The sequence below is a fragment of the Harpia harpyja genome, chromosome 8, assembly GCF_026419915.1.
Source record: "Harpia harpyja isolate bHarHar1 chromosome 8, bHarHar1 primary haplotype, whole genome shotgun sequence".
NCBI classification, from domain to species: Eukaryota; Metazoa; Chordata; class Aves; order Accipitriformes; family Accipitridae; genus Harpia; species Harpia harpyja.
The window spans coordinates 11,415,663-11,559,841 of NC_068947.1; the positions used below are offsets into that span (position 1 = coordinate 11,415,663).

The 144,179-nt window shown below is 42.8% G+C and overlaps 1 protein-coding gene across 5 annotated transcripts; it reads right to left on the bottom strand.

Annotated features, from left to right (window-relative positions):
* Positions 1 to 15,433: 15,433 nt before the first annotated feature.
* Positions 15,434 to 113,284, bottom strand: AGPAT3 (1-acylglycerol-3-phosphate O-acyltransferase 3). 5 transcript variants are annotated; one of them, XM_052794550.1, is made up of 11 exons: positions 112,883 to 113,284; positions 81,493 to 81,566; positions 70,956 to 71,077; positions 37,313 to 37,539; positions 32,623 to 32,792; positions 32,263 to 32,424; positions 29,369 to 29,522; positions 28,812 to 28,914; positions 25,002 to 25,077; positions 22,560 to 22,758; positions 15,434 to 21,868 (listed from the first exon to the last, which is right to left on the bottom strand). In XM_052794550.1, exons 4-11 carry the CDS (start codon positions 37,488 to 37,490, stop codon positions 21,780 to 21,782), a joined length of 1,131 nt encoding a protein of 376 aa, XP_052650510.1. In that variant the 5' UTR covers positions 37,491 to 37,539; positions 70,956 to 71,077; positions 81,493 to 81,566; positions 112,883 to 113,284; the 3' UTR covers positions 15,434 to 21,779. The 5 variants fall into 5 exon arrangements, with proteins under 5 accessions (XP_052650510.1, XP_052650512.1, XP_052650508.1 ...); XM_052794552.1 differs by lacking the exon at positions 70,956 to 71,077; XM_052794548.1 differs by lacking the exons at positions 70,956 to 71,077; positions 81,493 to 81,566.
* Positions 113,285 to 144,179: the final 30,895 nt, after the last annotated feature.

Sequence of the window (144,179 nt, forward strand, 5' to 3'; positions counted from 1 at the left end):
TGCGCTGGGCCTAGAAGAAACAGGCGTTTGCATGACAGACGCGTTGCCAGTTTTCACAAGTGGATTTAAGCCTCTGCTCACCGCCTTTGAATAATCCTCTGTGGCAGCACGGAGAGCTGCTATTTCTTCTTTTCTGCCCAGGTACAGTAAAGAGAAGGAACATACTCACGGGACTCTGTACCACATACTTTGTGCTTCAGAGCCTAGGTCACTTCTATGGCTGTTAGAGCCCACAGCTCGGCTAGTTCAATGGGAGTAAGTGCATTAGGGATCATATTTTCCACTGACCTCAGACACTTTAAGCAGTTTTGTTGCAGGCCATCTTGAAGATAGGCTTTACAGATCATAGTGAATCAGGTGACAGATGGCTGGCCTTATAATTCACTAGTTACATTCTCGGAGCATGGAAACCGTGAAGAAAAAAGGGCAAGGAGTTGTGTCTATGGAGTGTGAGCTTGGCGGGAGGATTATAGGGGACAGAAAAGAACACATAGCATGAGCAGGTGAGTAAGTGGAGGTGAATGAGATGCAAATGCAAAACTGGCTCATGCAAAGGAGGCACAATCATAAGAGCAATCATTCCAGAGCAATGCATAGCAGTTACAGTACATCAGTGAATATGGCCCTTAAAGTTTAAGGGGTTTTACTGTAGGTTTTTTAAACGCATAGAAATAATATGCTATTACACTTCTGTTGGGTCTAATTAGTTGTATTAGACTTCAGTACTCATAAAATTGACCCTTGTTTTACTGTAAACTGAGATCCTATTCCTTTGTTTTTAATAAATCTACTGTTCACCTTGGTCATCTGCAGTTTCTTCAGAATCAAGAATCCTAAACTTGGAGGATTTAGACTTACTTTCTCAAATAGAAGTAAATAAGATATAGAAGAGCATACTGAAAGTAGTCTACCATAAGGGGTAAAAAAATGAAAAACACTGCATATGTGTGTAAAACCAAATGTAATCTAAGGCAGGACTATAAATAATCTGTGTATTAATCATAACTGTTTATTGCACAGTGACATTGTGCTGAGGTGGTTTGGATGTTCTGTTCAAGTATTTCCAGAAGTCAATTTGTTTAGAATTTTCTTTAAGCAAAAACTTAACCCTGGCTCCCAGGTTTATAGTGTTGTTTCAAAAATAATTACAGCATCCTTGTAACATGTTTCATCCCGTACTGCAGATGAATATTCCCAGTTTTATCTCTACTGTTTTGCTTTGGGGATTAATGGTTGTTTCCCATTCTTTGAATATTTTCATCAGCGTTTGCACAGAACTTCTCTTTCACCTTGGTTGTAACAAGACTTGTTTCCTTGGTACAGTCAAATACAAAATTCCTTACAAGGCCATAACTTTAAGAATCTTATATAGCACAATAAAGTGTTATATCTGATTATCAGGTTTACGTGAGCAGCTGGACACTAACATTTTTTCATTACTTTTTTTTTTTTTTTTTTTTTAGTGCTGCAACACTAAAATGACAGCAGTTATACATCATTTTGCACTATAAGTATGTGGCAAATATATGATTTACTGAAACAGAAAAGAAAAACAGTTACATACATGTGCAAAAAATCATAAATTCTTTCCAGGAAGCTCCAAAGTAATTAATTTCATGCATCTGTCAAGTAGTCCGTCCTCCACAGTCTAAACAACGCAAGTAGGAAAACAGGCAAACCCAAGTCAAATAAGCAGGAATCTCTTCCAACAGTCTCCCCTTACTGTAGAGTGCTTGTCCCCTTTTCTCAGAGATTAGAGGTAAAGTCAATAGTTCATTGGGACAAAAGTTTTAATCACCACAGAATTTCATATATATTCAATCTCCCCTCTCTAGTTTTTATAGTTGCAGTATAGCTGTTTCTATTAAACAAAAATAAACCGTGTCCTAGCCTTGCTAGCTGTTTTTGATAGCAAGTGAAACAAATACATCTGCACTTGTGGTTTATTCCCACACCATCTTCCGCCCCCCCCCAAAAAAGAGAGAGAAAAGAGAGACAGACACATTAACATAGGCAAGAAGATCTAGAAGACTAAGGAAAACAACTTTTCACTGTGTTCTCAGGTGTTTAATTGCCAAAAATACTTGAAAGTGAATTTGTCTGGGAAGTGAAATTGACTGGTCTCTGATGGAAAAAGTAGATCTTTTATAGCAAACTATACAGAGAAGAAATAAAGCATTTGGAAATTGGGACTTTGGCAGTATTGTTCTTTTACCTTGCATTTTGAAATGAATGGATGAAATTTTCCTTTGGGGGAAAATGTGGGAAAGGGAAAAGGGGATCACTTGAGTTGCAATTAGAATTTTCCTTTTCCTCTTTCCTTTACACCAGCAATGTCTAACCTACTCTCTGTCTCTACTGGAAATCATACATGTCTTAAGTGAACATTAATTTTGTAACCACAAAACCTAATCATATTATAGACGCCAGGCCATCATGCTGCTACAGTTCTCTCCAATTTTTCAACCTCATGTGCTTGGCAAGATAAAATTACATTCATGCATACAAAAGCAATGCAATGCAATTAGCAAATTCTCTTCATTTCAGTTTGTTGGGTATCCGGTGCCTGAAACTTTTCCCTAGTCACATTAGCAGAGCAGAATTATACCTACACTTTAAGTGATGAATCAGTGAGAGAGGAGGAGCTGAACTTCATGTAGTTCGTAGCCATCCAGAGCCTGTGCAAATGCTTCTCCTAAGTATCAGCTTTATCATCGCTATTACAGCAATAGGCTCAATGCCCAAGTAGGTCACCACTGGGACGGCTCTTGGCTTTGAGGTGCAGTATAAAGGAGCAGATTAATCTAGCAGGCATCTGTATGACTGGATGAAAAGACCGCATCTATGTTACTAGACCAAGAAGAGTTTTCTGGTTTCCAAGTTTGTGTGCATCTCGGCTTTCTCCGAATTTTAGGTTGTTGTGGGCAGAAGTGCGCACCAGCCCTTCCTTTCATCCCTACTCCACAGTCTGGCTTCTGCGCAAAGGCAGCGGAGGCATGCTGGCTGAACAGGGGTCATAGCGCACACCATCATCTCCCTCGGGTGCATGAGCACACACTACCAGGGAAAACAACCTTGGAAAAAAATGGACTGTCTCTCCCCAAACAAGGTGCACAAACTCACTCATTACTTTTGAAAACGCAGACTCCACTCTTCATGCTGACTTTGTTTTACTACGCTTCATTTACTGTTTCAGTAGCAGTAGCTGATGTTTATTCTTCCTACTTTTACTTTGTATATGTACTCTGATCTTACAGCCAGGTCACTTTCTCATTTCACAACTTCTCTCTGCAATAGGGTTTATAAGGTATCATAGAGAATTTAAAATTTTCTCCATCAAAATTTTGCACAGTTGCAGTTGTTAATGTTCTGCTGTAACATTTGTTCTCATTGATGTCTTAAAGATTTATACACCCAGAAGTCACTGCCATCAGGCAATCCCACCATGAATATATATATATATATAAAATATGAATCGGGTTACATGGCTCGTTTCAGGTTAGGCTAGTTTCATGGGCAGTCTCTGTGGCTTTTGGGAACTCTCCCTCCTGGAGGAGGAATGAAGTCTGACTTGAAAGGTGGGGATTGTTTCAGAGAAAGAAACTGGTTTCAGATGTGCTGTATGTGTATATTTTACGGTGGTTAATGTAAACAATTAAAGGGTTAAATGTCTCATTGTCCCCTTCTATCATATTCCGTATGCTTTGACGCACAAACCCACATGGCACAGGTGCCAGGCAAACAGGGCAAGACAACATAGCCCACACCTTTTTCTGCTCCTGATTTCCATTTCCTTCTTTTTCCCTCAGCTCTTCTGTTACTAGTTTGTTTAAATTACATTCTCTGCAGGGCAGGACAAGGAATTTCATTATCTCTGTAAAATATTTAGCACTTTAACTTGACTAAAATAAAATATAGCTATAGTCTGAAGTACAGTATCAAAGAGATTAATGAGCTCAATAACTGCAAGAGAAGCAGCAGTGGTTTTGTGAGGAACTGGATCCTCTGTCTCAGGTCTCCCAAGGGGCTAGAAGGTTAATTAAACCCTGCCTCATTGTTATAACACTAAATCCTAAAATATGATGTCAGTCTTCGGTTCCCTACTGGGACAACCCTTGTTGAAATTCTTTCAAATATTTAAGAAGTAGGAAAAAGGAAGGAAAGCAGTTAAATTGTATCCCTAATTGCCTTATGTTTTGATGGAAAGTCCACTTCAGTGGGAAATCCACATTTGAAAATCTTCCTGCTGAGTTTGAAGATGATATCAGCTGTCCTATTTTGGGGAGGCAGAGAGGGAAAAGAAGACAAACAGAAAGAGAATGGTGTTGAGGAGGGGAAATGATCCCCAGCAGGCAAGGCTGTGGTAGGAGGAAAATAAAATTCCTATGCCGGGTTTTGATCAGGATGAAGACAAAACCAGCAGTGTCCACAGTGTAATTGGTTCCCTCACTCCAGTTTTGTCTGACTGCCTGATAGCCTTTAAGATAATGGAGGCCCTGGAGTATCATGGTAGATGCTAGGATCCCAGGATTTGCTATCAGTAGCAGTCATGAATGTAAAATTCCTTGTTCTCTCTAATCCACATATCCCACTGCTCCCATTTGATGACATGCAAATAAAGATATTTTCATGAAGAAGCATATCTTTATTCTCTACATCTGACCATACTATAACATTTCTTTCTGTTTTGTGTGGTGGTTTGACCCTGGCCAGTAGCCACACAGCCGCTTGCTCACCTTGTCATCCCCAGCGGAACGGGGAGAAAAGAGGAAGAACAAAAGTGAGAAAACATGTGGGTTGAGATAAAGACGGTTTAATAGGTGAAGGAAAGAGTCTGAAAATGAAGCAAAGGAAATCACTCACCGCATCCCACAAGCAGACCAATGCCCAGCCAGTCTGAACAGCAGCCACCTTGGAAGCCAAAAATCTCCCTTCTTCTTCCTGCACCCCAGTTTTTACTGCTGAGTGTGATGTTACGGCATTACATGGTATGGAAAAGCCCTTTGGCCAACTGGGGTCAGCTGTCCCAGCGGCATCCCCTCCCAGTCTCTTGCCCGCCCCAACCTACTCGCTGGAGGAGAACAGTGGGGAAAAGGGAAAGCCCTGACACTGTGCAAGCTCTGTTCAGCAACACCCAAAACTTCAGTGTGTTGGCAACACCATTTTAGCCACAAATTCCAAACACAGTGCTATATGAGCCACTATGAAGAAAGTTAACTCCATCCCAGCCAGACCCAGTACAATATCTAAATCGTTTAGATCATCATTATGCCAACTTCCAGTTGCATGGAGGGTCTTGAAGATGTCTTCCTGGAGCTTTTCAATGTAGGCACAAAAATTAGTACTTACACTGTGCCCAACTCTTCTTGTTTTTACAACAGCTGGTCATTTAACACTTTGGGTTGGTTTCCCTGAGACGGTGTAGGATTATGCCAGAGATATTCATGAAACAATACCCTGGCTTTGACATATTATCACCACTACTTAAAACAGAGCCTTTAGGGAGGTGAACAGTCCTGGGTGAAATGGTAGGAGATAGCTTACACATCTGGTATTTTACCAAAATTTCAAGTCCTGTCTGACCTGAAAATGGTTACAGAAACTTCATAGGCAGAATGAATATTTGAATGCTCAACTTTATCATTATCTGGACAGTAGCAATGTTTGGAATGGAAAATTCAGAAGGAATTTCTATAGAAAGATTTCTTCTTCAAGATAGGCATCAACTTCTACCTATGGGAAAAGTTTAAAGGAATTTTCCCAATAAGGTTAAAAGAGAAATCCTTGCTTGTAGGGATTTCTCACCTTTTCCTTTGATAATTTTGCTAATTAATATTTTGGGAGAAATGGATATTGAAGTCCACGGGCTTCCACTGAGATGGCCGGCAGTTGCTCTTCTCTTCTCATTCACTCTGTATAGTGTTTGGGATTAAAAAAAATCTACTTATTAACTGTAACTAAGTTTTATAGAAGTACCGAAGGAAACCTTGTCCCAAAGGAAGAATTGTTCAAGGAGTCAGATATAGGAGCAAATGTATAGTTCTATGTTTTCGTTTCAGTTTGCAGACAGCAGTCAGAACACTGGCACCAAAACACGTAGTCTGGTGCCGCCGGCTTGTGGCCCAGCAGTGAACAGTGCTCTGGCCCAGAGACACGAATCTGTGCCAACAGACAGCACTTTTAGATGTATTTTCCGATAATTCCTGTTAATCAAACTACTGTAAAAATGTGACACAATGTGTTTGCCCCATTAAATAATTAAGTCAAGTCATTCTTCTGCACTTTAAGTACTTTCATTTCTTTGCCTAGACTTTAAGGTGATCCTAACATTGAAACCAGAAGTTATTGATTTATGCAGTTATATCAGCTTAGCAATGGCTTTTCACCTTACTGTACTACAAGAGAAAAAATATGGTGGATTCACTCTATGGTTAATGAATTTGTGTATGAAAGAAAGTAAAAATTAATGCTGGAAGCATACTTTTTGTCACCTCTGGGTCATAACGAGTAAAACACTTCTGCATGCAGTCAGTTGATTATTTTTAACTGAATGAGTTTTCTGTAGGAAATTCTGGTTTTAATTAATTAATTTCACAAATTCACAGCCATCTGCAGAAACATAGAATGAAATTGTTAAGATTTTTACATTTGGGAAAATTATTTTATAATATTGTAAAGTGAATTCTTTTCTCAAAATGAACACTTTAAAAGCCACCTTGTCTTTTTAAATTAGTGTGTCAGCCCCAAATCATTAGCTGTACATAATAATCAGAATTTGGGCTTTTTATTTTGTATAATTGGGAAAGAATCATTGTCTGAAATTCATTTAATAGCAACAAAACCAGCATGGGGAACCCATTTCCATACCAGCTCTATTCAAGAGCATTTTCATTCCATCCACACACATCTGTCTCTGTTTCTGCAGCAGAAAATGCTGTGTTGTGTGAACTGCCCCCCATCACCAGAGTTATGAAAATATGGGGAATGCAGAGGAAGCGATAGTAACTTTGCTGAAAAGCTGCAGGTGTCCTTGTTCTGAAACCCCTAAATGACCACTAAGACAAACCAGAGGGACAAGGTTGAAATGTGGGATCAAAGGCCTTCAGGAAGGGTCAGGAAAGGCTAACAGCCTGAAGAAGTGGAGAGAAAAGAAAAGAGAAGTCATTTAAGGAAGGAGTCTACAAAAAACTGGCCAGCAAGCCAAGGCAGAGCAGCTGGAGCAAGGAGGGGGAGATGCTACGTAGCCTGGAAGGGAGGATCGGTAGCATGCTATTTCTCTGCCATAACCTTCATAATTGTTTCAACATCAGTCTTCGTCTTCTGGGCCTCAAAGAAACCTCCTTTCCTGGCAATGCCTGTCTTTCTAGCACTCCTCAAGACAGATGTTCCTCCTCTCCCAAACAGCTTGCTCTGAATAGCTCTCAAAAATCCTCCTCATCCAGGGAAGATGCTACAAACAGGCAGTGTGTTTGAGTTATCAATCAGAGGCAGCTTCACCGTGCAGGCATGAGGAGAAAGGCGTTTGAACTCACAGATCAAATGCTGAGTATCTTACAAGTACACTTATCCACCTTGGTAAAGAACAACATGTCCAAATTATGAAATTTTGAGTATGAACTTTGAATATGAAAGTATGAACATCATTATCAGGATGATAAAGTTAGGTGCCTAATGGTGCAAACTGTGCTTTCTCTCCCTTTACCACATGAACAAAATAGAAGAAAGAAGAGGAAAAAGTAGACATGGCAGGTCTTACTCCAAGCTAATTCTGAAGACCAGAGGAATTCAACCTGCTCATGTTTGCAGCTGAGCCACCACTATACTCGTCTCCTTTTCTCCTCCCCTAGCAGGTCATTTATATCCATTTCCCGAGTCACTCAAACTTACTTAGAAACTAACTAGTAATAGTGCAGTGATCTTAGAGCCTTTTACAGCTCTGCTGAAATCCAAACAACTTTTCAACCAGCACGCTTCCAGCACGGGCAGAAGCAAGGTCAGGTGCCAGCAGATGGAGAAGGCCCTCAAACCCCAGGAGTTCCTGTAGCTCTGGAGTATTTTCAGGATGTCAATCCTGGATGTGAGCTGCAAAACAGAAACACTTCAGCTGCCAGCGAGGAGGCACTAGGGCTAATTAGCTGGTCTTAAACATCAAGATCCAGACGGAGAGCATCCAGTACTCTCTCCAGCATTTCATGAATGCTACTTCTCTGTATCACCCGCCTCTGAACCTGCTCCCTTAGCAGCCCCCTTTTTCACATTATCCAGCCCTGCCGAGTGTGCAGCCGTAGCAGCTGTTGCGAGATAGTCAGCTCTTACTGCAAGAACGTGGAAAGCAATTATCCTAGCTCAAGAGAGAGAAGGCTTGTATGAGGAGTTTCATTCTCATTTATGCCAAGAGTATGAGTGGGAGAGAGTCCAAGGCAGAGTCCCAGGGCAGTCACACCCCAAGGTAGTTTTGAACTTCGTCTTGAGGCTGAAGACCTTAGAAGAAAAGGGCTTATTTCTTGTTTATCTGGAAAGTTATACTATCATGAGAGGAGTTAGAAGCACAGAAAGACAAAAATTTGAACACTGGCCGTACTTGGGGAAAGGGGGAGGTAAGACACCACCACGGGATGTTTCCATGCACAACTCAAGTGCGGGGGCTTTGGTATCACTGCAGCAAGGTGACTGCATTGCCAGGTACGTGCAACCTGTCATGTTGGCTTAGAGACACCATGATTTATTTAACCTGTGTCACAGCCAGAGAGCTCCCTGTTCACAGCTCAGGAGGTAAATCACTGTTACTTAAGTTGTTTTAACAGCTATACACTGTGGCCCATGCACCCGTACACCCTCAGCCAGGGACTGTACAGACCAGACAAAAGACAACCCTTTCCTCCAGCATATATTCATGACTCTATTCATTTTCACTTAATACACTATTAGAAACATAGATGTGTGGTCATTTCTAGAAGTCACTTTAAAAAACATATTACAGGAAACATGAATAAAATAAACCTTTACTAACTAATTATGTTTTTGCACAAACATATTGTAACAGAGTAGTTCTGGGTTGTTACTTCTCTTCATTTATCCTCCTGCTTAGAACGAGCTTCTGAAGACTATGGGTGAAGTTGGTAAGAGATAGACCATAAAATTTCTAATTTGGTTTTCTAGGCAATAAGGATCTCTTTTTGTCCATCACACCAGCCTGGGGAAGAGCTCACGTGTCCAAGGTATAATTAAAAATTGATGAGAAGAGGGGAGGAGGGGAGGAGGGGAGGAGGGAATCTTAAAGTGAGTTACACCATTATTTAAATACCCTTCTCTGAACTCATCAAGGGAAAGCTCATTTCAAAATTAGCATGTCAAAAGCTATTAGTTAATAAATTAAAATGCAGTATTAATTAGAAATGCGATTCCCTTGCAAGCTTACCTTAGGCAGGTCCTCCCTGGGTGGCAAAACAGAAGTACTGCAAGAATAATGAAGTCTGAAGAAGAGGCCTAGAAAGCCATCACAACAAGCCTAGAAGTAAATATTCAGGTAAGAATCCTCCACTTTAGAATCCTTATTATTTTTCTTGCTCTGGATCAGTAGAACTGGGTCCTGCAGTGACATGACAGGTATAACCAAACTCATCATCTTGAGTTCGGATGGAGAGAGGACAGCTTTTATGCGTGCACTGGAACCTAGTTATGAAGACATCAGATGTTTTCGTTCATGGGAGCAGAGATGGAGTGCATTTTTTGGTACCTGAGGCGTTCACAGGAGTGACTCCCTTTAGCAGGAGACTTTTTTCTTACACCACCGTCAAATGACAAGATGCTCCATTAGCACCAGCCTTCGCTTCTGAAAAAAAAGGCCCGAAACCCTAGATGCCATGATAGCAGTACCCCTCAGAGAGGGTTAAAACTGACAGTTGCTACCTCTTAATTTCAGTGCATATGTGATTTCACAGAGAAGAAGGAAGCCTAAGCAACCAGAGACACAACAGTACTGTAAGTTTTGAGATCACAAAGACATCCAGGCAGCACAGGCTTTTTCTGCTGCAAGTTTCTATTTCAGGGTTTGATCCTATTAGACATTGGTGCTCTTAGTAATAAAGCTACTAAGACAGCTGTAAAACAAAAAATATCATTGACAGGAGAGGAAAGACAATGAGATCTCATCAATTCTTGCTCTGACCACCACTGCCCCCCAAATAATAAGGCAGTAAATATTTCTAACTGATGATGCTACTTACATCCAGTCCTCTAGCAGCACTGCAAACAAGCCTTCGCTACTTTTGACACCGTTAGTCTTTTTCAGCTGTGCCTGAAGACAGAAAGGCACTCTGAACCTTGCCCTAAGCACCAAACTGAAGCTGAGTAAGACTAAGCTTGACTCCCTGCCAACTGAGTTGTTCGTAAATGAGAACAGGTTTCCTCTTGTGAGTGGAAGAGCACAATTCCATTATTTCATTTTTGTACAAGGTACTATATGAAGTTACAATATTTTGTTTTGTTTTACATCTTCAGTGGGAGCGAGTACTGTTTTGTCACAGGTTGCACACCAAGTGCTCTTCCTTGGAAAGGCCATTTACCCTTCTGATGGGCCAATTAGCAAATGTCTCCTTGCCTAGGGGACAGCCAGAGAGGAAAATCTGGGTGTACTGACAGTTTGGGTGCCGCTTCTGAATCTGTGCTAAAATCTCAGAGAAGCCCAAGGGAATTAAACACTTGACTCCCATCAGACTGAAAAGGAAGTCATGTGCCTAATCCTATTAGTGCCTGTGAAAATCCCAGACCTAATATTAGCTCCAGAGGTTGCTCTGCTGAAAGATCCCTTTGAGAGTAAGAAAAAACCCCATATTGCTTCAGTGCAATTTGTTCTCCATAACCACGTTATTGCATTGGAATTAACGGCAATAATTTTTGTTCCATTATGTGCAGTACTTAATTTAGATAGGCCAACTGTCTTCTTGTATGTTTGCCAGCAAAAGAGCACATAGTCTCAGGAAATAACAAGTTCGCAGCTTTCCCATCTTGCTGCAGTTCTGGGCTGGGGGTGGTGGGAGGGATGATGTTTGTTTGTTCCCATCTGACAGGGAACTAACCCTGGTCTGAGAAAATTTCCCTCCCCAAAAATACAGGGTTCCACTCCGCAGCACATGGTTGTGTCTGGTCCACACCTTACAGGTGCAGAATATTCAAAAGCCCTTTAGTGGAAGCGTTTCTTAGCAGTTTGAGAAGGTCTTTTCCATCCTTTAGTGAGCAATTAACACTAAATTCATCAGATAAGAAATACAGGATTTGCCAGGCAAACTCTTTTATCACATTCAGTTAGCAAGCCTTGCTCTGAACCTACCTGCTGGCAGAGAGAGCAAGCAATGCTTCCCCATCCTTCCGGCAGATTATGCCATTATAACCCCAACAAATGCTCTGTACTGAAAACTTTTAACTTTCTAAAAAAAAAAGAAAAAAGTTAATATAGACCTTTTAAATACCAAGGATTTGGAATAAAGCTTTGTAAATGATGGGAATTACACGATTATGTGCTGGGTGTAACGTGGGAGGAAAAAGCAGCAAAACAGGGAAAAAGACCTAACAGAGGGGGAGAGCTTAGTCCGCCCATTCGGCATCAAGTGCATTTTCCTCATGCCTCATTTTTGTGCAATTCCTTAAAGTAACACCTTACAGGTGGAAGAAAGCCCACTTGTGCATAAAATAATTTGGCCTCGTTGGCTCAGACGTGATACTTGCAGGGGTTGTGTGAAGAGGAGTGACCGCAATGGGAAGGATTTTCCCCCAGGAGGCCTCAGGAGACTGGCTCAGCTCTCAGGCACCGTGGACCCCACCTCTGCAACCTGCAAACCAGCTTTGCTGTCTGTGCAAAGTGCAGAAGATGGTGCTCGTTAGGTCTGGAGTCCTCCAACTACTGTCCTCTCTTGCCTACAAAGAGGTAAGAGTAACCGTACCGGCTGTATGGGGCCGTGTATCTGCATGGTAGAAGTCTACAATTAAAAGATGCAGCTTCCAGTCCTAATCTTGACTGTGTAACTTTGCTACAGCTGAATTAAGATGGGAAAAAAGGAGGGTGTAGCACTTCCCTACCTTTGACAAGGAGCTTTGAGCTGATAGGAAGTATACAAGAAATAGCATTTTCCTGAAAATACTTGTAGAGTTTGTACTACATTGCAGCCAAGGTAGGAGATTTCTATGTGTTCTTAAACCCTGCCTAGTTTTTCTTCTACTGATTTTCCTCATAAACAGAGCAACCACTAGCATATAGCTGCTTGTAACTTCATTGGACAAACAAATGAAAGAGATGTCAAAAGACAACAAGGCCACCACCGAATTCAGCTTTTGCAAATGTTGCCTTACGTCAGCAAGATGAAAAACAAAGGCAGTTCACATCACAAGTCACAGCGAAGAAAAGAAAAACAACCTGTCGTCGGAGCCAACTGTGCTCTGTACCATGTTCTTTGCAGTCAGTCCTCTGGAAGCCTGCTCGTTATATCCCACCACTTACGTGCCAGTGTCCGTGCAGAGGCATTTACCATAGATGGCAAGGTGTCATCTGCTTTTGGTAGTCTGCTTTCTAGCAAACGCCTTGGGAAGCAATGTGCTTTGCCGTTCCAGGAGCGAGCAGGAATGCCTGCTCCAGCCAGGCCACCTCAGGTGGCACAGCTCCAGCCCCAGCAGGCTCACCATATAGCCCACCGCAGTCCTGCCCCTTTGGCACATACCTTTATCACAGCAGGAACATAAAGATGTTAGCATTATAGGGGATTTTTATATTTATCTCATATATTGATATCATACCATATATCGTATGATATACCAATATCATATATGATATTGTTGTGGCTGACCAGTAAACCCCTAGAAGGGAAGAAGGCTCAGTGGAGATGCGTAAGGGTGATGTGCCTGTGAAGCTCAGGGAATAATGCAGAGTGTGACTGACCACGGCTGTTCCAAAGCAAACTGACTTTAGCCAGAGAGTGGCCTTTGTTTATTTAAAACAGCTATCACCAGTTAAATGGATCAACCAGTGGTGTAAACATCTCCCTGAATTGGGCAGACCAGCAAAGGGGAAATTAAACATTACACCCTCCACATGTGGGATATCTAAAAGAACCCAGTCAGAGAGTATTGGACTCTGACATGTATATAAAAATATAAAATATTATAGGTTCATTGATGTGAATCCATAGGGTGGAAAAATCCAGAAGAACATTTCATTAACCCATACCACAGTTACTAAGCTTATTTCTACCTATAAAAACCTGTTACACTTACATAAAGTTTTGCTTCATGGATGCACTCAGTCTGTCAAGCCTCTCAGGAACACATTCCAGTTTTGGAAGTATGTAGAAAGTGCATTCACCTGTTCCTCCCCCCAAAAAGCCCTCTGCCCAACATGACTGCAGTCAGGAGCGTAGCACATCTGAAACACGCACTCGCTCCCAGTGCAGCAGCTGATTGTGTCTGGTGTTGAGGACACACCATTGCTTTTATGGAATTCCAGGCTGTTTTCCCAAACACATTAATGCAGCATTGGGAGAAAAAGGGTGGAATAAGCGAGATTAAGGAATCTAGAAGAGCTACACCCAGAAAGTGCCACTACCAACCACAGTCAACTTCCTACTGTGTTTGCAATTTAAAGAGAGGGTATGCAAGAAGCTCCCACAACCTAAAGGTCACCATGGACTGCCTAGTACAGAAACAAACCACTTAACGACACTCCCTGTGCCTTTGTCCAAGTAGCAAATGTTTTCTTCCATTTCCACAGCTACCTTGCACAGTGCTGCAACCTACCCTTGTCCATACAGCCCACCGCCGACTACTGCCGCTTCTCCAGTACGTGTAGTTGCAATGTCTGACACTGGCTCGTTCAACAAGAGAAAGCAGCTCCGGAATGAGGACTTGCAGAAGGGCAGGTGGATAGGCAATGAGACAAGACAGGTACCTCCAAGGATGAGAATTTAACGACAGTAATGTCTCTTCTGTAGCGCATGGCAAGACAACACACGTTAAGGAACAGAGCTCTGCCATCAGCTGGGGCTTTGCTTTTCATGGCTTGGCTTTTGCACGCATGTACTAAGGATTATACCATCCTATCAAATGAATTCTTTATTATGCTGTACTGATAAAAACTTCAACCCGTATTTTTCACCTTAAAGCTAAAAAAATAGTCCTGGAACAGAGCATTAAAAATTCCAGATCAAAATCATCAGCCTTTAAAAATGAATTATGGATCTGAGGAGACTCAATGGAGGCACAGAGATAAGAAAAGCTGTATTTGTGCAAACTAGAAAAGTAACAGAAAAGAACTTTCTGCTTGCGTACTCTTAGAATCAGAGCCCATCCTCTCCACAAAAAAGGTCTGCCCATACAGTGACACATGGTACAACTAATCTGTCATTTTAAGGCAGCTCAGCACAACTTGGAATATTCAAAGGAGTAAAGGATCAGGGAAGGGAAAACCTACAGGAGAAACCAAGAACTCAGTGCTTGCAGTCTACCAAAAAGACAACAGAGGAAAGGGATATGATCACATGCCTGTCATTTGTTACAGGCATAAATATCCTAAAGAGCTGATGTCTTAGGGGACTGAGCAGGTACAGAGGCAGGCCAGGGATATACTAGAGGTAGAAATTGTAGACATCTACTTCTGTTGGGCAGCCTTCTGCTAAAAATGTGGGGAAGGGAGCAAAAATGCCAAGTGATCTTCCAGCAGGTTGTGTTTGCTTTCAGGTGGGAGTGTATGATGTTGGCACAGAGCAGAGGAAGGGGGAAGGTCTTTATCTTCCAGTGAAAAATAGAAACTTAACAGATGTCAGATTTGAAAAATTGGTTTAATCTACAGCATCTATCCATACAGGAGCTTACCCTGCTGGAGTTCCAACTTCTTAAATCATACAGCTTTGGGTTTACTTTGGAGTATTCTTCAGGAAAGGAACATCCCTCCCCATCCCGGTCATTTGGAGGAGCCACGCAAAACTTTATATACTGCTTCTATAAATGCTATGGTAACACCGCAGTTCTCAGCGACTGGCTTAGTGCAGGGAATGGACGTAGGGTTAAGCTTGTTCTTTACTCCCAGCCCCCACAAAACGATCCACCCAGATTATTGCTGCAGACACGTGGCCCTCACATGCATCAGTCTGCAGGACTGAGACCAAAAAAAGCGTAAATGGAAATAAAACCAACCAAAGCAAAAAGAAAATAGCCCTTAGTACACGATTTGTTACAAAAACCAGAGTGGCAAATAGGAAAAGGATGCAGATCTCCCAGTTACATTATCGGCTACTTACTCAATAACATCACAAAAAAAGGGATGCTGGACTGTCACCCTTTTTCATTCAAGCACAATTAAAAAACCCTCTATGCCAGCATATTATGCACAAAATCATGTACAGTTAAAACAAGCTACTGAAAGCGTGAATGAGATTCTAATATACAGTACTTTCACACAGCCAAAGCTATTTTATTTTACAAGATGAGTCTTTTGCGTTCATCGTTTTCTGAAAGCCCAGTAAAAACAGCATGAACTACTTAAGCATAATTTAAGAGACAACTTACAAAGTAATATTTGCATAGCGCTGTAAATCTGTGTATTTGTTTGGGCTCAGTTCTTAATAGAAACTACAGTAGGTGACAGGGTTGGGTTTTCTTAATAGCTTCTTGTTTTTAACCAGATTCAGACGCATCTCTTCTGAACGTCATAAAATCAAGTGTAGGAAATAACTGTAAAAATGTACAAAAATATATACACATGCACAGTAAATGCATACCCTGTATACAGTTTTATTACTCGTTAGATTTGGCTATTAATGATCAACTGGTACTTAAGACTTCCCTCCAAATGACAAGTTTGTAACAAATCAATCAGGTTAAGGATGCTGAGTTTTCTCAGAGAGAAGGTTTTCATTAAAGCTACAGTACTTGCTGGTGATCTTTAGGAGTGAGCGACACGCCAGCTGACAGTGGCTGCCTGGCGTTCAGGCAAGGAGCATTCAGTTGTCACAAGGTACAGCTCTGACAAAGCTGAAGCAAAATAATATGAAGAGACACAGCTTGGCTCTCTGCACAGATGCACATGCACATAATAAAGGAGGTCCACAGAACCAGTTCATACCTTGGGGAAAAAAAAAAATTCATTCTTGATTAGCTTCTGCTGCCCACTCTTCCTCCCTTCACAAATTAGATTTTAGTGTGACTAGTAAATCGGTGTGTTTTCCTTGAAAATGCACACTGGCCAAAGTTAAAAAAAAAAAAAAAAAAAAAAAGAAATAAAACCTGTGTAAGACTGCAAACTGGTAGTGGTAGCCCCCACACTAAAGAATACTTTCAATTTAGATTTTAAAAGTACTATTATATTCCAGTTTCTGCTAAAGCATCTATTTTTAAAATGTATTTCCTCTTAAAAAGATAAAATGCTGCTTCTGCTAACGTAAAGCTTTTTAGAAATAGACAAGCAGCTGCACTCAAGTACTCTCAACAGTGAAAGTGCACAAATTAACTTTCTTCACAGTTTCAAAAACTGAAGAGTGGCTTGTCACTACAGGTATAACATTTTAAGAAATACAGGCAGCTTTCCATAAACCTAGAGAGGCCAAGGACAAGAGAAACACGACATGTTTGGCTTCCAGATGCCAATCCACTGTCTTCCCAATTCCAAAGTGTGAAATATCTCCATGACATTTTCTGGTGGCTACCAAGTGTGGTACAGATTCTGTAACACTGACTTCCAGAGTTTTCCCTCAAAACCATAGCAGGTAAAAAAACCACGCAAGGACCTTGATACAGAGATTGCCGAGACAGATAAACTAGTCTTCAAGACAGACAGGGGGAAGTGCGGCAGCATGAGAGTTGCCATCTGTAACAAGCCCTTTAGACAAATTCTGACCCAAGTCACGTGAACGTGGCACGGGTTAACTTCTAAGTTGTCAGAGGGAGGTTTCACATTCATATTAAGAGTCAGAGTTTTCCTGCCCACGCACACACTTATCTCTGGTTTGCAAAACTCCTGGCAATTGCTTGATTTTCTCAGGGCAAGAATTTGGCCAGACCTGTCGGTGTTCCTCCTCCTTCCAGTGAAGTACCTTGCAGTGTTCCTCCTCCCTTCAGCAATGCACCTTGCAGCTCTCAGCACGGCTGTCACCTGCTTCAAATCCTGGCTTCACTCAGCGCTGGCAGCTGTGGAGCAGCCCATTATGGATCAAAAGGTTCAGAAATATGGAAACAAGTAGCTGTGACAAACTGGGTCAAAGTACAAATTCAGCATTACCATTGCAGGGATGGGCTTCTTTCCACAGGCATAAACCAGAACGTGTAGTAATCGTCTGCTGTGAACCAGAAACTTTGCACCAAGTGACATACGCGCACAGGCATCCAGGAGACGCTGTGAGCTACACCACTGCATCCGATTTTCAAAGGAAATATAGGAATGGATTTTCCCCTTTTATCTGCATTGGCCTCCAGCATCTGAATGAAACACACTTGGGTGAGGTCTGTCCAGTCTTGGCCTTAGACTTCTTAACATCTCCAAGATGCCAAAATATGTGAATATTATCTGTCTTCAATCTGAAGCACTCTGCGTAGTGTGAACTCAGCATTATTAAAAGCCTCCAACCCCACATTTCTTTAACCAAAATGTACGTGAAGCAAAACCAGATTTTGGGGTAGTCCCAGACAGAAACAGTACCTTTAGCAATTATCAGATGTACAGTGACCCCTACTCGCTTGTTACTCCAACTGTTAGTGAAGACCTTGTCCCAACTCCCTTCCGTTGGTTTCATCAATGCCAGAAGGACCTGCTACCAGGTAGTGATGGCCTATGTGAGCAGGCCTGGGAAGGACTTCTCTTCCCTAATAAAAGTTCTGCTCTGAAGCACCAAAGTTGCATCATCACTTAACACAACTTAAACACAACTGTGTCACTTCAGACCTACTGAGCATGTCAACCAGCACCAAAATGCAGGAAGACAAAACCCCAGCTATGTGAGACAATTTCTATAGGACTGGTTGAACTGGAAAGCTCCAAGTTCCAGCTAAGAGGTTGTAACCGAACCATATGCAGAAAATACAGGCAAGCAAATATACAGACATCAGTGATGGAGACAAGTGGTATCACATGGAAGTGAGCAGACACACTCACTTTTTCTGTGAATACGAGGCAATTAGGACAAAGGTAGTAGTCATATTCATTGGTCAGCAATTAAGTGTAGAGCCCTTCAAGATAAGTTAAAGCAGAACAAAGGAACGTTGCCCATGCTCTTTGTGCCAGAGACAGATATTTTGCTCAGTGACGCAAAGTCAATTGCAAGAGCACGTTCAGCCCACAATGAGCAATAGAGAACTGTAATCCCTACTGAGTCAAGACCTCTGGATACCAGTCATCTGGTCCTTCTTCAGCATCAGCTTTTTGTGCCTTCCTAACTGAGAGATGCCACAACATCAGCAGTCTCCGAGCTCTCCCACCAGGTTCTTAGACGTAGGTCAATGTGATGCTACCTTGGAACTGCAAATCCCAGTTGGGAGAGAAACATCATTGTTCTTCATGACAATGACAAGTGCTGCCAAGGCCAAGAGCATAGCATCTGTCCATATTAGTCTGAGAACCATTTATTTTTGGAGTCAATGCTGAACTCCATGGCAGTCAAGCTTGCAAGTCCGTACTGGAGAACACGGTATTTAGTCTAAACAAGCAATAAATGAAAGTTTTGAAAGGTTGAGAGAGAAAACGCTCCTGTAACTTTAAGTTTATTAAACCTAGCATGGTTGAAAAGCAAAAGACGAAAAACATGATATATTTTTGTTTATTATTGCTCTTAAAGGGCTTGGTAGTCAAATATACAAGCTATGTTCTATTAAACCAGAAGAAAATAAGATATAAAATCTATGCTCACTTTTCCAATCCAAGCCACCTGCTAATCTTCATTAGTGACATTAACTTCAGCTATTTCCAGTCATTTTAATTTATACAAACTCTGTGTACGTGTGCATGCACGTGTGTGTAAAAACCCCATTTGAGATAAAATTCAAAATGAAGAGATTTGTGTTGGTTTTGTACTGTTTTGTGCATTGCTGTATATTTCAGTTTTCCAAATGGTTACTGATATGTCTGTTTAGAAGAGCAAAATTTAAGTAACTGATGTTGTATTTATTATATTTTCAAAAAGAAAGCATGACTAATAAGTTATGATAAGAAAATATGAACTGTTGACTATTCTCCCCTTGATGTACATGCACTAATCCCATGATTCTGAATAGGGAGTTACATGCACTAAGAGGAGAAAAGAATCCCGTAAAGAGAAAGGTTACTAATTCCCTTCTCCTTTAAGCATCTCCCCGCTTCTCAGCTTTAAGAAGGGATTTATTTTGTGAAATTCTTGTCATGCCCATTAATATACTGCTCAAAATGTAAGTATAAAACATAGTCAATGGTCAGCCTGCTTTGCAAGACTCACTCTGCTAAGCCAGTACAATTTATATATACTCAATATCATCTTCAGGAAGCAAGTATACAGCATTTGTTAACATCTTTCTAAGCAGCAAGAATTATATCCATTACTGAATTACTTTATAAAAAAAAACAAACAAAAGAATAAAGAAAAGAAAGAAAAGCCCACTGCTTTTAGTCCTCTGGTTAAAAAACAGGGAAAAGGCAGAGAGTTATCTTTATCAGCATTTGGAAGTCTAACCATATTTAAAGACAAAGTACAAAAACATCCAGCAAGGAAAACAGAGTCATGGCTAGGCTCTGTTCTCCTCAGTTCCCAAAGCATATTCCAAATTCCACTAACATTAACAACAGTTTTGCATCCCCTATCTTAGGGAAGATTTATTGAGGGGACAAAGATGACATTCTAATGCTGGGGCTACAGGTACAATGATTCAGTGAGGATGAATCTAACAGGAGACAGACAACACAGGTCATCCTTCAAATCCTCTTGTTGAAAAGACCACAAATAAAATCAAGTGCATGACAGAACAGTGATTAATGACCCCAAGTAAAATATTTTTCTAAGTTACAAAATTGCTCTTCCAGTGTTTGAAAACAGAAAAACCTGTGGGAGAAGAGGTTACATTCCAACAGTTAGAGTAAATACGAAAAGAAAGTAAATTATTACTCTCTTATCTTGGTTACTAAAGCAAAGATTAAAATTAACGACCACTGCTTTGATAAGATCTGCTCTTTACAAAAGTGAGATAAATATTCTAGTGGCAGCTGGGTTAAAAACACAGACCCGAGGGTCAGTTTCTGCCCTCAGCTGTAGATCTGCAACCCATTTCACCAACTTCTGAGTGTAGCCGAATGCAGATTGTGGCCTTCAGACTTGAACATACAGGTAGTTCTCATCTGTTTGCAAATAATTCTCCAGCTATGCATACAGCAGCAATCTAGAAAAATCTCAGAATATGCATTTGTAAAAAAGAAAAAAGAAAGGAGAAAAAAAAAAAAGAGACAGGTACAGCCATGATTCTGATTTCTAATTTTCAGTGAAAAAACCCAAAAGGTCAACAAGCAAAACTAAAGATATTTAAAATCCCTGAAGAGACCCCATACTCTTTCTAATTCTTAACAGCACAGCTCACCTTGCAATATACTTCACATTAACATCTAAAGCACGACCAAGTAGAAAGTGCAGCACACCCTATCATTACAGCACACAGGGTAAGATCCTGGCCCCATTTGAATCAATGTCAGAACTCTCATTAAAAGTTCAAGAGATGCCAGTATTTGAAATCTGACTGCTACAGACCTCTCCTTTTCAAATTTTTTTGTAAAGGAAGACATTTTGAAAACTACTGTGCTGATTTCTGCTGCTGCCTCCCAGTTTACCAAGACAGGTTGACTGAACTGGACTTTGGTGATGAGAGATGCGAACAGAAATAAAAGGAGAAAACGTCAGGACAATTGAATAAATTTCCTTTGCACAACTCCAAACCCCACAGTCACCATTAATTCAGAAAACAAAACGAGCCCCAACAGATTCAAGATTATCGTACATGTATGATGTGAAACAGGGCAAACAACACTCAAGACTGTAGTAGTATTTTGAAATTAAGCAGCCTTGAGCAGTTAGCAGGAGATAGGATGAGAATTTTATACTGTTTTAATACTAGTGGATCTGTTCTATGGTATGTGCTGATCAATAACACACTGCTTCCAAATTCCACTATCCATTCTCTTGCATTACAGAAGTTTTAAGACGTTGTCTAAAAATAAAAAGTATCAGTGTCACATACAAATAGGATTTCACCTGTAGCCATGAGAACACAGCCTTTCCAAAATGACTCTAACCCAGTGAACATCTGTTGATTAACTTAAGAAGGGTTGTTTTTTCCTGGCTCATTAATAAAAAAAGTTGGAAAACAACAAACATTACGTTGGCTTTAGCAAGAGGAAACATTCAATGGCTCCTGTTGTAAAAGTGAGTGTAGTGCTTTTGACAGAAACCAGTGTATTCAGTCATCTGAAGATGCACGTGGCCATGGCCAATGCCCTCTTTTCTCCCCCCACCCCCAAGTCTCCCAACAAAGCAAGAAAAATTAGTTTCTTCTTCCACCCCACCCCAGATTTTCTCCCATAGTTTGACTACAGTAATCCTTAAACAGGCAGGAAGTTGATGCGTTCTCTTCAGTTGATGCCTCCAACTTCTTCATTCTTGGCTCAAGTTTTATTCATTAATATTAGTCATCAGTTATTAAGAAAAAGATAGTTTCTAAGTGTTTGTTGTTGTTTTTTAACTGAAGTTAAATCGGATACCATAGTCTGGTTATATGTGCTGAACTGCAGCTGTCAGTTATTCCTTTTTCTTGAATTCTTGGTTGCCATAGCTGGAGCCTTTTTCTATTTCAGTTACTCCTATCAGTCTACGAACTCCAAAGGAAGCTTTAAAATATAACAGAGAAATGGGAGGCATATTAAAACCAATTCAAGGATTTAGGAAGTTACATGTAAACGCACAAGTAGAACTAACAGGAGTTAACCCAGTCCTGAAGACAGTAGTGACTACAGACCAACAGTGCGCTGTATTGCAGCTGCATATGGATCACAGGTCAGATGTCACTAAAAGAGGACAATCCAGATTTAAAAATATAATTAATGCTTCTGTGTTGATTAACAGGACAGGTATTATGAACACTGAGGCATTCCCCCCCTGCCCCCAGTTGTTTTCGGGGGGGTGGAGGGGTGGATTTTTTTTTTGTTTGGGTTTCTTTTAGGGTTTTTTGGTTGGGGGATTTTTGTATTTTTTTGTTCATTTTTTTGGTTGGTTTTTTTTTTTTTTTTAATTCACAGACAAGGTGTGCAGTAAAACTACTTTCTCCTTCAGGCACCGTAACAATGGGCTACAAGACTCGCTTGCTATTCATTGCTATAGATATTGCCTAAGATATGAAGGCAAGCTTGCCTGGATTAAAGCTTTTGAAATAAAAATGCTATATAATATAAAGACTACAGAGTGAGCTCCAAGTACTCTTCTGCAAGCCCCATTCATATTAATTAATACACAGAACTTATTGGAGGTAATGGATCCTGGTACATGTCACTCTGGGCTTAGGATCTTCTCTGCTTTTATTACCTGCTCCAACAAGTCCCAGGAATGCAAGGATAAGGAGAGGTGATCCACTTGCAAAAACTCCAAAGCCAAATGTGAAGAGAGGAGAGAGGAGAACTGTGGCCCAAAAAAGAAAGTTTAGGAGAGTCCATGGTCTCCTAGGAGGTTTAAACTGCTGGCCAGGAAATATGCCTTCCTGATTATACATCTCTTGCAAAGCATCCTGGGAGAAAGAGAAGATAGAAGAAAACAGGTTCATAAATGTTTGCACCAAGCAATCCAAGACTAGTCAACTCCAGGACAACATCAAGGATAGTATCTGCAGTAACTACCCATCAAGAGCACACAGCATCCATTTCCATCTGCTGTCATTTACTTGGGCATTTCTGTTGACCACTGAGGCTACCGTATTAGCCCTTTGAAGGCAATCTTGGCCACCATCAGAAACTGAAACCGTATCAGCCTCTCCACTACCAAATATCTTCACCTCTTCTCTTAATTGCATAGGAGTTTAGAGCAGGATCAGGCCAGAGGCCAATTCAGACACTACCTGCCTCTTTGCTGGATGCTTTTTCTTCCCATTTTTACTTCCAGAAAGGCCAGCATGATTTAGCAAAGCACAGCAGAAAAATGCTGTACATGCAGCCAGAAGAGGCAGGCAAAGCACAAGCTAAGCCGCAGAGACGGCACTGTGCTAGCCATAACCCCAAGACTTCAATAGAGCAGTTGCATCTTGAGCTGAGCCTGCAGAGAGATGCAATCATGAAACACATCACTCAAAGGGCAGCACGCCCAGAGTCTTCCCTCAGTTTGTATGAATTTTCTGCAAGGTTTCCAAGCCATTACCAAGGATGGCTCAAGTCTGGCTATTTCTTATTTTTCCCTGTTTAAGCTGTTTTTCTTTTACCTTCCCTTATACAGGGCTGAGAAATGCAAGGTGTTCCTTGCGAATAACTCAGCCTTTTGAGGACATACCCTCTGTGCAGGAATAGCGCTTTAAGGATTCCAGTTACAACATATTGCTACCCATAAGATCAATATATAAAATATCCATGTATATGAGTAATACCTCCCCGGCAACACCTCACACCAAAGTTGAACGGAGGTACAGCCAACACCAGCAAGGAACACCAAGCCCTCCATCTGCAAGGAAAGCAGAGCATTCTGCCCAAGGAATGGTGCCAAGCAGAGTGAATGCTCTGTGCTGCACCTGCTTAGCTCTGCATTTACTGTTTAACAAAGCAGGAGCCAAGCAGAGAAAGACCACCCCTGTTAACTTACACCTTAATGTCTACTCCTCCAGCCAGGCAATGTCAGAAGGAATTCTTGCATCTAAGAGCCTTTTCACAAGCGAATTACATGATGGCATGTCCCTGATAGCAGAAGGTGGGATTCAAGGATCTCAATTTTTTTTTTTTTTTTAAGCTCTCTAATCCCTTATTACACTAACTGACCCACAAGCTAGTTTGATACACCTGCTAACGGGAGGTGGGGGAAGAAGATGATGATAGCTACTGCTCTTTGTAAGATAACTTCTCTCCCCTTAACTGAGTTACAGCTTAGGTATTCAAACAAATTAGGTTAAAATGAACAAAATGAAACTCAGAACAATCTTCTGCCTACCTACAGACTAAGCGTAAGCTTGGAAATGCTACAGCACAGGTCATCATAGCAGAAGAAAGCCCAAGATAGTTAAAGTTTCTGTGCTCCTCTGTTTTCCCACAAAGATAAGCAACACAAAAATCAAGATAAATAATTCAAGTTCAACAATCCACCAATTAGGGCTTGGCAACATTAATTACAGTTCTCTCCCCCTCCCCACAGAACTGTTAAATCTGTGGTCAAGAAATTAACCTAAGGTAAAAATTAATCTAAGGTAAAAAAAGAAAAGACACGAGGAAAAGCTCTGAGCCGTTTGAAGGCATGCTGGCCATGTGCTACATCAGTCCCTGGCAGCAGATCCCAGGGACTGCCTGTACCATGTCACACACCACTGCAGAGGTATTACCAGGAGGCAGAAGGAAAGTGACAGTGTAAGAAACATGAAAGCAAAGGACAATTGCAGCTAAGAGCGGGACCGGCTGTCTCTGACAGACAGTTATCACTCTTCTTGAGTGCCTAAAAACACCCACAGGGAAAATGAAGCTTTTAGAAATGTATGACAGAGACCAAGAACCGAAGAATATAAAAAGACAGTGGACTGCTATTAGACTTCTGCAACTCAGGCATATCTCTGAATCCCATTGTGCTTCCCAGCAATTTGAAACCTACTCACTAGCCAGCCCTCTGCGGCCAAGGGGCTTTTCTGTACTGCTCCTTCCAGCAGTTTGAGGGATGGCTGCCTAATTATACATAGTACTTCCATCTCTTCTCTCTATCCAGTGGAATAGTGTGCATTACTCAGTGCCTTAATAGACTACCCCTGTGAAAGTCCCAAAAGAGAGAAAAGAAAGCAAAGCTCTTTACCTTTTCCTGGTAAAGCTTATGAAGCCAGTTTGCAGCTTCCTTTTCATCTTGAGGGATATCTTCCAGAGGAAATCTCCTAGTTTAGTAGAGAGATTAAAAAAGGAAAAAAAAAAAAATTAAGGGAAAATCCAGGTATTTGACTTTAGACCTCTACTAGGGAGGATCTTCCATTCAATGAAGGGCATAAGCTACAGGTAATACTGTCCCTAATGGCAAAGGTCTTCAAAGCAGAGAACTGAGACTTAAATAACAACCGATCTCCACCTAAAAACTCAGATTCCTAAGACAAAAGAAACCATACATGCTCCTATCAATTTCAAAGCACATTAGTAAAACAAGCATTTCCCATTCAAACATTGCTCTTCCTTCACTGGAACCGCCACCAGTGGATTGCCAGTGAGCTCAGACTGAGGCACCCAGAGCTGGGAAAAGACAAGCAAGTGGCAAACCCCAGGATAACTGTTTGTTACATTGTATTAGTGAAAACCCCATTGTGGAAGGAATGGGAGGGGTGGTTAAAAATTCACTTTGTACCAACCCTAAGGAAAACATCATCTACAACAACTGCACTTTTCTCTCTTTGCCTCTCCAGCCCTACAGATTGAGGCATGCAGTTCTGGGTGCATACGAAAATTATGCCCAGCTCCAGGTACTGACCTGACCTCATCGAGAACAGGCACCTTTTAAGAGCCTCTTTCTAGTGGTGAAGAGCCAACCATTTTCCTGCATTCTTTTATTTTCTGAGATAGGCCACTAACACACTCACAAATGTGTCGCCTCCTTTCTCAGTGGCACACATCTCAGTCCTGGAACAATTCAGAAAAAAAGGTGCTCAGTTTGTAGAGGGCAGGCACACACTTTACCCTCAGCTCAAGTATATTTTGGCAACACTTGGGACTACATCAGGGCCCTCTTACAGCAGGGCAGTAAGAACAGAAGGGTGACCTCTGGGAGGGCTCTAGACACAGTGATCCCAGGTGCAACTAATTTGCTGCTGTTCAACCAGGGAATATGTTTCCACTGTACGAACTTAAAGCCTTTGTGTGTGCAGCAGCAGAGGGAAGATGTTCTAATACATTTCTAAATCCCATAAACGAACTGAACACCAGATTTTACAGATTTACATTCATTAGCTCTAACAGGAGGAGCCGCTCAATTAATATAAATAATGCTCAATAAAAGCTCAGTAAAAGTCATTTGCTGAAAGCTCTCTTGTAAGGTTGTTGCTGTATTGCTATCACCACTAGAGGGTACTCACAGCAGCAACATCTGGTAATTGAGCTGATTATTTTCTCTGGACCCAGTCAGGAGAAAGACTGGATCCTCTGCAGAGAGCTAAGCTTCTTACCTCTGCACAGGTAACTGCATACGCATATACCAAGAACAAGAGCTTATGCGCTTCCTTTCTCTGAGCTAAGCTAAGTCTGCTGGCACATTAAGGACACATTCAATTTTCAGCAAAAAGATGTAAAAATAGTTTCCTTATTCTCATAGCTTCCTTGCCAAAAGACAGAAAAAGCTTCAAGTGTAGAAAAGTATCTTGAGAATGTTGATTCAGCCCACAAACATATTTTAAATCAAAATTATCCAAACATTAGTTTCCTTAATAGGGTACAATTAGTAATTTTACCTGGCAACATCATCCTTAACAGAATTTTATGAACCCAAACCGCTTCTAACGACTATTGAAAACTACATTTCTCTTCTTTCTTCTCACTACCTCACCAATAAATAAAACCAACTTGCATCTCCATTAGCAAGCCATAAGATATTTAACTGAATGCAGCCACTCTTCAATGTAAAATTATACAGATGTATATCCATGCATCTATACCCCAGATCTAGATAGACATGCTACACACATCTGCCATCAGTATGGAATTACAGGTGACAACTGCCTGACCAGCTGTTTTGCTAGCCTGTAAGTGGTCTGCTCACTTTCCTCACCAGGAGTATGTGTGGCAAGTGTAAATAGTCAAAATGAAGCCCCTTGCAAATGAATGACCCCATCTCTCTCCCCATCACCTCTGCAGCCTTCTTTCCAATTGAAAGACTAAAATGTTGTGGAAGTTGCAGTATCTGAGAACAGAACTGGAACATGTGTCCTTCCCTTCCCCATTAGGGCTACAGCACTCTGCGTCCCCTGGGATAGCATTTCTTCCACAAAACTGTTGCTGCTATACCTCGACACAATGGATAATCAGTGTGATTCCCTACAAAGTCTTTCACCACTGGAGGCTCTGGCAAGACACACCTGCTTTCATTAGAAGGACAATGTATAGAGCCAGTGCCATGCATCTACAACGCACAGACCCAAGGCCAGCGGGGAAAGGTGTGGGGGGAAATAGCAAGGCTTTTTTTTTTTTCTTTTAAAAACCAAACATCAACCTCATCACCAGAATGTAGCAATGTTTTCCAAAGTGTGGGTGAAGTCCCCAGAGAAGCACAAGTGAACTGTCAAAAGAACTGTGGAAAGAACAAGAAGGTCGTTTGTCAGGTCCAAACATAAAAGGGAAAAGAAGAAATTGAACAGGAAAGGGTTGGTAGTTTTTATGATCACAAGGAAACCTTTATAGCAGAAGGCAACAAGAAGAAAAGAAGAAAGCGAAAGCATGTGTGCGTGTGCATGCATGTGTGTACATGCTGCATGGAGTTAGGTGTTAGCAGTTAATCTTTCAGGCAACGAGTAATGAGAAATGTGAGGAATGTCCCACCTCATTCATACGATCTCTGAATTTCAGCATTATTTAACTTTTAATCTGCTAATCAATGCATGTGAGAGAAGGAGAGAAACTGGCACAGTAAGGAGCTTTACGCTATTTACTACAAGAGACTACTGAAGTTGGACGGGCTATTTATACTATGTGTCCTGGTTTCAGCTGGGATAGAGTTAACTGTCTTCCTAGTAGCTGGTACAGTGCTACGTTTTGAGTTCAGAGCGAAGAATGTTGATAACACTGATGTTTCAGTTGTTGCTCAGTAGTGTTTAGACTAATGTCAAGGATTTTTCAGCTTCTCATGCCCAGCCAGTGAGAAAGCTGGAGGGGCACAAGAAGTTGGCACAGGACACAGCCAGGGCACCTGACCCAAACTGGCCAACGGGGTATTCCATACCATGGGACGTCCCATCCAGTATAGGAATGGGGAAGTGGGGGGCAGGGATTCGCCGCTCGGGGACTGGTGGGGTGTCGGTCGGCGGGTGGTGAGCAATTGCACTGCGCATCATTTGTACATTCCAATCCTTTCATTATTGCTGTTGTCGTTTTATTAGTGTTATCATTATCATTATTAGTTTCTTCTTTTCTGTTCTATTAAACCGTTCTTATCTCAACCCACAGGTTTTGCTTCTTTTCCCGATTTTCTCCCCCATGCCACTGGGTGGGGGGGAGTGAGTGAGCAGCTGCGTGGTGTTTAGTTGCTGGCTGGGGTTAAACCACGACATACGCATATGCTCGCAAGGGACTGGGAAGGGGGCAGAACAGTTGCTTTTCTGTTCCCAGCATAGAAGGGAAAAAAAGGCAGACAAGTGTCCTCACTACACAGAGGGAAACCCTGGAATGATAGCGTGGTCACACCCAGGTTTAAAAAGTCTGTCCACTGCTCTCTGACCTGCTGGGTGATATCTTGGGATCTCACACGAAAGCGAACTGAAGCAGGGGAGAAACAGGGAGGCTCTTTGTGGCCTGCAGAGAAACCTGAAGGACAAGGAAAAGGGGACTACAGGAAAGGACATTTGCCTGTAAAATCTGAATACGTTTCAACATGCCAAAGCATGCACCTTAGAGCTCACCTCCATCATTATATGCTCACCTTACACACATATCTGCTTCATATTTCTTTCCATAAAGAATTCCTAATAAAGATGGGTTCTTGTTTCCTCTGAAATTTAGTGTTACATCATACACTGCTGAAACTGTTGCAAAAAAGAAAATATGGCTGTTATAGTAGCAATTCTAGCAACCATTGCCAGCATCCTTGCATTAGACAGCAACGGTCTTGTGCAAGCCTGGCATTAATGACGTCAGGTAGCAGAGTCCTTCACTACTGTGCATTTACACATTGTATTTATCTGTATCAGCCACCTGACATTCCCATCTACACAGCATGTGTGTTATCAAAACACAAGATGACTTGATGAACTAAGCAACAATGACATACACGAAAGGTTTATTATTTTTTAAGACTGTTATCTAAGAGTTATGTGGCAATTTACAAATTAATGGTTGACATGCTGAATACTTATTACTGCCAACTCACTGATTGTAATGGACATAATGAACAACAGAGAATACTACACTGTGCTAGACAGAGTATACTAAACAACACATTACAATTAATGCAAAGAACAAGTAACAGCTTGCCAGTACCTGTTCCCCTGAGACACTGGACAGCAGTGGTGAAACCTTTGGTTCTGGGCAACAGGTGGTATTTCAGTTTAGGCAACCCCTTGGATTCAGCTACCTCCATACTGATACGATGCTTGGTCTCTGTAAAACGAGTTCCTTCACAGTACAGGAGAAACTAGTACAATAAGACAAAAAGGCAAAAACAAGGACATCTTGAGATCAAAAGAAACCAAGAAGAATACTGAAAATTTGCGTAAGAGAAACATATACCCATGCATGTGCACACACTTCAACTGTCTCATTTGATCATCAAGTATTAGGCATAAGCACCACCTCACAACTCATTTACAATTATATTTAATTTTAACAACACTGGTACCAAATTTAAGGCAACAAAAAGTCTAAATTGTTATACCTGAAATATTTACTTTAAAAACCAAAAATCCCTGAAGGCTTTGGCTGGCTGTTGATGGACTAATCTACAAATCAGAAAAAGCAATCCAAATATCAGTACATGACCACTTTAGGAAAAAACAATTAATCACTAGGTACCTCATTTAAAATTTGTACTGTACATCCAGAATTACCCATCTGAAGACAGACTTGTTTGTCTGAAAGCTCTTCTGTTTGGCTTTTTTGGTTTGGGTTTTTTTTTTTTCCGCATTTGTATCAGTCGTGTTCATAAAAAATGGTGCCTTTCCCTAAAACCTTTACCTTGTTCATCTTGTAAGGCACCAATCTGACTGTGGTATCCTGAGTAACTATTAAAGACTTAAATCCTCCCATACTGACTTCAAGCAGCACAAAACATTGATCTCTCCTTCTCCAGCCTCTATATTGCCTCTGCTCTAGTTTAGAGAGAGGCCAGAAGCAATGCAAAGCCAAAAGCAGACAAACAAAGCCCTTCTGAGGGTCCTAGGGTGAATTTCTGTTTATCCTTGGCCTTTTTGAAAGGTGGACGTAATTCCCATTGCACCAGCAATGGAAACATTGCTGCATTTGAACACACAAACCTCTGCATCCCAGGCAAGCAATGGAGGTGGAGAATAGCAGACTGCTACTACTTTCTCACAGCAGTATCATGCAACGCTGTAACATTGCAATTCAAAAGAAAGGCTTGTCCAACGCATCGCTATATGTCTGCTATTTGTCAGCACTGTAGTTGCTTGACTTTTTCTCTGTAGCGTATCCACATACTGTGCACCACAAAAAGTAAGTTAAATGAATATTAAAACCACAAAGCCATAGACATAAGAGTTAGACCTGCCAGAGCGCAGTAAGAGAACAGGAACTGGTCCTCCAATCTTCATTTGGCCCTTGAGGGCACGTTCATTATGAAAACCTGACCAACCACCACCATCAAGTGGTGAGGGCAGCGCAAGGTACAGAGTGTAACACTGCAATCTCAACCCCAGTCTGCAATGCAAGCTCCTTCCTCAAAACCAAATTCTCACCCTTTTCTACTCCACGGCGCAGTGATCCTTCTGGACCAAGTATGCGAGCGAGGTACAGACTGCGCTGCAGTGCACGTGTGAGAAAGACCTCACGAAGGAAGGTTGCGCAGACAGTCCTAATTGCAGCATTTAGAATGCACGAAAATTAGGGAATTGATTTACTCAAGTCAATTTTAATCATTATTTAAATTACCAAGCAGGAAGTCTTGATTTAAATAATCAATGCTAACTACGTTTTGCATTTATATTTTCTAGTTGTTTTCCCTAGAGGCTAGTCCTTGGTTCTCAATCGTGGAATCATTAAAATGTATAGATTTGCAACTAAAGTACAGTCTTGAGATTTTTTAATTGGTAGGGTTTTTTTCTTTTTTTGCAACACTAATCAGGAGGATATATTAAATGTAGTTCATATCCATATATTCAAGCAATTAAGTAGTTTAAAATACATTCTCCAGATTCTTATTTTTTTCTATCTTTGTAATGATAGAAAATAATGAACGACACATTCACAATGTACTAGTTAAGGCTTACTATTTCACTATTCATTTTAACAAGCTGTACTGGATAATATTGAAAAATCACTTAAAATGCACAAAAAGCCTCCTAAAATGTTTTATGAGCCAAATAACTGTACATTACATGTGCTACTGTAAAAGCAAACCAGTAAATTTATCAAAACGTTTGCATTCAAAGCTAGAAGAAGGTTAACAGGTTGATTATACTGCTGTGTTGCTGCAGTAAAATCTAACAACATTGCACACAATGAAACATGGAAGTCTCACCCTTGACTTCAAATAGTGTCAAAATAAAAAAGAAAAGCATAACCGAAAAAGCAGATGTAAGCTTGCCTTATGTTCTCATACAGACTTCTTGGGAAACCTGTTAATTTCACAGATACATACTAACAAGATACATAGTAACATATACATACACTAACATATACACAGATACATACTAGCATACTAACAAGAACTTCCTATCAAAATTCATGGTCTGTGCATCCCTCCCCCGCCCCCCCAATTACTCACTTCTCCAGAAAAGACTTTTTTGTTTATGTGTCTGTTTAGCCTACCTCAGAAAATGTAGCTTAAGGTTATATAGATTTAGTAGTCAAATATGGGCTGTTGTTAATTTTGTCTGAACTTATTTTTACCTTTAAAAAAAAAAAAAAAAAGTATTACACAAGCCAGATTTATAAATGATCGTCAAGGTTCTAATCACCTATGCAAGCTTCTGAACCATTTCCTAAATGACCTCCCTTACCAACAGGCAAACGGAGCAACACTTTACCAGCATATCCTTAAAGGCCTCCTGAAACAGAGCACAGGTTTTCCTTGACAACACTTGAAGAAAGTAGTGAGCAGACCTTCTCCTGATACATAAAGCTACAGTACCACATGAGTACCCCCGTCACCATTTCACTTCTAGCTGTCAATACTAGAGGAGGAACTCAACACTTACCCACATATATTCAGGATAATCAGCCAAACGTTTTAATCCTTCAATAACCGTATCTCTGTCTTCTTCCCATTTCCTTTTGCAGAAAACAATCTCGAGGAAGTACCACGTCCAGCCAATTAGGGGCACATATAGTAGCTCTCTCTTAGCAAGAACTTTGGAACTCTTAGAGATAAACAAAAACAACAATCCAAAAATGTCATTTGCTGATTTGTACAATGACATCAAAGACATTAAAGTTAAGATGATGAAAAGTTGATGGAATTATATCTGGAAACTCAAGTGCAAAGAAACTGTATGTGCATGGTTTTCAAATAGACCTATCATCCTCCAGATGAAGGGAAAACTCACAGCCCCACATACCCCTAGCACTCCGAAGCGCTCTGTCATGGTCCAGCCACACAAGAAGTCAATTTCAAAGTTGTGGTTCAAGATGATGATGACGTGTTCTTTCCCAAAGGTGTTCACCGTGGCCTCGTCTGAGAACAAGGTGCACTCTGTGCCTGACCACCATTCCAGCAGCATTACCAACTCTAACAAACATGAAGAAGACAGAGAGAGGAGTTAGGGATGCCGCTTACAGAAAGCATTTAGCATTTCATCTCCAGCCCCATTCAGTGCCTAGTCTCTTCTAACTCCCAGCAACACTGTCACCTTTTCAGTCCAACCCAGTAGAGATGAAATGAAAGCTTGAACGGGTATAGACCAAATCACAGCACCATCCTTAAGCAGTATTTAGGGCACTAGATACATGCATTATGGATAATTTAGCAAGTTTTTAACAGTGACAAGTTTAGTCGTTATATTATGAACATGAAATTTCATGATCACTGGGAAAAAAACCCAAACCTTTGTGCCTGAAAACAGACAGTTGAGCCGTTGATTGCTCCACTAAATGAGTACAGTTTCTCCCAGGTGGAATACAAATTATGCATAGATGCAGCCTAATGCTTTTACTCAACATGAAACAAGCTTTATGGAGGTAAACAGACCAATAAAGGGCTTTTAAAGGGATACAGTGCCATAGATCTTCTGCAATAGATTTTAATATTAGAACACAAGACTCTAATCATTCTGTATTATGGTCATCAGAGTCAGAAGTGCCAGAAAATCAAGCTAATTTATCAAAATACCCGGGCAAAGACAGGAATGGTAAATTGTGTCTGTCTTTCACTGCAAAGGAAAGAATGAGCCCTTTCTCCTCTGTATTCTCCAGCTTCTCAGCATCCCAGCATCTCTCTTACTCCACCCTGAACATTTCCTTCATTACCCACTCTTCTTCTTTTCCACCTCTCCTTTTTTCTTCTTAAAAACCCCTGTCCACTTAATTCAGCATGCACTGAATGTAGTTGCTATGGTTAGCCTATTTCTCTCATTTCAGTACAACGAGGCAGATGGAAGACATTGCTTGTACCATGGGACAACTATAAAAAAGTATGAGAATAGTTCGTTCTCCCATTAGGAAGATTTGCTTCCATGCAAACTGTAGTCATTGGTATTTTCTCATTTCAATGTGAAATGGATGCAGTCAAAATTTTGTTGCACAAATATGGCAGTTGAAAAGTCCAACTCTTCCCACATTACTACAACAAACTTGCAGGGTCAAAACTGGAAGACACCCCCTTGGTCCTCTACATCAGCCAATTCTGCCATGCAGTATTTCAACTTTCCATTGGGAGGCCCTAGTTTTGCAAAATGGGGCAGCGTCTTCCTGCACAAGGGCTTCTGATCAGTGGAATCATGACAGGGTAATCTATTCAAACTGCTAAATAAGAGTGGCTCCAATTCTGCACCACATCAGAGAGAAGGCAAACACAGTATTTAGGTGAATGATAGGGAAAACCAATCCTGGTCTGCTGAAGATACGTAGCTTCTCTAACACTGTTTTTTCACTTGTATTCCCCGTGTGACCACTATCCACCAGGTTATTCCCCTATATCGTTTTCAAGACTCGCTCATTTGGAGGTATGACAAAGTTATGCAACTTGCTGATCAAGAAAGCATAACCCTGGTCAACTGGAAATACAGCAGAGAAAAGACAGAATAATAGTTTATACCAACTAGAGGTTTCTATCGTTGCTTTCCAGCTTTGTCTCCTTTGCGAATTATGTGATCACTTACCTTTCTTGCTCTGGTTATCCTGGCTCAGTAAAAGGGGAAAGAGGACAGCAAGAATGTCCCCAGTTGAGCGCTATGCTCTTCCAAGCAGGTGGGCAGGAGAATGGAGTAGTGGTACCAAACACAGTGTGGTACTCTGAGTGATTTTCCTTTTCCATTGCTCTCTGTGTACTAAGGAGGAACGTCCCCCGTACCTGCTACAGCTGCTGCATTTTCTTATAAAAAATAAAATAAAATGGGTGTGTTTCTTCTTCAAAATCAGAAAAAAATTCTGCAGAGGCAGGTATGGATAATTTTCTGCAAAGTGTTTCTTGTACCATTCACTCTAAAATAGCGGACAAAGCTTTGCTGAGAGATTTCCCAGAGTTCATACTGAGAGAGAAGGGTTGATGAGCTAGAGAATTAATACGAGGAAACAGATTGGCCTTTACAAGTGTACTGATAAATGATGCAATTATGACCAGGAGTGGGCTCGTTTCCTTTTTTTTTTTTTTTTGGTATGTGGGTTACAGCTATTTTGCACGGCACCAATCCTGCCAATGCTACAGCATGCCCATCCTTCTGAACAAAGAGACGATAATGCTTGCACTGCTTGGGATACTTCCTGTAGAAGACAAGCAACACCTTGCTACAACAAACACCCTCCTGCAGCCGGGGTTTCCACACACCAAAGCAGGCTGGTTTACGGCCTCGCAAACCATCCAGAAACAAAGCAAACAAGAGGCACAGCACAGTTTAAAGTACTAACATTTGAGACATTATTTTTGCAATTGGACTAAACTAAACATGCTGCACTCTCCAAAAACGTAAGTCATCTGAAAGGAGCTGATGTAGGAGAGCTTGAAGTACAGACTACCTGTCATGAATTATATGCACTGCAAAGGGTTTATGTTGAGGCCAGAGCCCAACAGATGTTTTTTCCCCAAACGTCTGCCACGAACACTGGATAGAGTCTATCTTCTTCCCCTTCTGAAGCTGTGCTTTATCTATTTGAGAAGAGATACATTAAGAATAGAGCCTGGTTTTCAGGAGGCTATAGCACATAGCCAGATACACGATCACCTGTGTATCCACCCCTGCACACCAATCTTCTGCCGGACGGGCAGAGCAGCTTCTGTTACAGACAGCTCTGACATGAACACCCTCAGCCTAAAACTAAACAGCTTGGAGTAAGCGAGCAAAACGTATCATCCAGAACAGAACACCAACCTACAAGTTCATTGCCAAAAGGCATCCATATAATGAAACATATTTCATTATGAATGGCAACATCTGAACTGCTGCATTTACACAGCTTACTTAATTCGTTATAAATCACAATTTAAGTGCATATTCTGTCAGCTCTTCCATTACAGGCCATCAGCACTCTGCAATCCCATATAACATTTACATTAATTTTCATACTTTAATGTCTCAGTAATTTAATTTATAATAGGCTATACACAAGGGGTTATCCTAGGTACAACACAATTATCTACTCAGCTTCCCCAAACCTTTTTGAACAATAGTGTAGGTTATTTCCCGTGTATACAAGATGTAAGATAACAGCATTTAAAATGTGATTTTTCCATGCACAATGCTAACTTGTAGAAATCAAGGGTCTGAACCTACAAGCCTTACAGGTACAGGCAGCTCATATCCTCAGAAAAGCCAGACTATTAGTGCAACAAGAGTTTTCAGGATGAGATCAGATTCTAGATTATTAAAAGCACATTAAGAAATTCTTAGAAGCAAATAAAAAAAACCCCAAAACCCTCCACTCCCCCCCAACCAAGCTAATTTTGAAGTTTCCACCTATAAGTTCTTCCATTATAATACCTTTTCTCCTGACAGTTTGCCTGCCACTTTCTATTTAATTTCCTTTCTCCTGTGCTTCTCAGACAACATTCTCAATAGGTAGGACAAAAAGCACAGGAAGGACAAGGACAACAAGCTTAAAGAGAAACCCAACTAGGTACTTTGGAGAGTTTTTGTTGGCAGTACTTCACACAGATGATTTAAGAAATGTGGGTGCCTGTCAGTGGATTGCTCAGCTGTAATTTAAGTACTCACTTAGGTGACTCATTTACCCGAAATGGGAGTTGGATGCTGAGCTGAGCACTAAGGTAAGTGGCCATGCATACTGGGAGGGGATGGAGAATGGAAACGAATTAGATGATTCACTGCTGTAACAGGAGGTGACATTTGGACTACGAAGCCTCTAAACATTCATTTCAGAAATCTAATCCCCTGTTAAGCTGTATGAGGAGGAAAAAAAAGCCATCCACAGGGAGGAAGTTGCAAAGGTCTGAGAAAGAAGAGCAAAGCAGCTGCACTCACTGTAGAGCCGTCCCACAGGCAGAAGAAAAGAGTGACAAATTGCTCACAAGAGGAGACACGGGCATCACAGATGGACACTGTAGTGTGTAAGAGGACTCTGACTTTGTTGCACACTTCAGCTATAGAGACACCTACACTAAATACATCTCTCTCTGCAGACCACAAAGTTGACTTGGACTCCTAAGTAAGTGGTCAATATCACACGTATGCTCGATATCTGAAGCAGTCTCTGTGCATTCCCCCTTCCCCATCACTTAGCACAGGCTCTGATGCTGGATGAAGATGCTACTGAGACAGAATCAGCAAGTCCTACCAGTCAGGATAGGGTTGGGGGCGGGGAGGAGCTTTACTTCTGACTTTTTTGAATAACAGAGTGACAATAAGTATCAGTGTCTTGACTTTTGTATGTTTTCCCAATATTTCAGAAAAGATGGCCGCTTTGAACTGGTCTGAAAGAGTCTACATCTAACGTATCACTTTTCTCTCTCTCTCTCGTGTGTCTCTGTGTGTATACATATACATGTATACGTATTTTTTTCTTTAATTAACAAAAAGAGAAACAAAAAACGCTCCCCTCCCCACCCCCAGCTCTCACATCCCCTTTGAGCATACTCACGGCTCCAAAGCGAATAGGCAAGGCGACAGTTTACTCGGCGATAAAACTGCTTGTTTATGGGCCAGAGGACTAGCGTGCATAGTTGAATGAAGTTAATGATCAGTCCACTCACAACAAAGACGAACCCAATGAGGAGGTGAACTATGAACTGGGTCTTCAGAAAGGCAATGAAGCCCATGATAACCACTCAGAAGCGTGTGCAAGGGCCGTCACTCAGAATAATGGTCCTGAAAGAGAAAGAAAAGAATCAAATGGAGACTGGGTTTACAAGCCCTGAGGAAGGGCAAAGCAAGAGCCCTGAAACAGTCCATGCAACTTCAGCAACACGAACCCAGCGCAAGAAACACTCTGCTCTCCAAGCCTGCCTCATTCAGGTCTTCACACAATAAACTGTTGAGGGTGCAAATCACTTCCAAAAATAGGAAGGAATCATTATTTACAATTTATAGCACATTAAGAAGATTATTATTTGCTGAAGAGGAATCTCACACCTCTCTTCGAACAAAGATCATATAATTGGACTTAACACTGGGAGGAACACAGAGCCCTGCACTCACAGCAAAGCAGTTGAGCCCTGATCGGTAAACAAGCAGCACAGTGACTGCTATACCTTCAGGGGTTGCTGTCCCTGAACTGCAACAGGAGCCTCAGCCCCCCGCACCCAATAAATGGCATGCCAAGCCTCTGGAGCTGCGTAAACGAACCAATGCCTTCCTGGCCTGCCTTCAAAGCCACTGCTCTGTACACACTTCTCCCGAACAAGCACGGAGCGAGGGCTGCCGGGGGCTACAGAGACTTTGGTACGCGTTTGCTTTGACTAGAAGAGTACAGGAGTCCATCTGGGGAGCAGGCTCTTCATCCTGCAGTGAATTTTGGGATGAAAAGAGCAGGGCTGGTCACAGAGTGTCAGTCTGGCAAACGCTAAGGCAGCTAAGGCATGGAAATGAAAATTAGGTATTCCCACATCCAAAACCCATGCTGGAGCAAGTTTAATAACTTCTCACTTTGTCAAGCCACAGTTCCATGTTCAAATATACCAGTCAGTGTGGGGAAAAAAGTAAAATAATAGAAAAACCTTAGACTATGTACCAGTACAAACCTGATCTGGAAGGGGCTTTGGCGCAGAATCTTGATTCCACCAAATTAGCCAGAGCACTTAACTCTGAGCACGTGCCATATTTATACCAGGTGCAGAAAGATGGGCCATGTCTGAACCAGCAGAAAGTCACAGTAGCTTAGACAGACAAGTTTGATCCAATACAAATCCTGCCAGTACAAAGTTAACCCAGTAAAATGTATTTAACGAGCCACCAGACCGAGTTTATTCCAAACCCTGCATTACCTGACACTGGCCTTTTTGACCCGTTGGGTACTAGAAGCCCTATAACTAGGCCAACCAGGCTGTCAAACCACACCCTCAACATCTCACCCAAAAAATAAAAGCGTGATCCCGATTTTCTTCCACAGCCAAAGCCTGCTGACAGTATTTATGCTCAGCTTTTACAAGTGTTGTAAATGACCAGACTAACCAGTAGATGGTAACAAACACGTTTGACAAGTCAAGCATCCAAAAGTGACGCAGAAGTTCCCAATGCCTGAAAATAAAGTACCTGCCAGCTCTGAGAAACCAAACCATTTTCATTTGCCACCTCCTTACAGTATGGTGCTATTTAGAAAACTCAACAGGAATTTTATTTGTGAAAGCTTGTTTTCTACTGTCTCTTCTACAAATCAGGTACTGCCTTTCAAGGCACAGAGTGTCTAGCTTTTGCACAATTAAAATCTATTTGCATCATTAGTAATCTACCCACTTCAGAAGCACATTACAGAGGAAAAAAAAAGTCTGTTTCAATAGAGCCACTATTGTGCCTGCCACAGAAAGCAAAGCAAAGCAAGTTGAATAAGCTGATATTGAAGCTTATGATGAATAATCTAAATTCTCCCAATGTTTTCCTGTAATAATGGAAGAAACATTTCTTCCACTAATAAGTTACTTTAAGAACAGCTGCTAGGAAGCAGAGACTTGTGTTTAAAAAGAAACAAGTGGAGCCCTCCTTCCTCTCCCCTCCTCAAAGGGTTGCAGGATACAGTTGTCTCATATAGCCAGAACACCGCACCAGTGTTCACACATACCATATGGGAGGTAGCCCTGGTATTCGGTGTTTGACGCCCTAATACAGCAATGGGCTCATTTATCTTCTCCACTGCCAAGTTCTTCAAGTCATTGTATCAATGTACTGCCAAACATTAAACACTACGTTCTTCACTTCCAAGATCAGAGTCATTCTCTTCATCTGGTTTCTCTCAAAAAACAGCTCAAACAAAACAGAAAAGAACAGTTTCCCTCCCTGTCCCCCTCAACTATTTCTCAAATCCCTACTTGCCTTCTGTACAGCCACGCGCAAGCAGCTTTGCTGATGACCATATCTATCATAGTCATTAGACCAGTACTTACTGCCTTTCAATGCACAGCTTGGCCCCTTCCGGAGAAGGGCCCAAAGCACATACAAACAGCATGAGGAAAACCAGAAACGTCAAGTATTACCCTCAGATAAAATGGTTTGGCTCCACTTCCACAGCCTCTATGCTTTGAGCAAAGCCTGTAGCACTCTGGTATTTGTCCCTTACATTAAGAACACTGCCGTATTACAGACCCAAAAGGACACATCCCATTTTACCAGACAGAAGGCTGTAGAGAGACATTGCAGCATGTTGCTCCTCCAGCTTCGTCACACGTGGAAAACAAGATTTATCACTCTTGCGCCAGTGCCCTGCTCCGCATGCTGGGCACCGTCTCGCTCTAGCAGGACTCCAGAGCTGCGTGGCTCTGGCTGGCAACACAGCACAACTGCCTCGTGTGCCTGCACCGGGGCTCACTGCACCCCTGTGCATCTGGGGACTGCAAGTCTTACCAGTATTGCTACACGGTAAAGAGAACACTAGCCAAAGCATAGCTGGTTCCTCTCTGACACTTTGAGGACAGCGTTTGCCCAATTGATCCATAAAGCACAGCTGGTTTACTTGCACTTCCTCTTAAAATGGACAGGGATCAACTAAAAATTGGGTTAGTCGTCTTTCTGATCCTTCCAGTTTCAATGCTGGATACAGAGCCTGCCAGCGTCCCCTTTTTCCAATCCCTCACTTAATTGTATTTGACTTCTAAGATAATTAGAAGTTAATCTTAACCCAGGAATTCTTTACTTTTCTGCATTCCTGCCCGTGTAGGACAGCCAGGCGATTCGGGGACAGGCCAACAGGCAAAGGGTGGTCAGCAGCTGTTTTGTTGAATCCCAAGGTCAGGCTGGAGAGAGGATAGAGAAATCGGAATTTGCTAGAACAAGGAGAAGCAACGCTTCTGCACCTGACATATATATTAAGATCAGCTAAGTGAAGTGTCTAGGAAGCAAACATCTGCCCCAGCTTAAGACAGCAAGTTTCAGCATTATTCGTTTTTTCTTTTTTACAGTATACCCATATCATGTGTATATGCAAAGACATGCCAGTAAAATCTTTTTTTCTCCCTTCTTTTCCTAAAGCACCTTGTAACTACACAACATTGACCTTTCACCACAAAACCTCCATTTCCTCCCATGCAGCTGCACTGAGAACTGCAGTCAACTTTGTACTCTCCCTGCTTTCACGCCCTCGCCAAGTGCCTGCTTTTCACAGCCATGCTGCAGGACAACACTAGGGTAAAACCCAGCTCAAACCAAACGGCACACTTTCATTGCCTTTTAGTGCCTTACCTCACAGGGTCATTTGACTTTATGAAAGTCAGAGACCGCTCCCCATAGTATTGATCTTTATCTTCTCTGATGAAAAAGTTCTTAAATGCTTTGCATCCTTCTGGGCTCCCTCCCTTATTTATATACCCCTCAAGTAAAGGGCAAGAAGGCAGATGTCCTACAGCTTTCTTGGGTACAGACTTGTGTCTTGAGGCTCCACGTTCACGTGGACTCTGTGGTATCCAAAAGGTACTATGTGCCTCTCAGTAGAAGGAGGAATACAATATTTTTCCTTTACCTAGCTTTCTACATTCATGAAAGACCTAATGATTAAACGCTTTGAGACATCTACCTCTCTGTTAAATGTTGCTGAAATATGCCACCAAGTTCAAAAGCCATTAGAAGGGAGAATGACAGAGACAGCATGATTGCATCAGCCTCATTTCATTAAGAAATCAGGTTTAAAAGAAACAGATGCACAATGTGCTCTAAGGACATCACAGCCATCTCATGAAACATGTAGTTATTTATGAACTCAAAACTAAAAATTAAACCATTAATCATTCTGTAATATAGTATTTCCAGTTCGAACTCCAGGTTTTAATTAATTTATTGCTGTCATGTGTGTAGAATTCATCTGAAGTTCACGAGGTTTGCATGAATATGAGTATGAAACTAGAAACTGGTCCACTGATTCTAATATTCCAACCCAGTGAGAATTAATGTATTTGACAACACCAAAAACTGCAGCAGCCAGTACTTGCATCTCTAGCCTTTTGCCTTCAGTTTTTCTGAGCACGCCGCTGCCATTTTCCAGCTGCTTCCGCTCTACCGTACCATATTTATCTCCACTTATGAAACTAATTACAGACATCTTTTGCTCCGTGTTGCCCCCACCCTGAATTCTGGTATTTCACCTACCTCGTAACATTTTTGCTAGTTGAGGAATTGAGTGAAATCCTTACGATACTGAATTCTACCTTTTACCATCATATTTTGAAATACCATATTTTTCAGATTAAGCTTTGTAAATCTCCTTGATGTCTGTATAAACTTGGCAAACCCTGTCTATGAAGAAAGGCTAATAATGTTGCAAGTCAGAAGCAGTGCAAAAAGGCATTTTGTTGGCCATGTCTCACCAGAGTTTCCTCACTGTTTTTCAGAATTCTACAAACTCTGCTCATCAAAAACACACAAGGAAAATTAAAAACTATTTCTTATTCAAAGTGAGAACTATCTGTTCCATGAGCAGCTTCATGTGTATGAGGAGAACAGGTACAAACAGCAGCAGCCAGAAGCTGAAGAAAACGCCTGTTCTCTCAGTGTACTTTCTACCCTCCAGATTCCTCTGATGACCCAACTCAGGCTACTTCTCTTTTAAAACCAGCTATGAAAGTCACTAGCATAAGCATCTTTTCCCTCACCTCCCCTTACAAAATCAGAAAACCCAAGAATACTAACCAGCTACCCAACCGTCGAGGCAGAGACATGAGGGAAAGCTTTCAATGCTGCTGCCTATACCTACTTCATGGATAAAAGTACAGGTTCCAGTCTGGTCATTCTAGCATCCCTCAGAAGTACTGCATTACCACAGGAGCAGTGGGTTGTTTTCCTGGATATTTCTGGGACATACCACACAAAATACATTGATCATCTTGAGTTACATTCAACGCTTATAAGTAATTACCTCAGTTACCTCTAAGAAATAATTTTTCCTTGCAGAATATGCAATACTTTTCTAGCTAAAAGACAAAAGTGCAGTGGCTATCTAGCTTTTAAAAGTGCAATGATATATTCATAGCAAATACCCGATATAGGAAAATATTCAGGAAGAAAGTAGGTAATTGATGGTCTTCTACTTCCTGCACTGTACCGCATCTCTTTCTAGGATGAGGAGTTTGGGAGCCTGACCCATGTGATGCAGAAGCCATTCTAAAGCAACGGACAGAGTATTTACCTAAGGCATCGCCCCAGACCTCAAAAAAAAAAGCAACCTGAGGGTCCTGCCCACTCTGCCATGGCACCACTGAAAGCAGTCTCTACTCAGCCCTGATTTATTTTAGAAACATAGTTTAGAAAAACCACTGGCAACCACAGCTGTCAAAGTAAGCTAGAAAACATAGCTTAGATCAACAGCAGTGAGTCAGTATAGCTAATAAGCAAATGAAAGGAAGTGAGGTATAACAACAGTTTTGGTATCCATTTGAACAGTCTGTACTAAGGATTCTCCAGATATGCTGTAAAAATAGACAACTATTCAATCACATCCCACACAGCATCACAAATTGTCTACTACAGACCTAACCTTTTAAACCTAAGCATGACAGGAAGATTTTCTTAGTTTCTCACGCAATATAGGTCTTCTTCACTGTGAGGGTGGTGAGGCACTGGCACAGGTTGCCCAGAGAAGTTGTGGATGCCCCATCCCTGGCAGTGTTCAAGGCCAGGTTGGATGGGGCTTTGAGCAACCTGGTCTAGTGGAAGGTGTCCCTGCCCATGGCAGGAGGGTTGGAACTAGATGATCTTTAAGGTCCCTTCTGACCCAAACCATCCTATGATTCTAATTTCCCTGCACATCCCTCAGTGAAATGCAAGGCTGATTCAAAAGTTCATTAAAAATCCTGCTTCTCATGAATTTCTAAAATTGAAGTGTATAGAAGAGGACCTTAAGCTAAACTTAGGTCACAAAGATGCAAATTTGTTTCCGAGTAGTGAGAACTAGGAATATCATCTCAAAAAGAAAAAAAAAAAACACGTTACTGAGTTACCATCATGGAATTACATGAGAACTTATTCCTTGAAATTTTATCAATCGTGGCTTTGAAACAGCACCACAGCCAGTTTCTAGAAAAAGTCAAGAGTAAAAGATTATCACTGCTATCTGTCTGAAATAATATTCATTATTTTGGTCTTGATCTAAAGCCCATTAAATCATAGAAACTTCCACTAGTGTCAATAGGTTTGGCTCAGTATCTGTAGAGATTTTTTATGAGATTAGTCTATTTCCATCAAATAGAAAGCCTTTTGCTTGACTTACCATCCTAATGAGATGCCAATACATCAACCTTAAAAAAAAAAAAAAAAAAAAGCTGTGCATATTTCTCTGACATTCATTGTCATTTAATAGGCATGGAGAATGAGAAGTCCCGAAGAAACTATTTGATTTTCTTCTGCCATAGGTAAAGTGTAGGCGTTAACTCTAAGCATGATGTGATGGTCACTCAGAACAATGACAACTACATGAGGAACACACATCCTCAACAGAAACACTAGTCCCTGTTCATGCCTCCTCCACTCTTTAGAAATCTTTAATTTTATTATTACAAGACTGTAAGTTTACCAATTAAGCTTTAGGAGAGAGAAGGTTACAAAATAAAATGCACACGTGAATAGTTTCTGTGCACCAGCAAGCCCCTTTGGGGAATGACCACAGAGAGTCATCCCCTCACACCACAACTGCCGTGCTAGGGTATGGCCCCACTGTGGGGAGCCGTTTATGTGCTCAGAGCACCTCCTGCCACTGCAACACCCCCTTGCCCTATGGAGAATATCCTTAAGAGGTCCACATCCTACCAGGACTTCAGCCTCAGAGCTCCTTCCTACTTTTAAAATGTGCGGCAGCTTCCTATCAAGCTATGGGTTGCTCTAAAAAAAAAAAACCCAAAAACATAAATCAAGATAACCAGTTGTTTAACTCGTATTTTGTAGATAGAAGACCACAGAATATGTAAACAAACCAAAGAAAAATATTCAAACAACTCAATGGAACCAGAAGGGGATAAAACAGCTCTTGATACTACATATCACTGCACCTAAGGGGCAGTTTTCCCTCTTCCCTGCCCCAAATGAAGTGTTACTGACATAATTAAGCCTCCTCCCCAGCTGCGGAGAGGACTGTGCTTATGCCTCTGCTAGAGATGAAATTATATTTTTCTAACTTGTTGCTACAATATTACAGCTGAAAACACAAGCAATATTAAAATGGCTATTTTCCAAATTTGATTTCAACCATTTCCTTTTATCATACTTGGCACATACAAAAAAAAAAAAAAAGAGAGAGCAAGTGTGCACAAATTCAATTTCTCCTCAGCATACACATTCAGTTAACTCAGCTTCTATTTAAACAAATGGATCAGATAACCGAAATGAATCCTGACTTGCTTAGAAATCTGCTAGCTGCAAGGCAACCTACACAAGGAAGCAGAACCGGTTAAGAAACCTCTCTCCCTGCAAGCATCTCTTTATCAACAAAGAAAACAATGGTATTTTCATAAGGATTTTCTGTTCACAACAGGAAAACCAGAGAGATTCTGTTGCAAGTTCACTGCGTAAAAACAGCCCAGACAACTTTGATGTCATGGCTGAATATCACTGAACTAGGCTGATAGAATTTTTTTCTGTAGAACAGCCTCACCATACTTGCAAGACACTGCAGGATTCTCTGTTGAGCTTTCTAGTGAAGGAGTCCCACTACTTCAAAACCTGGTTGTACATGCGTGTAACTTGTTTTTATCTCAGGAAGACAAACATTGCCTTATGGTTCAGTAAACTTGGGATAGTTTCTATTACAGTATGTCATTTACAACTGCTTGTAGGTGTTTGCATGCTGTTTCTCCCTTGTATACATGCACGCCATTTGTCATCGTTCGGTCTGCAGTCTGGCACTTCTGCTTTAGTATAAGCAACACATAAAGTTAGTTTTTCCTAAAGCTATAATTACAAAACCTTAATTGCATATTAAATTTAGATTAGATAATAATTTGCAAGTTTGGCTCATTTCTTATAGATACAGATGGGTTTTGCGGGTATATGCATATTTACAGAAACTTGGGAAAGCCCTTGTAGAACTTGGCCTTCATAAACCTTGTCCTAAACTTGAATATTACTGATTACAAAGATTTACCCAACTGCAAGCATTTGAGCTCAAGTTCTGTCTTTGACCTGCTTGCTATCAAGAGCAAAAAAAAACCCAACCCGTAACTTATCTTGTTCTACATGGCATACAATTAGCCTCATTTTGAAAACCAAAGGCAGGTAGACACACATTACTCCCCCTTTCTACTAAAGGAAGAAACCAGAAAATTCACCAGTTAGGGGCAAAAAATAAGAGCTTTTCAATTCTGGTCTCCTAAACCAAAAAGAAATTGCACTTGAGTAAGCCTTGCTGCAGCAGAGCTAAGCTAAACTGCAAGTTAACACGCAGGTTTTAATGCACCAGCTCCCCCGTTAAAGGGTGCTAGTAACCCAAGAGCGCAACGGGGGTCCCACACCCCTTCCCAGCGCTGAATGCTCTTCCTGGGGGCTATACAGGGCTGCATGTTTGCCTTTCTTTGCAGTACTACAGAAGTCAACCTCCCTGCTGCAGCCACACAGAGACACAAGCCGTTGACCCAGGGCAAGGGGGAGCGATGCTCCCACCAGTCTGTTGGCACAGCAAGACACAGCAGGAATGGACCTGGCTCTTACGCAGAGAGGGAGAAGATAAGCAAGACTGCAATTTAAAAGAAAAAGAGATAAAACCAGGGGAAAATACCAGCCCACAGCAAGCCATTTTATGCTGAAACGCATGAGCTAGAACACTGTCATATCCCATATATTTTAAGAAATAAATAGGAACAATTATCCAGTTTTGCAAATTCCTTGTGGCTCCAGACAGACAGTTAAGCATGACTCACTCAGAAACGGCTGTCAAACACCTTCTGCCAGTCTTCCTCCTTATCTTGGAAACTTTTAAACCTCCCCCTGGCCCTTTTTGTTTGCTTGGGGCCAGCTATTCACCCCCCTTTGCTACTTTAGATAAAACTCCTTCAGGAAGAAGCAGGATGCTAATCCTTGCTAGCTCTCCAGTTCCCTATTGCTTCCCTCATGTTATACTCTCCTCTTTTTGTTACACATGCCAGCAACTTCCCAGGCCTGTGCAAGATTCCTGCTGCGTGTCACAGTGGATTTATGCCATTCAACCATTGTGTACGGCATTACAGGCATCCATTGCCTGCCCATCTGGTATTCAGTTTGTACATCAACCTCAAATTCTGAAAAATGCTGTAAAGTTTCCAGCTTGCACAGGTTTTGAGAGCAAAAGCAGCCCGGGAGAAGCTCTTGGACAACTCGGCACACTCCAGCAGGTCGAACAGGTCCACTCCAATTCTCTAAAGGACAGCCAAGTATTTTCTGTCCTGCTAACTGCTCTCTGCAATTTCACTCTGAGTGCAACAGCAGGGTGTCGTGCCCAATTTCAAGTGCAGCAGATGATAGGCAATACTGGGACATGATACCTGCCAGGTAGTACTGGGATACTCTTGGTGCTAAATGCTCCCTTCTCTTTTCCCAGCCAGGTTCACTTGTCAATGACATCCAAGAAAGGACTATCAGTGGCACCTTCGGTAAATATTGTGCATCTCTTTACCCCTGTACGCAAGGGAACAGATACCTGTGAGAGCTAACAGTTAGACAGAGCTTACTGCATAGTCTGGCAGGTATCACACATCATTTAATCACTGCACTTGCAATGAACAAAACTGTCACCAAGCACAAGACATTTAAGCAGTTTTGAACGCTCATCATGAAAAACAAGCCAACAAACCTGTAATAACCACAGTATCTGCATGTTTCTGACTTGCTCCAAAGTTACACTTGCAGGCATGGGAAATCTTTTCCTTAATGACAACACACAGCTTCAGGATGCTGTAGATGTAGAGCACATCCCCACAGGCTCCTGCATGCTTGTATTGCTCATGCTCTCTGCTGCTGCCAGGTGAACTTGTCTAAAGTCGTGACTTACCAGTTTGTGTGTAGTGCCCCAGTGATATGGCTTGAAGGTTTCTGGGCCTCAGCTGGCCAAAGTCGGGGGTGGACAGAGTAGGTCAACAGCCTACAACTGTCCATAGGGATCTGCTCTAATTCCCCCATCGTCACCTCTTCCTTAAGCCTCAGGAGGAGCTGAGAAACCTCCCTCTCTCACAGAAAGGAAAGGATTAAAAGTACTTCTCCACTATGCAGCAGCAGGATTAAGTGGCCAAAACCACACATGCCCACTCCTGCAGCCAGGGCTGGAAAATCTCTGTTTTCTCCATGACAGAGGACCCCAGACCTCTGGGCAGGGGAGCAAGCAGCTACATGCTTCTCCCTGGAAGGAGGGGGGGGTGGAGGGGATGACCTGTTTTAGCCAGGTTTACAGCTCACGCTGTGGATGCTCTGGAGGTCTTGTAGATTTGGTGCGTTAGCACTGTACTGACACCCATAAACAACATTCCTCAGCTACCAGCAGGTCCAAGTATGGTAGGGCAAAATTCCACACAGGCATGGTTTTGAAAATCACTTTGCTTATATACATATTTATATATATATAAATATAAATTATATATATGATATATAATCACATATAAATATATAAATATAAGTTATATAGTTTTATATATGTGATAAATATTTTACATATATATATATATAAAAAAAACATACACAGCACATACCAGCAGTTTCCAGGATAGCATTTGTAGGCCTGAGAGAATTTTATTTTAACCCAGTAGTTATGCTAGTATTTGGAAAGAAATGGTCTGTAGAAAATTAGCATTATAATCAGAGAAACGGTGGGAAGTGGAAGCCAGGAGGCTTCACAATTTACAAGTAATGTCAAAAGGCTGGGGTGGCCATAATCACAGTTCTTCTCAAGTCAGCTCATTATTTATTCCATCCCACTGCAGTTTACACACTTATGCAATTGCTACACAGGATCTGTGATCCCACAAATCTGTGATAAAAATCTGCATTTTGACAGAAGTATGAATCTTCCTTTTTTTCACGCAATGTGGCAAGAATATCAAATCTCTTCCCTCTCCACAAAAGTAATTGATGCCAGCTGAATTTTTCCTGTTGAGCTAAAGCATAGATTAACCAATACAGAGTAATAAGAGAATTAAAATGAACATTTTATATATATTCTTTTCAAAAAGGACAGACAAAAAGAAGTAATTCTTCCCAGTTCTTAACTGGCTTGGAACAGATTCTTGCCTTGCATTTAACTTCACAAATGCTAAAGAAATTCTATCTGTGATAGATCTTTGGTTTCTCCTACTTTTGTTCTCTCTGCACATTACTGTTATTGCTTCACAAACACCTTGAATATTGGGAGGGCACTGTTGCCCCGAGCAGTCTGGGTGCTGACACAGTTCTCATGGTTGCCACAGGCCAGGTGGAGCTTAGAGAGCAAGGGCTGAAGCACAGTAACCCACCTTGCACCCAAGCCAGCCCCAGACTCATCCTTACAAACTACCCCTCCACTTTATGTGAAGGTGGGCAAAACCAACAATATAATTACGTATTGTGAGACAGAAATACAACCCAGGTTTTTAGTTTGATTAAAAAAAAAAACCAAAAACCTTACAAAAATGAAACACACTCCAGTTGCTTAAAAAGATGAAGGACGACTGAGACCAAAACTGGCTATATAATCTATTACAAACATGTAATTAACCACAGAAACAGCTGAACATGTAAGTTGCCTCAGTGAGTTCTTCTCAATATAGCTGAAAAAGGGGCATTTTTATTATTTTGAAGAGCTCAGGACTTTTGCCCCACCTGACTGGAGGTCAAGTCAAGATTTAACCAGGAAATCACATTCTGCATCTAGCAGCTGTATTATTTCCAGTCTTTCCCATTGAGCAAATGCCAATACTGACATTTTCTCCTCAAATGTAAGCATCTTCAATTCCTCTTGCAAAGAAAGACTTTTTGCCTTAATTACTTCTGGTTTCGATAGAGCTAGCAGGTGTAGCAAGATTATTTTCTTCATTTCAACTAGTTCATTCAAAGTTAAAAACCCAACTGGGAGTTGAGAAAGGAAAGAGCCTCTCACAATCTCTGAATAAAAAACAGGTGGGAGAAAATGAGGTCTCTGAATTTTAAATGGGGCCAGACTTTCCCTGGTACTCATGTCTTGGGTTTTTTTTTTTCCCCTTATAGTAGGCTTCTGTTCTTGAAGTGAACACATTCTGGCTGTGGCTACTCTCTTTAGTGAGAAGAATACTGTCCAGAGTGGATTTTCAGAGTAATTCAATATCCCTCCAAAGCTTTTCATTCTTTCTGAAGTTATTAAGCCAGATAGTTTGCCTGCACAGGTGAAAATGCGTTTTTATGAATACAAAAGTCTGAAGCTACTACAATTACAACTGGTACCACAAAACAGGATTTGGTCAGATTTATGCCTAAATGCTGATAGGGGCACTTTTTAAGCATTAAATGAACACTACAGGAAGAACACTAAAAAATATTTAAAGAGTAACACACTTAGTTTGTCATCACCCTGACTCCTACTTTCTGACTTGAGATTAACATCTGCTTTGTATCTGGTAATTAAGTCTCTCATTAGGTCCCAAATTCTGAAGTTTAATCAGGTTAAAAAAGGGGGGTTTTGTTTTAAAAAAAAAAAAAAGGTTAAAATATAGCTATTTCAGTGAGAAACTTTAGTATTTCTATATTTCAATTCAGGAATTTACAATTTGACAGAAGATCTTCTGGAGCACCCTTTCCTGAATCACCTGCTCTGATCTGTACAGCTCTTAAGTTGCTGAAAATTTCAGAGTGCCTCCACCCTCACTGAAGAGAGAGGTTAGCCAACAGCAAGTGGCCAGAGCACTAGCCAGCTAGTTGAAGTGGCAAATAACAAAGTAATTAGCCGCAGTGACTTCTTTAAAATATTAGGAATTTTTTTCTAGATAGCCCAAATAAATTTCATAACACCAGTAATCCAGCACTCTTCAGAGAACAGCGAAGGGTCTAAAGAAGTACAAGTTAAATATTGTATAACAAGGCATCATTCGGAAAACGTCGCCTGTTTCCAGATCAGCGTACTGTTTCCTCAATGACAAAAGTGCACAGCTCCCAGCTGTCCCTTGGAGTCACTCCCCTGAATGGAGGGACATTTTCCAAAGTGAGCCATGCAACTGCAAAACAGAAAACTTGACACATGGGACTGCCACTACTGAGGTCAACAGCAAGTTCAGTCCAAGAACTGCACAGGGCAAGCACAAACCTCCCTCAAAACGGCACCGTCCCCGCATCCCTATGGAGCCAAGAGCAGGGAGGATGCCCAAATCTGATTCACAGAGCGCTCAGGTAGCGAAGAGGAAGGGGAAGATAGCAGCCTTGAAATGTAGATAGTTGAAGAGCTGAGAGACTAAGGCGGAGTACAGGAACAAAGCATCACAGGGGAGCAGACATCACCACCAGACCATGCTCCCCCCTGCCACCTGTAGGTTTGAATTCACGATGAGAACAAGTCTTCCATCCATCACTTTCCACCTCCATGCCAGTATATTCAGCACGTTATTTCCCACTCCTTGCTACATGCAACTACAGGAGTTATTTATATGTCAGAAGAAATCCTCATCACTTTAATTTTCCCCCTACTTGCTGAATCCACAGAGTAAAATGACAATCGGGTGTTCTGACATCAATTTGATAGCTAGCTACTACCATGTCACAGAGACATAGTTGATGTCACCACTACAACAGTTTGATTTAATCAGGCAGGAGGAGCTTACTAATTGCCAGAAAAAAACTCCGAACAGGGCTATTTGTTTCCTAACTCGCTAGGTGCGGGAAGGAAGCCGCATCCACATGCACACACTCGTCACACCGGTGCAGCCCTCTTCAGCTCTGCCCCATGCATCAACTTCCTTCCACCAGATCTGCTCCCAGTGGATGAGTAAGGCAACTGCTGGTCAATCCAAAAATTTCTCAGACACATCAAGAGGATAGTAAACCTAAAATATCCCTGACTTATCTTGTCTCTTCTTCACATAAATGTCTATTTTCAGCAGTGTAGCTTCTATTATTGATCTCTTGAGAACAACAGAAGTTTTGTTTTTAATTCTCTCCTCACCATAGCAATATGTGTACCAAGCAGAAAGATGGTCTATTTAGTAAAGTGCATTTGATGCTATTCCTGAACACAAGATATAAAATAGTATCCTAACGGTTTGTGAGTTTTATTTTTACAGTAAGTTCCCAAGAACTCAAGTTCCCATCAATCTTCTGTCATTACAAGTCACTTCCTCAGTTGTGTTCTCTGCTAAAAAAATTTTGCACAAGGGCTATTATAAGTACAACATTTTTTTCTGACATTTCATTTCATACTATCATTTCTAGTTAGTTTTCTCTGCAAAGCTTCTCCCTCTCCTCTGTGTTAATGCATTCTTGATATCTACACTCTGACGGCATTTTTGTCATCTTACCTACTCCCAGTATACACAGCCAATTGTCTCCTCAGTGTTTCCCTGGATGACAGTTCCTGCAAGCACTTTATGATCTTTGCTACACATCTTGGAATTTTGCTTTCAGCTTCTAGTTTTATAAATAAATTGGATTGTGCGAAAGCAAACAGAATACATGCATGACAGTGATGTGGGGGAGATCATCTTTGACCAATCACTGATGAACATATATTTCAGACTATAGGACAAGCGGGAGAAGGAGAGCAACCCCAGCTGCTGATAGCATCTATTTCCCTGGCAGACTCCTAATGCAGGATGAGAGATCAGCTCTTCACATAGACAAGGCCACACTGTGGACACCTGCATATGGTTTGATTCTGTCCTTTCCAGGCAAAAAGGCTGCCAACAAAGAAAACCCATGAGCCACTTCCAGTTTTACTTCAGTTTCAAGGTCACCAAACTTCAGATTTTGCTTTGCATTGTCAACTGGCCTCTCTCAAGAAGCAGCCTCTGGAAAAGGTGACCTATTGCTCACCTTTGGACATGGACTAATAAGAAGGCATCTCAGTTCCCAAAATTTTGGATACGTATGAAGTCATCTTGGGACGTCACATCACAAAGCCCAGCCACCAACACAGCTTCTCTCACCCATTCACCATCTGTCTGGCTGCACTACCCGAACACAAGCAGTGCAAAGGAAGAGAGTACTGGATCCACGCTGCAGCCATCACATTGGGCATGTACAGGACAGCCATCACAGACATACACCGTATTAGGGGCCCAAGTCCTGCCAGGGCACACGCTCCCCCAGCGGCAGCTCACAAGGGTCTAAACTCAAAGAGCCCAAACACAGATGTTGGGAAGATCAAAAACTTCTCACTAACAACAGCCCTTTACATTCCCAAAATTTCTTCTGAAAGGAATTAACAGCAAAGCCTGCTCCTCACCAAGGCTTCCTTTCTCTCTTTCCAGACATTAAAAGATAACACCGATTTGTACTACTGCTAGCTGTATTAACAACATACAAATAGTGGTTCAGCACTGGAACGAGTTGTCCAGAGAGGCTGAGGAAACTCCATCCTCGGACATTTTCAAAACCCAACTGAACAAAACCCTGCTGAAAGCCTCCTCAAACTCAGACAGCACTCTCCAGAAGTCCCACCCAACTATATTCTTCTTTTTTTTTTTTTTTAATTATTTTTATAATGAATGCTTGTAAAATTACAAGCCTGCAATTACAATCTCCATAGAAAAAAGGATGCTGAGACCTCATATTTGACCATGGGAAACAATTCTGAGACCTCTTTCCTCCTTGAAATATCATCAAGTGAGCTCTACAGGAAGGCAGGCAATGCACTTTGAGCAATAATAATTAAGTCCAAACTGCCCAAGTTTTCACTCCACTTCCCAGGCGGTTTTTGCAGCCTGCAGTGAGCTTTATGTTGCCATGGCTACTCTTACAAGCATTTCACCCCTCCTTTAAAACTAATCACATCACAGCTGCAGTGTAGACATGTCCCATCAGGTAACTCAGGCACAGATTCATTTCTTCCTCTACCACCTCTGCAGATCTAAAGATTTGATTTAAAGCAAGTTCATCCTTCTTAAGACAGATGCAAGTTTAAGTATTCCTTAGAGCACTTGTTTCGCTACTCTTAACCTATTCGCTAGCACTAAAATGATGGGTCTCTCTCACTGTATCTTCCAAATTTCAGAGTGTTAAGAGACAACTGTTTCATGTCACAGTCTGACATCATTTGTTTGCAAAGGGCATCCAGATCAGCCACTGGGGACCAAGTGCCTGGGGAACCGCATGTTGCACATCCCCAGTGAAAGAGTAACAGTGCCTGGCTCTCCGGACTAGAGGTCTGCGGCAGAGCAACCACTGCAATGGGCATGATCAGCAAAGTCCCTGAGGTCAACTCTGTGTTCAAGAGTAAAAAGCAATCTGTGCAGTGTTGACAGCTGTTCTTCCAGTCTTTCCTCCAGCCTTTAATATCTCATGTTTTTCCTACGCTCCAACTCTGACCAATATATAGGAATCTTCATGTAGTTAATGCTTAACAATTGCTCTGGTTGCAGAGAAGAGCTTGAGTAATCAGATACTCATCGTTAGAAAGCAGCCAGCTGAAGAAAGGAATTTAACAAGTAGTTCCAAAAGCCTGGTTCCCTACAAACTTGTATTTCAGTGTTAACTGACACTTTTACAAGCTCACATCTTTGTAGAAACTTGGCTATCAAAGAAAACTCAACTTTATGTCATAACATTTCCCTAAGGTGAGGCTCTTAACAGCCCCTTTCTCCTCTCTCCAGCTACCTCCATGAAACTTGTAGGATTCCAGTTATTTTGGAGACACCGTTGCTGCCACCTGCCAGCCAAGCATGGCTGGAAACCCCTCAATGTGTTCAAAACATATGGCTGAGGAGAGGGACACAGATAAAATGTATTTGAACAGCACAACATTAAGTTTTATTTCCACAGTGAAGCAGGCTGAAAATCTGCCAAGCTCAACCTCTTCAAGTCACCAAATTTAAATACAGAGCAATTCTATGTTAGCCTGGATAAACTCATGGTTTATGTACATGGGCATGGTCATGAAATTCTTTCAGTAATGAGTTTTTAAGATATTCAAGATTTCCACGTTTGCAGATCCACGAGCAGCAGCCACAGCACAGAAACAACCCTTTGAAATCAACATTGAGAACACTGATCAAAGCTTCAACTTCGCTGAAAACTCCTGATTTATTTGAATACTCTATGCTCTTAAAATTGCATGGATTGGTGCTACGGGTGTGTTAGGAAGATACTGGCTGTTTTAATCTCCAGGCACTTATCTCATAGACAACTACCCAGTCAATGTAGGACACCTATCTTCTCAGTGCTTCAGTTTAAGCTGCCTAAATAAAGCAGCAAAGCATACAGTGTCTTTTACACAAACGTGGTGATATTTCAAGCACAGCAAGCCCATAGATTATGGGCACATTATCCACAGATAATAGATGTTATATAGAAATATATCATGTCATGCTTTGTGTGTCGAGTGATATTCTGTACAGATGCACCCGGAAAACTGAACTGCTCCTCCACCAGGCTCGGGCCCATTCTTCCTCAGCCTCCCTTAATGGTGGCGCAGACAGTTGCGCACCACAGGCCTGACAAAGAATGTGCCAGCCAATGCATAATGCTCCTCTCCCCCGCCATTTTGAGAAAAACATCAGTGAAGTGGACTGGCATTTAGACATGTGAATAATACACTAAGTCTAGACAAGGCATACATTTTTAAATCTCCATCCCAAGAGCCCCTAACCCGTGAGGGGGCCCTCTCTCCCTTTGAGCCAGCAGGGACGGCAGGGCCCGCCAGCAGAGCCATGCTCTTCATCCGCTCTGCTGCTCCCCTCAGGGCTGGGGAACTGGTGCAGAAGCACTAACAGATGACCTGGCTGCTCATTTTTGCTTATTTATCTCCCTCAGAAGTCAATCTCTCTTTAAAACAATATTTTAATAGGCAGTCACTATGCAGTCTTTTGCTGCGCTACTCTCCGAAGAAAAACACAAACCGAGCACTAACTTGATAGGAGCAGGGCTTAAAGCTCATGTTTGACCAGTTTAGCATTTACATTGCAGCACTTCCCAGTGTGCTTAACCATCCCCAGAGCCAGCAAAGCCAGGCTCCCCACCAACACGGAAATGACCTGCCCTCGCTTTGTGCAAATCACCCCTCCAGCAAGTACAAATTAGGAACCTCCAGGTTATTCTGCCTAAAATAACAGACAATACATTCACTCCAAAAATACAATGATGGGAAATACTAATAAAATCCAAGTGAAGATGAAGATAGACATCATTAAAGATGATGTGCTAAACTATTGCTTCAAACACCTGAAACCAAGAGAGCAAAGCACACTTACAGTCAATAAGCAAATAAAATAAATGGGCAGTGAAATTACGCAGCTCATTGAAACTGCCTGAATATACATGCAAGTCTAGCACAGGCCTCCCCTCTCTCAATCTTTCTCAAAAAATGCTAAACTATTGCAGTACAAAATACAACAGTAGCCAAAACTTTGTGATCTGAATTATTTTGCTCTTAACTCAGAGCAGTGCATTAATGAAATCAAAACATTCATGGCAAGTTCAGATGCTTCAACACATTACTCAAGCTACAAGGCAGGGCTAGAAACATGGTAAGATCATTGAGTTAAATGACCGTAAGTTCTAATAAAAAGTATACCAATTAACCAAACTAAATACATGTTAGTATTTTGGGCTCCTTTGGTGGCCAGAAGCTGAAACTTAAGAGGACAGATCTGGCAACAGGGTAAAAAGAAAGGAAAAGGCATTTGTTTCAAACATTTTGAAGCTTGGAATGGGTCAATCAAAAACCACAAAAAATTAGAGGAGGATTCTTATGAGTTTATCCTATATATTAGGTGACGACAAGCACACACAGAATGATAAAACCATTATTGATGTGCTAAGCAATTTGTTGATTGGTAAAAAACGACAATTTTTTTAGGGTCTCATGTTGTGGGGAGACTTTAACCAAACAAACTCCCGACTTCTCACTAAAGAAGAAAATGTGATGTCTCATGCTTTTATAATTTCTGTGGACTTTAGTTTTGCATTATGGGTTATATAACCCATACATACACTGGATTGCTGCAGTGTATCTTGTGAGGCATTCATACCCGATAGCAGAACAAGCCTATGTGTGGAGACGTAGATGGGCAGATGCACGTGTGCCTTCTGGACTATTTGCTATATGGTTGCCTGTACCTTCAGAAGACTGTTACTGTGATGGTCCCTTGCATGTCTTCCATTGCTGCCTGAACACCACCCTTCACATATCTGAGCAATACATTTGTTTCTTGGGGGGTTGGGTTGGGTTTTTTTTGCGGGGGGGTGGGGGGGGCACGCTGGATTTCCTAGGTCGTTTCTGAGGTTGGTGGTGTTCCTGCATCAGACACGCAGCAAGGGAGTCAGCTGCAGGCCTGCAGGGTGCCACATAAATCCCAGAAGAACAAAAATCCTTCACTTCCTTAGACAAATTCCTTCGAGAGTACAAACTAAATTTAGCCCAGAATGTGACCAAAATACATCCTGTCCAGCAAGCTAATAAGGGTGCTCCAATCAAGGAGAAGCAAAAGATCACAGATGGAATTACAGAAAAAAACCAGGTTAATCTCTCAATATGCAAAGTTGATTCCCCGCTGAACTGGTTATCTCTGATCTTAATCACCCCAGCTCTGGCTGATGATATTCTAAGGGAATTGCAGCAGCAAAACTAACACATTTAAGAAGAATAAAAAAAATTAGTCTTTCTAGTTACTTCCTACAGAGCAGACTTGCATTAAAAAAATTAATAAACTGGAATATTTATCAAAGTCAGCTTTCTTCAAGCATCAACAAATTAAAAAAAAAACCCACAAACCAACAAAGCCAAAAAACCACTCTGAGGTACTCGTGTTAGGTCTCATCCCTATCTAATCAGAGAGGTTCGAATGAGCTTTCTTTTCACAAACAAATAGATGATGTCATTAATTTTCTCCTGAACCTTGAGGTTGTTGAAGAAGAGGATCTGACCTAATACCAGTTAATTCCTGCTGTGCAGAATTGTAATCTCTCCTGCAAACCTGATCTGACCTGGATTCAAGTCAAGAATTTTCAGAGTGAACAAAATAGGGGGGAAAAAAAAGAATGACAATAGAGATGTATATGCTACGCCTATAACATGCACACAAATTTATATTTGTATCAATACAAAAGCATAACTGCTATCAGATGCATATACTACACCCCAATACTGAGTCAAGATGTGGTATTAATTAAAAACCACACTGTGTTCATGTATGTACCTACCACATGTACTTTCTTTGGTAAAAAGAACATTTAGCAGGACAGCTGTTAACATCCTTAAGCTCTACATTTCCTGTTTTTTAACATTAAAACTGTAAAGTCACTTAGATATGTCCCATTTTCCTGAACATTTTGAGGACTAAAGAGGCTAGTAATCACACACATCTTAATTTGAGCTGCCACGCTGTATAGCTGAAAGCTTACATATCTGTAGAGATTCAACTGTAAAGCTTAAACATAAATAAACTCATTAATATTAGAAGTGTGTGCATACACACACAGAGGATTGTAGGCTTGTAAATAGCACAGGCATAAAACTGCCTGGAGGAAATACTTGGCAAAAATAAAGCCAAGAAGATCACCCGCCCATTTATTTGTCTCTTCATTGCCTTATAAAACAAACAAACAAAAGAACCCACACGTTATGCTGGAGACTTGCTCTCAGCAACATCACACCCCTTGGAAAGTTTTCCAATTGTAGCCATATTAATTACAACTCCAGCAGGCTTTTCCTTTTATAGTTGAAGAGACATGTAATTTTTCCACTAAAACTAGTCAACAGATTGCACTTGGGTTTCTAAAAGTTGCTATTTGCTCCAGACACAGCTCTAAGAAGTTCCAAGATTTCTTTTGGCTGAAAGTCTTGGACATATGTAGAGACGCATAGAAACGAAGCCAGCCCAGAAATCTAGGGCAGCCCTGCACTGCTCTTACCTTTCCCAAACGCACGCAGGCTCATCGCCACGTGCTCCTGCAGCATGGTAAAAAACCCAAGTACGCCCAGGCTCCCGGCCCCACTGCTCCATGCCACCACCCTCCCCAGCACCAGCTCACCCCCAAGGGGAAGCAACCTGCTGAGCTCCTGGTGGTGGTGGGGAAACTATGGCAGTCCTTAATTTGCACCTGCCTGAAACATTTCTTTTGAAGCACTAAAGACACAGGTGTCCCACAAACACCCTAATGCACTGTAAGCCTATCGCAGCCTAATTTCCATGTTGCATGCCAAGAGAGACAGCCATGTGAATGCTAAGCAAGAGCATGAAATAAGAGTGAAAGAAGTTTAAAAAGGCTCTCACAACTAACTGGAAAGACACAATCGCCATCTTACCCAACGCATGCTATGGCATCCTTAGCCGCTATGCTCTCAGCTGAATAAAAACGTACAAAAACTCAAACAACAGCAAAACTGAGTCCCATGACAAATAAAGAGGGCACCAGCACAAATCAGGGAAGGTATCTACCCCAGCCACACATCAGCCTTTGAGAGCACTTCAAAAGGACCACCACGCTCTCCAGCCCACCCCAAGAAAGCATTTTAAAGGACAAGCCACCACTGCAGTCACAGCACAAAATCCAACTTACCAATACAAGTAATAGGCTAAAGCCAGGGCGATGAGCGTAGCACAGACTCCAGCTAGCAAGCATATACCTGACTGGCTTACCAACATCTTCCCAATTTGTTATTGATCAATAGAACCAAAAAAAGGAGGAGGAGAAATGAAACGCAAAAACGGACGATGCGAGTCTTGACTAGGAAGGCAAATCAGTCTTGACATGGAGGAGGGATTATGATGACAAAAGCACATCGAGGTAAATCTGGAAGCGCTGCAGCTACTAAAACTGACTGCTCAGCAGCAGGAAAAAAGAAGCTGGGTGTCCTCTCCGTTCTGTGGCTTTGTAAAACACTGAACTAAAAAAGCCCCTCTTCCCTCAAGAATGAAGGTATGACTGGGGCAAAAGTGGACTAATATTTAAAATAGGTAATACTTCTCAAGAAATATTACTGTCAGGTGGTGTTGCTGACAAACCAAGCTTTTGCTCTAATCCAATAATCTTCTTACAGCAAATTACCAGGCTACAATCAACTGGATTCGCTCGTGTGGTGAGGTATGTATGTTCAGCACTGCCACTTGACACTTTTTTTTTTTTTTTTTTTAAGAACTGACAAAAGATTTTAACAAAATCTAGATTTTAACACAAAGGAACCTCCTGTCCCACCAAAGCTTGTCTCTTCTCCATGAAGAGCGAACATAAGGCTTGAGACTACATCACAGCAGAGAAAGGGTTTGGTCTGCATCCAGAGTACAGTCCTTGCAGGGCAGAAGGACTGGTCGTCTTCACAGAGTGACAAAGGGACATCTTTGAACTGCACAGACTAAAGAAAGGGACTTGGCAGCCAGCCAGGGAGCACGCTCCCGGGTGCTTTGCTCGGAGCAGGACTTGGGACTCCACTGCCCTTACCCCTTTCTCTGCAGGCCTTGGAGGAGAGCTCTACCCAACTAAAGACAACGGTTTCTTCTCTCTCTTCTCCCCGCTCCAAATTCAGGGCTTTTGGGAGGCCTGAGCCACAGCAGGCACACTCCAGTGGCTTCGTTAACAAAAATGGGATATCAGAGCCTAGAGAAGAAACAAGGTGGCAGCGGTTACACCCTACCCAGGCGGCAGGAACACGGTGCCGCTGGTATGATTAAGGCTCAGGGGCCCATCTGGCTGTTCTGCACCATAATCTGGACGGTACAGATAAAGAGAGACTTGAAGCCACGTCCACACAGGGACACAACAGTCGGACTGAAGAGTGTGATTCCCATTCACCTACCATTACACCAACACAGCCCTTCATGCAGATACACTGGCATAACTGATCCTCACCTGGTAAGAGTTCGGCCTCTAAAAGAAACAAGAAGAAACAAAATCCAAACAAAATCTAGCTTAAATGCCTAAGAAAAGTTGAAGTGGTAGTCACAGTCCCCGACGCTCCCGTTTTCTGACGAAACTTTATCAGCAGCACTACAGAAAGCTACGGCATGCTGTTAGCTCCTCTTAAACCCTTGGCTGCCCTGTAAGTGGAGTCACAGAGATTTTAGGAGATTTCAGTAAAGTGGAAGGAGAGAGTACAAAAACACTTAAGATACAATAAATAGAAAGTTTTTATAAATAGAAAGTTTTTATAATCAAAGAAACAGGCAATACTTAGAACTATTCAGCCAAAAAGGAAAAAAAGAGGCTGTGAATTTAAAAATCACAGCCAAATAGGAGATTCTATCTGGTACGAAGTTCAGCGGAGCTGGGTGGAAAAAGAATCTAAGAAGCTGCCTCTGAGTTTAAAAGCACACACAAAATAAATATGACTTACTCCAGAAAGTGTGGTGAATAGTGTCCAGTAGAAACCAACTTCTCAACCAGGACAGAAGCATCACAGCATTCATGAATTAAAGGAAAACTTTAGGTGCTCTCTGTGCACCACATCAATAGGTCCTCCTGCCCTCTTATATCCTGCACGAAGTCCAGGTCAACTGTAAAACCTCTTCCAACCTCACCTGTAGTTCAACCACATTTCTCAAGTCACTGCACAGATAAAAGTCTTACTAATACATCTTTGTCAGTGAAGGAGATAGCTTGCCACTAAATTCTTGCTTGGGAATAATCAGTTTCTGTGGGCTCCAAAGGAATTTTTACTGATTGTGTTCCCCAGTCTCATTTTGGAACTGCTCACACTGCTTCTGTTCTCAATTACAGAAATAAAATTATATTCAATTATATTAAAATAAATCCCCAAACCCGAGACACAAACATACATGTAGTTCAAAGATGACAGGAGGGTTCCAGACATGCAGAGTCTATAAAGTGGCACTTGCATTGTTTTTGTAGGTGAAGCTCAATCACCAGTTTCCAGGACTGCTGATCAATACTTTTCCAGGGCACAATACTCATTACAGAAAATGCATATAATGGAATGACTGAGCACAGGACAATCTCAGAATTTTGTAAATAAAAACCAAAACCAAAGTAGCAATTATTAAGAGGCCTCATTTGGAAAAAAAAAAAAAGAACAACAAAAAAAACCCCTAGGATATTGCAATAATTGCCTATAATTGGAGCAAGGCTTACTTGGTATTTCTATTATAAAAGCAATTCTAAAATTATAGTGCTGGTATTCAAACAGTGATTCTGTAATACCAGCCCTTACATAACAAACAGAAAAGGAGTTATCTAACAGAAGCCCTATTAGTACAAAATTATTTGAGTAACAGGTCTCTTGTATTGTATAAAATATATCAATGTTATGTAATTATATAATGTTGCCAATCTTAGTCTCTGATGATTAAGAAAAACCTCAGTTGTGTCTACTCATCTCTAAGACTACACAAAATGCTCCTCTTCACTCCAAGTGGTTAAATTTTCAAGGCAAGTGGGAATTCATCCTTTGTATTCAGATAAAAATAAACTACAAAAGAAATTTCAGCAGTGCAAGTGCATCTGCACACCAAGTTGTGAAACCTAGGGACCCATCTTCTTCTAGATAGATTGTGTGAATCCGGAAAATGCTTTGTGGCACAGTTTCCTTACTTGCTAGAACAGGGATGCAAAATAAAGGATAAACAAAAAAGCCTCATCTGTGATCATCTGAGATAAGTGTTTTAAGAAGAATGATACACTTTGCTTTCTGGATGGAAAATTATGCAAAAAGTCAACCCTCAAACATAAGAAACGGAGCGCCAACCAGGAGATATCTGTCAACATGCAAATGTGCTGTGGCTGAACAAGAAGCTTTTGACTGCTGCTAAATGAAGTCTCAGCAAACACTGTATGCATGCCTACAAGCCCCTACCCAACTTCAAAGCTTTTCTTTGAAGTACTGCATACTAATTGAGAAAAAATTGAAAGTCAGTCTGTCAAGAATTGCTGAGTTGCTTTAAATTTTAGGTATAAAACACTACCTTGTGCAAAAGAGGAGCAATATGATTTATTCTATGATTGCATCCACAGTAACGCATGATTGCTGGTGCAAGTGAACCGGCAGGAGCAGGCAGGCTCTCAGGGCTGTCCAGCAGCAAACCCACCACCTCCCTCCTACCCTTTCCTGAGAGCAGGCTAGGAGACAGACGCAAGACTCAGCACATTGGCTTCACTCGCTTACACCTCATGCGTCGGCTCCAGCATTTGCTATCACAATCTGTACTGCCAGAATGGAAAAGTTTAAATAAATACAGTTATTTATTATTATTATTATTAAATAAATAAGTAAATGAATAACACAGTAAAGCAAAGGCCCCAGATGACACCAGAGCTATCCACACGCTGTAAGAATCACAGCTGCAAAACCGAGAAGAGACAGCAGGGAAGTTCTCTTGTAAGTACTCTGCTGTACTAAATCCAGAAATTCCCCAGAAGAGCCTCTGCATTATTTCACCCTACAAACATACCTCCAAACTGCTAACTCCTCACAGCTTACCAGCAATGGAGAAAGGCTGCTCTAAAACATAGCTGAGAAGCAGAATATATGCCACTCAATTGTAACTTTACAGTCCCCAGTCTTCTTGACGGATCTGTGACAAGCGAGAAAGACCAACCAGCCTACTGTCACCAGACTGACATTTGTCACATGGACAAGGATACCTCCTCTAGACACTTCTTTATAGGAAGTCTATACTTTCACCAGCAAATTTTCCAGGGTTCAACCCAGGAGGGAGGTGGGGGCCACGTGGAGGAGGGGGGACGACAAAAGCCACCATTCTGAAATATCTGGGTTTGGGCGATCTCCATCACAGGGTAGACAGGGAGAGAAGTAAAAATACTAATACCAGAAGCAGTAGGTGTTCTGCTGGGTGACTGACTGTCACCAAGGCTGCTTAAGATAAAACCCCATTGTTCTGCAGTCAGGAAGGCATAATAGGTGAAAAATGTGGCTTGGAAAACCAACAGGTACACAATCCAAACAGTTCCTCAAGTCGGTTCACATCGGCTGAAGTGGCAGCCTGAACCGCACCAGGGAGCTTGATCCTGCAGAGGAGGAGGAGGATGTTCAGTGCAATGCTGCTTCGTGCAGTCTGCTACTCACAACCCAAAGGGCAAGAAAACAAGAAAGGTAGAGCTGTACACCAGGGCAGGGACGCACATCACCCCCCTTCTTCCTTGTACAGTATCCAACTTTTATTCTCCTTCCTGTCACTTCGGCTGCCATGAGCAGCGTGTTCCTACCCAAACACAACAGCTATACTTCTTTCGGATTATTTCACTGACAAATATTTCACAAGGCTGTTATCAGTCTGAATTCATAATTATCCTTGTGGTCAGATCTTTTTGCATATACACAAAAGCAGGTATCTTTCTAAAAAGATAGAGCAGGCTATCAAGTAGACTGATAGCAAAAACAAATACATGCCGGACAAAGTTTCTTGTTCTGCATTTTCAGATAAGATCACACCAGCCCCTTCTGGGCTGAATACCAATACTGGCAGCAGCCACACACCACACCACCTTTTCAGTGAAAATGAAACTCACCCCTCTTCCCCCCCTCCCCGGAGCAACAAGAAAAAAAAACCCAAACAAACCACCACAAAAAGAAAAAACCCTTCTCCTACACAAATTTGAAGACCACATTTTGAACATAAAGCTGCACTTTTGCACATGGTGAAATCTTTATAAATTACAACTAGAACACTTTACAAATACAGTATCCCACACATTAAAAAAAATTAACTTAGAAATGGGAAGTCTGTACATTGTTAAAGTTCAGGCTGTTGTTGGCCATTCAGCTGGGAAACTGAATGGCAGCCACTCGGCAAACAGCCCATCTATTTTAAAATCCACATGAGAGAAAAACCTGAAGAGAAACATCTACAGTTCTCCCCATCTCTTAAGATGTTCCATCTCCTGGTAGCTTGGCATCCTATTGCTAAATAGGCCTCTTGTAGCATATATAGTTAATTCAAACCATTATGAATTCTGCAGAGCAGGGGACCCTTCTACGGTAAGACACAGTCTTTGAAAGATGCTGCCAACAAAGATCAGAAATCCAGGACTGGTTAGCGTTGTCGCAATTCAGTTTCACTTGTTCAGCTTCTTCTGAACAGTAGCCTTTTAACGCAACGTTTGAGAGGGAGGTGACCTAAATGTCCTTTTACTGAAGGCTGCAGGGATCCTTGAAATGACTAGCCCGCTAGAAATGCATGCCTGCCTTGCACCAGCAAAATTCAGACAGCTACTTTGCATGAGGGCTGCTCCACAACTGATAGCAAAAGCACGAGAGTTTTCACAGATGCTGTCTGCTCTTTTTATCATCTTCTCATGTAAACTAGCTCTGACTGATCTAGACAAAAGGACATTAAAAAATTCTGATGCTGTGAGTACTCTCTCAGTCCTACAGGTGCCACAGTACTGACACTAATCTGACCACAGGAGATTTCTCAGTGATTATAACCCAAGCCAGGTGGGCAGCTGCCTGTGTGGAAATTTCTACATCTCTGTACATTCCAGTGTATTGTTTTCACTTCTGTCAGAGATGCACAAGATCACGGGAGCAGAGGTTGTTTTCTGTTACCCAGCACAGTTATAAAGCACTGAAAGAAATGCAAAACGTGAAATCACTAGTATAAAAGTGAACACCCATTTCTCTTGGAGCTTGCAGCATTTCAGAACAGTTTGACTGCCAAGTTAAAAATTGCTCCCCATCATTTGAAAAATTAGAAGCCAATTAGTAAACAGAGGTGTTTATTGTAACAAAGCCTCATAGTCAAAAGAGCCTGTGTGCCATACTTGAATTCTGGATGTCACCGCTGCTAGCTTGGCACTGCTTCTCAAAAGCTCCTCAGTCAGGCAGAGTAATGGTTTGAGAAGCAGCATTTATGCCCTTACGATTAATTTTTATCTGCCAGAATAACCCTTAGCTCACCTGCAATTATATGCCAAAAAAAATCAGATATTCAAGAATATTAAAGACTGCCCGCAGTTCAATGCAATGTGTTAATATAGAACACATTTAGAGACAATGAGTCTAGCAAACCAGGCTAGCTTCATTTAAAATAAACAAACAAGCAGACTGGTCTAATTACCAGAATTAATCTAAAAGAATCAATATTTCTCCAATCAAGACATATAACAAGAACCTTCATGCTATTTACTCAGCAATGTATAATTGCTTCTTGAGTCTGCAGTCTGTGCTGTTCACTTTCAAGCTCAATAAACATGAATTGATTAATTCTATTTGAATTCATTTTACCTTTACTTCCATAAGTCAGATTTTGGAAATACCTGTAATAACTGAAACTTCACTGCATTAATAAGAAGTATTTTTCTGTAACTGAGTTCATTACTTCCAGGTGACTGGGAGCTTATCCTGTGCCTGGGGTTTGACTGACTGTTCATGAGTCCCTACTAGCAGGCGCTGCTAGAGGCTCACTCTTAACTCATGCTTAAGGTCAGCACGTCCTGAGGTTTGATTGTGTAACTGATTTTACAGTTATTACTCATACTAGGACTGTACCAACAAGATATATCTTAAGGTAAAGTGTTGGGGGTTTGGTGGTTTGGGTTTGTTTGTTGTTTGTTTCTTTTTTTTAATTTTTGTTTAGAATTTTTTGGCAAATAGATAATTTTGGTAGACATTAGGGAACAGTTAACCTAGTAAAGCTGTGAAACTGGTAGTGGTAGGCACAGAGGGATGAACAGCCTTAACACAGCAGCAGCACCTGCAACTGGGCTCTAAGTTTGTTACCAAACGTCCCAGCACTACACTGGCCCACAGTCATAAACAGTGAAGATGTTTTCCTTCTGGGGCACACATGACAGTAACAAGTGGCATTGCTATACCTTCAGTACAGGAAAAAGAACCACACAAGGAGATGCTTAGGTCTTTTGCTCCCATCTTGCAACAGAGATCCAAAGTACCCAGATGATTTCTTACTGAACACAGCAAAAGCTCACAAAGCCAGGGCAAGGGGTACCTGCCCTGACAGCCATCCAGAGGGGACCTGCAAAATGAGCCACCACAGCCAGGTCCTGCGGTGGAGGTGAGCAGCCCACGCTCGTGGCCGGCTGCTGTTCCCCCGGCCGGCTCCAACACGTACACCCCCTCTCTGCCACAGTACAGCACCAGCAGTTGCCACAACAGCCCAGCAGCTGCATCACCAGCTCACACTGCACTGAGCTTCCTTCCCTCTGTTCTTTTCCTCACATCGCAGCAGAAGCGAGCGCTTGTTCTGTTTTTAGAGGGGTGTCCTGTGCGATCTCCACCTCCTCGGTCTCAGGCCAAGAAACTCTTGTGCATCAGGCTACTTGTCCCATTCAACTGGAACACCGCAACCAAGGTGGAAAGGGAGGCTCTCTTAAGAGGGAGACACAGGCGCAGAGACTGGGCGAATGAACCCTTGATACAAAACTGGCCTTGCTGGTAAGGCATAATAATATTGTCCTGAAATACATGCTGCGACAGCATTCGTATTCCCATCTGTACTTTCTGCTGCTTTGGAAAATACTGTCAAAGGTCCTGAATGTGTGGCCTTCACAGCTTAAAAAAACCAGGTGAAAGCAACTGCTCCCATGGCAACACTGACATTTTCAAAACAATTATAAGAGTAAATGCCATTATAGCTTCTTATAAAGCACTTTTTGGATTATTTTTTTCTTTCAAAATAAACATCCCTAGGAGATCTGGTTTATAGGTCCTTGGTCCTTGATTTCCACTAGCTAATTCCCCCAGCTAGAAGTGGTCCCTGTGCCGGCCCAGAGCAGCGACCACCCTGGCAGGGCTGAACAGCGCTGGGTCCCGGGCACAAGCATAGCCAGCATTGTCCGACAAGGCTGCTCTTTCCCTAAGTTTTCTGGGGAGCAAACTTAGTGGGGCACAGTCTGAGTGTTTTCAAAGACTGAGAGGACAGAGCGCTTCACAAAACACAGCTGTCATGCTTGCTTCTTCCAAATAAAAGTCACAACAAGGAAAGCTGATCTTCCAGTGCTCGCCTCTTACATGCGGGCTCAGTAGTTAGAGGAGACATTCTGAAGTGAAGGACATGGAAACAATATTCGCCCTGTCCTGAAAGAGTTCAGAGCAACAATTTCCACCTTGCAGAAGAGTGCTCCACGCTATAATGCACCTAACACACCCAAAGCTTCTCAAGTGTTTCTAAGACTACCAAGGAAAACTACTCCTTTCTCCTTTTCATAGTGTCCCGACTCAGTGCACTATCTATTAAAAACAGATAGGAGAGAACATTACTTCTCCGTGTTGTGCAAAATTGAGTCTTAGCTTAAAAACCACACTGAACCAGACTAATGGCAGGGATCGTACCTCTGGTAGCAGCTTTTCAGAACATCAGTCTGCCAGTGAAGAGGACTCTGTCTTATGGGCTTTGAAATAGCCCGTTACCACAGCCTCCACATTGGTAAATTAAATATGAAAGCAGAGAATGTAACTGATTTTCCAATGTAGTTTACATTTCTCCTTGCCTGAAATATAGAAAACTCTTGAAACTGTAACTGCCATGACTGCTTTTGTGAGCTGCTTTTTGGTCTAGCCTGCTGGATCTTTATGTGCACAAGTGCTTTGCAAAGATTTCCCCCACCGTGGCCCCCAACTAAGTTTATATGAAAACTGAATCTTCCAACAATTGTTACAAATTGTAACACTGGCAAGTCTGAGAAAGAGAAATCCCCTCATGAAGACACACAGTAAGGACAATAGCAGCAGATGATACCTATAGGGCCTCTGCCTATGCATAAACCCAAACAGGATGGGACATCTGCTATGGCAAATACTATTATAATTTGGCCTCCTTGTAATTCAGGCCCTCACCTCCTTGCCTGTGTGCCTGTTGGTACCAGTTGTCCTTTGCTTCATGAAATGGAGATTTGTTCCGCAGAAGCAGCATCCACTGGGACACTGAAAAGCTCTCAGTAAAATTTCTCTAATCCATAGTAGTATCTGTCAACCTGCTCAAGATTTATCTGAACAATCAAGAAGGTGAAGGCTGAAGGAATTATTCATGGGATTATTCAACCTATGCAGCTTCCAGCATGGCCATCCACTTCATTCAAAACATTTCATTTCCAGATTATTCCTCCTTGCAGGTTCTAGCAACCCGAGATAAGACACCTAGGCACATACTACATGAGGGGCACAGCCTGCAGGGCTGGGTACAAGAAGTCCAAGTTCTCTCTTCTCCGAACAGAGGCAGAGCTTGAAAATTCAAGAGCTATGCACAATTCATAAAATCCTGCCCCCCAAGCATATTTTAGCTTCTCAGTAACACTCACATTGATGGCCTTCTCAGGCCTTACACACAAAGAAGACAAGCAAAAATTACAGCCATGTAAACTGAAAAATATGCTACAAAACAGCAAATGCATGAAAACAGGCTTTCATGTATTTCTGGGGCATTACTCTTGCACTGATGGCAATAAGCCCAGGCAAAAGCATTTTCATAGAATCACAGAATCATAGAATGGTTTGGGTTGGAAGGGACCTTTAAGGGTCATCTAGTCCAACCCCCTCCCTGCAATAAGCAGGAACATCTTCAACTAGATCAGGTTGCTCAGAGCCTCGTCCAACCTGACCTTGAATGTTTCCAGGGATGGGGCATCTACCACCTCTCTGGGCAACCTCTGCCAGTGTTTCACCACTCTCATCATAAAAAATTTCTTCTTTATATCTAGTCTAAATCTACCCTCCTTTAGTTTAAAACCATTACCCCTTGTCCTATCGCAACAGGCCCTACTAAAAAGTCTGTCCCCATTTTTCTTATAAGCCCCCTTTAAGTACTGAAATGCTGCAATAACGTCTCCCTGGAGCCTTCTCTCCTCCAGGCTGAACAATCCCAACTCTCTCAGCCTGTCCTCATAGGAGAGGTGTTCCAGCCCTCTGAACAGAGAGCTTATAGCCTTATACAGAGATTTTGCAGAACCGGTTTTGAAAGTAGCTAGTCACCGTGATGCTGTAACAACACTACTTTGATGAATCAGCCTACTGGGTCTCCCTCCACCTACCAAAGCTGCAGATGGTCAGCATTAACCAGATTCAGCTGCAATAACTAGTTTTTGAGGGTAAAATTTTGATCCAAGAATATTTGGAGCTCACAGAAAGTGGTTATTTGCCCACCTAATATGATCTGGGATAAATGCTTTGACTTTCTCTATAGCAGGAAAATGCACATCTTGAAAAGGGATGCAACTTTGCATGGGGTCAGAATACATGCCCTGAATACAGACTGTGGCTGATCCAGTATGTACTGCCCTGTGAACCAGAGCTTTGAGAAGTATCTCCCAGAAATGAAAGTTTCTTGGGAGACTACTTGTCCTGTAATAGACCTTGAAAGGTTACAGAATACTAAAGCAACACTCTGGGTCTTTGCAAAATCACCAAGATTAAATTACTTTCCTATAAAAAAGCTACTAATAGCCCATGAAGGGGCAGGGTATCAGAGATCATCATTAAAATGTCAACATCTGACACTAACGACTCTGGGGCTTTAAGATCCTGTCCTGGAAAAACCCTGTCCTACTGCTGTGTCAGTGGGATCTCATCAGCTTTCCACTTCTGCTGTCACCATTTGTAGGACAGACTACAAAAAAGGGCAAAAAGAAGGAAGTTTGCTGCTATAACTTAACATTTCCCTATCTGGTTACTGGACAAAATTTAAGGATGTTTTGATTAAAGGCAGCCTAAGATGACCCCAGAGTCAGCATTCAAGAGATTACCAACAACTCTATAAAGGAGGTCTTCAAAGCACTGCAAGGCCACAGTTCCCCTTCTACATTTAAGGGGGGGAGGTGATATTTAAGCATTTCTAGAGTCCTCTGGAGGTTTATTTGTGGTTAATTCTTGGCTGCAATGATTACCAACAGATAGAGCATATGTGAGAGCAGGAGCAAGCACTACAGCAAGCAACAAGCTGAAGCACTGGTTTCATCCCTAAATTAAAATTCTCAGAGTGGGAGACTTCTGACACCTCTCCCAGCAATTCATACAGCTCTATGAAAAGAACAGGATTTGCAACCCCATTTCGTTCTAAAAGCATCTTATTGCTACAGACAAAACGCAAATACAGAAACGTGGGGGAAGATTTCTTTCTTACCACCACCACTGGGGACCACTTCTGGCACCTGGCAACACTCAGAGCAACAGGAGAATACCCCATCTCCTCCCTCCAGGGAAGTACCACTGTTTATGTTTCAAGAGATTTGCTTTCTCATTTGCCTATAAGCAAAAAAGACATTCTTCAATGAATGAAGGTAAAAATATTTTGTTTAGAAGCAAAATACAATGCAAACAACATGCAGCTGCTAACCCAGGTCACAAATTCTTTAACTCAAACTCTTCTTGTTAAAATTACCCATCTTTCCCTTTTCTTTGGGGGGAAAAAACCTACTTAATCCTTCTTCCCGTGTAGTAATACTACACTTTGCTCCACGGGTACCAACTACTCTTGCTTTCAGAGGGCCTAACTGGCACATATCTATGAAATTAAAAGCAAGTGTTCTTAACTTATATTTAGTAGCGAAATTGCAGCTTCTATTCAGAATGAAGAAAGGGCTTGCATACTCAAGAACTAGCCTACTTTTCCTAGCTTTGCTAATCAGCATAACAAAAGGTATTTCTTTTACCTACAAACTTTGTCTTGATAGAAGTTATTGAAAATGAAGCAGAAGCAATTATCCACTCTCATAACACACACTTAATCCCTATATTTTATTAAGAGCGGTTTTTATGATCCTGAAGCAATTAAGTTAATCATTATTTAATTTTAGATTACTGAACTGGAGATTTACTTCAGACACAAGCTCACTTTCCACATAATTTAGTCTCAGTAATTAGAGATACACTTTACCCAGAGGTGGCTTGTTTGAAGCATGTTATTTAATTTCACAAGCCTTACGCCATGAAAGTTTTGTGCAGAAATCTACAAACCAAACTTCAGAAAAAGAAAACCCCCAAATAAACTCAGATTTACCAGACTGCAAACCTGTTTTTCCTTAAAAATAAAAAACTGAAGAAAAAAAATATTCTTCAAACATCTGCCCAACAAGTCAGATATATCACAAAAGCTAATATAAAGCATTTCTTTAACCCACCACTACCTTTAGCAAAGTTTAAAGCCCTAAGAACAAGAAATGCTCTTCTCACACAAATCACTTCATTTACAACTTGTTTTAACCAGGATGTAAGGTCTACAGGAAAAGGTATGTGTCTATTAGGATGCCCAGCAGGTATCTGCACGGGATGTAACCAGTACTGAATCGTTTGGACACTTAACAAAGACTTCCAGTGTTATCACAAGAACAGAAATAAAGACCAGGTATGTGGGTTCACACCATATATATTTACCCTGGATATCATACCATTCAAAAACTGCTCAATTCCAACCTACTTCAGGCAAATTTGTATAAACATGTTGTTGAAACCAAACCATACTAGGAAATGCCAGTTAGCCATTCAGCTAGCCACTACCCATCTAGCTCAGCTTTAGCTCTGTATACAGTTAATGGCATCACTAGCTGCCAGTCCATCTGGGCTGGCGCATTGCCCAAGGCCAGTTTTATGTCAAAACACATTTGCTGCTTTTTGGAACAAAGGGTATCATCTTCCACCACTGCCATTAGAGAAAAGGAAAACAGATGACCAGGCAAGCGTTTTAAAAACATACACCACTTTTTGCAACTCTTTGCCTTTAAAATTGTCCAACAAAAACACACGCAATTGCTCAACACTCAATTAAAAGTCAACTATATTCGAACCAATAGAAAACTACCTCTATAGATGCAGAAAATGTAGATTCAAGACTTTAGTGCCAGTACTTTTATGATGCAGTTTGATTTGCTGCATACAAGAAAGGCTAGAGAACTCATGAACAGCACATAAGATTTCAGCAAAGACTGACAAAGAATAAGGGTGTGAAGCTACAAAGAGATCAGGACACAACAGGTTTGCTGTAGGGAGTTTACTCAAAATAAATATAAGTAACTCTCAGCTATCTGGATTTTCAACAAACATTATTTAATACTTTTCCATGTTGTATCACATTAAACATGCAAAGTTGGAGACTGTCACAGCAGTAAAGGTCCTGCCCAAAAGAGATGGTGACAGACAGCATGGGAAGAAAAAGCTGTGGATACCTTGGAAGTTACTAATGAAAACACTAAACAAAACTGAGCAATCTGTCTTCCGCTTCATTATTAACTGATTAATGGCTTGCATACAAAAAAAGTAATTATGGCAGCTAGGAAGCAATTTGAACATGAAGATGTACTGAGTTGTTACACAACAGGCACTATGGTCTTAAAGACTGGAGCCATAAGAGTGGGATGAAAGCCACTAATATACAACGCACAATCACATATATAAAATAAACAAGCCCCAGCTAGACACTGGAGGATGATCAGTGCCTGGGAGCAAAAGGGCCTGGATGCACTAGCCCACCCTAGCACAAAATGGCTGTGAGTCACCACTGCGATGCCGCTGTGAAAAACGCACATGCAACCCTGGGATTATCCAGAGAAACATTTCCAACAGAGATAGGAAGTACAGGGAAGTACATAAGAGGCACTGCTAAAATCCCATCTGCAATACCACACAAGAGAGGCTGCTCATGTTCAAAGGAGGCACCAGAAACACAGGAGGCTGAAGGAGGATTTCCAGCACCGACAGCATGCACGGAGACCGGCACATGCACCAGAGGGATGCAGGGAGATTTACAGGGGATGCAATTGCTCCCTGTAAGACAGTAAAGGTAACCACTAGGAAGGGAAATAAACCATCTGAGCCAAAAAAGGCTGCTGACACCAGAACAAACAGGTATCAACTATCCAGGAGTAAGTTTAGGCTGGAGCCTATCAGAACAGCAAAGCTCTGGGAGAAGCTTTTGGTGACGACAAACCTATGTTCTTAAGGAGGCCCTTGTTATGAGAAGGACATTGTGACACAGTACCTGCTTTCTAAAGCTCCAACTATTTTTGTAGCTGTCCCATCTAAACAGTCATTGAAGGGTCTGTACAACTATCACCAAAAGCAGCTGGTTCAGTTCTCAGTGCTGGTGGAGGAAGGTTGTACATGGTGTGTGAGTCACAAGTCAGGGCAGGGGGGCAGAAGGCTGATTTATAGGGGAAAGTGTAAATAGTTACCATAATCTTCCTGCATACCTAAAAGGCAAACAAATATCTCCTAATTTAAAATAAAAATGTTAACCATTTTGTTTACATTAAAATCCTCACATGCAACTATGGCAATAAAAAAACCACGCATTTAAAAAGCTCAGCAAGCCATGAATAGTAGCTCATCCTACTTCCCAATATCCCACAAGAAAAAGAGATCTGTAGAACCAATGCAACACAGTGTACCACAGTTCAACAAATTGCATCTCTCAAGCCAAGCTGCTCCTTGGAACAAGCACGTTCTCTGGTCTTGAAGTGATTCTTGAACACTGCCTTCGTGGCCCATCAAAGGGACCTTTGCCTTTTCACTGCCTGTGTATAGTGTCTCTCATGCAGACATTTTACTGTAATTGATAAAACTGAGGTCAAAGTTCCCAGAATGAAACACTGCAACTTGCAGGAGAATAATTTCTGGTGCAACATTGAAGCACAGCAGTGTTATGCAAGAGAACAGGATTTGAAAGCAAGTTTTGGTCTGACACTGTTTATTGCACTGGTGCCTGCATAAGAGGTACTTGAGCCCTAAAGAAAGAGAGAGAAGCTCTTCCCATTTAGGATCCTTATCTTCCCCACTTTTAAAAATAAAATAAATAAATAAATAACCATGAACTGGAAACTGCAAGTTGTATCAAATTGCTTTTCTGATGTCTTCTAAGACTGAACAAACAGATCTAGGCAGTACATTGAGAATAAGAGTTGGACTTAAGTACACACATTTTTTTCCATTTCAAAAAACGTCCCCCAATTAAATATAAATGCATGTGCACACAAACACTTACGCAGCTTCTCTCTTGCATAGTACCTTGCATTGAATTTAATATGATAACCTCCAAAACCATGTTTCCATTAGCTACTTTGATACCACAGCTTTGAAAATACTTTCAGCACTCCAACATTTAGGACATACAAGACTCAAAAGCGGACACATACAACTCTGTCTTCAGCATCATCTCACAAGGGGAACATTTAATTCCTTTTTCTCTCTCTCTCTTTTTTTTTTATACTTTATTAAAACTACTGAAACCATTTTCTGGTCAATTTTCTTCCTCACCATAGGAAGCATCAATATCTTTGAATCTTCTAATTATTTCCTTGACCCACAGCTCAGTTCATTCCCTAAAGACCATCTTCCATATGATAATATCCCATGTTGACAGAGGAATGGCAGTCAGGAAAAAAAAAGAAAAAGGAAAAAAAAGGCTTGATAGTGTTTTTTAATCACATCTCTTAGAAAGAGAGCCCCTAAAAACTAAATGCTTCCCTAATAAGAATTGGAAACAACTGACTCTGAAAGTGCTTTCAGAAAAGAAAGTCTTCACTCATAGTAGGAAAAACTAGGAGAATGTCAATAAATTATGAAGAGTTTACAACAAACAGTCAGAAGTGTTTTCCCTCCCCCATAATGCATAACTGAACTGTAAACCTTCTTGCCTTGGCTGTTAGAGGTGGCGTAAGTAGACTGAAAAGAGAGGAACTGGAATTATTAATGAAATGGAAATAAGGAGGATATGACAGAGCAAATACCACAGTCACTGTGTTGAGTGTATATTCTTTTGTAAGGCATCAATTATAAGCCAGACTACAATTATAAGACAGACTACTGACCTAGATGGACCAATGACAGACTCTCTCCCTTTTCAAGACTGAAATCAGACTTCTGCAGCAAAGTATTTAATTTTCCATTGCAACTTGCAACCAAACCCTTCAGTTTTGAGCTTCTCTCTGTCAGATGGGGAACAGATAAGCAAGAATGAAGTGGATGAATGTATCTGTGACTGCAGAGTTCTCTGTTCACTCGTCGAGAGAGAGCTTGAGCACCAGCAAAAGACCAGTTACATCTAACGCTGTCCACAGCCTTCTGTGGAGCCAGGGCTCTGATGGATAAACATCCTCCTGCAGGTTCAGCTGTGGCAGCCTAAAACATTGCTGCCCCCTCTTGTCCATCCCAGCCTCTGCTAGGGATCACTGCTTCATAGCTAGAACACCTTCACAGCCTGCACCTTAGTTGCTCCAATTCTCAACTCAATGTGTTAGTTTAAACCCCTGATGAAGGTGGGTTCTTGCCAGGACTTTTTTTTTTTTTTTTTTTAAGGCAGAAAACTCCACCAGAATTTTCCAGCTGTGAACTGCTGGGGCTGAAGCACCTGCACATGGCCCTTTCTGCGGTGCCACCGGTTGGTAACATGCAGAGGAGCAAGCAATGTCCGAGATCACTGCAGCAAGATTTGCTAAACAATCCTGATCCAAGTTGAAGAGGTTGAATTATTCTTGGTTAAAGAGGCTATAATTCTACTTGAGACCAGAAACAGGGTAAGTCCTCAGCAAGTTAACTCGGATATCTGTATAGCACTGTAGTGCTTAGCTGGAAAGCTTTCATGTCACTCGTAGCTTAAAATGTGACATACAGCAAGGTAAACCATCGCCATATAAAATTACATAAGCTGGGAAAGCCACGGTTGCCCTAAACATCTGGGCGGAACATCTTGGAACCAAGCTAAGTGTGCCCTATCTTGGGAAATGTTACCCAAGTTACAGTCCAGACAGGTTTACTCCCAAGAAATCTAGTAACTTATCTGCAATTTCTTAGAGACTAGTTACTTCTCAGGTTTTGCCATGACTTACCCCTGATTAAAGGCCTAAATAAAAACCAGCATAAAAGAATAAGTGTACGAGGGGAATTTGAGTAGGCTCAGGCACAGTTTCCGTATTTCCCTGTGTTCGGGAGTGCTTGGGTTTTAGTTGGGTTTATTAATGAAATTTAAATTGTGAATAAATCTTGAATGTTGATGCAAGCTCATCCGTGCTTTACAAAAGAATTGCCTAAACTGGCTTCTGGGAAGAAGCAGGCTCTGAAAAGGGACCTAAATTATTTTTCTAAATGGCTATTAATTGTAAAGATAATATTTTTCTTACCACAATATATAACGTAAGTCTGTCATGTTCAGAGTCATTTCAGCGATTATTTTTTTTTCCTTTTAAACACTGGAATATTCTTTTGCTTAGAATATGCCCATTACAGAAAATGTTTATGGCAACAGCAGAACACAGTTCTGCCTGACACATAGCTACATAAATGACTGCCTTCACAGAAACAAGGATAGTGAGGTGCTGTATTCATCACCTAAATACTATAGAGAGAGACCTGCTGTGGAGTGTGGAAAACATACACAGGAATGACCTGCAGAGTAAGGAATAAGCTTAATTTCCTACTTCCCCTCCTTCTTTCACTTTCCAAGTCTTAGAAAACCCCCCAACAGTTGCAAACACCCTCCACTGATTGCCTCTGGCTGACCTTCATAATGGCATGTTCCTTTCACTACAGTGGTCCTCCACCACCTTCATTTTGTGCCCTGCCCCAAACCCTGGGGCCGAGGGTCCCCGCACTGCACTCCGGGGGAAGCCTCCACTGCACAGCTAGGGCTGGGGCTGCGCAAGCTTTTCTCCCATTGCTCTGACATTTTCTTTGGTGTGCAATAGATTTATAGCTAGCTTTTAGAGCTGTAGGTCTTTAAATGGCCTTCAATTGGGAAAAAAAAAATCCAAAACCACAATTCTTCATAATTACCCACTAACGAGAAGCAATTGATCATTAACTTTCATGCTCTGATCTTCCACAAGCAGACTTTCCAGATACTCCAAATTAATAATTTTCTTAGCAATTCACAGATAAAGTTAGTAGGAAGGAGTTACCTTGTGGGATTTGAGAACTGCAGCAAGCCTTTGGCTGAAATACCCTTCCTTTGCCTGCCTCAAATCTGTAAGGTTCCAAAACGAAAACTTGTAGGTGAAGCATTAGTCACATCAGAATTAAAACTCCCAGCAACCTGTACGCGCCCAGCACGCCAGACTCACATCATCTCCTTGAGCTCACCCTCACACACCCCTTCCCCGACCACATTAAGTCCCTTTTAGCAAGAGACTCCCACCAGGGTCATGAGTCAAGCAGGCTTGACTAAAAATATTCTCCAACACTGTCCCTCATCTGCCTCACTGTTGTCCACCTCATCCTCTGCCTTGATGCTGGATATCCTTCAAGATTCCAAATTGTTTGCAAAGCGCCTACTGCTACCAGTGCTAGCACCTGCAAACTCCAGGAGACAGCTACATCCTAGCACGGGGCACAAACCTGCATGGCAGCTGTTTGTAGCTGAGGGATCCTCCTCCTCAGTAGTTATTTTACTCCCCCGGTTAGACTAAACTAACTCCAGGTACTTCTGTTTATTCACTATTCATAATTCAAATACAAGTGAAATTAGAAGGATCTAGAACAGCAATCTAGTTAAGAACTTTAATGAACGTGAATAGCGTTTTAGAAATAAAGTCTATTATAAAGCACTTGAACTAATTAAAAGTTTATTCCCTGCCCAAAACCCTTAGCATTCTGCATTAAGAAAGTAAAAGCCTTTTAAAGAAAGCCTTAAAATTCTGAACTGCTGCAGGTAAGATCTGAACAGGCACCAGTGAAACTAGCCACATGTGCTATCATATCTCATTTAGTAGCACAAACAAGGAAAGAACAGTTAAAGACACCTATATCCTGACGAAAAAATATTCTTCTTTATTATGGGTGAAGCCATTTCACAGTGAACAAGGTGAAAATTTTGGATGCATCAGCTCTTCAAGATCTCAGAAAAACTACAGATGTTCCACATACTTCTTTCCAAGCAACACTGGCCAACAATTAAAATAATAGTTAAAAAAACCCAACAAACCCCAATCTTCAGAACTAACTGCTGAGGCAGAGAAGGCCTAGCTTATCTTCTCCAGGAGAACCTGTGCACTGGACTTTGAACTAATGTCTTTTTTTCCCTTGTTTACACAAGGAAAGTTTTTTTAATACCATCTTAATAGCATTTTTAATTAATCAGAAATATACATAAATAATAGATTTCCAGAAGCCTGATGGAGCCTGAGCTAATTATAATCTAAAATAACAATGTAATTCCTAAGGGGATGCGTTATCTTTACATGGTCCTAGCTTGGTCTCGGTCAAACACAGCAAAAGAGTAAACTGCTACGTCAGAGGTTAAAACCAGAGAAAAATACCCAAATCAAACAGAAGAGCACGCTGCTGAGGAGACAGAAAATACTTGCAATCAAAGGGTGACACAGCATGGGTGTTTTATCAATCTTGCAGGAGTCCAGCCAGTGACCCTGCCAAGGGGTTCTCCACGCTCCTCCCTGCGGCCGGGGCTGCTCCACCTGCAACCGGCAGAGAAAGACTCACCAGACCGTCCTCACTCACGCCAGCCCCGGCGCTGGCACGGGCGGCAGCAGGGCCCCGGCTCACCCCAGCCCAGCGTGACTGAAGCAGGTGCCAGCTATTTTTATGTCTAAACTGCCATATACATCTGACCTGCTATTAAGTTCAAAGGGAGAAGCAGCCGGAGCAACGCCACTGGGAAGGCAAAGCGATGCGCTCCCAGGTCATCGGTGGAGAAAGGGAGGCTACGGCTGGGAGGGGGGATGTGGTCACGGCCCTGAAACGCCTGGCGGGCTGCAGGAACGGTCTGCTCCAACGCCATAAACCAGCGGCTGCCTGATGCTGCACAACCTGCGAGATGCCAAAAAGCCCTGACCCCTTCCTCCCCACGCATCATCACACAGCCCACTTCTGACGGGTAGCACGCGCTTGCTTGGGCTGATCTCAACATTTCTGGACACTGAAACGTGTGCACAGTTTGTAAATAAAGGAGTGTGGCACTGAATTAATAAATTTTGAAGTTCCACATGACAGGGCGCTGAAGTAATAGTCTAATCTCAAACTGATTTAAACGTGTTAACTGATTCACCAGTTCATTCTCACACCACAGATCTCAAAGGACTATTTGGAACATAATCAAGTGGCTAACTATGTGCAAGGAATCGTGTCCACAGCAGATCATCAGCAAATTGAGAATTACTTCAAAATCCATTTCAAGTAAATCATTCTCCCATTACAAAAATCTCATCTTCTAAGATTAGAGATCTTTTGGAAGATTATTCATTCCTTCATCTCACACTTAAAAGGATGCCAGAATTACTAGATCCTGGACTGTAACTGAAGCCATTCAGTGCAAGCAGCTTTCCTATCAAGGGACCATCTTTTCAGTGAGATCCATTATATATCCTAGGGTTTGATTGAGGTATTTAGTATCTTTTTTTTCTCCCATAAACACAAGAGCTGAGCAGTTTTCTAATCTCTGAGATTGTAAATGCCCAGCTTCTACAGCTGCAGTAATTAAACCAACTTCTCATTCCATTACCCACATAAAGTCTCTTCCTCGGCATCTGCTCTATTCCCACATTGCACTCTTAAATCAAACCAAGACAAGCTATTTTCTAAGATCAGCTGACTTGTCTCTCCTTCAAAATCACTGCAGCCAAAATGACTCTGAGCAAATATGAAGCATCTTGCTAAATATCCAAAAGGTCTCTTTTTAAAAAAAAAAAAAGTAGACGTCAATGCAAGTGGTTATTTTTAGCACCTGAGTTGTTCTATATTTATTCCTTTATGTCTATCTAAAAAAAAGCATGATCTCTGATGAAGCATTACCAGAAAATAAATTCTACTGGGAAGTCTGCTTTATGAATCCTAGCTACACGAGCTCTGCAACAAGTACATCACGCCACCCGTTCAACCATACAAGTCTAAGGGTTATGAGCGTACACAGAAGAATGTTTCCTCCGTTTCAAAGAGGTCTTAAAAAAAAACCCCAAAACAAACCAAAACGCAAACAAACCAACGAACCCAGAAAGCAAACTCCTCAGCATAATCTTTTTGTCATTCTGCTTAGATGCAAAACTTCAGACTCATGCTTAAAAACTGCCACCTTTAACTGCCACCCCCCTCCCCCAAAAATCAAGACACCTTGTGGGTAAGCTGCCAAAACAAACCTACCACCTCCAACTCCAGGACACACCATACTTCAACAAAACCTCAAGTCAGCAGCAAAAGCAATAGCTCAGGTCATACAAATATTCAGGCAATAAAAGACTATTTATCTCTTATTCTCTTTCCTTAGAGCTTCTTGCCCTGAAGGCTCTTACCCCGTTATCTTCAACATATTTACTCTACCCCAATAACCTTGTGCCTCTGATCTTATGCAAATTATCTGAAGACTTATTTTCAAGGACAGGATACAGATTATCAAAGGTGTGGGTTATTTGTGTGGGAAGAGATACGTCAGGCAGGAAAAGCAGAGCTGTGTCAAGGAAGCTTCTCCTAGTTGTAGTAAACTTTCATTAAAAGAGAAAGAGAAAGTAGTTTAAGACAGGGTCTTATATCCACAAAATTGGGAAGAAAACTTGTATTTTGAAGCTAAACTTATTTCAGTTTCCTGCTCTAGAAAGATACCTGTTATCTACCCACAGTTATTTTAGATTTTTACATCAGATTTTTTGCATTTTGCATTTGCTAGATCTCTTGACGTACTCATCAAAAGAGCAAAAGTTGGGGTAGGAATGGGGAAAGATGATACGTACCTCTGTATATAAACTTGAAACTTCTCTCTCCTCTGACCTTGAAGGACTCAGTCTTCCTTCCAGGTATTCCCTACCTACAAGACAGACATGTCTCATCACTCAGCCATACCCTCCAAGTATTTTTCCAACTGGCATTACCTACACATTGACAGCTCTCCAATCCCAGGGTAAACAACAGACAGTTGAGGGACTCCAGAGTACGAAACTATACCAGAAACATCTCAGCACACACACTGATATCAGGCGAGTAAGTTTGGTCAGTGGCAGGTTGTTATTACTTTCATACAGTGCAAATCACCTGAGTCTGCAACTTGCCACAAGGTAAAAGTATGGATTTTCAAAAAATTATAGGCTTTCCCAGTTAAAAATACATGTGCCTCAATTACCTCAATCTCAGACTGATCCTTGTATATTTGTCTTTGAAGACCTTGCACTGCATCACTATTGCACTATGGAAGCCAGCAAGACTTCAGGTTAATTTTACGCCATTTTAAAACAAGCTGCTCTGAAGGCTTTTAACTGAGCAAACCCACCTAACTCTCCTATCCAGTTTTGAAATATTTTTTTCTCTACTGATTAAAATGTTTCCCATGCAGCTGTGATTTCATTTTAGTTTTCTGTAGAAAACTAAAGACAAGGAAATAGCTAGTTTGAATTCAAGAATCCTCTCCTCGTAGCCACATAAAATTCACAAAAAAAGGAAATTCTCTCACTGTTGCCAGCTCCTCCTTTACTACCAAAAATAGTTTCTTTATCTTTGTAAAGTACCCCAAAGCAAGGCAACAGAAGCATCCAAAACCTTAGAAAGAGAGAAATCAAATGCTGTATATCCTCTCTGGTTATTAAAAACAAAACAAAAACTACATACACTAACCAAAAGAAAGTCAGTGTTTGCTTAAGAGAAGCGTATCTGTGGGAAAAGGGACAGCATATCCAATTCACTCTTATTTCCTAGATTAAAAGCCATTGAGTTCACATGACAATTCTTTTAGACAATTTGTCTACCTTTTGTGAATTGGATAATCCCTTTTTCAAAATGGATTAAATTCCAGAATAAGCATGTCAAGAAAAGTTTGTCCAGAAACATACACTGTGAATGAAATGGGTTTTGCCTCTGGCAATCTCCCCTTCTGCTATATTACTTAATGCCCCAATTAAGCTGTTTTATGGTTTTTGTAAGTGCTTGGGTGTCGAACTGAACACATACAACCTGTGCACCAACAGGCCAATGTGCAGCTAGTTATAACCCATTTGTAATTACAGACGCAGAGTTGCTCACATACCCTTCTCAGCACTAGAGCTGTCTGATGTGCTTCTCTGAGCAGACCCATGCAGACATCCTGCAGATATGAGCTGGTTCTTTAACACGGGCCACGAACACAAAACTCACAAGGACACATCCAGCCGGCAACCTCCTGCATTAACACCCCTGATTCCAACCCAGGTAAGTGCATTGCTTTTCTACACCCGTTGCTAGGGAAGGAGGATGTATGCGCATGAGTCTTCAAGCTGAATTACAGAGCACTGATTTTGGGTCTGTCTGCAGAGAGACAAACAAACAACAGCGGTCTGACTGGGAAGGCTGTCATGCCTTTAAAAGCCATTCCACAAGGGCAGAAGATTGCTATTGCTCATAGCACGGCAAGCAGCTAAACTAGAAAGCATCTCTCCACTCCTTGCCCTGTACAAAAGCCTTCCTCAGTCCTGCTGACCAAGCACACCTGCACACACCATATTCTGCTAACACAGCCCACAAAGGCCCTGACTATGTCTCCCTCCTTCCCCAGCGTAGCAGCACAACCCCAAAGCACACGAGCCTAGGTGACCCCTTGATCCAGGCGGGCTGTTGTGTGGCATAGAGCAGATTCACAACAGTTACTGATGGGATGCCCTAAAAGGCCACCAGATATTCCCAACTAGTTCTTCCTTCAATGCATGCCAGAAAAAAAACAAAACAAAACAAAAAAAACCCCAAGGGATCAACATTTTGGGGGGAGCCCTTTTCCTTCCTTTTCACTCTCTGGTTCTCCCCCTCCCCCTGCGCTTCTCTGCCTTCCTCCGCTGCAAATGTGAGCAGGTCGCAGGACAGATTCCTGCACTACAGCACTGGCGACAGCAAAGAGGTAATTACCATGCGTGGTAGGATATGCTATTCAGAGTTCAACTTCACCCATCCCTTACAGGAGGAGCAAAAATGGGTCCATCGGCTTATACTGCCTTCCATCTCCTGCTGCTGCTCCCACTACGCTGCAGAAATCTGTCTTCACAAACCTGAGGAAACTAGTCAGAGCCCTGCATTATACGCAAACAGCAAGGACCAAACAGTTTGTTTTCCTCTCCTCCATAAGGTCCTCTGATGTAGAGGAGGTCTCAGAGGCAAAGACAGCCCCTATTCACCAACCCCCGGCATCTTATCCTGAAGTTTCTGAAGGCGGGGGGGCAACGTACGCAGTAGCAGGACAACCCATTGCAGCACCTCTAGTCTGAGGGGGTACTTAAGAGGGGAGGAGGAGAGAAGAGAGGAGGGAGACCCTGGGCTGGCACAGGGACTCAAAGCAGGCCCAACAAAGGGTTTTGGTTCAGCTCAATGCCAGATGGGCAGAGCCGTGCAAGGTGGCAGCTCCTGCAAAGTCCTTCATCTCCATCCAGAGTCCCCACCTCAGGATCACAGACACCAGCGGGTACAGCAGTGCAGGAGGGAGGGGAAGGCTGTCAGCCCTACTGACAGAGGACACATCCCCCCCGGGCCACATAGCTTCTGCCTAAGTATTTAAGTTGGGCCAAGAAGACGGAGCGTAACAACAGGCTCCATATACCTATGGCTGACAAGACTCCTTCTGTTATCACAACTCTAGAAGAGGTCTCTGCCCTTCTAGTTAACATTAATAAAAATAATCCTGGGCTAATCCCTCAAAGGCACACTTGGGATACAGGACACCTGTGTGGTTTGTTATATTCCTTGGCTATTCTCATCCTAAAAATTCTAGGCACCACTGCCTTCCCTCACCAACCTCTTCCCTTGAGATGGCAGCAGCTAATACAGATCTTACCAAACCTGCCTTGCCTTCCCTTCCCCACCCCAGCAAAGCAGAGTGACTCTGCCCCTCAAGCCCACTCCCCCTCCTCTGAATGGCAAACCACTCTGTCCCACGAGGTCTCCTCAAATGAACGTGACAGCAGTCACAGGCACAAACCTGGACACGAGGAAGCCCAGCAAAAATGCTGTCAAGACTAATCAAAAGGGACAAAAAGGGGTGGTTGATTTGAGTGCCACCAGGAACAGAGTGCACAGAGTGCTTTTTATTCAGCACAGACATGTTCACACACTAATAAGTCATGGCACGTAGTTTTGTTCCCCCATTCTGCTCTGTCTGCTCCCAGCCACTGATCACAGTGGTTTTCCTCTGTGATAAGCGTCCTAGATGAGTGCCATGCTGGGTGCTCCAACTTTCTGAAGCAGATGTGGGAGGCTGAAATTACAGCCTCAGAAAAGGTTCACCCACATGCTTAGTGTCCACAGCAGCCACCTGTGACTCAGAGGGCACCAGGTATATTTATGCGTCACCTTTTGTGCAGGCAGAACCAGGCAGCACATTCCACCTCAGCAAGGCAAGATAGGAGGCCATGGCCTGGAAATACCCTTTCATGCTCTGAAGCCAGCAGGACTAACAAAGGGCTGCCCCCACTGTTTACTTAACACCGGTCCTGGGCCAGGCACCAGGCTGAAATCAATACTGCTCACACTGCCTGGGGATCCGCAGAAGGCAAAGGCCCAGGTTATCTTGTTGATAACTCCCACTACACAAAGGTAAAAGGTTTGGAAGATAGCCTTGGAAACCTTGATCATAACTATACCCAGACCGGACTTGCTCACCCCACATCAGCTCACCACTAGTGGTAGGAACTGAGGGTCACGAGACTTTACAGATGACAGTCACTCTTTTGCGCAAGGTCTGGGCTGCTAAAATTTCATTCGGTGGCAGCAGAGATGCTGTACCATCTGATGGCAGAACGCCTTGACCGTGCCTCTTCACACACGAAAGCTCTGTGCCCACTGCTGGTCATTTCATGTCTCGAGAACAATGGCATCCTCCTGGACCAGGCTTCTCCACCAAGGCCAGAGAAAAAGCAACTGCAAAACTTCAGAGAAAGCTCTTACTTCTGCCTTCTTCCCCAAACAACAGGTTGTCCAGGAAGGCGAGAGTCTGGTCTTCTGGGTGTGCTCCTGGAGCAGTTGATGGTGAAAAACATCCATCTCCCCTGACATCACTAATCTCAAGAGTCAAAAGGGGATCCAGGCAGCAGGTTGCATAGGTCACTCAAGCGAGCAGGAAGAGAAATAAAGTTTGTTCCCACAAGAGGCTTACACAGACGCTACTGAGGGCAATGACATGCTATCATCCCTGCAAAACAGGGGAGAGGACAATTTGACACTTCCTGGAGCAACAGTCCAAAGAGCAGAGGTTAGTGGAACAGCTTTCCTTCAGAGAGCTCTGCAGCACATGCAGAGGGAGGACGGTCAGTCTAGGGAGCAGGCTCACTCAAATTCAAAGAACGTTAAGTGGACAAAGCAAGTAAAACTGAAATCACATCTCCTGCCCTGCTCCTACTGCCCTGCATGCGCGGTTAATGCAGACATGGCCAGCCACAACTCCCCTGGCAAAGAGATTCTCTCCCCCGTAGAGAAGAATCCACAGAGCGCAGCTCCAAAATCCCAGCCAAAGCCCAGCATTGGCACCGTGGGGAAGAGACAACTTCTGCTAAAAAACATTATGAGTATTACGTGCCATACTGCAGTACAGTTCTGTTGCTTGCGGTTTTTGTTTGTCTTAATAAATTTTTGCGTCAGGTATCTGATGGACAGATGCCTTTTCAATCTCCCCTTCCCTACAATATGTACCTTTGTTATTGTGGTTATAATCACCACAACTACTAGAAAAAACAGGGATTAGCACATTTATTTGAACAACTGATAAGGACAGAAAAGCATACCATATAGTCCTTTGATTTCCAGTTTGAGCAATATCCTGAGTCTGAACATTTCACATGGGTGTATTTTCGCCCTTTCTCCTCCAAACATGACATTCAAAAACCCAGAGGTTATCAAACACAGAGCTAGTATTAATCAGCCTCTCAGGATCTGAATCCCACGGGCTCAGGGCAAATTGCTGTAGAAGCCTACTTCTTCTTCAGTGGACTTTGTGCTGATTCACAAGCCACATGAAGAGTTTAAGGCAAGGGTAGGACTCCATTTTGGCACATACCCTGCCAGGCAATGCAGCCACTGCTACTTGAGGCACTACTCTACAGCTAGACCAATGCTGCTAGAAGAAAGGCCAGAAGGCCAAGCTTGGTCCAAAACAAGTCAGGGGGCAAGCCAACAGCTAAGCAGGGTGGATGACAAGGGCTTCAGTCCTTATAATCGTTGTTTTTGGACCTTTCTTACAGAATTGTCCTCTTGGGTCCCACAGCAGTCAGAGCACTCCAGCAGGTAACCCCACCGACTGCTTTGCTGATCGACCCGCTAATTCCCAAACATGGTCCCTTTCTGCCTTGCCGTGAACCATCACCAGCCTCCCACACAAGGACTCAGCTACAGACATGCACAGAAAATGTCTACTGCCCTGACCCTTCCTGTCCTCCATGATTCTGGATGGGTACCTAAGTCCTACATAAAGGAGATATCAATGGATGGAGGGAATGTTTGCTCACATCCAGGCTCACCCTGATATGAGGAGATTGTAAGGGCTCTCCAAAACCGAGGGAGGTGAGGAACAATATTTTAACTGAGGGGGGGGAAAAAAACCCAAATCTTTATCGTTATTTCTAGAGACTGGAATAATTTTTCAGTAATTTCTTGTTCTATTTCTGTGCTTTCCCAGCTCCCACACTAGATGTGCATGCTGACCAAGAGCATTTATCAGCCACTGAAATCTGAGAGATACCAGATCTCACACACACTCACATTATCACCACCTATATATAAATCCTCTGGTGGACCTCAGTGTTTGCTCCCCAAAGAGGGAAGAAACAGCTGCAGACCAAAAGGAAAAAATCTCTTTATCAGGCAGTTCACTTCTCTTCTAGGGGGTTTGAGTAGCAGACAACAGGGAACAACCAAATTGGGGGGCAGGGACGAAAGGAACCAAAAAGGTCAGTGTAGGGAATGGACTAAGCAGATCTGGCAGCTGCCTGCAAAAGGGGACAGAAATGGCTCCACCTCCAAATGGGATAACAGGACCCTCAGAAACACTGAGGATAAATCCTGACCAGAGATGTACACTAATACCTTAGTACCATTCATTCCTGTTCATGTTTGGACAATACTCTGAAGCCTGGGGAAGGGACTAATTTGAGCACAGCTAATCACTGGGCTGATGAAATCAGCTCACCAGTGTGCATTCTCCTTAGGGAGAGAAGAGAGAATTGGCAGAGGACAGCGCTGCAGAAGATAGCAACGTGAGGAAACAGCTGCTGAGTTTGATGCAGGAGCAGCCCATAGTGTGGAAAACATTTTGGTGCAGTGTTCTTGGCCAAAATCATCATCCCCAGCCAAGCACATTCTACAGCATGTAAGGAACAAGCACATTGCCTTCAGAAATCCAGAGGATTTCCAACTCCAAAATGCTGGAACAGCAAAACCCAAGGCTTTTGCTACTGCACATGCAAGCAAGAGCAAGACAGAAAACACTCTCTATCACATGGCAAAGATCAAGGGAAACCTATATCAATGCAGTCCTCTTAAGGATAGTGTCAATCATGTGCATGCAAAAGCAATGAGCTTGTGACATATCTACATCTGTATTTCATGAAACCTGTTCTAATTTGAGGATAGTTTTTGCGGCAGCTTGACGTCCACTGGCTTAAGGTCTGCATTGTTAACTTCACTCAGTAACCTTTCATAAGATTAAATGCAAAATAACCTCTAAGTGTTTTCTATAATATTATTTTATAAAAACTTTAAAAACCCTCAGACTAGAACAGGCGTGCAAAGCCCCAGGTAGAGCCACTATACAGTCCCATGGATTCTTGCCTCTTCAGTGTGTTGCAGAGGTTACTGCACCTCTTCTGCTAAATGAGGCTTCCACCTTTCCCCCTTCCCACTCCCCTCGCTGACAAGCTCAAGCACCCAAAAAGCAGCCCTCAAGACTGCAGCGCCAAGCCTTGCCATGAACGCTCTCCCTACAATCCTCCAGGCTGCCAATCCGCCTTAGAAAAACACTGCTTGGGAAATGCTGAAGTCATGGGAATGGCAAGCAAGCCATGGCCCAGAGCAACCATCGGAAAAATGTCTTTCTATAGAAGTAGTTCTCTTCTCGTTGACAAAGATGCTGGAATGAGTTTAAGGATCCTGACATCATGGGCCTCTGCTAGTTAGTGAATTTCCAAAAAGATTAAGGACAATTCTCTACTGACACACCAGGAAGCCTGGTTGGGAAAGGGAAGGCTCAACTACCAGTGACCCCAAGACACTCTTGGAGCCACTGTTACACTAATGCCCTTCAGCCTACTGCCAAGCAGCTCTTTACATGAAAAGCAGATGCTGTACTGGGAAGCAACGGATCAGGAGCAGTGATACACAGCAATTTCCCAGGCAGCCACGGCTGCACAGCCAGCCAGGCAGAGGGCAACCATCACATCCGTGTGCTCCCGCGCAGAGCTCCCCTGCACCAGCACCAGCGCTGCCAAGCTGACCTTCAGCACGCAGAGGCTGTGCCCCCACCGGCAGCTGCCCTTGTCCTGGGCAGCTATCTCTACCGATCACGCCGTAATCATTTCCATATGCAAAAACATCTCCAGGAGAGGCTGCTGCAGGTAAGGGCATCCAAAAGCAGCAGTTCGATTTCTTCCTCCACCCATATCAGCCGAGCAGGCACAGCAGCTGAACAGCCTGAGCAACCAGGCTGCGCAATCACACACACGCGTGCTGCAGGTTAAATATCTTAATGATTCTCAGGATCATGCCACCAAGCAATGGTTCCACCTTGCTGTCTGACAGCAACCCAAAAACGGAAATGGAAAGGATAGAAGAATCACAGGAACCAGTATTTGAGCTCACATTTGGAGAAATCTGGCATCCTTAGAAAAGCTTCCTACAACACACTGGAAAGTGAATCGCAGAGCACAGAGACCAAACAGCAGGTAAGAGAAGTGCCCACGGTTTGCTAATCTTGCAAAGCCAAGCTGCCATGCAAGTGTATTAATTCGAAGAGAGGTAGCTCAAAGCCATCAGGTGGACATGTTCTGGATTATTTCACTTTTATGACAAACTTTATGCAAATATATGCCTGCACAGAAGTATTTATGTGGAACAAGCCCTTATCTAAAATGTATTATCAGTACTTCATATGAAAATCTAGCACCACTATTAAAAAAACAACCTGCACAAGCTGAATTTTTTACTCATCACACACAATAAAGCTCCCAGGTACTCTTGCCTGCAAGAGGAATTTTGATAAATAAGCACTGTTCTCTAACTGGCTTTTTTCGGTTACAAAGATTTGATCAGCATCCTCCTGCCCCTCCAGCCAGGTCACAGATCAGTTACATTAGACTCATAATAAAAGGTACAAGCCAGCTTCAGCTTGATGGCCTTTATTTCCAAGCTGCCTTAATGGGACAGAGAAATCTTATGGAACAAAAATACATTTCACATTTTTGTTCAACGAAACACTAGCTTACTGCTGGACTACTACAGTCTTCCCACCTGCAACATTTTCAATGACTGGTAATAACCCACCTCCAGGACTGATGTACTTTCCATGCAAAGGCAAAGAACCACGTAATGAAAAACTACAACCGCGAACGTACATATGCTCCAAGGGATTTTCACATAATACAATCTATTTCACCACACAATTTTAGACTTTGAGGAACAAAAGTGGGTTTGTATTCCTATGCCAGACTGGCAGATCCTCTCCTTTCTTTGAAAAAGTAAATAAAACCTGCTCTCAATTCTGTCAGCATAGAGATAAGTATCTAACTTCAGCACAAACTGCAAGTAACCCGATCTTTTAATTTTTCCTAATGCTTCACATGTGTCCCACCAGTGGCATACTAAAGTTTTACTTATTTATTCTTTTTCTGCACAGCAGAAAAGAGCTTTCAGTCTGTGTGAAAGATAATGCCTTGGGTGCTCCCCGTGGGCTTCTTATTTATTGTTCGCTGTAACTTCTTTCTCCTGCTGGCAACTGGAGACTCGTTCACTAGATTTCTGTGATGACAGGTATAGTAAGAGACAAGCAGGTATCTTCTATTGCATCTCTGGACACCTGCTCTGAAAGAGTTTTCTGTTCTTGCGTACTGTTATTTGAATACAGGAATGACCTTTCCAAGGCAAGTGATAGTCTTCCCCAGAAAAGGCTTAGTCCAACTGTCAAATTGAAGGGCGGAAAAAAAACCCCACTTGCTCTCCTCAAATATCTTCCAGAGTTACCTTTGTGAATTGAGAAATCAACAGCCTCCAAGACATATTTCAAGCCCTGCAAATTATAAGGCTTAAAGCAAATGGGGCCTTACTGTTGTAGTACAAATAAAACTATTACACTCTGCCTATCAAGCTTTTAATAATATTGATTCCTGTGTACGAGCCCTGTTGGTTTTTTTCCACTGTTTTTCTTCCAAGTGACCAAAAGGACTACTTTCCCCGCAAAAGCCTTGACAGGCACCTGGAAAAGCAAAGAGGTAGCTTTTTAAAATTCTAAATACTGAGCCACTGAAAACAAAGGGAGTGCTCTACGTACATAGCTCATTCCCAAGCCTGGTGAGGCTCGTGACTTGGGATCATTGCTTCCTCCGAAGCCAGCCTGAAGAGTAGAACCATACTAACAGTCTTCCAGTATTTGCTCAATGGCTTTCAAACCAGTCAGTCCCTCTACTCAAAGGTATAAAAGTTAGGTCCTCGGGAAATGGTGAAGAGGAAAATATGCACATCATCAGAAGCTGGGACAGTCCTTGAGCAATGGGAAGCAGAGCAGGTAAAGGGAATTCCATAGGAGAGGCAGGAGAAGAAACGAGAGCAAACAAAGATGTTGAAGATGCACGGAGGTGCTCGAGAAGCAATGGGGTGAAGTGGGAGAAAGAAACAGGGTAGTTGCTGTAGTGAGGGGCTGATACAAACAGGAGACAGGCTTGTCATGCATCCACATACCCATATCCAGTTCTGCCTTTGGTAGTTCAAGGATTATGTACACAGGCTGAAAAGTGTGCACGGAAGAGCTTCACAAACAATTTTAACCACCAGAAAACAAGTCTTCAGCAGGAGACTCAACAAGGACAGCTGTCTCAAGTTTAAAGAAAAATAAATAAAACCACAAACTTGATCACAGTCTAAGTCCCTGCATGGAAGAAAGTTTTACAGCAGATTAAACCTCAGCTGCTGGAACAAAAGTTTGGTAAACAAGAGCCATCAGCTTCTGGATGAAACTAAAAAAATTAAGGCCACAAGTCATGTACTTCAGCAAAGATCACCAGCCACTACAACAAATTACCAAGGGCCGGGATAGTGTTCATGACTAACCATTTTTTAAATCAAGTCTGGAAGTTTTTAGTGGAGGCAAGTTATAGTTTGCATACAGATTTATGAGACACAGGGTTAACCCTGGGATAATTCCTACACCCTCTACCTTTGGCTTGTGACCCAAGAACCCAATGAGTGGGTGTGTGAAGGGGCTTGGGGACAAAAAAGGAACAGGAAAAGAAAGTAAGATAAAGTATAGAAAGAGACATAGAGGGAAACAAAGAAAACACACTGATAATGAAGTAGAATGAGTAAAAGCAGCCTAAAAAGAGAAAGCAAAAGTATGTACATAATCATTTTATTTCTTTTAGTTGAAGATGCATGGGAGGAAGATAAGAAACAGAACAAGAGAAACCAATTCCATGCAGGAGACCAGGGCTGGAGAGGGGGCAAGGAGGGGCCATGAGGCAAGTTGGTTTGTTTGTTTCCTCAAATCACTGAGTATTTCAAGGGTGAGTTTTCCAAGCGCAAAATTCCCCGTACCAGAGAACCTGGGTCCAGCTTGCCATGAGGTACTCCAACCAGCCTTGCATTGTGTAGGCAGTACACAATGCCATGTGACAATAAGCCAGAAAAACGCTAACCCAAAACATGCCCCCAGTCACACTCACACGTAGCCTGATTCTTCCAGGTGACAAATCCTTACACTTAGTGATCCCCTGTCCTAAAGTCACTGTATTCCTTTGCATGCTGCCTCGATCAATACAGCCGTTGTTTATTCACTTCATTGTTTTGAGCTCCGTGACAAGGTACAGCAGCGAAACTTTACCTGGACACCAGTTCTACGGGGGATCAGATGTGGGCAGACGTTGCGATATATGCGAAAGGAAAGGAGACACCAGGATACCAGGTATAGATACACAAAAGCACAGAAAGAAAGGGACTACCTAGCTGGGCTCCTTCTGTTGGCTTCTTTAAGTAACAACTACAGGATCAAATAACAATAATCAAATTAAAAGTGTTTGCCACATAGTGGTGTAAGTCCAGATCTTTATAGTCAAGAGTAGCTGAAGTGGTAAACCATATAGGACAGATCAAAACATACTGACTGATTCATTAGCCACAGAGGCTTTAAAGCCGGCTGGTTTGTCTCACTTACAGCTCTATCAATGAAAGCAATCAGCCTCTCTGAACACAGCAAGAAAGTTTATTTAGGGCAGCACAGCATGCTTCTCTCACCTCTGCTAGGTATGGGGTGGTAACTTGCTGGGGGAGGCGGACAGAGGGCTCAACTCCTCATCAGATCCGAGTTTACTCCTATCTTTGCTCCAAAAAATCACATCCAGCAAAACACACACAAACAGAAACTTCTAAGTGGATAAACACTGCATAAAAGCTTACACTTTCTGCAACTGAGCACTACCATAGGCAGAAAAAGGCAGAAAATACACACAGCATCATACATACACACAAAAAGTCATGGGCAAAACTCAAACTCAGGGAAAATAAGCCTCCTAAAAGTCTTAGGGGAGTAAAAACAGGGTTTTGGTACGTTCCCTTTTGCTTCCACCTACATGTATGTTTCACCCACACAGCTTCTACCACTCGAGATTTAAAAAACAACACAAAAAACAAAGACAAAAAACCCCCACAATAACCACAGACATTCAAAGACATGTCGTCGTCCCCCTCCGCCCCAGTCCCAAACAGTCTCTTTACAGCTCGTGTAATACTACTCTGGATCAGCACAGTGATCCCCACACTGCATGAAGTGGTCCTAAGCAGTGTTCACTTTGGAGGTATAAGGAAGAGAAACAGGAAAAAAACCTTGCTAATGTAAAGATATACTCGAATGACTACAGAATGACTCAAGGAAAGGGGAATAATTCTTCCTGACCATTAAAGACAGCTGGCAGTTTACTCGTGCCCCATGCGGAAAGGCTTTTAAGTGTTAAACGTCATACTCATAAAGAGACTTATTCCTTCTCGCCTGCACGCTTTCCCCTGCTTCCAATCGCCCTGCTCCTGGGAGCTCCGTTACTTGTGTTAAAAAGAGTATTCCTTTTTAATCTACCTACTGCTTTTCAGATTAATTTCACAGCACGGTTTTTAAAATTTTAAAACCAAAGAAAAAAGATAACACAACATTTGACTGTAAGAAAATAACATTGTCCAAATAAGCCAGTGTTTTATACAGAGAAAGAAAATAATAAAATTGGTTTTTTAAACACAAAGAAGGGCAAAGGAAAAAGAGAAATGAACAGTTAAGTACTGAGGAAGCAGGCTTTTTTTTTTTTTTTTATTTCAGTGTGACACATTTGGGTGCTGCTGTAAGTCCGCCTTCAAGCTCCATGAAAGACAGTCATGGCATCTACATATCAGAAGCCTGTTTTCACACCTCGTTGTCAGTCTAAGCATAGGGGTTAGGTTTCCCCTCATTCTCATTTCCCAGATGCCACAAGAGGCTAAAATGGAACAGTAGAGCCACTTCTCACCATACTCAGAAACTACAAGATTTAAAAAATTTAAAAAAAAAAAAAGAAAAGTGAGATGCCTCTCTACATCTGTCACATTCATTTATTTCTATATATCATGGGAGGCAAAAGCCATCTCCTTATTATCCTCATGGGAAACAGAAATTCATACGTAAAGACAACTTCTAAGTGGATGAGAGATTTAAAAAAGGATTGCTGTTTCAGGAATATGGAACCCATAAAACAATAAAATAATATGAATAATTAAAGGTTAAAATATTTACTGGCACATGGAGAATAAAATTCCACGTTGACAGAGCACCCTAAGTATACCGCATTCAGTGGTAAATACACACGTCAGAGTGGACATCTAGAGGCATTACAGCTTTCCTTTTAGGAGTTCCCAGCTCCGCCTCGCCCCCTAGCACAACTGGCACCTTAAAATATCAAATCCCAATCCGCTTTTAGCGAACCGAGAAAGAAGGCTGCACCACTCTTGCTAGAGAACAGGTAACCCCGCCGCACCCAAGACCTGCAGCTGCTAAATAAGCAGGCAGGCTTGGGCCCGCGGAGGAGGTCCGTGAGAAGCGCTGCTGGCTGACCCACCGCCGGGACCAGGACCGGGACCGCTGCTCCGGGAGGCGAGGAACCACACGGCTTCACCGACGCCTGCACTTCGCGAGACTTCACCTCGCGCCGCTGAGGCTCAGCGCCCCAACGGGACGGCCGGCTCCGCGTTCACACGTTCTCCTTCGTCCAGGGCTTCTTTGGCAAAGGAAGCGCCCCACAGTACCACCAGCGCGAGAGACAGCCGGTCAGACGCTTGCGTGTTTGCACACCCTGCCAGATGTGTCCAGCAGCTACTATGTCAGAAGGTCAGGAAGGCATGGCTGAAATGGCTGGCACCAGCCCGTGCTGGTGCGGAGCACGTCCAGCGAGGAACAGCAAGCATGTGCTGACCCTTGCGCGCACGCCACCGCTCACATCCTCCAAAGATCCAGCCGCAATCTCATGTTGCTTGAAATATAAATACCATTTGGAAAAGTCACATAATCAGGGTAAAGTGCACAGGTAAAGCAAACATACAAGTGCCCTCTGGATCTCTGAGGCCAACCCTGGCATTGCTTACACGCGAGCAGGTGAATTTGAGAAACTCTGTCATAGACTTCAAGTTTTACTGACCAGCGCAAGTCAGTACGAGCAGATCTCTCTTTCCGAGTGCTTTATAGGTCACAAGGAACGGTTATGATTTCTCACGACTGCATTTCACCAGGTACCAGACTTGGTTTTTCAAGCCGGTGTCCTGCCCCGCTGCCCAGCCCCGACCACGGTGCTGCAGGTTCTGCTGCCGCCTCCTACCCAAGCTACATCCAGCCCCTGGAAACACACTCAGCCCCACGGCCAGTGGTTTGTCACACCACAAAGCAGCATTTGATTACAATCCTCAAACACAATTTGAACTATTTAGAAAGAACAAATTATAGTAGTACTTACCCATTTCATTATAGTGTTGTAAGACTTTTTGCTTTTCAATGTACGTACTGGTGAATAGAATATATTTTGACCCACATACAAAGTACTGGCTGATTTTTAGACAAAGAAAAAAAGGTAAAAATAAGCACACAGTTAACACCTTCTGAAATCAGACACATTAACTACAACTGCAGCCAGCATTTGATGCACTCCAAAGAGAAGGATGTTTGCTTTTCAGCAGTGCAATAACCTGGATTAAACATCATTTGAAGTGCTGGTTACTACAGAGATGGGCATGAGTTACTGAGCTGGAGGGAAGGTTTCTAATTATTTATTTCTAGGCTTAAAGCTCTGTTTATTGCTTGACTCTTAAAAACAGCCAACTATGCTACTGTCAGTCTCTTGGACGTGGAAAAAACTAAGAGAAAAGGAATATATGCTTAAAAAACCCCTTCTCCTCTTCTTCCACTGTATGCCTTCCCTCCTGGAAAGGTATTTAAAAAATTAAATGCTTACTAAAAATAATAAACAACTGAATCTATCTAGACCATTTATATGCACCCACATACAAAGAGTTTTAATAGAAACTCAGTGCTTACTGACCAAGTAGCTTGTATCACCTTCATTTGAGATAGGCATTCAGATACCAAGATCAATGGATCAATGACATTTAGAGACTCCATGAATCTTTACCCAGATTTGCACCCTTGATGTGACTGCTTTTCAGAGGCTGCACTTTCTCTTAATATCCACACTAATCATTCTTTCTGCAGCTCAAGATGGTTGTCGTATTTTCTATTCTAAGGTGCTTTTACAACTACAGCCCCTTTACCAAAGTCCAAAATACTCTTTATGAATGATGATAATAATAATAATAAAGCAGCTTCATTCAGGACACATGGGAATCTTGAAATCAAGAGGACTTAAATATATACCTGAGTGTTTTGGTGAATAACAGAGGATTGGAAAGCATAGAGATATAAGTACTTTTTGCTAGGAAATGACTTTGCTTTTCACATGACACGTATTTTTCCAAAGCTGGAAACCTCTGGAGATGTTTTCTTTTGTTTCTTTAGAACATGAGATTTATTACAAAGCTGTCGCATAGTGTTCCGATTTATTTGTTTGGAATTACTGTGCTAAAGGACAGTGGGAAACTAGGAAAAAAAATAATCTCACCATACCAATCCATTCACTACCTTACTCATTTTGCCTTCATGATAGCAGAGGCATGGCATTTCATTAAAATGGGTATGACACTGTGGGCCAGGAATAGGGAAGAAAGCAAACAATCAGACACTACTTTTCTCAGCAGCCTAGAAACTATTTAATGCATAATAAAATTCTTGACCCCGCCAACAACAAAAATATTAAGGTTTACAGCACTTGCAGTCCCATAAGTATCTATCTTTGAAGGCACACTATTCATACACTTACGCACCTGCATATTTGCAGTGTTGAATCCATGGAACATTACCATAGATTACTCCGAGATCTTCATTTCAGAGCAATTTTAAAGAGTCTTATAGCAATGAAATTACGTCTTCATGAGAGTCAAATAATCTCAAATTGAATCCACACACTGACATCTGGGTGTATTTACTTATTGACACTTAAAGGTTTTGGCTTTAAACACATAGACAAACACTGAGGCAAGGAGGTGAAAAGACAACTGAGGTATGAGAAAAGGTCCATTCGTTATGAAGGCTTCTAAGTTAACAGGCAGAAAAAAGTTGTTCCTTGAAATTCTTACCAACACTTATGGAAGAGAGCTAAACACAGGTGCCAAGTGTCATTTTTAGATGTTTCCAAGATACAGCCACAACATCCACATGGGACTAGCAGATGTGACACCAGACCACTGGGAAACCTATATCCTTTAAGAGTGGTAGCTCCAGGCCAGGAGAAATACCCTAGAGTGCCTAAAGTGACATTAGATGTTCAGATATCTGAGTCGCTCCACTAGTCTCTACAGCATTTAATTAAAGCAGGGAAGATTACAACTAGATTTAAACCCAGCCCAGTCCCTCCATCCTATCCCCTTCCAGCCAGTTCGTTTGGTGGACCACATGATTTCAGTGTGCAGAAAACAAAGCTGCTTTCTCTGAGTAAATATTTGGAATACTTTGTGTGGTATGGGTCCACCAAATAACTGAAGAAACTTTTGAGAATAGTGACCACAAGAGGAAGAGCTCACAATGAAAACTGAGCTGCGGAGAAGGCCAATAGAAGATAGCAGCATGAAAGCACTAGGCTTTCAAAATACATCAAGTGATTTACAACACTTTCCCACTACCGCTTTATGAGAGATCATGATGGTTTTTTCTCTTTTTATTAAGAAAAGAGCAAAATCAGGCTCCCATATGGAAGAGTATACACTATGGACTCAAAACCCCAGGTTTTAGGCATCAAAGACATTAACTATAGACATTAACTACCTGATACGCACGCTTTCGGAAAGCATTTTCTACCTGCACAGAGCTGCTACCCCGTTCTCCAAGGCCACTGCAATTACTGATGGGAAGCACCATGATACCATGAACAAAGGTGACATTAGCGTGGCTTAGGACTCCAAGTACTCCACCTTATATTACCCAAGTGTTTTATTAAGTTTACTCTGCTCACTGGCAGGACTTTAAATTTCAAATTCATACTAGGAATTAAATAGGTCAAAACAAGACACAGCCACAGATGATCTATAGAAAAAACACTAAGCCAAAAGGAAATTGTTTCGTTCCCCTTTGGGCTTTATTACTTTCACCAAAGCACTTCTGCTAGACAGTCAAAAGTACATTTAATACAAAACAAAAAATAGTGTTCAGGAATCTGAAATGAAGCCATGTCAGGAAAGCCACACATTGCCAACAGGAAAGACCACTCGTAAAAATCAGTTTGAACACTTCAGTTCTTCCAACTTCAATTGTGAGCGATGCCCAGCAACCAAAACATACCCATACGCAATAAGTCAGCCTTGGCTGAAGTTTGATTTTTGATCCAATTACATTCTTCTTCCCAAAATAACTTCTCATCAAACAACTTAAAAAGTTAAGAGTCAAGAACTAGCCCATATAACCAGGGTCTTTAGCGAGCTTGCACAGCTCCCTCCACACGCGGAAACTATCACTTCCATGGCTAGAACTGCAAAGCTGTCTGTGCTAAGTTAACATCTGAGCGAGTCTTAAGATAGGATCTCTCCATAAATTAGGATTGCATCCAGACCTGAAGCAGGGAACTAGGACTCCTGAGAAAAAGAAGAGACATTGCCATCCTAAAAAATGTGCAGCAGCTCTTAAATACCTGCAAGAGCCCTCCAGAGAGCAATCCTAGCCTCTCATCCTCTGACAAAGCAGTGGAAAGTGCCTCGGCAGGGTACAGGGGCGAGGAAGCAGCAGAAACAACCCCAACAGTTCATGGTGGAGGAAATAAAGAAATCTGACAAACAGCAAACTCAAGATGTGAAAGTCAGATCCCGGGAAGCAGTGAGCGAGGCCAGGAGAGATGCTCTGTACGAATTTGGAGCAAAGCAGGCAATGGGGAGTCCCAGAAAGCGATGGGTTGAACAGATGAACCTGCACAGCCCCCTCAGCATCTCCCCCCACACCCTCCTCTATTTCAACCCAGACCCCTTCGAAAAACCTGCTGGCTTAGTTCATAGCTGAAATAATGGCAGCATCTACCCAAACGTGGACCTGTTATGTTCAGGTCTGCTGGCTACCTACATGATGGACTCGGGAGAGAAGAACCGCAGCCCCCGCCCAAGGCAGACAGGCTTACGTAAATGTAAATCCAAGAAAACCCAGGAATAGTTAAAGGCTCTTTTCACTCCCTTCATGGTCCTCCTCTTTCCCCTCCCTTCCCCACATACGTCTAGTATAGAAGAAAAATGGTTAGAGGTGCAATAAAGAAAACCTGACCTAATTACTCTGGAAGTACAAAAATGAAATACACAAAGATTAAGCATTGCTAGTACAATTACTTCATCTATCATGCAACGCAGCATTAAACTTACCTGCTTGTTACTGTAATTTGGCAACTGACTCAAATGCTTAAAAAAGAGCCCTGACAAAACCTGCAGTAAGTGGGATGAAACGAGGAAGAGGAGGAGGAGGTGAACAAGAGAAAATTACACCAAGAGATCAAGATAAGTTGGAGATGCACAAATTCACGTGTCTGAGCAGATCCACCCTCTTCTAGAGAACATCTGCAAGCTAAAGCTTCAAGCAAAAAAATTCAGTGGGGAAAAAAATCCCCACTTTGTAACAAAGTTGTATGTGCTTGGTGCCACTAGAACTTGTTAAACACAGCTGCTGTCAGACAGACACCCCTGCAGAGAGGGCTTGTATCAGTGCAGTGGGTTTTTAATTTGTGTAATAATTATTCTCAGGTTTAGAAGCACATAGATAATGAGGTCTCACTGGCTAGCCAGAGCAAACATGTATTGCAAAGTGCAGGTAGTGCCTTTCTGCTGTTTATACCCTCTCTCATAGGTGTAATTCCATCAGATCACACCAGATTTGTGAACTCCAAGTAGTACGTTATCCGCAAAAGACAGGAGTCTTCAAAGATACGGGGTCCATTTATCAAACAGTAAAATCCAAAATGTTTCCAATGTACAGAATCCCATTTTAACATTGCTCTGGAATTAAGGCAGAAACACAGCGGGGCTCTCCTCTCATAAAATCATACAGCATTTTAAAAAGCAGCGCATTACAAATTCCCCCAACAGCTATTGAGTCATTCAATAGAGGCTCAATTTATCTTAGTTCTGTCTCTCCTACCTAAGCACACGCTCCATTGTCAGCGACAGGAAGATTGAAGTTCCTTGTGGTCATAAGGAGGCAAATTGTGTCTCATTTATATTAAAGATATACACACACTTTGATGAGTTTTTCAGAGAGAGTCGACGACAGCTCAGCACTGCCGAGGTTAGGCACTGGAAATTCCTGGGGAAAGAACTCAAAGAACAAGAAGTTCCTTGTGTGGAGCATCTTAGATCGCCTGTGTTTTACCAACACACAAAGACCATATGTCCTGCCAAACAATTTTAGGCACACCACGCATAAAAGAAAGCATTTCAGGAAGCTGGATGGTATTTCTTTTCTGTTCATACAGAGTGACAGACCATCACAGTCCATAAATTTTCTGGTACTTCGTCTCTAATACTTGCTAGTGAAGCGTTCGCCAGTACAGGGAGCCAGGAACTTGACTCAGATTTTAATTCATTGCTTATCATTCTGCAAAACTACTTTAGCACCCACCAGCTTCGTGCAATGGCTGTAATACGAAAAAGGCAAGCAGTACTCTGTTGTAGAGAGAACCAGTGCTTGCATTTAAATTCTGCGGGCACATAGCGGCTAGCTTCTGAAAGAGGTTTACCCAGCCTTTCAGCTTTTGTTTAGTGCCCTCCACGCATTGCTGGTAGTTACCGCTTCTGGCCAGAGCGACTCTAAGGTACTTTGGCTGGTTGTCAGGAATTAATTCTGTGCCACAGAAATTCACTGAGAGCCGAATGGCTGAAAAACATAGCAAACAAAAGGAAACGGCACCACAGTCTTTCCGGTAGCTGGGTTCAGGCTCCAGTTTTGAGGCTGATCTCCAAGGTCAACAACTTCAAGGCTTTGCTCCACCGTCTGCATGGAACACATATGGACCGCAAGTGAGTTGTTTCACACACTTAAAGAGGAAGCTATGAAACAGCCACTAATTAAAAGGACCCCTTGTCAGAAAAGCAAAAATACCAATATGCTTCCTGGGGTCATTCAGTCTGAGGCCCAGACTGATCAGCGTTGCCCTGTGCTGGATTTCACAGCACGCTAAGCTCCTACAGCGGAGCAGGCTTGGAGCATGAGTCTCTACCAAAATAAAATTGCAGTGTGTGTAGCTGAAGGGGATTTCAAGAGGTCACCTAACCCAGCTGTTCCCAACCTTTGACAGCTAAGTTTCTCCATCACCTTCAACTTCTCTTCTTCATCATGACCACAATTTCTTGCCCCCCACCCCCCTCCCACACATTTTTTGCACGGCAACATAAGGGATGAGCAGGGACAGCCAGAACTTAGGTTCTTTGGCTCCTCCCTGCCCCTTGCCCACATCTCGTAAGGGTGCATTTCCCACCAGGGACCCGGCACTCCGGTCCCCAGTGCAGGAGCACCAAACCCCAACCCTTCCCACAAGCATCTGCCAGGATCTTTTCTGAGTTCTTTCCAGCAACAGAGATTTCACAACTCCCGTTTGGCAGTGGAAAGCTTTTTCCAAGGCTTTCCAGCTCTCCCTTCTGCATCTTAAATTCATAACTTCTTGTCCTCTCTACAGCGGGCAGGGAGAGCAGTTCACTCCTTTCTTCTCTTGCAGCAGGCTTTCAGGTGTTCTCTATGTAGAACAACCTTCATTCTGTAAACCTTCCTTTTGGTAATGTTTTCTAGACATCCCTGTGAATTTTTTCACTCAATTTTTCTTACAGCTTTGTCTGCAGGAAAAGGTGTTTCTTAAAAGGTGATGCCTTCAGTTGCATGCCATAGTCCAGCTCATGCCAAGTAGAACCATTTTGCAGGAGTGTGTAAGCAACCCCATCTAGTATGCGTGCTTTTTTGTTTTGGGGTCAGAGAGAAGGGAAGGGTTTGGGCTTAGTTGCTGGAGTTTTTTGGCAACCACCTAAGACTGACTCACATTCAAGTTTGCAAACTGCTAAGCGGAAGCACTACATTTTCGGTTATTATCAAAACAGGTATTTGGTAGGAATACAGGCAAGCCTAAGGTTTTCCTTCTCCTTAGATATTTTGCCAACCTAGCTGTGTTAAAGAATAGCATTAGAGACTTCAACGTAAGTAGAGGCACAAATGAATATAGGCAATGATATCACCAAAAACTGAGGCTGTTGTTGTTGATCTTATTCAAAGAGAAGGATTAAGAGTACCAGCAAACAAGACTCCTCCCTTCCAGACTAAATTGCAATCCCACTAGAAAAGATGCTGCCAACCTTTTTTCAGTGTTGATACTCCTATTGCACTGGCGAGGAGCAAGGAGCCAATTAGATAGGAGGTAAGCAGCCAGTTTTATCTGCCCTGTGACAAAATGCTCCCACCCAGGAGTATTCCGCTATTCCACTACTCCCCATGCTGGATCAGGCAGAAACCTGAACACACAAGAATATGGCTCCATTCCCTCTTTAGGGACCCAGTTCTCAGGAAAGTCAATGCCGATCAACAAGAAAAGGACAGGCTTGCTGGAGGAGTGGGGGGGGGGGGGGGGGAAGCAAGCCGTAAGTTGGTTATTTTAGGTCACCCAGTAAAACCGAAGCATCTGCGTAATGCTGCAAGGTTCACATTTAGAACTGAATTCATGAGGTTCAGAAAGGGAGCTTACAAACGCCACAGTACGCTTCAGACCATTCTTAAAGCTTTTTGGCCTGAGCCCATCACTTTAAAAGCCAGCAATTTTTTCAGCCAGCCCACCCCTCCCACACGTCTCCTTGTCACAGAGCAGCGATACAGTAGACATTTCTCTCCAAACAAATTAAATCCACTTTTCCTTGAAGGAGGAGGATCAAGAGGACGAGGGCACCACACTTTTAAAAAGGACGTTAAAAAATAATTATGCTAAACCATGTATCAGCACAAATTAAAGAGAGACAGTAAAATGCCTGCTTTCAACTTGCTTAAATATTCAATTAAAAAAGCTATCTAGGCAAAGTTTCATTTTAATAAATCAACTAAGGAAATGCTCATTAAACCAATCTGAAACCAGTCTGAAACATTCTTTTTGGATGTTCCTTCACTGAAAAATAAGTTTTCACTCTGCCATTATAAACCCTCAATGGATGTGCCTTCCTTCGCAGCAGCAGTGTGAAGAGCGACCAGTGCTAATTTCAAATGCAACACCAAGTGTGGTAAAGCTTCTGCCTGCTTCCCTCATGCAAAAACACATCCTCTGCCTTTCTCAGGCCCAGCAAGCCAAGTTATCCATAGATAACCCTTCCCGGTAGTTCACAGCTTCCTTTGGGATCCACCAAGGCAGCTTTTGAATTGGTGTCGGAAGAATTAGTGCAGAAATGCCTTGAAAGAAAACCAAACGTTCAACATTCAAGCCAGACCTACCATATCGATGCTTGACATACACTGAGGTCACTGCATTTGTAGAAAATATTTAAGGTTTAGGACATCAAAAAATTGACAGGAAAAAAAAAATGCAAGAGAAAAAGAAAGAAAAGGATAATATCACTTTCTTTTGCTGTAGAGAAAGGTACAGGCACATTACCTGAATGAGGTAAAGCTCATAGTGGGTTGCATATAGCAGGTCCTGTTATTTCAGTGATGATGAACACTGTCTATCTGGTTTTTACTGTGAAATATAACCAAGATGATGCTGGGAATGCCAGTTCATCAGGTAAACAGCAAAACAAGGCAACTTGTTTTTTTCCAGTAAAGCTAATGATACCTGGAGCCTGGAAAGCTACAAAGCCTGCTTTCCAAGCTACTACGTAAAATTCCCTTTAATAACACCACTACTACTTCGGTCAGCTCTCTTTCTCCAGCATGATATTGCTACTGAAAAGACAATATACTACTCCAGCAGTGTACTGGAGTATACCATAAAAAACCTATAGTACACAGACTAAAATGAAACTTTTCAGCCAGTAAAGCTTATTATCTTATTGGTAAGTTGCTAGAAAAAGCTTATAACTTAAAAAAAGAAAAGTACCATCAAGAGGGCTTTGGTATAGGCACAGCTGCACCCAGGAGAGCTTGCTAGCAGTATACATCTAATAGCATAAGCATACATACACGTTTAACGGACACATCTTCATTCTAAGACTATGCTCCAAAAACCCTTCCCATGAATTAAATTATGGTCCTCAATTCACAGCTACAGCTGCAAGCAAGCTAAAGCAATGCCATTTTTAACCAAAGTTTTCATTTCAAATGCAAGGCTGAATGCCTCTTCTAGGGCTGAGCAGGACCCAGGCAGCAAACAATCACGTCTGTACCAGAGCAGAGCCAAGGCTCACCCCATCTCACGACATGTCCCTGGCAGCAGCCAGCAGATGAAGAAGAGCAGAGGACCAGGGCAAGCGTATTGCGACCCTGCTGCTGCCTAACCTCCCAGCGTCTACCGATTTGCAGCCAAGGCACTTCTTCTGAAGGTAGAAGTAGTGCCGCTGCCTTCGGAGTTCAGCTTCAGACACGCTGCTGTAAGGTTGTTAGGAAATGAATGCAAACTCAGTCCTTTCAGAGCGGGCAGAGGGAGGGGGCTCGTTGAGTGCTTTCTGATGAGTATTTGGGCAGGAAACCTTGAAGGGAATCCAGCAGCGTTTGGCAGCGGTAGGTCTCATACGATCACAGAAAGATGTTGGGGAAAAATGCAACTGGGGAGTTAAGCTAGCCAGTTCAGTTTCCACCGTCAAAAACAATTCAACTCGAGACAGCAAAAAGCAAACTGAATTACTCAAAGTACATCATATTTCAGATCAAGCCATCTCAATTCTTAAGAGAGATCACGTAAACATCCTTGCTGCAGTGCTAGCTATATATGAAAGCCATCTATTTTCAAGTAGTTCTCCTCTCCACAGATAACAGCGACGCCACACACAAATTCAACATGAAAAACACTTACAAATTTCAGAAGAGTTAGTTAGGAGCAGAGACTGCTAAAAGGCACGGAACAGTCCCCCTGCCATGGGTTGGTCAGGAAAGTAAAAGACAAGATAAAAACCTCAAAACACAAAATACCAAGAGCCACCTCAATCCTGTGATCCCAGTGATTGAGGATATTTCACTGGCAATGGTGGTGGGGGGAATCAGTAAGGATCTGGAATCTGGCCCAAATTCCCACTGCTGTTTATGGTTTTAGCCAGAGGTACTTTACAGGCAAAGTGAATTTAAAAAAAAAAAATAAAAAAACCTTGAAATAGAGACAAGAGCCTCATGCTCCCTAGGAAGAGAGGGGCTCCAACCCTCTGAACCATGAGCAACCCCAGGAAGCTGTGTGAGGAACCAGAGGCATCACCCTCTGCCGTGACCACCAGAAGAAAAACAACACTGCTCTGCGGGCCTGGGTGGTTTGGGTCACAGCATCTTCACTACCTCAAGAAATGAAAACCTTTCTTTCCCCTTGGTTTCAGCCCTCACAACTCAAAGCAGAGGCTGGCTATATGGTTAACAACCCAAGGGCCATAGGTACCAGATGGATGCAAGAGAAGTTCAGCTCAGACATGCTGGTAGGGAACCCAAGACTGCAGGAAGGCATTTGGAGCAAGGGGGCCCACAAAAAAGCACACACTGTGCAGCATAACGTTGGATCAATCAATCACAGCTGTTACTGGGAGATGAACGCTTGCATTAGGCATTAAAGATACACGCGTCAACCATGTAGCCGTGCATCTCTGCTCGGCTGGGAAGAGGAACAACATTCACACTGAAACCTGATGAAAGGCCACCCGTCAGGCTAATGGGTTTAAAAACCTACCTTTATCAAATAAACTGATTATAGCCGTGTTATTTAATGGTGTGTCAGCTGTTATCAAAATTTGGGTCCATAAGCAGTCTAGCCTATATCACTACCAGGAACCTGAAAGCTGACCCAGCGAGCAAAGACTGAAAACTGGTAACACTAAACCATCATATGAATTATGTTAACAGGAAAGACAGGCTGTTCTTGAACCAGCACATAATGCACACATTTCCACCATCGTGCTTCCCTGCAAAGACCAAATCTGCATCTGAAGTACCGACAACTTCGAATCTCCAGGGGAAAAAAAGCGTTCTTTATAGAGAGTCAAGCTTAGGCAAATCTTGCCACAGTAATTACAGGCACTGCCTCCCCAAGCCATCTGCTGTGGCATTTATAACTCCTGGGGAAGGGCAGGAGGCAGAGCTGGTGGAGAAGAGGAGACACACATCTCTCAGCAACCAAAGCCAGGCTGCGCAGAAAAGCCGCAACGCTGGTCTGACCCAAACAGGAACTTACGTCCTGGTCATCCAGACCTCCTTCAGCTTGCAGATACTGCCGGTGTTCACGTAGCAGTGGAAACAGCTGGGTCTGCAGCCTTTTTGGATCAAAGGGAGTTAGGAGCCCAACCTCCAGGCAACTCATAACCCTGAGCAAGCCCAAGCCTGGCAAGAGCGCAGCAGGGAGAGTCCGACCAGGACCTCAACCCACAAACGAGCAAACTTGTGCTCTGAAGTCAGTCTGAGAGACCCAACTTTCACACGTGGACAAACTTTACAGACACTAGCACAGCCAACAGCTCTGCACATCTCTCCTCCAAGAAGTGATGCCAGCAACATGGGCAGAATAATTTAGAACAAGCTAAATTCATCCTTTATGAGGTTGTGTAGGTCCAGCCTCACGTACGCACCTGCATGCTGACAACCACTGCATCTGCAAAATGTTTTCATCCGCACAGCTACAGCTAGAAGAAGAGGCAGAAAGATGCGCTCACCCACCCCTTGCTCACACAACCACAAGTTTTAGCAGCGGGCCAAGCCGCGAGCACTTTGAAAATCCCACTTTCGCAGTACAGCTGGAGACAATGCCAATTAATTGTTTTGCCATCCATAAAAAATTACTACAATACTCACTTCATAGGGTTGTCACAAGGATTATTTAACATCTCTGAAGAGCTTTGAAGAAGAAATAGTGGCTATTGTTCTGAGTACCATAGAATTTGGAAAGATCTCACATGAATTTTGCACGACCGTGTATGTGTGACAGTTGCAGCACCAATAGATTATTTTTCTCCACAAAAAAGCCTCACAGAAGCTCATTTACTCTGGGCAACACTTCAGTCAGAAATGTATTTTGGTTTGCTTGTTAATATATCGTAAATAGATATCAACTTTGACTATTTAATTAATAGATTCAGGTGCTGTTTCTAGTCTCTCTTAATTAAGGGAAACATTGCATTTTTGACAAAGAACTCAGTTTAGGCTGTCAGGGCTCCTAACAAGCACACTATAATTACCTAAGTAATGCTAACGCATGAGAACAACAACAGGGGGCGGGGGGAGCAACTAAAAATTTCACTGAAATCCCATTTCCTTTACGGCAAATGAGAAAGTCTGCCTGCATGGAGAAGAGGTGCTACACACAGAAAGAGGCCAATGTCATACCACTTACGCCTAACCATTAAAGAGCTCTTAACACTGATGCAGAAACATTGTGAAGGTTTTAAACAGGGGGGGTTTTTTGCCATGAATACGCAAATACACAGGAGGTGTTGGGATTCTAAATGTTCTGCCATACAGGAAGAGGTGGATCCGAGTGTAAGGAAAATTTTAACCATTTCACTCCAAATGTGTAAGAAATCTATATGCCCTTTCATTGTCATAAAACATAGGGAGCTCAACACCTACTTCAAGGATAAGCATTTTCTTTTTTCTGAGCAATCTCAAACTACAGCAGTAATCACAATTAGGCAACAAGTTTGTACCCAGGGTGAAGACCAACCTGGCTGAAAGAACTACCATTTCCACTACCCAAAGCTTCAAAGGATCTTTAAACTCTTTGGAACATAGACATATATTTTGTCTGGAAAGGAAACACCACATTATTGATACTACTGCAAGATAAACAATGGTATCAGGACTAGTCAGTACAACAGCTTTCATTCCCCATCCAAGATGCCACAGAAAGTTTCTTCTCTTTATTTCATCCTAGCTCTCTACCAAGGAACTGGCACCTATGGGTGCACAAAAAACCACAGCATTGCAGGAGCAAGCCTCACAGAGCCTATCTCTCAAGTTCCTCGATTCCCAGGAGAAGCGGCGGCCCAAAATTACGTGCCTGCTCTCCCTACAAAATATATGAAGGAAGTTGCATGCCTGATAATAGCAAAGGGGTGGGGAGGGGGAGGCAAAAAAAGCAACATGAGCAGCAGGGTTGATTTACCAATAGCATGCAGCAAGGAGATCTACCATGAATGCCAGCTTTCCCCAGGTTTATGTCACATAGAGATCAACAACTTTAGGGGAAAGTTCAGGGTGTCAAGACTACACCGACCCCCTCATAAAACACAGGCATGAAACAGAAAGGCAAGACCCATCATCTCCTTTGCCCATCCGTCTAATGGGCAGCACTCTCATGTAGTCTGAGCCGTACATCATTTCAATACAGCTGTCCTTGCCTTTTCCCTGGAAGGTATCGTAACTTCCACCCAGTACTCCCTTGGTAGTGCATCAGGGTTCCCTGGCACAGCCAGTCACCACACTCTCCTAAAATTGTTTGGGGTTTGCATAGGTTTACAGACAGAAAAAGAGTCCCTGTGGCTTTCGGTTCCTTTTTACAACACTGAATACTCATCTGGAGAAGGACAAGAACCCAAGCCTCCTGCTTCCCGAGATGAATGTCCCGTCTACCAAACCGCACAGTTACGCCGTCTATCCCATGCATGGTTAGACAGCTACAGATAAAGACAGAGCAGAAGGAGGTGCTGTTGTGAAAGGCCGGACGCAAAGGTAGGACTCGTAGATTGGTCTTTACAGAACAGACAAGCATTTCTTTCATTTCTGCTATGACTTGTGTATAACAGCTGTAGGTGCCCAGCTTCTCATCACTATCATGTCTTACACACTCCTAAACATGTTCAGACTTGGAGGCACAAGGAAATTTTACAGGTAAATCAGAGATATCCACTGATTTTAGGAGCATCAAAAAAATACGTAAGCAAGGGTTTGTTTCTTTTTAACCATTTGAAATTTGGACCACTGCAATTAATAAACCAAAACCGGAAACAGAGATTATTGGTTTTGTGCACCAACAAATTAAACACTTCCTAGATTACCCTGATTTTACCTCTAAGTGCCTGTGTCCTAGCGATAATCGGTCCCCAACTTAGGTGCTAACTCACTCCTGGAATCCTGACATGATCATGCATCAGATGGCAAATTGATTTTCATGTAGCACACTTAAGAGTATCTTCATCAAGCATGCAGCACAGGCCTTGGGATTAGTGTTTCTTTTTCTGATTTTATGTTGGTTAATATCATCAGTAAACAAGAAATTTGGGTAACGCCTTCTAATGCCTCTCTATTCCCTTCCTTTTAGTTTTACTTAAAAGGATGGTATCAATTACTTATTAAGAGCTACTCACAAGCAAAAGTTCCCTGGTATTAGCCTGAAATACAAGCGTAGACAAAGAATCCTTACTTCTAGGGGCTCAGCACCAGAAGGTACAGTGGAACAGTCTGAGATATAATGAAATGTTGGGTTCCCTTCGCTTTTTGTCATTTCTTTTGTTCTTTATCTTGTAACACTCAACATACCGATTGCCTAGTCACCTGTTCTTTGCTCAGGCACTGACTATAAGCAGACTAATATGTACGCACCAACACTCAGTATTAACGCTAAAAAAACCCACTGAAAGAACAGGACATTTTTAGCCATTACAGATGATAATTAAATTTCTTTGTCAGTATCTTGGCCATTCCTATCAAGAATTATGTTCTCATAAGCCAAAGGAGCAAGACTGAATGCAACCTTTCTTGGGGTTTTTTGTATTTGCATAAAGCATAGAAGCAGCCTACCATAATTTATGACGATCATAAATTTAGTATAGATGAACTCATTACAGTTAACAGCAATACTTAATTCACACTGGTTCCCCACAAAATGTAAGCTTCAAATCCAATTATTCCTTAAGAGTTTTGTAAGTAAACAAAACACCATTTAGGATTTGAAAACAATGCATCTTTCTGCAAACAGAAGCAGAAAGAAAAAACAACAACAAAGCTAGCACGGGACTATGCAATAGTTTCATTTTGTAAGAAGATTAACGGAGAGCAGAAAGCTTTGGCTCTGGCAGGGAAAAGAACATACACTTTGTGCTAGTAGAGTTCCCTGTAATTGTAAGTGGAATTTTGTCCTGTTTGTTAATGCACCTCTTCAGAGATAAAAGAAATCACACAGGGAAGAGGAAATAGCATCCTTATTTCTGTCCAACATCACCTCAACTAAAGCCCATTCTGATTTCAGCCCTTGTCAGGTACAACACGCACACCCTCAAATGAGCTATCTGCAATGTATTGTTACAGTGCAGTACAAAGTTTTGATAAGTGGTCCTGCCATTTTAATCGTGCTCAGCAGGGACAATCTGGTCAGGCGTTCTTCCGGTGCCTGTTGAATTCAAGCTATATCTGGAGACCAACTGTTCTCTATCCTGCCTTCCCCAATTAAGTGTGTGTATAAGGGTGGAGAGGCGAAGGTGGGAATTACGAGAAAAAGAGATAATGAAATTTTCTTAGAGTACATAAGACTGCCCTTAAAAAAGGTTGAAAAAAAGGTACTGAACGTAATACACATAATTTCAACCACAAAGGTTCAGTAACAATAGAGGTGAAGGGGAAGAAGACTAGACTACACAGAAGGGAACCAAGAGCCAAGGGCTCCTGTGAAAGTTACAGGAAAGACCAGAAGACCAGAACATTTATGTTTAAAATCCACAGGCCAGAATTGTTCACAGCACGAGGAGCTCTGTAACAGCCCAGTGCTCACCGCAGCAAAGCAAGTTCACTGCAGGTTACAACAACAACTCCGTTTAACTCCATCATCACATGTACAGCTGCAGTCTTGAAAGAAAATGAATGGAAACCGTACGGGTTTTACTGCTTGTAGAATCAAACTTGAAAAAATAAAAATACAAATACCTATCTGTGATTATGTTGAACTTCACCCAAACGACCTGCAGTTCAAGCAAAGAGCCTCAAGTGAAGAGCGTCACCGCAAAAGAAACACTGCCAAGACAAGTGGAGTGCTTACCGCTTTACTCCCAAACTTGCTTGTATGTATCAGCAATTCACTGATGGCAAACATGCCATCTTGGACTCTAGCCTATTTCCCTTTGGGCGGGAGAGGAAGAAAGGCCATGAAGTTTATTTTGGACTTGAAATTAATGAGTTTGATAACATGACAAGCTAATGACATTATTACTGCTTTGAAGAAGGAGCAGCAAGATTACTGCAAACTCCGCCACTTTCCTTTCTGGTTCCACACCCGCTCTCTGCCTAATCAAGGAGGGGAGATGAAGAGTCAAAGAAGAAAAAATATTGGAGGGGAAGAACGCACAAGTGTGGCATCAAATAGGTAACACTCAGTCTCAAGACAAAAGTTCCCTTAGAATACAGTGTATTAAAAGCCATAAGGGGATAATCAATGCGCTTATTGATTTAGATGCCTACACATTAGCTTAGCAGCTTATTAAATCCATCAGCATCATCTGAACAGAATCCAGGCACAACAGCATCCTATTTGGTCGCTGCTCTCAGATCAATAGGGTTTGCTCTTCTCCATTTTGCACTCGCAAGCCGTGCACCCAGGTACAGCCTGGCTCTTCGGAGAGGGGCTTTCCTTCTATTTTTTGTTTGTTTGTTTTAAACCGCTCTCCCACTTTTCGCCCATCCTTCCTCCCACCTTCCCCTCACGCTCGGCAGAGAGCCCCGCTGCCATCCTCCCCAGCGAGCCGCCAGCCTGCGCCTCCTTCACTCCGCACCCCCAGGGAGAGGAGGGCGTCCATCTCACCCGGCGGGGGAGGATGAATTTCAGCCGGGGCCCGACCGCGCCGGCGGGACCATTGTGCCCTTCCCCGCCCCGCCGACATCCCCCCCCCCCCCCCCGACCCGGGTACCCTCCGCCGCCGCCGGGCCCGGCCCGGCCGCCCCCCCCACCCCCGCTCACCGGCGCACAAAGGGCTGCGCCTGCCGGCGGCACCGGCACCGCGGCCGCCGGACCGAGCCGGGCCCGGCGCGGCTCCTCTTGTCGCCGCCGCAGCGGGGGGCGGGCGCGCAGGGGCCTGCCCAGAGGGGCGCCCGGCGGATCCGGAGCCGCCGCCGCCGCCGGCAGCGTGCGGGAGCGGCGAGGCGGGGGGCGCTGCCCCGGCGGCGGAGGGACCGGCACGGCACGGCACGGCACGGCGCGGTGCGGACAGGGTCCGCCGCCCGCCTTCCCCCCGCCCCGCAGCCCGGCACCCGCGCCTCGCCGGCGGAGCAGCACCAACCTGCAGTCCCCGCCGCCGCCGCCTCCTCCTCGGGAAGAGCCGGAGCTGCCTCTGCCCGCCTCAGCCTCCAGCCCCGGGGCGGGCGGCCTTGCCCGCCTCCGCCTGCTGCTGTCCGCGGTGCCCCCCCGGCGGCGGCGGCGGCGGCGGCGGCGGGCTGGCTCGGCGCCGCTGCCCTCGGGAGGCGGGGAAGGGGCGGGCGGCGGCGGCTGCGGGAGCCTCGCTCATTGAGTGCGGCAGCCCCAGCTGTCGCCGCCGCTGCTCCCCGCAGCCGCTACTTCCTGTGCAGCGATGGTTCAGTTCCTCCCGGGCCGCTGAGGGAGGAGGAGGAGGAGGAGGAGAGGGGGAAGGTCGGGTCAGATAGCGGGGGCGGCAGTGCCCGCCGCCGCTCCTCTCACCCGGCCCCGCCCCGCCCCGCCCCGGCCAGCGCGGCGGGACCCCCCGCCGACCGCCCTCGCCGCACCGCAACGCACCGCGGCGGGACGCGATGCGGCGGAGCCGCCCCCCCTTCCCCGCCCCCGCCCCGCGCCCGGCCGCCGCCTGCGCCCCCCGCCGCCGAGCGGCCGCCAGGGGGCGCCGCCGCTCCCGCCCGAGGCGCCCCTCGCCGCGGCCCCGCTCCTCCCGAGACCGCTGGCGGCGGAGGCGGGGGGGAACCGGTGGACCCCGCCGGCGGGTGCGGGGCCATCGGTCGGCCCCGGGGCGGGCAGTGCGGCGCCCCCGCGTCCCCGCCACTCCCCTGCCTCAGAGAGCGGCGGCGCCTGCCCCCGCCCCTCCCGTGAGGAGGGGGGAGCCGCCTCGCTCGGGCGCGGTCGCTCCCCGGAGCCATGGCTCGATTTCCCGCCGGCTGCCCTCAGGGAGGGCGGTCCGTGTCCTCCCGCCTGGCCGGGAGCGCGTCCCACCACCGCCGCGGCACGGAGGTGCGGGGGCCTCTCCCGCCCGCGGGCCTTCCCCCCCCCCCCCCGCCCGGAGCCGGCCGGAGCCCGGGGCTGCCGCCCCTCGGGGCTGGGAGCGGGCGGGCGGCCTCCCAGGGGGGTGTAAGTGAAGCTCCCGGTGTACGTACGCAGGGTCTGGGGATCTGTGTGGAAGAAACGCGAAGATGGCACCGTGAGGAATCAATAACGGAAATTCTCAGTAACGCAGGAGACCGCTACGTAACGCTATTGATAAATAAACATACAATCCCGGGTCCGAATGAGGAAAAAAGCGGTAAAGCGGGGGCTCTCGGCTGTAGGGGTGACGCTCCACATGCGGCGTCAATCGTACACGCTGCCGAGGACTGGATTTGATGGAAGCTTTTCGTGAAAGGAGCAGGATCTCACCTAGGTTATTTGATTTCGAACAAATGTAAGGCCATAGACTGGCAATAGCTTTGTGTTCCTCCATGTACCATAAAGAAGCAGGTCAGGACATATCAAAGGGAGTACAAGTTCGGTCCTTTTTTCAGAATAAGTCTTGAAAGATAACGTTTTTGTTTGGAATCTTACTCGTTCTCCTCAGGGTGTGACAGGACTGCGTGCGGGGGCTGCAGCACCTGCGTTTGTCCTGGCCAGAGAAATTCAACTCGATGAGGCTTTTCTGGACGATAATGAGTAGGGGTAGGGAGGTCTTCCTCTCCTTTCTTGGGTGCAGCATGACAAAGTGTCAAAGCTTGGAAGTTAAAAATCTTTTATAGGAAAAAACTTCTAAATTGTAACAGCGTTTTCAAATGCCAGTATCTAGTGTTATCCTTCAAACACCTTACTGATGCCACTAAATAATTCGGTTTACTTTTCAAAATGGTGAGTCCTTGCAATTCTCAAAGCTTTTTGTTCGAGATTGCATATGTTCATTACCTCTGAAAGTCAGTTCCTTTTATTTGGTTCCAGAATGTGGATTTTGAGGAGACTAATGTTAGGCAGTAACGTGGAAAGACAGTGGTCACAGTGCTCTCTGGATCATCACAGTAAAGCAAATACTACCCTCAGCAGTTACGGGAGACCTGTTAAAAAAAGTGGTTTGAACTGTTATTTAGGTTCCAAATGCTCCCCTCTTTCACCTGCGGTATGTGACATTCAGAACATCAGAACTCGACCTACTTTAGAAAAGTACACACAAGTAATAGCTAGATATTTATGTTCTGTGTTTACTTGAAGTGCCATTAAATCCCTTAATAGCTTTGCGTTTACTATCATTGCAGAACTCACTACTGGTTTCCAGTTGTACATGAGTTCTAGTACAAGGCAGAGATTCTGCCCTTAGGTCAGGTGCGTATGCTGCTTTTTCTTCTATCATCTCCTCCAGCACAGCCTCTTACTGGCAGTTCTGATCAGCCTTATCTAATGCTGCTCAGCCCACGCTGGCTTGGCCAATCACAAAATCTTTGGCCGATCTCCTATGCTGGTGTAGCTTTATAGTAGGCTGCCATAAATTACAGCAGCCTCTGTGGCTTCCTGGAGAACATTGCAGGTGATTTCAGTCCCTCGCATAGCTCAGAACTGAGACAGGACAAAGGTAATTTAGCATTTCTCTAAGGGTCCCAGCACTGAGCCTCCTGTTCGTCTTCATTTTCCACACTGGTAGTACACAGGTATTTGCAGCTTATTTTTCTGCAACTTCTGGGTTTGCACAACGATGCACATAGAGTACAGATTCCATTTTTTATCTGTGTGAACTTCTAGTATACCTCACAAGTCTGTTTCCAAATAAGAAGTTGCTCATTCAAGGCAATGATCTAATAGAAGTAGCTTATGACAGTTTGATTGCAGAAACAGAGCATGACATAATTTCTTCAGTCAGAAGACTTTTCAGATTGTCAGGAAGACAGTTAAGCTTACCTGACCAGTTTCTGGTCTACTCAAATTTTAACTACAGCAAAGTGTAAATTCCCTATTTTTTTAATATACTGGCAGTCCTACTTTGCAGTGCTTATGTGCTTATAGTGTCCAGTGAGAGTGTTGTGCATATAACAATCAAATGATCAAAACTAAAATCTGAAAGGGTGGTGCATTCATGGGGTATTTTAGCATAAGACAGGTAAAGAAGAAAAAGAGAAAGAAAAGAAAATACATTTAAAGTTTGGGAATAAAACTGAAACGGCATGAAGAAAAAATCCCAAAAGGTAGCACCTATGAAGTTTGCCAAGAAATTAATTTCCACCTTCCTGCTCAGCTGTGTTCTGACATCTTACTGGCAAATAGCATCTTCTCTTTCTCAGCTGGCAAGAGAGCTCTGTGAAGGGCTGACCATTACCTCTGGAGTGAAACTGAGAGCAACTGTCCTGATATTTGTCCATTATCATCCCCAGGCTTAAAATGAGCTCTTCCACAGAAGCAATGTTTGCTATGTGCATGAAGCAAGATTTCACATGTAGCACTACTAGCCTTTTCTATTGAGCAAAAACCACTTAACGTATCAAAGTGGTTGCAATCTACTTGAGACATCAGGAAAGCAGTTGTTTCAGATCACCCCAACAGGTCTGCAGGGTCTGCTGGGAAGAAAGTCTCTTACATTGATCTTCACTTGTCAATTTTTCTGAAAATGTGAATATAATTAGGAAAAGCAGATTTTTCTCTCCACCTGAAGAGACTCTCTTAGTTTTTGAAATGTATCCCTTTTGTACCCATTGCACCTGCCATAGCTCCCCCTGCCCAAATCTCATTCTGGTTTCTCAAACCATTAGTTAGAAATCACTGGAGGACATTTCCGTGTTAGTTTTCGATACTGAGGTGTGTCTGAATCATGTTCAACACCTGGGTCCGAAGGCAGCTTGCAGCGAAGCTCTGATCAACTTCTGGAGTGAGCAGAAGCCAGGCAACCATTTGCAGTTTTGTACAGCAGGTACTGCACGAGCCATCATACATGAGCTGCTGAAAGGTCAAGGAGACTTGAAGCTGACGCTGAATTGGGTCTCATCTGTACTTGAAAATTCGGGGGTGCTCTGGCAAGCGCAGATATGCAGCATTGGTCACATAAGTGAAAGCATGACATCATAGCCACAACACTGTTATTTTCTAGCGTTGACACATCCTATCCTAAATTTAAGCTGTCATTAATTTGGGGTCTTAACCAAAACCACATGCCAACACAATGCATTAATGTGCATGTGATACAAAAGATACAGAAAGCCAGAATTCATCTCCTGAAGAGGTTAATACTTTAAATCCAACCTAACTGAATATCCGCTTAGCTTACCAAATGTTCAACATCGCCTTTATAATCATTACTACAGTATTCTCTGCTTTGTTGTGTTCTCAGTGGTGTTGTGCTGTTGATTATTGACAAATGAACAGAAATCTGTACGATGAACAGAGCTTCCCAACAATTACCTGAAAATTAATTACTGTGGGAGCTGAAATTTCTTAATGCATAAAACATATTTTTTTTCCTGTGGGAAAGTGTAGTCTGCTTTCGTTTGGTCATTTTGGGGTTATACGAGCATTAAAAAAAAGTCCTATCACCATGATTATGAATACTTCCAGTATGTTAGAAGAAATATGACAAGAAATAAAGAAGCCACATGCTAAAAATACATATATAGCAGGCATTTCAGAAGGGACTGCTGATTTGGAGTGCCTAACAGTGCATACTTTAAGGGGCCAGCTTTTCAAAAGCTGTTGAGTTTGTATAAACAGTTCCCTTCCAGATGTCTCCATTACAGCTTGATTTTTTTTTTCCCTCTCTTCTCTCAGTTCTAGTGTTGGTCTTCATTAGGAATGAACTGAGAAAGGCTGATAGACAGGGTTGCTTATGAGACTGGGACACAGGAATTCCTCTTTTAGGAATGCCAGGTCATTTTAGCCAGAGGTGACATCCCCAGATTTTCATCTCCATTTGCAGAGTTGAAAAAACTTCAGGCAGCTAAGCAAAATTTAAGCAGAAAACTTGGGCACCACTGTGAGCTGGGAGGTATGGAAGGCAGCTTAAATTCCCTTCCTGCACTTCAGATGCCTAAGTGCTTAACTGCCATTGTGGTGGGAGACGGACTTTAAATCATATTAAATCCAAGTGTAATTTAATTTGGATTTTACTGATGACTTGTACATTTTTGAAGAAAAACTTAATGAATCTACATACTGCCAGCAACAGATAAGTATGTGCATATGCTTTACACATCCATATCTTTCAAAAGGGTTATGAAGTTTCAATAAATACAACTAAAAAGAAATGCAACATTATACTACTTTATTGGGCAGAATTATGGAAAATCAGATTTGTATCTTTTCCACTGGAAAATTAATTCTACTTCTTTACAGAAGAGTCTTCCAATACAAAAATCACATGATGCTGGGAAATAGGTCATGCTGCTCAACAAAGAACAAAACCTCACACAATACAAATACACAATACACATTTTGCTGTAACTACAGATCCCTATACTTTCTCTTGAAATTGCATTTGTTATCTTCAGGTGCCCTGAGGTGAATTTTAGTTCTGTTCTTCTCACAAGGCACTTGGACCTGAACGAAACACTCTTGACTTATACTGAAATTGCATATTTTTCCCTGTAATCTAAGGGCTGTATCTTGTATATCTTCTTAAGGAAGAAGTACCCATTAACGTTAGCGGGAGTTTTTCTGTAAAAGGAAAGCAGCATCGCAGTCTTATACATAACTGAATGTGAGGAAATGCTGGATAAATGCTACTTTGATTTAACCCCTCTTAGCAGTATATATTTAACCCCTTTCTCAGCAGTATCTTTTCAACCTCAAAAGCCCGAGCGAGGCTTGTTCTCTGAGCAAGGCCTGTTTCCCGCTGATAACGCAGGGAGTCCAGCTCAGTGAAAACATCTGTACTGTAGATGTTGAGTGTTAGGTGAAGTGAATCGAACACATGCTGTGTTGTGCGGCTGCAGAAGCATGGATCTGGAAGGGACCCTGGAGATCACTTAGCCCAGTGCTCTTTTATCTGGTCCAAGGGCTACATAACCACCTCAGATAAAATTAAAGGATCTTGTAATGCACCCACACTGGTTTTCATGTACAAAGAGAAAGCCTTATGTTCAGCTTTAAGTATCTCTTTACTAGGTTTCCTTTCATGAACTTGCTTATTTTCTTGCTTACATGCATGGAAAGATGCATGTACGTCTGACACTGAGTTTTGGTGCCCTGTTCCATCAACCACCTTCTGACAGCTTAAGAATCATGCATGGTTCCCAGAGCAAGTGTGAAAGAGACTGGTCCAGCTGATCTATAGAATGCATAGGATCAAGGAGGCAGAGCTGAGTTTACTGGGGATTCTTAATTCTGAATTTTCTGATAATTACCATAGATGTAGGAAATGGATTTGACATTATTTGAGTCTTTAAAGCAATTTTGGAAGCTTAGTCAATTGATTTTCCTTTGCTTTGCCAGAATGGTGGATGGGGGCCAAAATGTGAATGCAAATGAGATTCCTCAGCTTCAGGGCTGCATTAGGAGAGCTTCTCCATCAACCGCAGTACCTTGCTTTCTAGCTCTAGTGGCATTAGCCCACCGTTCAGTTTTGTTATGTTTTAATGGCAGCCAGCACCATAGGCAGTACCTCCATACTTATAATTGAATGTTGACAAACCAACGTACCTATTTCATGCACTGCTCCAGCAAAAACCTACTCACTCGGAGCTAAGCAGTTGGTGCTGTTTTTGGCCGGAGCTGCTGGCAGGCTGCCCTGTTATGTATAAACATGTAAAACATGAAAAGATAAAAGGCTGCAATGTGCCAAATCCCTAATATAGATAAAAACTTGATTTCCTACCCCTGTGTGGCAGAAGTTGCTTTTTCCTGGTTTTGGAAGCATTTGCAGTTCAGCAAGCTGCTGTTACATGGAAGGGAATATGCTTTCCCACTATGGTTTCGATACCCTTCAAAACGCTTTTCTGGAGTAATCCATGGCTTTGCCAGCCTGAAACTCAATAAACATGATTTTAAAAGGACAAGGATTTAGTGGTACTGCTGTATGTATCATAAAATAAATCTCCATTGATTTATTAATCTATGAATGAAGCCAGAGAAGATTGTCCAATATTATCTGTCATCATCATATACAATCCTTGATCTATGGACCTAACACCTTTGTTTCCCAGGTGTGGTTTGGTGATGCTAGCGGAGTCAGACTGGCATAACAACAATGTACCCCAGAGGAAAACCAGACCCTATCTGTGCCATCAATTAATGTCATAGGCTAAGGGTATTAGATAAGCCCCCAAACCCAGGTGGGAACTAGTATGCAAGGGTGTGGCAACATTTCCATTAGACAGGCTTATTTGTATGGTTTTTGTAGTCTTTCTGTATGTGTTAATCTTTCCACATGAGTAATTTCTCCAGGACATCACCAAGATGAAAATCGAATGTCACAGTATCTGTTTGGTCTGTACATCTGTTACTGATGCTCTGGTTTACATAATACTGGTGAAATGTTGTGCAGTTTAGAGTACACACCATTTTTTATTGCAGATTTCAACGTAATTGCCACATTTCTGAAGCTAAGGAGAGAAGAGAAAGGAGCTGGTGGACATCCCCCTCCCTCCCCTCCGAGAGAGTGAAAGGTATTTATAATTCACACAGCCTTAGAAATCCCATGGCTGATGTATCGTTGCTTCAAAATCTACATTCATGAACCACAAGTTCTGAGAAATGCCAGTTTTACAGTCATGTTACTGGCTGGATTTGCCAGAAATGGAAATGAGAGTAAGGTACGGCAGATTCCATGTCATCAGCAGCACTTTAGCATATCTGCAGTTGGGAAGAAATGTTTGGATGCATTTGTGTCAGAATAGAAAACCAGCAATTACTGATAGGGAGTCTCTGAGGCAGATCCAAGTGGATCATCATATAAAGCAGACTGTCTCTGCTGTTAGATGAACCCTGCCCCCATTTTTGAAAGAACCAGGGATTCATGAAGTGCTGGTTAAGTGTAATACACAGTAATCAAATGCCCAAGTAAGAAAATCTGCTGCAAAGAAAATGGACAACAGGTGCTCCGCAAGTTTCAATAGGGAGATTGGGGATGCAAAAGCCTGTTATCATTGTGCTTGCTCCAATATATATACTCAGAATGAAGAAATCATTATAGCAAAATAAGTGTGGGACTGATAATCTGGAGTCTAGATTAGAAAGTGCTCCCCATGCAAAACTTTTCTGGTTAGAAATAGTGTATCCGTTAATCCAAGTGCAGGAACTATAACTGACTTCACGGTAAGACTTATACCTCTGTGAAATCATATATAAGTCAGTAATTAAAGGATTCGTGGAAGAAGCACTTCCCGTTGTAAACCAGAGGCTGAGTTTGGGGAACTACTAAACATCCTTGGTGAGACAGGAAAAATAAGATATCTGGATAACTTGTTCCTAATATACTTGCTATAGATAATCTGGTGGTAAAGACATAGTTAACATTTCAGAGCTCAAACCAAACAAATCCAAAGCAACATATAGGCAAGAGGTTTTGAGTAGAGTAGCATAATGGCTAAGAGTTGAGTTTGCTAGTAACAGCGTGTGAATCACTGTGAGAGAAAGGGGACAGGCAGAAGAGAACAGGAGGCCACCTGAAACCATCCCGGGAAATAGCTCTACATTACAGAGTGAATCTAACCAAAAGGATGAGTGGATATTTGCAGATCTTCCAGAAGATCTCTGCATATTAGTCCTCCAGAAGGGAAGCTGGAAGTTGTAGAATTGACATGGCATTTGACATTTGCCAGGAGAGGCCAGTAAAGGCACTGCAAGAAGCAAAGGATACTTATCTTCTGTAACACACCCACAAGGCACATGGTCTGAGAACAGAGACCTTTTTTGTATAGCCCTATTTATAAGTCAGGATTCATCAAATTATCACTTGAAGAATGGAAAAGATACTAGTGAGAAGCTGCGTGACAAAGTTCACTGTCCCACACATGAATCCTTCTGCTTCAGTGTCACTAAAGGCCACTGAGGGGAAACTGAGCTTCCTAAATCATTACGGGAGGCTACACACAGAATTACTATTTCACACATTCTCCAGGATGATGGGACCAAGTCAATCATCACTAAAGACACAGAAGCCTTGTGCGGTGCCTTGGATTCAGCAATGCTGTGCTGCATTGGAGTATCAAAAAGCTGCTGCTTCTTTCTTGGTTTTGGGGGATGAGACACAGCTCGTAAATGTTCCTGCAGGCAGCACAGCGTCAGGAGCCTCCCTACTCACAGACCTTTTGCAGGCTTGGATAATCATGGGGCTTCCCACCACAACCTGTGGGATTCCCACACTGCAGCGTGAAGTGCAGTGGCTGGTGCCACTGGGCCCTGCTAGACACTCACCTGTGCCAAATACAGATGCGGGGAGAGCCAGGAGACAGGAATTAACTGCAGCCACTCATTACCACACAACAGCTACCAGCACTCAGCACGCCTTGAATGGGTGCTTGGAAGTGGAAAACTGGAGACAGTCCCTGGGATGGGACCGGCAGTGCTGGGTCCAGCCGGTGCTGGCTGGATCCTTGAGGGACATGCAGGCAATGTGAACCCTGCGTGACAGGCTCACCACAAACCAAAGCCACCCTCAGGCTGATGAGATGGGACAGTAACTGATGGACGTGGACACCTTAGCAAACAGAGCAAAGCGCAGCAAGCTGTGCAAGATGTCAGTCCAGACCAGCCTGAAGACTTGTGATAGACAGTTGTCTACTATGTGCACTAATGAATTTCAGTGCAGATCTGAAGGAGAAGAAAGTAATAATAAGAATAAACTCTTGGCAAATTCATAAAATGTGAAGAAGTCCAATTACTTGAGCAATTAGAACATCTGCGAAATACCTTCTGAGGTTTTTAAGCTCGAGGAAAAGAGCAGGTAGTCTTTCCTTTGTTTAATAATTTAAATGCAGACAGGTACCAGTGAAGGTTCTACAGCAAATAAATCACAAATATGAAATATTGACTTCCCACATTTTTTAATGAGTTCCATTCTCTATCAAAAGTGCTTGGCACAAATTAATATTGTTGTGGTTTAATCCCAGCCAGCAACTAAGCAGCACGCAGCCGCTCACTCACTTTCCCCCCCACCCAGTGGCATGGGGGAGAGAATCGGGAAAAAAAAAAAGTAAAACTCATGGGTTGAGATAAGAACAATTCAATAGAACAGAAAGGAAGAAAGTAATAATGATAATAATAACAATAATAAGATGACAATAATAATAACAACAAAAGAATTGGAATATACAAAACAAGTGATGCACAATACAATTGCTCACCACCTGCCAACTGATGCCCAGTTAGTTCCCGAGTGGCAAACCCCTACCAGCCCCACTCCCCCCAGTTTATATACTGGGCATGACGTCACGTGGTATGGAATATCCCTTCAGCCAGTTTGGATCAGCTGCCCTGGCTGTGTCCCCTCCCGACTTCTTGTGCCCCTCCAGCCTTCTTGCTGGCTGGGCATGAGAAGCTGAAAAATTCTTGACTTTTAGTCTAAACACTACTTAGCAACAACTGAAAACATCAGTGTGTTATCAACATTCTTCTCATACTGAACCCAAAACAGCACTATACCAGCTACTAGGAAGAAAATTAACTCTATCCCAGCCAAAACCAGGACAAGTATCAAATTAATTTTCTTTTTTACTGATATATCACTCAGTACATTAAGAATGCAAAAATTAAGTATTTGGATAACAGTATGTTGAAGTAGGTAATTATTTTAGTAAGTATATATATAGATTCTGTTTGCAGGAAAGAAGTATGAAGTAGTGTAAAACTATATATGATTGCAAAATGACCAACTTGAATGCAATATTTTGCATTAATTCTGTTTTAATGCAATAATAATCAAATTATCCAAATGAAAAGAGAAAAAAGATGAAGGACAAAAAAAACTTTATTGATTATATAAATCAGTCAACATCCAACTATGCCTTAAATCATGATTGAAATTACTATGGATTCAAAATTGGAATTACTGGGTACCACAATTTCCAATCCATGAAAAACTTTTGCATACAAAAAAGAGCTTTTTTCCTCATGCAGAATTTGACATGGGAATATTTCTTGCAGCAGAGCTTTCAAAGTGCTAACTGTTGAAATGCTAAAGATAGGACACAGGCACGTACAGACACACCTGAATATAGGCAGGTACATTTTGCCTGACTCGCGGCTCCCCAGTTACTCTCCGAGACAGAAAAAATATGTAGGCTGGGGATAAGCAAAACGCATCCCCCACCTCGCAGGCAGCCCATAAGCCTCTCGCTGCAGCCCGGGGAGCCAGCCGGGACCCAGAAGCGAAGGCTCAGATGCAGATGTGCACAACAGCCTGCGCACCTACTGCAGCATGCTGCAGGGAGCCACGGCCTCACCCAAGACTGCCCGCTCTCGTTGGGTTTGCATCATACCTCTGGAAAAAGAGGTGTGACAAAGCGAGAGAGAAACTAGTCAAAACAAGCCATCGATCGCAACCTCTTGTGCCTTCCGCCCGGCTGAGCAATTTGAAGCAAAGCTGAGCTATGCGCCATGGCTCCTGGCACGCTGAAAGGTCGTCTTAGAGGTCCAGTGCTGTGATGCCATCAGCTTCTCCCAACTTATTTAACTGGCCATAAAACACAAGGGAGAAACAAATCCTTCTGCTTTGGATCCTGGAATAAAAAAAATCATTGTCCTACTGTCATATATCAACCTGCTTTTGTTTCACGTGCGTACAGACCAGCTTTGCAGTCATAGGACTAGCTGTTGAAGTACGAAGAAGGTAGAGAGTAGAAGTTAATATCCTGATTTTCTTTTTTTCAGATGAACAAGATATTACTTCCTTACAATATATTCCACCATGCAGTTTACAGAACAAGTACTGATGATTAGAGTGTTTCATAAAACAGTCTGAACATGGGATTTTGTGAAAAACACTAGAAGTTGCTGTTTCCAACTGGGAGACAGCTCATTAAAAGGCATGAGATCAGCTTAAATTCTGCCAAGAGGGAGAAACAAGAAGGCAAAAAGATCCCAAGGTAGTCTGTTACTAGTATGGATTACTTGGCTTGCTTTAAATTTAAGACATATTTAACAAAGGGGATGTTTTCAGTTATTCTTTGGAGACTTTAAAAATAAATTGACTCTGCTTTCTATAATTTTTCCTTGGGTTTATTTGCTCAGGACTCCTGGGTTCTGCTCTGATAGCAGTCATTAAATCAGTGCATGATGCACACCAACATCTCAATGTTTGTTTACCTACCTCTAAACTTGAGATAGTCTTCCTAGTTTTTAGTGGGCATTAATTATTTGATTGTAAAGTACAGTGGGACACCTATGCCTGAAAAATGCCTCTTGTGCCATTTGATAGCCTTTTAAGTAAATTCTCCCAAGCCTCCCCAGTGTGGCAGCCTCACCAGTTAAATGGAAAGGGAATCCTACATTCACTCAAGGATGTTCAGTGTACCGAACCTACCCTCCCCTGCTGCATTTCTAGCTGCTGGTAACTGGCTCGTCTCACCGAGCAGTGCTCCGCAGCCTTGGCCCTGTCACCGGTCCATATAGACAGCCCTTGCTTATCAGGGAGGGGGGATACAGACACCTTCTCACAGTGGAAGTCTGCATGGAGATGTTTTTTACCTTGCAGTATGGAGGTGGTTTTTACTCTAACTTGCTCCTTGTGAGCCTGATTCATCACCTATTAAAGCAATAGGAACTTTTGCATTGACCGTGATTAGGAGGTGCGGCAGGCTTGGGCTGCTTGGGTTTGGGTCGTTAATAGGTTTTCAAAGCTTCACCAGCAATGTTGGACTATAAAATGCTGTACCTGTGTAGGGAGTTTCTGGCCATCAGCCTGGGATGACAGAGAAGAGAGGAGTTTTGCTTAAATTATGCTTTGAAATGTCACTGAGATAAGAGGAAATACTTGCAATCTTGAATTAAAGGTTCTCCATGCTCACTGGCTGAAGATCATATGCATTTATGATCATAATATATAGACATACCTAACTATTCCCTTAGCAGTGTTAAATTTTATAGCTGTTGTTTTACAAAAGCTGCTGTTCAAAGGAGTCTGAAATTATTAAGTCAGCAGTTTAAGGACAGCTTTTCTCAGAAAAAAGCCCAAACCCAGCAACACAGGCAAATGTACTGCAGAAAACCGGAAACAATTAAGACAGGTCTTAAGAAAAATTAATTCAATGTAATTGCCTTGTCAGAAAGAAGAAGGGAATGTCATGTTCATGTTGTTTTCTCTTCGCCTAAATCAAGAAATGGAATTAAGTGAAACTGATGAAATCACAGCTCCGATTTGGCCTTGATCTGGCAGCTGTGCCAGACAGTGACGGCTGTAATCTCTGCCGTGCATATGGCCATGGCACAGCGCAGGCAGTGCCGCCGGCAGCTCCAAGGAGCCCTGTATTACAGCTCTCTCCAAAGAAAATGCCTTCGTTTCCCCTCTTGTCCACTTGTCCCTTTCTTTCTTCTCCATTTTGTATGCACTAAGCACTTTGCATGGGAGTGTTATATTCTATAATGTGATAGAAAATACGCACAGATATTTACAGTAAATACACACAGTATATGGCAGTTTTATTTGCTGATTGCTGGAATTCACCCACTAGTTAAAATGAAGATAAAGTCCATATTAAATGGAACGGCAAAAGATGCTTTCTGAACACCATTGTCCTCCCAAATTCAAGGCAGAAAGGAACTAATCGTGGAGAGAGGAGGGCAAGGAGGTGGTCTCAGCAGCCAAGGGGACAAGGCGGTATTTTGTGCGGTGGAGGTGAACAGAGGCCCACAAGCTGTGGGAGCATGGTCTGGGGAATTCTGCACAGCCAGAAGTCATTATTAGGAGGCAAATAATAACTGATGAGACACTTAATCAAAGACAGTGGAGAGTGGTATAGGATAAAATTGTTGAAGATTGCTCAACAGAAACCATGAACTAGTCAAGCCTGCTTTCAAAATTGCAGTCTGCCTGCCCAAGAAAGACAGGTGATATTTGTTGGGAAGTTCACTCTAAGAAAAAGGAGACCAACATCCTGCCCAAGGCAAACACAGAGACCACAGAAGTAGTGCTCCTCCTCTCCTGGGGCTGAGCCTGGTGCTGTAACTCGGATCATACAGCCTTCCAAACTTAACAGGCTATTCATTTGTAATGGTGCACACCAATATTAGCATCACAGCCTCACATGACACTTAAGAAATTTTAGGACTTTGGTAGAATTTGGATGCTACTGAATGAAAATAATTTCTGAATTAGGAACAGGAGCGCGGGCAGCCAATGGCTCTGGAAGCAATGCACACCCAGCAAGTGTGATGTGGAGTGAGGGATTCAGTTTTGATGCTCCAACTTGTATGTAGACAGAAACCTGTGCAGTCAGGGCAGCCTCATTGCAGCAGCAGAAGGACCTGTCCTCAAAGGAAGTAAACCTGACCGAATCATTCAGGAGGGCAATGTGGTAACAACTAATGGGAAAGAAGAAGAACCAAATAAGCATTGGTTTAGCACAAAATCATGCCTGAAGACAAATTTAATCAAGACACCAAAGACATGACAAGAAGAATGTCCTTAGTTTCCTACACATCAGCTCTTGATGACTGGGTAATAAATAAGATTTGGGATTTCTCGAATAGCCCAGCCTGTTTAGCTTAATAAAGAGAGAGTGATAATTAGATCATAGGCTGTAAATATCTATCTACATGGGAACAGAAATCTGATAAGCGAGGGCTCTTCCAGCTACCAAAGAAAAAAGTCCAATTGACTAGCTGAAGCTATAAACTCAAACTAAAAATGACAAAATCTGAAATGTGAGGCTAGATAGCCATTACCAACCTGTACTAATGTTGGATTTCCCATTTCTGACAATCCATTAGAAAGCTGTAGCAGTGGTTATGGTGGATTTCCTACTTCTGACAATCTTAAAATTGAAAAAACAAAAGCTGTGGGGGGGGGGGGGGGGGGTGAGTGGGTTTTTCCCCAAAAGACATGGTTCTAATAAGATTTTTGGGAAGGTGGATTGTGTTGTGGAGATGCTCACCCTGCATAATCAAAACTCCATGCGGTTTGTAATCTGCAAATCCCTCTTTTGTGCAAATTCCTCCGTTTAAGGTGCTTAGCAGGGTCTATCACAGGTTAAAGGGGTAAATTTTTGTGGGAACTGCTTGTCAAAATATTGGCAGCCCTTTACTAAGGCATCCTCATTAAATATAGCTCTTTTTGAAATCACAAATGTGTGAGAGAGACCCAGAACTATGCAGACCAGCCCTGGTAAAATTACAATGTTCTGTAGAGATTTCTCTCAAGTATATCTAAACAGAAAGAAACTTAATAATTCCAAAGACAAAGGGGAATGTCTGCAGTTGAAATTAACTGTCACATCCATTGAATCTATGAACGTAAACCTGGTATTTTACACTAAGCAAGAATTGCTCCCAAATTCCCACGTGTCAGAAATAGGTAGGCTGGGCTAAACAGACCATAATGTGAGTAACAAGAGAACAGATTAAATTGAACAAAGGGTGAAGGGAAGGCTAAAAGCTTGATAATTGGTGTTTTAGAAAAGGAAGAAAAGTTTCAGCAGAGACTAGCCAGTAGCTTAATCCAGTCCTAGTATAAGTGAATACATCTCTAGCCTCCTGCAGAGAGTAATGTGGATGATGCAGTCACACAGTAAGATGGACTAATAGCACTGCCCGGTCATGCAAAGTGTGAACATGCCTGGGATCTGCCTTAATTTGTAAAAAATCAGAGCAGAGATCGATAAAAAGGAGTTTTCTGCCCCTATTCTCCCTCCCCATCCAAGGCACGTAGAAGCACGTTGCTACAGAGTCTGGAGCCCAAGGGTTTGGGCAAACATGCATGACCATTGCTGGCATATGAAGTATATGTCCACATATAAGAACAGACTACCCTGTAGGACTACCAAGCCATGGAGTGCACTCCTTGGGTCATTTCTACACCTTATTTTTGCAGCTTTTCAGAACAGTACCAGAGTCTGGCCTCTTCTAACTAGTATGTATAGTCCTCTTCTTAATATGGATTCGGTCAAAAGCAAAGCGCTCTTAGTTTTTTGGGAAAGGGGTTTCATCTGAATTTTAGGCATACTGATTTGAAATCTCAGACTGAATTCACTTTCCATGAGATTTGCTTCCAGACTTGCAGCATTATTGATTATGCAGCAAGATTCAAAATCAAATTAAATGCATTGATTTGCTCCCAGGAAAATTGTGTACAAAAGAAGAAGCTGTTTCTCTAAGTGAGTCTCCTAAAATTAAAAAAAAAAGAAACAAAACAAACTCCCATTGCTTAATAAAAACGCTTCCTATCTGACAGCATCTTTGTCTCCTTAGAGAGAATTATTTTTAGCTTTGATTGTGAAGAATACTAGTGGAACAGCTCTCGTGTGAGTCACAGCAGGTAAGCAGCAGTGCTAAAAACGTAGCTAAGATTTTGCTGGGTTGCTGGGACGGTAGCAAAGGTGATGTTGTGTCACCTAGGAAGATAAAAATTGTGCACTTTTTACAAATTCAGACAAAAATGTGATAGCAGTCAGATTTTGAGAAGGAACATTTCCACCCATTGTATCAAACTGAAGCTCATTTTGTATCGTAGTACAGTCTGATATATTTTGGGATATTTTCTTACCATTCTTTTTTCTCCTCTCCTAGGAATGTAACAAACCAGTCAGCTTACAGCATTATACATCAGCAGCCAAGGAGAGAACAGGGAATAAGACATTTCTACCAGCTACATTTGCAAAACTCATATTAATCAAAATCAAGCACTGTGGCACTTTTAAGCAGCCATGGCTGCTGAACCCTGGAGCTTTAACTTGTCATTTAAACAGTGGGGTTACTGCTTGTGTAAGCAGTCGTGTCTGAGCTCTCCGCAATTTCGGAAAAAAAAAGGGAAGTCAAACTCCCCTTTTATTTCTCTTATTCTGTCTCCGTTAGAAAGGCTGTGTTTCCCAGGGTGAGAGCCTGGTGAGCAATACTGTTATGGTATTTGCTTTTCATTCAGCACAATTAATAGATGATTTGCAGCATTCCATGGGGCTGAGGGCGAGTTCCTCCCCACTCACCGCCCCACATCTTGCCCCAGGCACCAACCCTGTCTCTGGGAGCAGAGCATGGGTCCCGAGCCCTTAAAGCACGCTGGTGTTAGGGGCGGAGAAATACTTCCCTAGGGATATGGGAACCCCTGCCCTGGCTGCCACAAAATCCCTGCTGGAAGGAGCTCTGATGGGAAAGGGGTCAGCTGGAGAGGGTTCCCACTGAGGGCAAGGGACAGAGTCTTGTTTGGAGGAGGCCTTGCTTAGGAGAGCATGCCTTTGGGAGCTGAGCATATGTATAAAGAGAAAGAAAGGTTAATCCGTGAACACGTGTGGGGTAGCTGGAGAAGGGAGGCTCAAAGTGGACACAGAGGAATGGGTGGATGAGGTGGGATGACATACCTGTGACATATAAAGAGGGAGGGGACAATGCACACGGCTTGTGCGTACAACCAGCCTAAGCCCTTGGCATTTATCCCTCTTCTGTCCCAGCTCCTTTGGGCTGTACCCTCAGCTGGGGTAATGCAGCACACCCAAGCAGAAGGCAATTAAAATTCCTTCTGTACACCAGCGGGAACTCTCTTTTTTGCTTTAGAAAGCATGCTCCCCAGGGCCTAAATTGAACTTTAATCTACAATTGAGCAGCGCTATAGGGGCTCTGCTCTCGACTGGAGTATCTGGGAATTACTGCAACGTAAACAATAATTTCATAATATTAATGTAAGCCTGTTGTTAGATTGCAGAGGAGTCACATATTACTGTTTAACAATCCTGGCATAAGATTGCTTATGCATAGTCTTGCGGAGGGTTTAATTGGGAGGGTTAGATAGCTATGAAGGGGTTACTCTAACATTTCCTCTGACGGTAATTTGGGTTGGACAGCCTACAAGCCAGTAGATCCATATGGAGGCTCCTGCATTAAAATTGGCTATTATTCAAGGCTCTTCAGAGAATTTCCCTGCTTTGCTTTTTAAATATGGACACAAGAGAAAAGGCAAAATGTATCTGAAAAATTTCACTGTTGTCACTTGTGGGAGTATTTTTTCTTTCATTTTGCTGTAGCTGCACACTATTTTCCTCCTTTGTAATGTAGCTTTAAAATGCACAGGCTAAAAAGGGCAGAGTGTGTATTTTTATTAAGTATTACTAGTTACTGCAGACAGCTTATGATTTGGATAAATTTCCCAGGTGAAACCCTGACCTCACAGCAGTCAGTAATAACTCTCCGCTGACTTTGTGGGGCTGAGTGGAGGGAAAGCAATCCAATGGTGTGGTATTGTTGGTGTGGCCTCTTTTCCAGAGATACTATTTCAACACAACCCACATCATTGAGCAAAAATCTAAGCAAACCTTAGCTTGACTTTTGGTCTTACACTTGAAGGTCACAAGTCTCAGTTTTGTTTAATCTGCATGCGGACCTACTTCTAAAAACAGTGGACTCTCTTCCCACAAGCTCCTCTGACGTCTTATCTCTGATGTCCAGGAAACGAGCCTCCCCACTACTGTCATACTGCTATGTTAAGAAGGTTTGGTAAGATATTGAGAATGAAAACCATACATGACACTGTTAATTAAAAAAAAACATCTTGCACTGTGTCTATAAATAAAAAACCCGAAGAAGGTAGCATAGGTCATCCTCATGCCAAGAGATACTGAAGGGCTGTGGAAATCAGAGGTCTCCAGAGGGCACCAAAGCTATCACACTGTAAAACTGATGGATGTCAGGATTATGTACATTGACTTTTTGCTTACCTATTATGATGACTTTCTGTTGTTACCTATCACGGTGTTGCAGATATTCCCAAATTTGAGTAACAAACTAGAAATTCATGCTGAACTGCAAGGACTGCAGCAGTAGTCAGTAAGATTCTCCTTCCACACTTTGCCTGTTTTACATTAAAGTCATTTTGCATTGAAGTAATTTCTGTGGCAGGTTAATTACCTTTTTTCTTTTTCTAATGAGTTACTTCAACTAGCTTGGTAAATTATTTGTGCACGTTCCAAATTCTGCTTATTTACAGCACTGAACAGACAACTCCATAAATGTCTAACTCAATTTTGTGGTGAGTTATGGGTGGTGGAGGGCACCACAAGTTGTCCTTCATTAGCCTTAACTCAAAAGCTGTGACAGTGATTGCTGTAAGGCTATAAAGATTGAGCAGGATGTCATAAAAACACAACAGTGGCAATAAGAAATGTAAGTATTTTTGATACCTGGAGACCAGATAGTCTGTGCAGGCACTGTATTGTGTTATATACATTTGTAATATTTCTGCCTGTGCGTCCTGTTGGCTGCAGGAAACTGAAGACTACAGAAAACTTGACTTTAACTCTCAGCAGGTCACTCCTCCCCAAAAACTGAAGCATTAATTTGTACTGCTAATAGTGAATAAACAACTCTTTGAAGAAAACAAGTATTAACAGTTGAAATGTTTGAGTGGAGGCCAGGTAACAACCCACAGCAATGCTCTCAGTCTTTGCAAAGAACCTGCCCGTTTACCATGTTAAAAATATGTGAATGCCTCATTTCTTATGCTCTTTCCCTAAGTATCTGCTGTTGTCCAGAGCTGGAGACAGGGTATTAGGCTAGGCAGACCTTTGCTCTGACACATACATGTGCTCACACACAAGCACCAAAGGTACACAAACCATTCCTCTCTGCTTCCCGCTTGCGCATCCCTCGCTCCCTTCCCACCTTGTTTACAACCCCCTTGCCCGCACTCGCCCTTCGCCCCCAAGTATACACGCCTTTGATGGAGTAAACAGTTAACTGTGGTCAGAAAATTGTCTTTCGAGAGGTCTTCCCATCCAGGAAGGGGGCAGCTAGACCAGGATCTTACAGCCAACAGTGAGCAGGACGTCAAGGAACTTGACGAGATACAAAGCTGACCAGAAGTCAGGTGGAATAATCCCGAGAGTCCATGCATGCTACACGATGGGTGGATAAAAGCGGAGTCAGTGTGAGCCAGAAGTCAGTAGCCGGAGCCACAGGGCTATGACGGGGACCGCCTCGGGGGGAGGCTGGTGGGACGAGGCATGGCCGGAGCAGGAGCCAGGCCAGCGGTCCAGGCGCAGCTGGGCGCCTGGCTGAGCAGCAGCACGCCGGGGCAGTCGCCCCGACTGGCACCTGAGCAAACAGCCTAAAAGCAAAACTCCCAGGCAAAACTCAGAAACCACGCTGTACACTGATCGCCTGGACAAGGCTTGACAGAGGAGCTCGTTTCCCACCAGCTCTGAGGGCAAGTTTGTTGTCTGTAGAGGGAAAAGGGGTGGGAGGCTGGCAACAGCCCTCTAAGCCCAGCCCTGCTCTCCCAGCCCAGCAGACCCCCTGGAGAAGAGCCATTCCAACACCATTAGCCATCCCAGATAGCACCATTAGCTACCAGGGCAGTGACAAATTCTCCTGCCATCCACCCTCTGCTCTAAATATAAAGGTGGTCATATCACTTTCACCATCTTCTATTTCAGCAGAACTTTGACAAGGGGAACCAACCTTTCTGTGGCTATCACTGGATAGTCCCTGCCCTGCATGCAAAGGGGGCAGAGGAATCCAGCTCCCCACTTATCTTGACCTTCCCTGCAGCCACTGAGCAGCAGGAGTGTTTCTCCTCAGAGCATGTAGCTTAAACCATGGAGAGGTTTGCAAACAGGAACTTTGGCAACACCAATCCAACAGCCGCTGGTGAAGGTAGAAGTGCCTTCAGCACAGAGGAGACAACTCCGCTGCTTTCTGGCCTGGCCAGAAGAGCAGCCTAGAGAGTGGGTATCCAGAGAGCAAAGCTGAGGAGTGCCTTCTACAGAGGCAGCAGGGCTTTGACTGTGTCTAGTCACATCTCCTCTGAGGAGCCAAAGGAAAAAAATCACAGTGTATATGCTTTGCCCATTCATCAGTTATAAAGGGCAATGTGAGCTGAAGAGCTAGGAAGACTGGAAAGAAGACCAGGAAAAAAATTGATATCATTTGTGCTTGTCAAAAAAAGCCAGACTCTCATCGCTCCCTTCTTTTGTGATAGGTGTTAGCGGTGGATCTATAGCCACACTGTCCTGCACAAGCTTCTGAAAGTCAGTCTCTTTTTCCTAATGTAGCAAGTCTCCTAAGAAAGACAAAAATGCAGCAACTTGTATCTAGCTCCAAACCTGTTACCCTACTGCAAGCAGGACAAGCATTACTCTGCAAGAGCTAGAATGGTGCCTCTGCACATGTAGACAAAACTCAGCAATGTTAAAGACCAAATACCTCAATTTTGCTGTGCCTCTGAGTCATAATCCTTAATGAGGTACAGGCTGTGTAGCTGCAGCTCCCTGAGCTGACATTAAGGAAAATAAACATTGCTCTGTGAGAAGCAGAGCTGAGGAAGCTTGATTTTCTATGGTCTTGAATCCTACAACCTTACTCTCTGCTCTTCACAGAATGTCCCCTTCTTCCTTCCTTATGCCCCCTGCAATTCACCCTTTCCCTCTTATTTCTCCAGCCCCCCTCACATCTACTAATCACTGCATCCCATGGATGTGCACACCCTACCTCCAACCTCTTCCCACATGCCCAGGTACTGTCTAAGTCAGAGGCAGTTTCTGTTGTGACCAGTCCCAAGCTACAGGTGTGCTGACCGCGTTGGCAGGATGCATCTGCTGACTGACCGCTCCACAGGTCAAACAAAACCAGTGGCTGCCAGTGTAGACTGCAATCTTTCCCAAAGTGGGGCACACATGGGAAATTCAGTATCCCTGTGTCTTCAACTGATGTCTCAAATTTGGATGAAACGGGGCAGTTTTGAGGGGAGAAGTGACAGACCGTCTGATCTCTGAGCTTTAGGAGACCTGTCTAGAAAGCACAAGAGGTTTTGCAGTTGTGATCATGCAATTGCATGATGCCAAGGCTGAAGCCTGCATAACATTATCTAGCCAATCTCCCTGGCTTTCTTTTGCCTGCCTTCTTTAAAGCTTCTGTATCCATATCAAAACCCCCAGGCCATGGTTGCACTGTCACTAGCAGCACCGCTTTAAGCTGGCTTAGTACTCCCCAGTAGCGTTGTGCCGATCCACCTCTTGTAATGTCCGTCCTCTTGTAAGAGCCCCTCAGGCAGGGCTGAGTCAAGTGTCTGTGCAGTCGTGTGAGGGATCGAACCTGGAAGCTGATCTGACTGCAGGAAAAAAAAAAGACAAAATGGGGTAGGCACAAGTGACCCGGGAGCAACACAGTTCGTGGCAGTAATTGCTTAAGCCAGCACCACTGCCAAGGAGTTGTTCGTCAAATATGCCCTGACTGTAGGAAGGGACCCAATCCTCAGAGCTCAGGGAGGTAAAAGCCAACCTAATACTGGCATTGGTCATTTGCCCAAAATGAGAAAGGATGAGCTGTAAGTATCCCTGCCCTCTTGCAAGTCCCTTGGCTGTGAGAGGCAGGGGGCAAAGCAGCACGATGCAGAAGCAGCTGGCTGAGCCCATCTGCCCCCTCTGTGTGCAATGATAGCAAAGGGAAAGAAACAACAACAACACATCTCAGTGGCTGAAAAGATATATGAAAATTCAGCATGTTAGCTATTCTAATCCAAACCGTGTATCCCTTAGGGGAGAAGAAAAGTGCCTGCATTCCTGCCTGTTTTTCCACCCAGGGTTTTGTGCACAGAGGCAAGCAAGCCAGCAACAAGACACTGCAGAGCCTTTATCAGTGTTGTGTTGTGCCCAAGCTAATAAGCCTGACTGAGAGACTGAGCTTGACCTTAGGCTCATTGCTGCAGCTCAGAGCATGAGCGAACTCAGCTCACATCAGTCTGCAAAAAAGGCTGTATGGACACTCTCAGGTTTGAGAGCTTGACTTGCAGAGCAGCTGCAATCACTGCTTAAAACAGAGGTGATTATCCTCAACCAGGTGAAAAAAAAAGAAATCAATGAACCAACAAACAATCCTACAAAAAGCCCAGGGACTTCTTAAAACATCTACTGGGAATTGGTGAGGAAACCAAATGCACACAGCATGTCCATCACCAAACAAAAGTTAGTCCTCTGTGGAGGTTTGTAACAGAAATAAGTCTGCTCTGAATGAAGTATGAATGGAAATGAGTGTGTGAAAGCACCAGAGAAAACAGCAAAACAAAGGTTAAAAGAGTAGCCTCTACCAAGGACAAACTGACAGCAATAATATACTAACGAAGGTATTCTTTATGCCAAGACCAAAAGGCCTGTGCTCAGGTAAAACCACAGCTGGGATGGTTCATCCACAGCAGATCCCACAGGAGGAAGGCAACAAATTTACAGGACGTTGAATGGGCCATTCCTCTTGGTGGTACCTCTAAAATACCCCAAACGTGGAAGCACAGACAAAGCACATGCCAACATTCATGGAGGAATAAGCAAAATTCTGAGGCAAAAGGGTCACACTGTAACGGTTGGCTTCTAACAGGTATAAAAGGCCTGTCCAAACCCAGTTTGCCATCACCAGTGAAGAGGAACTGCTAGCCTCTGTCTCTTGTTCTCCACGTTACACACAAGCGGTCCTTGGCCAGACCGCTTGAGCACACGCATCTACCTCGCTGTGCACGACTGTAACCGAGTGTGAGTGTAGTGGGTGAAATCTGGCCAAGAATAAGTGTGAGTGAAATCACTTTTGTTATAGTATTAAATTCCTTACATTTCCCTAAGACCTCATTTTGAGGTCTGCACTGGTTTCCTACACCTGAAAGCGTAGAGACAAACAAATAAAAAGGTTCATAACTCTCAGACATGATCTAGTCACCAGTTAGTCCCCTTGCTCATAGTTTTATGCTCTCCTAAATGATTACACTTAGCAGCTGATTTTTATATTAGCACTTATCTTTATCTATATCTGGAGTATCTGAAGAGGTGGAAAGGGTTTAAAAGTGGAAAGGATTTAAAAGTTGGCAGCTTTCTAAGTCCATCTCTTTCATCTCCCAGGTCTTGTCTTCCTCTTCCTTCTGCTGCTTTAGTGGAAGGAGTGAGCCATGTCCCATGTTCCTGATTCTCCTGCCTAATCTCAGTTATAGACCACTGTGTTTGGGAACTGTCACAGCAATGAGGTAAATGATACTTTTCTCCTAACAGTTTCCCATTTCTGCCTTCATCTGGTGACAGCAGTGAAAAATGGAGCTGCAAGAAGCCAGATTTCCATCAAGATGACTGAAGCATCAGGCCGTGACCTGTCAAATCCCTCTGAAACCTTCCTTTAATTGCGTTTCAAAACAAGCACTTCCTGCAGAGTCCCTTCTTATGTTCAGTGCCTACTCTGTTTTGACCTGAGCCTTCCTAATGCTTAATGTAATCTGCAATATCCTGTGATAGTTATATACAAGACACGAACCCCATTTCTTGGGTTATCGGTCATTTTTCTCCACTTAACAGGTACAGAGTAATCCTAGATTCAGTAGCTCTTCCCTGTTCTGCAGGAAGTTGAGATTCAGGGTCATTAGAGAACAACTACTGTCTTGCTGGGCATCTTGCCATCTTCGAATGCGAGGCGTGAAAGGGCTTTTACCATGAAGCGGTTAAAGCAGAGACATGACCTAGCTGGAGCGGGACAAAGGCATTTAGCACGGGTGAGAACTGAGACAAAGTAGGAGATGTCCCCACCTAGGACCCACTGTGCTGTGCCCAGCTGCTCACCAGAGTGACCCAGAGCTCCCCAGGCTCTCCACTGCTCTTCCCGTCTCGCCTCGCACCTTAGGGCAATCCAGAATTAACCACCTTGCTCCTCTTTTTGAAAGAACTGTCCTGGCTCCCAGTTCCTCCTTGTCCTCTTGAAGACCTCCACGACCAGTGAGACCCTGCAGTTTCCCACTCTCTTACCTGAAACCCAAGCTAAGGGTTCTTCTTGCTGCCCAGTGGAATACAATAGCGAGAAGCCGAGACAAAGTCTAGGCAGAAAATCACCTATGTGAATCCTTATTTGTATGCCTGCTGGGGGATTTTAAGCTTTATATCTGTGCTGCAGCTTCTTGTAAATAAAAATAGTTGAAGCAGGGAAAAAGCCTCTCGATTCGATCCCACCTTTTTCACAGACTTGCTTTGTGACTGTGTATAATTGAACCCATCAGGGCTCCCCTTTACCTATTGGTAAGAAGAAACAAATAATACATGCGCTATTTGGTTTGCAACCAGCACGAGCTTGCAGAAACGTGAGCAGTCTGGTTAAGGAGAAGGCTACGTAAGTGCAAACTTACAGTTCCCAGTAGTCAGCGAGAATAGTTTATGGCTGTACTTGCCAGGTGCTTTGTAGAAACAAGTTCTGGCTTTGAAAATTGCTGTCTCTGCTCAGTAAAAGTGGAGTATTTCTACTACAACAATGATAGGCCTTCCAGAAAGAATGGCAACTTCTACATTTCATCTGAAATATTTATGTATGCATGATAGTACATTACTTCAGAAGAAAATGTTGATACGGACTTTAAAATAAGGGTACAGCCAGGGCTCAACTTGGCCAAGGCATTAAAGCTAATGCCTCCACAAGCTGAAGGCAGTTCTACCTACTGTTATCTGAACCTATGTAAATTATGGAATAGTTCAGCTATACAATAGTGTTACTGAGTTCTCATAAGCCATATTACCACTCTGGACCACGCAGTCATCTGTGGTAGCTATTGTACTTCTGGCTAAACAGATCTTTTTCCCTCCCATATTATTCATGTTATACGGAAGGAAAAAAATAACTTTGCACTTCTCTAACAATTTTCAGAAGGTGAGAACTCCTCTGAGCCACAAAAGACAGAATCATGTTTTCAGCACTCACTTTTCTGGAATAATAGGATGGATATATTATTTCTTGCAACTGTTTTACACCATGTGTTAGCAAACCCACACAAGAGGAAGTTGCTTCTTCAAAATACCACAGACATGATGTAGGCTTGCTGATACGATGAGAGACATGTCTTCTATGTGTGAGGGGTTGGGTTTTGTTTCTTGTTTTTTAACTGCCAAGTAACATTTGGATGCTAAATGGGAGAGGTCTGGACAGAGTATTTTCTGCATCTGCGCTGTTGATAGCTTTGCTATTGTAGAAATCACAGCTTTTCTGCAGCAAATCTATACAACAGAAGAACAGAGGGTCAGTGACTTAGAAGAGCCAGCACACAAACATGCTCTGTCTCATTCCTCTGCATGTGCTGCAAAGAGCAACAGGCTATCCCACATAAGTTTGCAACCCAAAAAAGTTTTCTCTCACTGGACACTCACACCAGTGTTGCTCAATGTTTTTTAATTAAAAGGCTTTTTCGCTCTTTGGGAAGAAAAAAAACCAAACCCAAGTACCTGGACAGGATCACTACAAGGACTTTCATTTCCAGAAAAACTAAAATGCGCCTGTTTCCCTTTCCCCCACTTCTTTCTTCCACTTACTGGAATGCATCGGTGTGCGCATGTTTTATTTTACTTAAAATTAAGCCAACCCTTTCAATTATTTTTTGTACCACCTTGACACATTTTAACACCAACCAGTGGCCTGGTCTGAAACCACTAATTTATACAATTTGGCCATTTCACAGTTTGGACATTAAGACTATTAGAATATTGCTCAGAAAGAATCTCTGCAAGCCTCACAATTCTCTGAAGAAAATGAGTACTTGGCTGCCCCAGCTCTCATCAGCATCACAGGAAACTTTCCCTTAGACCAGCTGGGTTTCATTTGTGATCAGTTGAACTGCCACCTCAGTCTTCTCTTACTACAGAAACATCACTATTCTTTGGATAATTATATTCTCTGTAGAGAAGATAAGTGTGTTTTCAGGTAAGAAAAATTAAGAGGGAACCATTACATAATCTCAGAGTGTTTTCTCCATTAAAGTTAATTTTGTCTTCTTTACAATGCACCAGGAATTAATTAAAGCTTAGAAAACGAGCATCTTTGGCATGGGGCAGGGGGACTAGTCTTATCATTTAGATTTAAAAAAAAAACCAAGAGAGCAGAGGCAAATCATATATGGTATTGCTGCCTATTATGGAAAACCAGAGCCATTTCTGGAAGCCTCAAGATTCTGCTGAGCTGGATAATGCCAAGCAAGAGAGACACCAGGCAGGAACTTTCAGACCCAGCAGGATCAGTCGCTCTGCTGTCCCATATGGTCAGGTGGGCAAAACGCTAGGACTGCTTTCCTCTCTGGAAAAGGAAAAAGCTGTGTTATCACATTTACCAACATGTGAATGCAAACCATAAAACTCCATACAGTAAGTGCTCTTCCAGAGTGATGATGGCCTCTGTGGTGTGCATCCTGTTCTGACAGCTATTTATTCTCCAGAGCTGTCTCAAAACTGATGAAAAGAAGTAAAACGTGAAACAATGGTAAAATGTTTCTGCAAAGTTTTGAGACTCTTGCATAAAGGATTCGTGAAGCACAATGCCCTCAAAAACTTATGGCGCTCAGAAGAAATCCTTCTAGCCTTCTAAAATCACTTCTATGGGAGAAGGGAAGAAAGAAAGACAGATTTAAAATATCCTTGAATGGAAATTCTGCCAACCCTCAGCTAGGGTCCAAGAGCAAAACCACGTGAATGAGATACTAACGGGACTTAGGTACCCAAATGTGGGAGTCACCTGTGACCGCAGGACTTACCTTCCACAGTCCCACCTCACTTTTGCCCACCTGCCAGGCACAGAACCTTTCTCTTTTCTGGGTGTACCAGAGTGACAGAGAGATCCGTTCTGGGTAGATTTGTAGGAATTCTTAGGATGGACCCCTAGGAATTACTAGGAATTAGGAAAGCATCTCAATTCCCCCTTCAACCCAGCCCATTGCCTCCTCCCAGCTGGTCACTGCCTGCCCTGGCAACTCTCATTCAGCTCCAAAGCTGCAGTTTTCTATCTAACGCAGCAGCATCATACCCTGCAGCACTCCAGGTAGGTCTGCTGCATTTCCCTTGGCTGGGGAAAACAGCTGTCTTCCCAAGACGGCTGTCAGGGTAGTGTGCTATCATATAACTGTGATGAAGGAGTGTTAAGCTTTGCTATAATACCGTTATGTCTCTCATCATACTTATCGTTAAACCAAACCAAACCACCTAAAGTCTTGTGCACCGTAAGGTCAGCTCAATAGCTCCTTTCTTTTTGTTTTGTCTTTGCCCTGAGGCAGGATGTTCAGAGTTTGCGTGCCATTTCTTCGCCCACCTCAGTCACCACCATTCCCAACATTTCTTGGAAATAAGAATGCTGAGCAACTTCTAATTTGCTTTCATCTGAGGAGTGATAGTCTTCTGCTCCCATTCCCTCTAGTCACCCTGCTTTTTCCTTATTTGTTTTCCTCACTGGTTCTGCTGAGAACAAAAGCAAAATATTCATTACATTTTGGTGACAAACTGGCTGTATTTATTTCCATTCTGTCCTCACCACGTGGCAGCCCCATTTCTTCACTTTCTTGACGTCTGAAGTTTTTTATATTGTTTTTGCTGGGTTTTGTTTGTTTCATTTTTTTACTATTTCTATTAATATCTTTTGCAACATCTGTCTCAGCTTGACTCTTGGCAATTTTTACTTTCTTCCTGCACTTCGTTAATCTCAAGACATCAGTCTTGCCGTAGGCTGTCCGTTTACTCTTAATGTCTATCCTGTGGCTGTTTTATTCTCCTCTGATGACCTTAGCCATTTCCTAAACATCTTTCCCCATTTACTCAGATCCAAGCTCCGCATTGTCATTAAATCAAAGATGCAAAAACTTTCGGAGCCCATTCTGCCATTAAGCTTTTAAGCACACCACAACGTCACAAAGATTGGCCCTTTAAAATCAAAAGCATTGTCTATATGCCTGCTATTCCTTTCATTTAATTTGAAGAAATCACTTGATGCAAAGTTAATTTCTAAAACCAATGCATTATAATATTCTTATTTTTTTACCAAATCAAAACTTCAATGTATCCACAGATTTAATTTGTTCACTGGCTGTGTGGGAAAGAATAGGTTGATTTTCACTTCCCAGAATATCTGGATCTTACTATAATAACCAGCATGTACCTTAATCTGGCAGGGTAGCAACAATTCTCAGAAGTATTAATCCAGACAATGCTAGAGAGACGATTCACTGCATCCAGGTCTAAACCTGATGGTAATTATTCTTTGGGTCTTTTCTTGTGAAGCCCCAAAAGTTATTCAGATACTTTCCCACATCCCTAGGGTGACTTGGCTTCATGCATAGCATCGTTTCTCGCTTCTGTACTTTCTGCCCTGTTGCAGAGTATATATTATCTTCCTGTGCTCACTTTGGAAAGCGGTAACATGGCACCTACATAGACAGCCCCATCCTAGTTCTTTTTTCAGGGAACCCTAATTCCTGCCTCACATATGGAGATTTTTTTCAGATTCAGGTCAGACGAGTTCATCTTTTGAGGGTCACTGAGACTGGAAACAGTCCTGCTTGCTCAAGGTTCATGTTTCAGTCAGCCTCTGATGGTGGAACAGAGGGACAGAAAGGTTGCTTTAAGATGGTAGGAGCAGAAGCAATGCCACCTTTGGTCTGTAGTCCTCTTCTAATGAACTGTAGTGAAAAAAAGGGGGTTACTATCCGTGAGTTTTGCAAAGCTGTAAAGATTCTTGTTGCCCATGAGCATACTAAAGAGGTTTTCTATACTGTTATAATTGTGCTGGTATTTGCTGAAAAAAAAATAAATCTGAGCTAGATAAAGCTCTGAAAAATGGCTCTAAACCTCATCTGAAACCGAACAGTTTCTCTCTTCACTTTGCAACTACTTTTATTTGAAAGTTCTCTATGGTTTTTCATATTAGATTTAAGTTCCTCTAGTTCTTATTGCATACAAGCTTTGCTGAGTTCTTATCATTTTAGTACAACCACACAAGTTCCATAACTAACTGCTCTGGGAAAAAAAAACCAACCAAAAATTGCTGTGGCTGCAAGCACTCACAGGGTTACTGGACGAAGGTCTCCTTGTCAGACTTATTTTTGTTTCTGGGCATCCCACATTTTTTACGCTGGATACATCTGGAGTCACAGAGGTCTTAAGAGACAACACTGAAATTTAAGAATTCGAACCAAACTTGGTTAAAATGATAACCTGCAGTGTAGCTTGGGAACCCATCTGTTTCTGACTGCTCTCTACTCCTCTCATCATGCTGGCATGTTATGTGCCCAAGATTAGCCTTGTTAGAAAGCATAAGGACCAGTCAATGCCTGAAAATTTATGTTTGGACCTGGACGTGTCACAGGAATGACTTCTAAATGCTTTCAGTACTGAATGGCTCAAGTCTGCCTTTCCTTGAGCTGAAGACTAGTGTCTCACTCCCTACAGAGTCGTGCTGAAATGAGTAGAGTACTGAACGAGTAAGGCACTTTTTAGAGTAAGAGAAATGAAGACAGAGAAGGGATGGATGTCGGGGGCCTCTCTCCTCCAGCACTGTTTGATCAGCCATACTTCAATACTGAAGATACCTTCCCATCACTGATTTTCATACAGTTAAATAGTTATCCACATACCATAATTATATCACTCTCCTTGTAGGCACTTCTTTCTGAATCGAAATACAAGATTTCCTGCAGTAGACAACCCCTGAGCTAGCTTGTTGAATGTAAACAAGAAAAATCACCTTTTTCTCCCACCAGACTTTTTTCCAGAAAAAGGAAAGGTGGTGTTTTTGATGTTTCCTTTGTAAGACCAGCAGCAGATTATAAGCCTGCGAGCCACTAAGGGAGAGCCCTTAGTAACTTGTCAGTACCACAGAGCAGTACCTGCCTCACTTGTGTGGCTGCCCACGTGGCGGGGTTGGCTCTCTGGTGGGATGTCGCATCCTGATACAGGTGACAGTCCCAGCCTTGCTTCAGGACACACTTAACTCAGCAGAGAGAGCAGGGTAGCAAAGCCCTGTAATGGCCACAGACTCGTGCAGCTTCGCCAGACATATGTCAGGAGAGCCTGCAAGATGGAAAGAGGGATTGGAGGAATAGGATGAGAAAAATGGATTGAATGCTGCCTTGTGAGATTAGTGAAACCTTTCTTCCTGGTCAAGGAAATCCACTGCTCCCCTGCAACAAGTTGAAGCCAATATCCTCTGCTACTCAGGATGCAGGACACCACCCTAGCCATAAAACCTTGCTCTTCTTGGGCATCTCCAAAGGGGGCTCTCCCCAAAATTCAGCCAACCATAGGATTGTCAGATGATTTTGCTCGTTTTTTACAGATGGTGAAGTGAATTTATGTAATTGGGATCCACAGTGTCCTGTAGAAAACAAGGTTTTCATCCCTATGGACGTATGTATGCTGCACATTTCAGTGTGGTGTAGATGTACACAACCTATTTTTACACTAGATAACATGCCCAGTCACAGCACAGAGACTTGCACAGGCTGGTATACCCTGCTTTCCACAAGAAGTTAGCTTGTGATGAGCTCTGTGCCTCCAGGGTGTTAGATGTCTTTT

Coding starts and splice junctions, on each gene's coding strand:
- AGPAT3 (XM_052794548.1), bottom strand. CDS start 37,490: ATGGGCTTCATTGCCTTTCTGAAGACCCAGTTCATAGTTCACCTCCTC. Junction 32,793..37,312: donor TGCCTATTCGCTTTGGAGCC/GTGAGTATGCTC, acceptor CATGTTTGTTAG/AGTTGGTAATGCTGCTGGAA. Junction 22,759..25,001: donor ATAAGCTTTACCAGGAAAAG/GTAAAGAGCTTT, acceptor TCTTTCTCCCAG/GATGCTTTGCAAGAGATGTA.